This window comes from Lontra canadensis, unplaced genomic scaffold, assembly GCF_010015895.1.
Source record: "Lontra canadensis isolate GAN:19392208 unplaced genomic scaffold, GSC_riverotter_1.0 scaffold30, whole genome shotgun sequence".
Taxonomy (NCBI): domain Eukaryota; kingdom Metazoa; phylum Chordata; class Mammalia; order Carnivora; family Mustelidae; genus Lontra; species Lontra canadensis.
Window position 1 is genome coordinate 12,795,086 of NW_022631024.1, and position 143,336 is coordinate 12,938,421.

General features: G+C 44.7%; 3 protein-coding genes and 1 pseudogene across 21 annotated transcripts in view; all 4 read left to right on the forward strand.

Annotated features, from left to right (window-relative positions):
* The first annotated feature begins 20,817 nt into the window (after positions 1-20,817).
* Positions 20,818-20,917, forward strand: LOC116872892 (annotated as a pseudogene).
* A 2,908-nt stretch (positions 20,918-23,825) lies between these two features.
* Positions 23,826-58,186, forward strand: ZBTB43 (zinc finger and BTB domain containing 43). Of its 9 annotated transcripts, none has more exons than XM_032865882.1 (3): positions 23,826-23,921; positions 36,683-36,806; positions 53,530-58,186. In XM_032865882.1, exon 3 carries the CDS (start codon positions 53,553-53,555, stop codon positions 54,954-54,956), a length of 1,404 nt encoding a protein of 467 aa, XP_032721773.1. In that variant the 5' UTR covers positions 23,826-23,921; positions 36,683-36,806; positions 53,530-53,552; the 3' UTR covers positions 54,957-58,186. The 9 variants fall into 9 exon arrangements, with proteins under 9 accessions (XP_032721773.1, XP_032721775.1, XP_032721772.1 ...); XM_032865884.1 differs by lacking the exon at positions 23,826-23,921 and adding an exon at positions 31,772-31,796; XM_032865881.1 differs by lacking the exon at positions 23,826-23,921 and adding an exon at positions 32,554-32,703.
* A 19,273-nt stretch (positions 58,187-77,459) lies between these two features.
* ZBTB34 (zinc finger and BTB domain containing 34) lies at positions 77,460-98,773 on the forward strand. Of its 3 annotated transcripts, XM_032865890.1 has the most exons (3): positions 77,517-77,538; positions 80,406-80,522; positions 96,176-98,773. In XM_032865890.1, the coding sequence occupies exons 2-3, from the start codon at positions 80,491-80,493 to the stop codon at positions 97,698-97,700; spliced, it is 1,557 nt and encodes a 518-aa protein (XP_032721781.1). In that variant the 5' UTR covers positions 77,517-77,538; positions 80,406-80,490; the 3' UTR covers positions 97,701-98,773. The 3 variants fall into 3 exon arrangements, with proteins under 3 accessions (XP_032721782.1, XP_032721781.1, XP_032721780.1); XM_032865891.1 differs by lacking the exon at positions 80,406-80,522 and having other exon boundaries at positions 77,460-77,538; XM_032865889.1 differs by lacking the exons at positions 77,517-77,538; positions 80,406-80,522 and adding an exon at positions 78,209-78,833.
* A 21,942-nt stretch (positions 98,774-120,715) lies between these two features.
* Positions 120,716-143,336, forward strand: part of RALGPS1 (Ral GEF with PH domain and SH3 binding motif 1) — a 268,752-nt gene continuing 246,131 nt past the window's right edge. For 4 of the 9 annotated variants that reach the window (XM_032865892.1, XM_032865896.1, XM_032865901.1 and 1 more), the window contains exon 1: positions 120,719-121,128. The gene's annotated coding sequence lies outside the window, so the exon portion shown is untranslated. Of the gene's footprint in view, positions 121,129-143,336 lie in introns of all 9 variants that reach the window. The other 5 variants (XM_032865899.1, XM_032865900.1, XM_032865898.1 and 2 more) reach the window with 4 other exon arrangements.

The window sequence follows — 143,336 nt, forward strand, 5'->3', positions numbered from 1 at the left end:
ATGTTCTTTCTGAAAAAGTGGTTCAAGGAAGGAGCTCATAAAGACAAAGGCTTTCTTTAAAAGTGGTCTGTAAGAAATCAAATCCGGTAAGCTTTTTTTTTTTTTTTTTTTTAATGGTTTAGGTGTGTTTTAATGGTTTTCTTTCGGAACTGTTTGGCTTGTGGTTAATTCTAACTAGAGGTTGACAAAGTGGTTGTGAAATTGTGCAATCTTTTAAAACAGATTCTTGAAATATAGGATACAGACAGTAAAAAATTAATAATATTGCAAAATATTCCTTAATGACTTAATGCTTTTTTAGTGTGGATGGTAAGGGACATAAAACATTCCAAAGGACAAATCTTATTTGGAGATTATAGATAGTTAAAATTTTGGGATATTGTTATTAGAAATATAATTCCAGGGGTGCCTGGGTGGCTCAGTGGGTTAAGCCTCTGCCTTTGGCCCAAGTCATGATCTCAGGGTCCTGGGATCGAGCCCTGCATCAGGTTCTCTGCTCAGCAGGGAGGATGCTTCCCCCCTTCTCTCTCTCTGCCTGCCTCTCTGCCTACTTGTGATCTCTGTCAAATAAATAAATAAAATCTTTAAAAAGTAAATATGATTTCAAAAATGTTTATTAAATTTTTAATATTAAAAAATACTAGGAGGGGACATCTGGATGGCTCAGTCTGCTAAGCATCAGCCTTCGGCTCAGGTCATGATCTCAGGGTCCTGGGATCAAGTCCTGCATTGGGCTCCCTGCTCGACAAGGAAGCCCACTTCTCCCTCTCCCTCTGCCACTCCCCCTGCTTGTGCTTGCTCTCTTTCTCCCTTAAATAAATAAATAAAAACTTAGAGAGCCATTGAAAGTTAAATAATTATTAAAGATTTAAAATGGAAAAATATAGGGCCAGCTGGCTGGCTCAGTCAGGAGAGCATGCAACTCTTGACCAGGGTCATGAGTTCAAGCCCCATGTTGGGTGTAGAGTTTACTTAATAAAAAACAAATTAATTAATTAGATAAATATATTTTGAGAATATTCAAGTAGAATAAAGAGAGAGTAGTAATGTTCATATTTTTAAAGGCATAATTTAAGGGGAAAAGCATTAAATGAAACTGAGGGATATATATATATATATATTTAACATATAATATATTATCGGTTTCATAAGTACAGGTCTATGATTCATCAGTCTTATAAAAAGTAAATATAAATTACTTTTTAAATTTTTTATTTTTTTAATAATTTTTTATTAGTAGTATTTTAATATTAAAAATTTAATAAACTTATTTAAAATTATATTACTTTTTATAAGTCTTACTCACCCAGTGCTCATTACCTCACATGCCCTCCATAATTTCCATCACCCAGTTATCCCACCCTTTCCCCTCTCCTCTCCAGCAACCTTCAGTTTGTTTCCTAAGATTAAGTGCTTCCTACGGTTTGTCTCCCTCTCTGGTTTCATCTTGTTTTATTTTTTTCCTCTCTTCCTCTATGATCCTCTGTTTTGTTTCTTAAATTCCACCTATGAGTGAGATCATTTGATAATTTTCTTTCTCTGATTGACTTATTTTGCTTAGCATAACACCCTCTAGTTCCATCCACATAGTTGCAAATAGCAAGATTTTAAATTTTTGAGGGCTGAGTAATATTCCCTTGTATATATAGACCACATCTTCTTTATCCATTGATGGAAATCTGGGCTCTTTCCGTAGTTTGGCTACTGTGGACATTGCTGCTATAAACACTGGGGTGCAGGTGTCCCTTCAGATCACGACATCTATATCTTTGGGGTTAATACCCAGTAGTGCAATTGCTGGGTCATAGGGTAGCTCTATTTTCAGGTTTTTGTGGAACCTCCATGCTGTTTTCTGAAGTGGCTGCACCAGTGTAGGAGGGTTCCCCTTTCTCTGTGTCCTTGCCAGCATCTGTCATTTCCTGACTTGTTAATTTTAGTCATTCTGACTGGTGTGAGGTGGTGTCTCACTGTGGTTTTGATTTGTATTTCCCTGATGCCAAGTCATGTTGAACATTTTCGTATGTATCTGTTGGCCATCTGTTTGTCTTCTTTGGAGAAATGTCTGTTCATGTCTTTTGCCCATTTCTTTATTGGATTATTTGTTCTTTGGGTGTTGAGATTGATAAGTTCTTTATAGATTTTGGGTACTAGCCAAATATATGATATGTAATTTGCAAGTATCTTCTCAAACTGGGGATATTTTTTAACTGACAAAACATACAGTCAACAAGAAAATGTAATAATGGCCGCTTATTGAACACTCACATGGGTAATTCTATTTAATCTCACAACAATTCTGGGAGGTCAATGCTATTCTTTGCCCCCATTTCACCTGGGGATGAGGAAACTAAGGATAGAAATTTTTTTTTAAGATAGATAGATTTATTTGTTTATTTATTTATTTGGCAGAGATTACAAGTAGGCAGAGAGTCAGGCAGAGAGAGAGGAAGGGAAACAGGCTCCCTGCTAAGCAGAGAACCCGATGTGGTGGTGCTTGATCCCAGGACCCTGGGACCATGATCTGAGCCGAAGGCAGAGGCTTTAACCCACTGAGCCACCCAGGCGCCCCTAAGGCTAGAAATATTAAGTAAGCCATCTGTACATGCATGTTTCATAAGAAGAAGAAGTGAGATTCAAATGCAGACAACATAACACCATAGTTCCTGCCCTTAATCACTGAGTAATTGGTTAATTATAAATATGAATCAGACATATGGACAAAGATGCTGAAAATAATATATAAAACAAAAACTGAAATATGAAGAGGGTTTTACAAAACCACAAACAGATTAGGAGATTTTAAAACATCTGTCTCTGAACTTAACAGATCAAATATTTTAAAAATCATATTGACAACCTAAATAACAAAATTAACAAGATTGTTTTAATATATCTAGATGGAACTTGAACAGGGAATACCTTTTTCCCCAAATGCTCACAGAACATAAAAACAAATTGATTAAGTAATGAGTCTCAAAGTAAACCTCAATAAATTCCAAACAGTAGAAACTACAATTTCTACAAATCAATAATAAAAAGACAAATGACCAAACAGAAAAATGGGCAAAGGATAAGAAGGAGCAACTTACAAATGAGGATATATAAATGACCAAAAATATATAAAAAGATGCTCAAAACTTGCTAGCCAATACAGAACTTGAAATCAATTCAACAAGACACAATTTTTTTTTCACCCAACAGATTGGGAAAAACTTTAAAAAACTGGATATCAGTTGTTGGTAAGAGGGAAGGCTTTTGTATGGTGCTTGTGGAATGTAAACTAATAAGGCCATTTTAAAGAGCAATTGGGAAGCATCAATTAATAGTTTAAACATAGGCGACTATGTTACACACCAACTTAATCTACACTGGGCTTCTTGTGGTATTGGCCAAGGTAAAGTGAGCCACTTTGGCTGTTCTGTCTCATTACAAAGGAAAGGTCTGGACAAAAGACAAGAGGCAATTGTCTGAGGACACTGAAATTGACAAGGGCCCCAAAGCTTGCAAGACGACTCTTATGGGTTAAGTTTTCAGGGTTTTGTTCCTCTTTTCCCATTCTCCTTTCACCCTAGGGTGTCCCCAGTGCAAAACAGTGCAGCAAAAGGGGCAGCAAAAAGTCCAAGAGAAACCCACTTACCTGGACCGAGATTGTAAAAAGAGGCTTCTGTGAGTCAGAGAGTAGGGAGTATCTTTTCCTCTTTTCTCTCTCTTGACCTGTCCCAAGGGTGAACCAGTCGCAAAATTCCACTGTGGTGGCAGAGGTGGTGGAAATAGACATCAAAAACCCCAAGAGAAAACCCAATGATCCAGGGAAAGGGGCCCTTATGAGTTCAAGAGTCTAGGGGGTGATTGCCTTATGCTTCTCTCTCGATCTGCCTCTGCATTGCTCGGAGAGTAGTGCAGGTCCTACAGACTGGTGCAACAACACAGCTGGCTGAAACGCTATGAAAAACTCCAGCTCAGTAACCAGGAGACTGATCTAAACATATCAATTAAAAGACAAAGTTGTCAGATTGGATTGAATACACACATGCAAGGTACAGCTACATGTTGTCTACAAGACACCCACTTTAATTACATACATACGGGTTACACATAAGAGGATAGAAAAATTATATCACGTAAACACTGATAAAAAGACAGCGGGAGTGGGGCACCTGGGTGGCTCATTGGTTAAGTGCCCGACTTGATTTCAGCTCAGATCATGATCTTGGGTCGTGAGATCAAGCCCCGGGGTCTGGCTCTATGGAACCCACTTAAGATTCTCTTTCCCTCTCTCTCTGTCCCTCCACCACCCCCCCTCCACTCATGCTCTCTCTACCTCAAAAAAAAAAAAAAAAAAGACAGTTGGAGTAAGTTTATTAATAGCAGACCAAGTAGACTTCAGAATAAGGAATATTATGAGGATTAAGAGGGCTATTACATCATAATAAAAGACTAATTCACCAGAAGGATATAAAAATCCTAAATGTGTATGCACATAGTAACAAAGTTTCAAGATACATAATGCAAAAGCTGAAAGAACTAAAAGGAGAAATACAGAAATCCACTATTATAATTGGTGAGTTAAACACTCCTCTATCAGCAAACAACAGAAAAATCAAACAAAAATTAGCAAGGATATAGAAAATTTGAGTATCACTATCAATCGATGTAGTCTAACTGACATTGACAGAATGCTCCATACAAAAAGAGCAGGATATACATTGTTCCAAGTGCACATGGAACATCCACCAGGATAAACCTATCTTGGGTTGGGATGCCTGGGTGATTCAATCGGTTAAGTGTCTGCCTTTGGCTCAGGTCATGATCCCAGCGTTCTGGGATCAAGTCCCACATCAGGCTCCACAGGGAGCCTGCTTCTCCCTCTGCCTCTGCCTGCCACTCTGCCTGCCTGTACTCTAGCTTTCTGACAAATAAATAAATAAAGTCTTCAAAAAAAAACAACAACAACTTATCTTGGGTTATAAAATAAACCTTAACAATTTTTTAGAACAGGGATCATAAAATGTTCTTTAACCATAACATAATTAAACTAAAAATCAATAACAAATATCCTTTAAAATCCCCCAATATTTTGAAATTAAATAACACACTCCTAAATAACCTGTAGCTCAAAGAGGAAGTCTCAGGAAAATTTATAAAATAGTTTGAATTTAATGAAAATGAAAATACAATACATAAAATTTTGTTGGCGCGTGATGACTGCCAGGGGCTAGTGGGAGACGGGAAATGGGGAATTAGGGAAATGGGTATAAAGTTCCAGTTATGGAACATGAAGAAGTTCTAGAAATCTGCCATTTGACAATGTGCAAATGTACAATAGTTACCAATACTGTATACTTAAAACTTGTTAATAAGGTCAATTTTATGTTGTGTGCTTTTTGACACAATAAAAAAAATTTTGTGAGATTCAGCTAAAACATTGCCTGCAGAAAGGGAAGTTCATACTATCACAATGCTTATATTAGAAAAAAAAAAGAGAGAGAGAGAGAGAGAAAGGTGTCAGATGAGGTATATAAGCTCCCATCTTGAGAAACCAGAAAAGGACCAAATTAAACCCAAAACAAGCAGAGGAAAAGAAATAATAAAAAGCATAAATCAATGAAATTGAGAACAGAAAAATAATAATCAACAAAATCAAAGGCCGGTTTTTGAAAAGATCATTAATATCAGAGCTTATGGGTTATTGCCAAAGCTATGTTCACTCTATGACCTTAATTTCTTTTTTAAAAGATTCTATTTATTTATTTGTCTGATAGATCAAGAAAGAGAGAGAGAGCACAAGCAGGGGGAGCAGCAGGCAGAGGGAGGAAACAGACTCCCTGCTGAGCAAGGAGTCCAATGTGGGGCTCGATCCCAGGACTCTGAGATCATGACCCGAGCCAAAGGCAGACATTTAACTGACCGACCCACCCAAGTGTCCCCTTAAATGCTTGTTTTTGAAACAAATAGGAAAGATTACAAATAAATGAACCAATATTCAACTCAAAGAGTTGGAAGAAGGAAAATAAAATAAATGGAAGGAAAGAATTTGTAAATATAAAATCAGCAGCCGCCTCATTTATATCCCAGCTCTGCCATGTGTTAGTTGTGTGTCCTTAGGCAAGGCTTACTATTTTATGATTCAGTTTCTGCACCTGTAAAATGAGATAATAATAGTCCCTAACATAAGGACATTATGAAGATTGAAACAGTATAAGCTTAGAATAGTGCTCAACATACAGTAAACACTCCATCCATGTTTGCTATTATATTTCTCAACTACTGCTATTACTATGAAATTTCTGACAAGTCTGATGAAGAAAATAAAAGAAATAAAACACATCATGACTAAGATGGGATTTTAAAAGAGAAATACAGAGAAAAAATTTGATTTTCTCTTACACTATGTATCACTTTATGCTAATAAATCTGAACTTTTCTAGGTAAAAATAAATTATTTCAGAAAAATAAAAATGACTTAAATTAACTCAATCAGGAAAAGCCAGAGAAGACTAATGATGTGGCAAATAAGTTTAAGGCAATTGTCAGAGGCTCTAGGACCACAGGGTTTTACAGATGATTTAACAAACACTTTAGAAATAGCAACTGCCGAAATTCTTTCCGAAACTTCCAAAGCTCAATTGCACTAAAATATATGGAAAATTTCCCGTTCACTTTATGAGTCTTGTACAAAGACTGATACAAAAAGCAATTAAAGCACATAAAGGGAAAAGATTGTTGAAAAAAGCCTACCTAGATGCAAAAATTTTAAATAATATATTAGCAAAGAGTAACCCATCATTACCAGGTTTATTCTTGGAAAGCAAGTTTAGTTTAACTCAGGAGTATGGGTTTCAGAGGCAAATTGTTGGGTTCTGGATCTGGATTTACCACCTACCAGGAACTGGTTGGGAACCTAAGTGAGGGATGTAACCTCTCTGTGGTTGTTCTCCAGTTTTGTAAAACACAAATAATAATATCTTGTTCAGAGGGATGGGAGGATTAAATTAAAGTAATTCATTTGATGAACTTAGCCAAGTATTGGGTACATAGTAAGCACTCAACAATGGCTAAATACTAGTATTAATTTTTTTTAAGATTTTATTTATTTATTTGACAGACAGAGATCACAAGTAGGCAGAAATGCAGGCAGAGAGAGAGAGGGGGAAGCAGGCTCCCCGCTGAGCAGAGAGCCCGATGTGGGGCTTGATCCCAGGTCCCTGAGATCATGACCTGAGCCAAAGACAGAGGCTTAACCCACTGAGCCACCCAGGCGCCCTTACTAGTCTTAATTTTAAAAATAATTTTTAAGGCAACTGAGGGACTCAGTCAAGTTAAGCATCAGGTTATGATATCAGGGCCCTGGGATCAAACCCTACATTGGGGTTTGCTCAGCAGGAATCTGCTTGTCCCTCTGCCGCTTCCTCTGCTCGTGCTCGTACTCTCCTTCTCTTCAATAAATAAATAAATAAATAAATAGACAGATAAATCTTTAATACTTTTAAAACCCCTTGATGATGCAGCCAGCAATGGGCTTGAGTGCTCCAATCAGACCGGCTTCTCAACCAGGGGTCAGCTAAATGTCTTCATTTCTGAGCGGGAGGAATGGAGAAAAGGGGGGCAAGGCAAGAAACACAAGGAGGAGGGAGGCAGAGGGTCCTTCCCTGTGTTCCCAATATTCTTCCATTATTTGGTTTTACAAAGTTAGTGTCAAATAATCAGGGGATTCCTAGAATTGTTGCTCTTAACCTCGAAGCCTTCGCCAGCCGCAGAACTCAGAACTATCCCCATGGATATTTAAGTCACCGCAGGAACAAATACCAGGGGGCAGTAAGCTAAGCTAGAGCAGGAACATGTCTGATGCTCCAGCCCCAGCCTGCTGGCTGCTCCATTCCAACCTGTTCATACCGCCGTCATGTGATCCTGCTGTTGTTACCCCCACTGGATACCTTTCTTTTTTTTTTTAAGACTTTATTATGTATTTGACAGCGAGAGAGGGAACACAAGCAGAGGGAGCGGGAGAGGGAGAAGCAGGCTTCCTGCCGAGCAGGGAGCCCAATGTGGGGCTTAATTCCAGGACCCCAGGATCATGACCTGAGCCAAAGGCAGATGCTTAATGACTGAGCCACCCAGGCACCCCCGTCCCCACCCATGGGATACCTTGAAACACACTTAATGCATTGTGGTGAACTTTCACTATACCAATTTAGAAGCAGAAAATATATGACCACCTTCATAAATAACTGAAAATCATTTGATCAAATTCAACTTCCACTTCTATTTTTTAAGGAAAATTGAGTAAACCAGAAATTGAAGACAATTGTCTTACCATGATAAAAATTATTTGTTCACTTCCCCCAGAATTCCTTTCCTAGAAATCACAGCAATCACATCATACTTACTGGTGAAATCTTAGAGCAGCTGTTCCAACACTAAGCCATTAGAACACTGTTCCAGATGTTAAACAGAAGGCAGGAGGAAGAAAAGGTCGATGGTCAAGGCTGTGGAAGATATGTCACTTGGTCTTGGACATCCACCAGGCATTTTAGCATCACATATTCTGATTATAGCAGAATTAAAGAAACAAATTTATCTCTGTTTAACTCAGCATATACCAAAGTCATTTGGGCCTGGAACACTTCTTTTCTCAATAAAACTATCAGCATTGGGGCACCTGGGTGGCTCAGTGGGTAAAGCCTCTGCCTTCAGCCCAGGTCATGATCTCAGCGTCCTGGGATCAAGCCCTGCATCCAGTTCTCTGCTCAACGGGGAGATATTTTTTTTAATATTTTATTTATTTATTTGACAGAGAGAAATCACAAGTAGGCAGAGAGGCAGGCAGAGAGAGAGGAGGAAGCAGGCTCCCTGCTGAGCAGAGAGCCTGATGCGGGGCTCAATCCCAGGACCCTGGGATCATGACCTGAGCTGAAGGCAGCGGCTTAACCCACTGAGCCACCCAGGCGCCCATAAAATATTTTTTAAAAAATAAATAAATAAAACTATCAGCATCTTGCTGATGTCAGTTTTGGAAACATCACATTAGAGTCTTCTGACTCAGGGTAGCAAGATGTCAAGGGTACCTGCTGTCATAGCTGATTCTTACCTTCATTTGGAAGTTTCTAGCAAAGAGAACAAGATAACAAAAAGAAAGGAGGGGTATACATCTTGGCAAGCAGAGGCAAAATTATTATTTGTAGAAGATGTGTTCATCCACCCTGAGAAGGTAATAGAATAAGCAGGAAAACCACAGGAACTAATTAGACCATTGAATAAAGAGGATAACAGCAGGTGATAAATATACTAGGATCGATGTCTGTCCCCTACACCAGCAATAACAAGTTAGAAAACACCAGGGAAAAAAAGAATATACTTAGCAAAACATGTGCAAAGATATATGCTGAAGTAGAATGAAGGGCATTAAAAAAAAAAAACTTGAATCAATGGAGAAAAGGATCCTGGTCTTGGGTTGTATTGCAAAATTGTCAATCTTCCCTCAAGTAATCTATAAATTTGATGTGATTTCAATAAAATCTCCACAGGGCATTTTCATCTTAAATTGATTCTGTAGTTCGTCTAACAGAGTAACTGCACAGAATGATCAAGAAATTTGGGAAGTAAAAGGGTATAATGGGGGGGGGAACTTGCCTTACAAAGTTAGTTTAAATACTAATTTAAAATAATGACAGAGGGGCGCCTGGGTAGCTCAGTCATTAAGTGTCTGCCTTTGACCCAGGTTGTGATCCCAGGGTCCTGGGATCGAGCCTCACATCAGGCTCCCTGATCCGTGGGAAGTCTACTTCTCCCTCTTCTACTCCCCCTGCTTGTGTTCTCCCTCTTGCTGTCTCTCTCTTTGTCAAATAAATAAAATCTTTAGAACAAACAAAAAAATAAATAAATAAAATCTGATAGAGGGGCGCCTGGGTGGCTCAGTCGGTTGAGCATCTGCCTTTGGCTTGGGTCATGATCTCAGGGTCCTGAGATGGAGCACCAAGTTGGGCTCCCTGCTCAGTGGGGAGTCTGCTTCTCCCTCTCCCTCTGATCCTCCTTCCAGCTTGTGCTCTCTGTGTGTGTGTGTGTGTGTGTCACAAATGGATGAATAAAATCTTTAAAAAATTAAATAAAATTAAATACTGATAAAAATTTTGGCAAATGCCAACAGAGCTAAAAAAGAGAAAGAAAGAGAAAGAAAAAAGGGGTTCCTGGGTGGCTCAGTCAGTTATACATTGGACTCTTGATTTTGGCTCAGGTCATGATCTTAGGTTCATAGGATGGAGCCCCTCATTGGGCTCCCCACTCAGCACGGAGTCTGCTTGTCTCTATCCCTCTGCTCCTCCCCCTGCTCACTCTCTCACTCCCTCTCTCTTAAATAAATAAATAAATAAAATCTTAGAAAGAGAGAGAAAGAGAGAGGAGGAAGGAAGAAGGGAAGAAAAGAAAGAGAAAGAGAAAGAGGGAAGGAAAGGACGAAGGAAGGAAAGAAGGAAGGGAAAGAAAGGAAGAAAGGAAGAAAGGAAGAAAGGAAGAAAGGAAGAAAGGAAGAAAGGAAGAAAGGAAGAAAGAAAGAAAGAAAGAAAGAAAGAAAGAAAGAAAGGAAGAAAGAAAGAGACAGCAGTAAAATGCCCAGGTATCTGTGGTGGTTTTGTCAAGGCTTTAGGAGTTGCAAAGTTAGATTATCTGATGGAATCCAGGTCAAAGGTAGACAATCAGACCTCAGACTGGGCACGAAGCAGGGCTGTGCAAGGAATGTCAGCAGTGACAGGTGGCCCTCTCCGGGAGCCCCTCCACCAGCACAGTCCCACATCCATCTCCTCTCCCTCCATCTCTTCCATTTCAAATCTCAAGTTGCTGATTCAGCCCTCCCCAGACCAGTGCTCATCCCTGATCCTACTAGACATGGCTGGGGTTCAGGAGCTCACCCCTGGCTGGAGAAAGAACAGCTTTCAGACAAGTAACATGTAAGTGCCTGGATGTCCCGAAAGATTCCTCTGCTCTGATATCACTCGTGATCTTCACAGACACTCCCAACTCCAACCTGAAAAAACTGGACACGGGATCTCCCCGCACTAACCTGGTCCCTCTCCGAGGGTTCTCTAGTTCAGAAAGATGCCATCATATTCCCAGTTGGACAAGTCAGAAGCTAGGGATCCCCTGCCCCTCTGCTCTCTCCCATCCCACACATCCAACTGAACACCAAGTCCAGCTGATTTTATCTCCTAAATATATCAAGAATCTGTCCACTTCTGTCCACCTCCATCACCACCACCCAGGTTGAAAGAATTGTCATCTGTCGCCTCTTTGCAGGCACTTTGCTACCTGCCAACATTCACCACCCTGCAGCAGTGACCTTTAGCAAAGGTGACACTCGTCAGTTACTCCCTTTCCAGAATCTCCCGCAGGACCGACAAGGCTCTGCATGATCTGACCACTGCCCACACCAGCAGCCCGCCACCAGCTACTCCTTTCCTTATCCTCTGGCCTCCTGGCCCACTGGCTTCTGTCCACCCCCTGGAGGACATCACGTGCCGTCCTGCCCCAGTGTCCATGCACGCTGTTCCCTCTCCCAGGCTGCTCTGCCAGGCTACTGCATTACAAGACCCAGGAGCACAATGATCCTGTGGTAATGACACCCCCTAGAGGTGTGCCATGGACCTGCTCTTGCCACCCTGCCTTCTCCCTATACATGGTCACTGACCCTTCAGAACTCAGCTCAACACTGCCTCCTCCAGGAAGTCCCTCATGATCCAACCAGGTCAGAGGCCTGCGGCTCGCTTCTGCCATTGCTAATTCTGTGCCAGCTCACCACAGGGCTAAACACATTTTACTGTATAATAATTTTAAGGCCGCTTTATGAGCTATAACTTGTATATTTGTAAAATTTACCCCTTTCTGGTGTATCGATCTATGAGTTTCCATAAACCTCCAGTTGTGGAACCAGAACCTCTGTCAGGATGTAGAATGTTTGTAGTGCCCCAGAAAGTTCTCTCTTGCCCGCTAGGGTGAGCCCCCCACACCCAAGTTCCTAGAATCATGGATCTCATTTCTGCAACTACAGTTTCGCTTTTCACAAAATGCCAAGTAAATGGAATCTATAGTGTATGCAGCCTTTTAAGTCTGGCTTTCTTCACTTAGTCATTGTATTATAATTTAATGTGTGTCTTCCCTGCTAGTGTGTAAAGCTCTGCACAGTGAGGGACCATGTCTGACTCTGTAGCTACTGCATCCCTAAAGCCCACCATGGTGTTTCTTAACCTTTTTTTCCCCACTGTTTCTCCTCTAAGAAGAAAAATTTAATTTAATTTAAATTCTCCCCGATGAGAGAAATTAAATACTAAAGGATAAGATATTGTTGAATAGGCTAGAGTTTTGGAGGGCCACAAAACATTGTAATAGCTAAATATTTTGCATCCTCTAAGAATAGAATTTTCACCCCTGGGAGGGGGTGATGCCACCCCCACTGAGCCATTGAGCATGCATGACCTAACACATAGTAGGTGCGCATGAAATGTCTGTGAATGAATGAGAGGCCTTTTGCAGACATCGCCATGGGCTAGTGCCTCCCAGTAGAGTTATTTCACACTACTGGACTCTTGCTGTTTTGAAGCGGAACTAGGAATAACTGTCCTAGTTACTCCCCTCCTGCTCTTCAAACAAACCCCCTTCTGCTCTTGAAAATCCCACCAGTAACTGCAAAATCCCATGTTAGTGGCTTCAGAAGTGAGGCCCAGCAGCCGTGTACTCAGGACATAATCAGATTTGTCGTTTTGAAAGTCCACTCTAGCTCCAGAACAGGAGAGGGATGAGAGGAAGCAAGATGGAAGTGGGGAGAGCAGATAAGAGGCTGTTAGTGATGGCAAGAAAACAGCTAACGGCAGTGGGATGGAGACAAGAATGCATGTTCTTGAGAATAACATAGAAAGCAGAATCAACAGAACCTGATGATGAGTTAGTTGTAGAAACGGGGAAGAACGGTGGACATCCATATGTCTAGCCCGCATATCCAGGAAAATGGTGGTGCTGTCCACTGAGTTCAGACGCCTGGTTGTAGGGGGATTAGGCGACGTGAAATTTAGTTATGGACTCTTGTGGTCAAAGTGGCTTTGGGTTATTCAAGTGCAATGTCTAATTGGCTATTGGACATATAGATGAGAAGTGCAAGAGAGCTGTCTGGGCAAGAAGGAAAGATGTGGGAATGGTCAATGTAGATGGTGACCATGCCATCCAGAGTGTGTGGCATGAGAAAAGAAGATGGCACAGGGCAGACACCCGGAGAGCAGCAACACTGAAGGGTACCTCAGCTGGAGAGAGACACAATAGTGCAATTCAACATCACTCTAGCATTAACATTTAGGTGTTATCTAGTTTTTTGTCATTGTTGTTGGTTGCTTTTGTTTTTCGCTGGTATAAACAAAACTGTCATGAATATCTTTGTGCAGAAAGCTTTTTCTGCATATAGGACTATTTTCTCAGGACAGATTCTTAGAATAAGGAAAGGGAGATTAAAAGATAAGAACATTTGTGACTACTGATGGATTCTGCCACACTGTCTTGCAAAAAGGGTATCAGTATGCCCTCTTGTCGCCAAAGTATGAGACCATGCTGCCCTCCAAATGGACAGTCTTCAGTCTTGTTCTTTTAGTCTGTGCTAGTTTGATAGGGAAGGAAGGAAGGGAGGAAGGAAGAAAGGAAGGAAGGGAGGGAGGGAAGGAGGGTTGGGAGAAAGCAGGGGAGCAGGTGGATGGAATCCACAAGATTTGGTGACCAGTGAGACATGAAGAGTGGCAGCCATGAAGAAGCCAAGGGTGAGTCTTAGGTTGTCCACTTGGATGGATGCTGGGTTGGACAATTAGGAAGAGAAACTGGTTTGACCTAAAGGTCATGATTCAGTTTGGGCTTCTTTAAATTTGAGGCACGTGTGATGTCAGAGCGTCAATCGTGTTTACAGAACCGAAGCTCAGAAGAGACATGGGTTCCAGAAGGGAAGGGTGGCCATAGCATCTCCTGATCCTGCAGTGGAGGGGAACACCGCAGTGCAGAGGGCACATTTCAGGGAATCCAGGGCCCTGCTCTTCATCCTCTTGGTTCACCTCTGGTTTCAGCTGCAGCTGCGGTGGACAGTTCCACACAAGCTCCGGCTCCTATGGAGCTGACAGTCCCACTTCAAGTGCATTCCACGTGGCTTTCCCTCTTCCAGTGCCATGGCTGTGCGCTCACCTGCATTCAAGTGCCACCCACCTGGAAATATAGGGAATTAGTGCCCCTGAGGACATCCTCCCCACAGTGGAGGCAGGAGCCAAGAGATCCAAGCTCCACCCCCATTCCCCAGGGAGATAATTCCCAGAGATGTTCTGTACACTTCACAGGGGCATGGAGGAGTCAACACCAGGTACAGACTGCAGCAAGCTCAGTAATCCATCCTTACATTGCCACTGCCTCCCTTTCCCTGACCCTTCACCCCTGCCTCCTGGGTTCACATCCCAGATAAACTACCTGCACCCCGGGGCCTTGTCTCAGACTTTGCTACAGGAGGGCTGCAGGACCCCCAGCCTCCATCCCCTTCCTTACTTGCAAGGCAGATGTGTCCCTGGGCCAGGTGACTTTACCTTCCTCTGGTGGGACCAGCTTTTTGGGGAGAAGACAAACAGCTGGAAAAACAGTATGTTGGTGAGGGGAACTTGTTGGGACCCAGTTGCATCTTGATATAATTAAGAGTGACAGGTTCCTGCCTCTCCAATTATACCATGTTGGTCACAAAGGGAACCACCCCCGGCTCTTTCATCAAGGATGGTGGCAGCCCCAGGCAGGGGTCTGAGAAATACATTTCAATCATTTATTCAGCCATCCATCTATTTATTCATTCAACAACTACTTAGTAACCACCTACTGTTTGCCAGGCTATGTTCCCCCTGAAAAGCCCTGGGATCCCTTCCCCAAACTCTGGTGATTCTTCTCGTGGCCACCCATGAAGGGGGTTACGTTTATGCCACACAGGACTCCTCTCTGGCCAGATGTGAACACTGACCAAGCTGGGCAATGAGGGTCTGTCTTGGGGATATGGAACTTGGACCCTAGGACACTGGTCAGCAAGGTGATGGGGACAGAACAGCAGGAGGCGTCCCTCCAGGCTGGGGTGGCCATTTGCCATGTGCAGAATCAGACAGAGAAAGATGGTCTGCAAAGGGAGAAGCAGAGGGAAGAAGAGATGAAAGTACATGTATCTGCCCTGGTTCCAGATTTTCCATGTGCTCAGTCCAGCTGTACACCCTCTGATCCCATAAAAGATTCCTATATCCTTCTAAGGATGCCCCCTTCTCCCCTAAGTAAGTTTTTGTCAAATAAGCAGGCACCGGGGCTTCTGTTCCTCTCTCCCATACTTCTCCTATCCCTCTCCTCCACCATCATGGTTGCCAAGCACCTGGGCCTCACTGATCAGAAAGCGTCTGAGGACCAGGAGAGTGGAATGACCTGGGGGCCCGGGATACCCTATGGCCTGCCCTGCAGTGCCCTCACTCTCTGAGCCTGAGGCCCAAGCCTCACCCCACCCACCCATACCCCACACAGTCAACTCATGAGAGGAGGTGGTATCTGGCCTTAAGACCCTAAAGGTCACCCTAAAAAGAAGGTGGAGGACAAGAGGACCCTTCCTTCAGCAGGCTGATCAAGGTTTATCTGCAAAGTCCTGGAAGCCTAACCCTGAACACTCTCCACAGAGCCCAGGTCTTTACAAAACCTGGAGCGGGTATGGTCTTGCTCCCCCCACTGGGTGGGGTGAAGAATGGAAGGTGGGCTTCCAGGCTGGGACAATGCTCTCCTAGCAGGCGATCCATGGCCCTGCCTTCTTCCCTGCACTGTATTGCCCTGGTTGCTGGTGATCAGGGCCTCACTAAAGCCCAGAAGGGCCCTCCGTCATCCTTTGAATGTCCTCCCACCCCTGCCTTACCGGCGCAAACCGCTCACCTGCCCGGACCAACTGCAACAGCGCCACCTTCAGGCCATCCTGGAGAAGTGTATTTTCTGAACCCCACAGGGATCCTGGATTACAATCCTTTAGGAGGGGAGATAGGACAGCGGGGAGGGGTGGGGGTGTAGGGTTTACGTTGCAAACTGATGGTACTCGGCACTACTCTGAGCCCTATTGTAAGTAGGGCATGGCAATAGCTCAAGGAGTGGCTTTGAGGATAAAGTGAGGTAGTCACATATCACACCTAGAAGGCACCTGGCACCCAGCCAGAGCCCAGTGACCAGTTCTCAGGTTGGAGGACATGCTTATTGGCTGGGTTTTGAAAATCACCAAACGACCCAACAATTTCAGGGTCTTGTAAAAAGAACTTATAGAATTCCTTGGCCCCCTTTTCTGTCATTCTTTGTGTTTTTTTGCTTTGGATCTCAGAGGCACAGAATTCTATTGCTCATGTAGTCAGTTCAGCTCCGTCATTATTGGCCACACATGGGTCTTCTTGTGTATTTATTTGCTTTGTTTTTGTCTCTTTCATCTGCCTTCTCCAACTGCCGCCCCTCCCTTCCCCATCTCCCCACAGACATTGTCATGTTGTCAAAGTGTGGGTGTGTGTAGCATGAAAATATATATTGCAACATATACAAGTAGTATTTGCCAGACATCTTTTTTGGCATCACATTTTTACGATCTGCCGGTGTTAATACGCGTCATTCTAATTCATTCCATGGAACTGCAGCCTGACGGTCATCATTTGCATATGCCACCTGTGATTTATCTATCCCTTTATGAGTAGACATTTCAGTTGCTTCTATCCCTTGACTATTACCAGCAGATGCTTCGAGGAACATCCCTGGGCAAGTCTCTTTGTCTACCTGTATGAGGGATGCTCAGGAGTAAATGCTCAGAAGTGGAATTTTTTTTTAAGATTTTTATTTATTTATTTGACAGAGACACAGCGAGAGAGGGAACACAAGCAAGGGAAGTGTGAGAGTGAGAAGCAGGCTTCCCGCTGAGCAGGGAGCCCCATGCGGGGCTCAATCCCAGGACCCCGGGACCATGACCTGAGCCGAAGGCAGACGCCCAACGGCTGAGCCACCCAGGCGTCCCTAGAAGTGGAATTGCTGGGGGGAGGTGGCGTATATGCCCTCCACAATGACCCCACCAGTTCACACACCTGCTAGGGCAAGGGTTCCTGCATCCTCATGTGCCCATCTGATGGCTACAACATGGAGCTCACTGCTGCCTCCCTCCCCTTTCCCACCCTGCCTGTTCCTCCCAGGCGTGCTGCAGAAGAAAGGGAGGAGTCCTCCTCTCTGCCACCAACTTTGCTACCTTTTAAGGCAAGTGGCTCCCACTACCGGATGTGCCCACAGCCCTTCGCTGGCTATCTTCCATGCACTAGACACCAGCTTGGTCACAGTCAGCTGAATAAGGGATGGTGCGTGAACCCAAAGACATACCGAGGTGAGGAGCCAGGGACAAGATAGTCCCACAAACTCCACCCGTACTGAGACTGTCAAATCAACCCACAAATGACTGGCTGGCAGTGTCCCCTTCAAGCCCGCGTTTCTCCAAATTTCTGAAGTGCTTTTGCATATAAGCTTTGAGAGTCATGACCTCGGGAGTCAGAATGTCTTGGGCTCAAGTCCCAACTCAGCCACTTCACGGCACCATGGTGAGTGACAAAGGCATGGTACGTGTTAAGGTTCCAGCAGGTTCCAGTCACACGAGAAGTCTCAAAAGTGAACATCTGTTATTAATAACAATTCATAGCACAAGAAATACACTCTCCACTTTAAGAATCATACAGAGAAAGTAACTCTTAGAGAGGCTGAGCCACTTGCAGGAAAGCAGAATTCAAACTCAGGTCTGTCTGTCTGCTTGTTATCATCTTCTCAACTGCCTGAATTCACTGACTCTGGTTCTCTACCAGGACCTGGGGCTGGGTCCAGTTACTAGATGCCTTCTGGAGTCCTCCTCAGGGTGGGGAACGCCCTCCGCCCCCCAACCCCCGGCCGTCTTGGCACGGTCCCTCAGGGAGTGGGAGGCCCAGGGCAGGCCTGGGCCCAGGCTGAGCTATAGGAGGCTCCCAGGTGTGGGGGAAGGAGGCAGCCTGGCTGTTCTCCAAACACATTCGGAGCCAACCCAAGGGAAACCCCAATTCTGTCAGTGCCTGTACGCCTGGGGCACCAGCACTGGAGACATTAAATATTAAACATGTGGGCTGGCTTCCAAGCTTGGTAATTAAAACTCTTATTTCATATTTTACACAGGATGGACAGGGAGGTCATGGGGCTGCTCTAAGAGGTTTCATGGCTCCCTTGCTCACAGATGAAGTGACTCTTCTGAGGAAAACCTCCCTCTCACTTGGGACCCATGCTGTCCTATTCATAAAGTGATTTCCTGAGAGGGTAGGAGTGGAGGTGGGGAGGTCTCCAGGGTATAGGAACCATTCAGGGCTCTCAGCAAGGTCTTTCTACTTCTCCCAAATGGGTCTGCGTGCCCGGGAGCCTGCAGAGGGCTCGGCCTCAGGCCCCTCACCCCTGCTGCAAAGGCAGCCTGGAGAGGGCTCTGGAGAAGGGGAGAGAGAGGAGATCCAAGGGGGCACGGGTGGGAGGGCCAGAAGGAGGGGAGCCTTCCCTTAGCTTCTGGCGCCATCTGCTGACCCTAGGCTGAACTGCAACTCTCCCAGAGGGCGGGACGGCGGTGGGGGCAGGGGGGGGGGAAATTCGTGCTTTACACAAGGGGAGGGAAAAGAGGGATCAAGGAAAATCAGATCTGGTGCTTCAGGGAACACTTCTTAAACAAAATTTAGACTTGTGAATTGTCCATGCCATCACTCTCCGGAGTCAAGGGATAGACAGGACTCAGACTTGGACCTCTGTGGACCCAATCCAAGCATGATAATGGAATGTATGTGGTAATTGCGGCAGCCTGTCCTTTGTGTGTTCACTGTGCTGAGCACTAGCAACACGATTTACACTGGTTATCTCACTGCTGCGTGCCCACTCTACAGATGCAAACGTTCAGGCTGAGAGAGGACGTCAAAGCAAGATTACCCTCCTGCCCTCACCCCCAGAGTCATTCGTCAAGGCCCCTCCTTTCCACCTCCAAACATTTCAAAAGCCCACTCCTTCATCCCATAGTCATTGCTGCCTCAAGCACCTCTCAGCTTTCCCTGGGCCACTGCAAAAGCTTCCTTCCAGGATCTTCCCACTAGGATTTTGGTGCCTCTCCTCTTACCTTCTACAATCTACTCTTCACAAATAGCCAGTATGATCTTAGGACATGAATTGGATCACATCAGTCCCTTGTCAGACACTTTGATGGCTCAGGGTGCCTGGGTGGCTCAGTCGGTTAAGCATCTGACTCTTGATTTCGGCTCAGGTCATGATCTCAGTGTCTTTCTATCAAGCCCCACATCGGGCTCCAAGCTCAGTGCAGAGTCTGCTTGAGATTCTTGCTCTCCCTCTCACCCTGCCCCTCCTCCCACTTGTACTATCTAAATAAATAAATATAATCTTTTAAAAAAATGAAATGTCACCGGAGCCTAGAGGATCTGGAGTCAGGAACAAGAGATGTACCGGGAAATGAGTGGTTCCTCCTCCTCTCTCTACACCCCTCCTCTGTCTTAAGCCTTTAAGCCACTGGCATACAGATAAACAAATAGTTCAGTGGATTAGAATTGAGAGTCCAGACAGAAACTTACATATTTATGGTCTACTAATTTCCAACAATGGTGTGAGAACAATTCAACAGGGGAAGGTTCAGTGTCTTCAACAAATGGTGATGGGACAACTGGATATTCCACATGCAAAAGCATTAATTTGTACCCCAACCTCACACCAGATACAAAAACTAACTGAAAATTGATCTAAGACCTCAAAAGAACAAAAACTTTTGGAGAAAATGTAGGTATAAATCTTCATGGCCTTGGATTAGACAATGGTTCCTCAGCCAAGCAACCAAAAGAAGAACATAAATTAAACTTCATCAAAATTAAAGCTTCTGTGCCCCAGAGGACACCGTCAGGAAAGTGAAAATATTTGTAAATCAAGTAAATGATAAGGATATAGTATCCAGAATATTAGAATTATTACAAATCAGCAACAGAATGCAAATAAATCTATTTAAAAATGGCCAAAAGAGGGGCACCTGGATGACTCAGTGGGTTAAAGCCTCTGCCTTCAACTCAGGTCATGGTCTCAGGGTCCTGGGATCGAGCCCCACATAGGGCTCTCTGCTCAGCAGGGAGCCTGCTTCCTCTTCTCTCTCTCTGCCTGCCTCTCTGCCTACTCGTGATCTCTGTCTGTCAAATTAAAAAAAAAGAAAAGAAAAGAAAAAAACTTTAAAAAAAAAAATAATAATAAATAAATAAATAAAAATGGCCAAAGGATCCAAATAGACATTTCTCCAGAGACGTATACAAAGGCACAATATGCCCATGACAAGATATTCAAAATCATTAGTCACTAAGGAAATGTAAATCAAAACCACAGATCACACCCACTAGGCTGGCTACAATAAAAAAGACAAAACCAAGTGTTGGCAAGGATGTGGAGGGATTGGAACTCTTTTGTTTCGCTGGTGGAGACGTGAAATGGTGCAGCCGTTGCAGAAACGTTTGGCAATTCATCAAAAAATTAAACATAGAGTTACCGTATGACCAAGCAATTTTGCTTCTAGGTGCATAGTCGAGAGATCTGAAAACACATGGTGTCCGCACAGAACTTGTACGTGCCAGTGTTCACAGCAGCATTATTCATAGTAGCCAAGAGGTAGCCAAGTGTCCACTAACAGATGAATGGGTCAACAAAATGTGGTATGTCCATACAATGAGATAATATTCAGCGATTTTTTAAAAAAATACTAATAATGCTTGCTTCAACGCACATATACTAATATTGGAAAAATACAGAGAAGATTCGCATAGCCCCTGGGCATGGATGACATGCAAGTAAAAGTACCAATATATGTGAAAACTTGGATGAAGCTTGAAAGCCTGATGCTAAGTGAAAGAAACCTGACACGAAAAGCCACAAAGTGTATGAGTCCATTTATAGGAAATGTCTAGAACAGGCACATTCAAAGACACAGAAAGTAGGTTCATGGTTTCCAGAGGCTCAAGGAAGGAAAGGATGCGGAGTGATCGCTAATGATATGGGGTTTCTTTTTGGGCTGATGAAAATGTTCTGGAATGAAATAGTGGTATTAGTTGCACAACTCTATGAATGTGCTGAAAACAACCGAATTGTACACTTTAAAAGGATGAAGCTAAAAAAAAGATGAAGCTTATAGTATACAAATTATATCTCAATTTAAAAAAAAACTCCCATGACTTTTCACCATCTAATACTTGCTTATCCTTCCCTCTCTAACCTCTTGCTAGTCCTTCCATTGATCCCTTTGCTCAAAGAGGCAGAGACTCTAGGAGTGATGTTTTTTAAAGATTTTATTTCTGTATTTGAGAGAGAAAGAGAGTTTGAGTGGGGGAGAGTGGGGGAGGGAGAGAGGGAAAGGGAGAAGCACACAACCTGAGCCCAAGGCAGATGTTTGACCAACTGAGCCACCCAGGCTCCCCTAGAGGTGATTTTTTTTTTTCTAGAAAGGATTTCACTCTGGGATTTGACCTTAGACTGCAGGTGTGGTCGAGCAGGTTTTCTGAGTCTGTAGCCGATATCCCTGTGGGAGCCACAGAAGTGCCTGGGTAACCGGGCTGCTGCTTCATCAGCTTCCTCCTAAGTTCCCAGAAAGTTCTCGTGGAGCCAGGCTTGTCCCAGAGGCCCCAGGGAAGGACATTCTGAGAAATGCAGTTCCAGCTTAGCTAAACCAGCCGGCACGGAGCCCCCCAATGCTCTTCGCAGCCACTCACCCATCCTCAGCTTTCAGATCTCACCTACCAGCACGTGGTGTCTCCAGGGCCCTTCCTCAGAGTTGGGCAGGCCCGTCCTCCGACCGCCATTCCGTCATGGATAGGCATCCTTATGTAACCGTGCTCCCACGGACAGCAGTAAAATGGCTGGAGCAATGGGCACCTTCCTCTGTTCTAACAAAGGTGTTTGTAGCCTGTCTCGGGGCTGGCTGCCCTTCCTTTTTCTCAAGGGAAGGTGGTGCTTGACTGCTCAGCGGTGTTCCTTTCCGGACAGTGGCCCCCGTTGGCAGGGACCACATCAGGACAACTCAATGTGGGGTCCCTGGCATTTAAAATAGGGCCTAGCATACAGCAGACACTTAATGTTTATAAAACAAAGGAACAAATAAATACCTAAGAGATGAGACAGGAGTAGCGGAAAGAGGGATGAGCTGTGGGCTTCAGAGGTAGCTCAGCAGAATAGTTCAGAACACAGTTTCAAGAGCCAGGCTCTTACCAGCTGTGTGGTCTCCAACAAGTGACTTTACCCCTCTGGGCCTCAATTTGTTCATATTTTAAAAAGAGATAAGGAAGGGTGCCTGGGTGGGGCCATCAGGTAAGTGTCTGCCATTGGCTTAGGTCATGATCCCAGAGGTCGTGAGATCGAGTCCCACATTGGGCTCCCTGCTCAGTGGGAAGCCTGCTTTTCCCTCTCCCTCTGCTGCTCCCCCTGTTTGTGCTCTATCTCTCTCTCTCTCTCTCTCTCTCTCTCGGCCAAATAAATAAAATCTTTTTTAATTAATTAAAAAATTAAAAAGAGGTAACAATAGCACCTCCTTCAAGGGATTAGTAAAAGAATTCATCGGGCTAATTATTTGCAAAATGCTTAACGGTATACAAGTGCTTGTTGTTAGAGAGATAGATAGATCAGTAGGTACAATGAAAGAAAGACCAAGCATTCTGTTTGTCTTTCAAAGCCAGGGTGAAAGGCAATCCCTCTAGAGAACCCACCGTTGGGGCTCCCCATGTGAGCAGCTGGAAGGCAGTGTGGCACTCCTACTGTAAAAATATACAGATTTAAGAGCACCGAGACAAATGCCTGCACTGGTAACACCGTCTAGACTAGAGGGGAGGGTATTTGCATACTGTTAGTTAAGGAATTATAGCTCTTAGGGTACCAGCTTCTGCACAATAAAATGATTTTTAAAACAACATTTTAAAAAGCTGATTAAAACATAATGCTCTGTTTACTTACTGCCACAAAATGTTTCATTCACAAATTATAGCCTAGCGGATTTAATTTACTTTCTGCTGACACCCGTATTAGATGTGATGGACCGGGCAGGCTCCGCAAGGCTGCAGGATCCCGAGCGGAGGTGTGGGTCATGAGCTTGTAGGCTCCACCGCTGAGCCTTTTTTTGGAGGAGGTGGCCTAGCCCGGCCTCCTCCCCACCCCCAGGGCCCTGAGAGTCTCCCGGACCGTGGTTTCGCCATGGAAAACTTGGGGCTTGGCAGAACACCGTGTGCTGAGAACAGAGATTGAAAACTGGGGTTCCGAGGACCAATTTCAGCCAACTGATCCTTAACCTGGTTCATGTCATCATGATTTCTTAAAAAAAAAAAAAAAAAAAAAAAAAAGCCACCATTTACAAATCAGGAGATCTCCTAAAAATCTGGTTGGTTTGCTACTTTCTTTAAAAATTTTTATTTATTTGACAGACAGAGATCACAAGTAGCAGAGAGGCAGGCAGAGAGAGAGGGGGAAGCAGGCTCCCCGCTGAGCAGAGAGCCTGATGTGGGGCTCGATCCCAGGACCTTGAGATCATGATCTGAGCCGAAGGCAGAGGCTTTAACCCACCGAGCCACCCAGTCGCCCCTGTTTTGCTACTTTTGAAAAATGGGAGGAACTAGCAATACTGGACTGTTGTTGTCATGGCAACAAAAGGCAGGCCTTTGAGAGGTCACACACTTACCAGTTTATCACAATCCCTTCCATTCCCTACTGTCTCCCCCGCCTCCAAGCCCTACTGAGGGCCTCCTCTCTCTCCCACAGATCTTAGTTCCTTTGCTGGACTGAAACTGCCTTTTTACCTCTGTTTTCCTGCTGTACAGCAAACTCTCTGAGACCAGGTATTATCACTATTTCATTCACCCTAAATCCTGTAGGCTGGCTCGGGGCCCGGAATATCACAGCCTTCAAAAAACATTTACTAATTTTATTGGTTTCCTATCGCTGCCACCACAAATTACTATACATTTAACCACTTAAACAGCACAAATTTATTATTTCACAGTTTTGTAGGGCCATTTTGTAGAGAGAGGATATAGGTCAAAAGGTCTGACATGGATGTTGCCCTTCCTAGAGAAGTTCAAGGTGAGAATCCCTTTCCTTGCTCACTTGGGTTGTTGGTGGGATTCAATTACTTACAGGCTAGGGGATGGACAGTTTCCTTGCTGGCTGTCAGCCAAGGACCATTTCCAGCTTCTGGAAGCCACCCACATTCCTTGGCTAGTGTCTGCCTTCCCCCATCTTCAAAACTAGCAAAAGCAGGTTGAGCCCCCTCCTAATGCTGCAAATCTCTCCTTTTTCTTCTTCTGTCTCATCTCAGACCCAGGCAGGAGAGGCTTTTCACTTTTAAGGACTCATGGGATTAAATCAGGTCCACCCAAGGTAATTCAGGGTGATCTTCCCACCTCTGGGTCTTCAACCTTAAATCACACCAGCAAAGTCCTCTTTTTCCATGTAAGGTAACATATTCACGGGTTCTGAGGATTCGGACAAAGACATCTTTAGGGACCTGTTATTCTGCCTACTACGCTGATGAATAAAGGTATTGAAAAATCAGCTGGATGGAGAAACAAGCATGGGCAGGCCACCCACAGCTGGAGAGGTGTGCCTGGCAAGGTGTCTGTCGCCCAAGGCCAGGAAGGCAGAGAAGCTGAGTTGGTGGTCCACAGGGAGTGTGGGGACCTACAGGAGGCAGGAGAGAGCTGGAAAGGAAGACTTTTCTCCATCAAGGGAAGGATTAGAGTAGAACGCTTTGGGGCCAGTGAGGATACTGGGCAGGGAAGAGTTAAAATCCCAGGCAGAAGGGCAGGGGTGTGGTTTTCAGCTCCCTTGGACTAGAAATTGATCTCTGCGGTTATAAACCAGAATTAAGCTAGCCTCCTGGCCCTTTCAATTCAAATATGATTGGAGGGAAAAGGGACACCTCTTCTCCTGTGGGGAGCTCGGTGTGCCCCCAAGATGCCTCCAAGTAGCCAGAGCAGACCTCTTACTAGTAAGCCCTGGACCGAAATGCCTGCTTACGCTGAATTTTATTCTATTTCTGTCCCAGGACCTCATTGTCTCCAGAAGAACTTGACCCTTCCTTTGATGTGTACACACACACACACACACACACACACACACAGCCTTTTCTGAAAGACCAGGATGCCAGAGGACGGGAGCGAACATCATTGAGCATCCAAGCCCAAAACTCCTTAAACGCACATATCAAATATCCTTTATGTTTTTTTTTTAAGATTTTATTTATTTGACAGAGAGAGACACACACAGGGAGAGAGGGAACACAAGCAGAAGGAGTGGGAGAGGAAGAAGCAGACCTCCCACCAAGCAGGGACCCTGATGTGGGGCTCGACCCCAGGACCCTGAGATCATGACCTGAGGTGAAGGCAGAGGCTTAATGACTGAGCCACCCAGCCGCCCCTCAAATATCCTTTAAGTGAACTTTCATGCTTCCTGCATCAGAGACTTCTCACCGGCCACAATGCAGACTCCCCAGGGCTCTCCCCATCCTGCTGGGTTCTCTGGACTTTCATTCTTGTTCTTCACCCTCTCCTGAATGCACCCCCCACCCACGAATTCTTCTCATCCTAGGACACAGAGTAATGGCAATACATTGAGTGCTTGGCCCTAATTCTTCACCCCTCCCTCACCTTCTCACTAGGGGACTCTGCAGTTCCCCTCGCTGGAAAGGGAGTGGACTTTTCTTCTCCTTGACTGTGGGCTCAGCCACATGCCTCGCTGTGGCCCGTGGGATGTGAAAGGAGAGGATAAAAGCAAAAACGAGAAATGTGCTTTCACAGTGCAACTTGATTTCCTGAGAAGAGTTTCCCCTGGGTCACTTCTTCCCTTTGGCCGGGCGCAGAATGAAAACATGGGCAGACCTGAGCCCAACCTATCACGAGGAGCCAAGCCCAGATGGACCCACAGCTTGAAGCAGACTTGTCCACTGGAGCCCAGCTTAAATGAGCCACCCCACCACTTACCTGCTGACACAGGAGTGAGAATAAATAATCGTTGTTTTAAGCCCCTGAGTTTTGGGGAGAATTGATTTTGCAATAATAGCAGACCAATACAGTCATTGGTGCTAGAGATTGGGGGCAAGGAGGTTGCCATCACATAAACCTCAACCCAGAGGCATTGGGTTTTGGACCAGGAATAAGCAGCAGGGAAAGATTTACAGGGGCTGGGAAGTGGTGGGGAAACCATAGTAGGGGGCCAAGAAAAGGCACCAGCTTCTCTGTGTTAAGTAGACAGAAACAGCCCATAAAACGGTTGTGCGTGGGGCGCCTGGGTGGCTCGGTGGGTTAAGCCTCCGCTTTCAGCTCAGGTCATAATCTCAGGGTCCTGGGATCGAGCCCAGCATCGGGCTCTCTGCTCCGCGGGGAGCCTGCTTCCCCCTCTCTCTCTGCCTGCTTCTCTCTGCCTACTTGTGATCTCTGTCAAATAAATAAAGAAAATCTTTAAAAAAAAAAAAAAAGGTTGTGCATGACAATGCAAGTAGCGGCAAATTTGTCTAATGAACTTTTAGAGTTGGAGGAGGACTTCTAGGGGCAAAATGTTGAAAATATGACTCTCTTGCTACTAGATAAATGTGAAAAGGTACTACTACACGGAAGAGAGACACTCAGCAAACTGTGCACCCTTACGGGGAATACCACTTAGCAACAAAAAGGAGTACACTGCTAAAGGCCCAGCAGCGCTCCTGAAGGTTAATCTCAAATGCATTACCCTAAGTGAAAGAGGCCAGACCCAAAAGGCTGCATATGCTATCATATACAAGTCCATACAGGCAAAACTGTAGGGAAAGAAAACAGAATGGTGTTTGCTAGGGGTGAGGGGCCGGCTACGGAGGGGCACCAGGGAATTTCTCCAGCTGCTGGAACTGCTCCACATCTTGATACTGGTGGTAGTTCTATTACTGTATGCATTTGTCAAAACTCATAAAGTGAGGGGCACCTGCCTGGCTCAGTCTGTGGAGCGGGCACCTCTTGATCTCAGGGTGGTGAGTTTGAGCCCTATGCTGGGCATGGACCCTACTTAAAATTAAAAAAAAATTTTTTTTTCAATCATTAAGCTATATTCCAAAAAGAGTAAATTTAACCATAAAGTGTACCTTCATTTAAAAATGCAAAGGTAGGGACATCTGGGTGGCTCAGTCGGTTAAGCGGCTGCCTTCAGCTCAGGTCATGATCCCACGGACCTGGGATCAAGTCCCAAATCGGACTCCTTGCTCCACAGGGAGCCTGCTTCTCCCTATGCCTGCTCTGCTTCCTGTTCTCCCCCTGTTGTATTCTCCCCCTCTCTCTTTCTCTCTGACAAATAAATTAATATGTGAAATCTTTAAGAAATAAAACAATAAAAATGGGAAGATATATCTGCACTAGTCATGGGAACGTAGGTTCTGCTAAAATAATAAACACCCAACTTCGAAGTCTGAGAAGCTTACAGCTTTCAAGGCGTATCTCTTCATTATTCTCTGTTTTTATCTCTGGTCAGCCTGGGGCTCTGCTTCATGTTGCAATGAAGGACTCTAGGACTAATTTTGATGGGGCAGCCACCTTCTGGAGCTTTGCTGGTCTCTGTGGCAGAGAGAAAGAGGAAAGAGGAAAATCATGCCCTAGCTCTTAAAGCTCCCACCTGGAAGTGATCCAAGGCACTTGGATGGAAAAAGGAACTGATTCCTTTCTCTTGCTGGTCAAAGAAAGTTGCATGGTCCTATCTAGGTTCAAGGGCGGGCTTACCATACACCGAGGAGAAAGATGGCAAATATTTGGTAGACAGCACTAATGAATTCCACAGTCTCCACTATGATGGTGAATTTGTCAATTCCTTTTTGTACTACCGCCAGTTTTTACTCTAGACTCTCATTTGGAGCTATAACGCTGTGTGGATACAATTTAGAATGATTATGTACTTCTGGTAAGCTGAAGTCTTTTCATTATAAAGTAGCTTCATTTTATTAGTCATCTTTTGCAAAGTTAGGCTGAAAGATAGCATGACGGCATGAATCACACACTCGCTCTTAAAGTTACCCACCTGGAAATGAGACTTTTCATTTGACATGAGTCAAAGAAAGTTACATGACCACACCTGACTGCAAAATGTCAGTGCCTTATGACAATAAGAGTTAATTCTTAACTCAGGGTCTCTGTCCTTTGTAGGTCATGTGTAGCACTACCCATTCTTCATTCTGTATCTTCATTCAAGGACCCAGGCCGCCTCCGCATCTGGGATATCATCTTGTGGCAGAGGGAGGGAGCCATGGTTCATAAAGCTCAACACAGGAGTGCACACTTGACTTCCATTCATGTTTCAATGACTCAGCCTAAAGTCCATGGAGTGGGAAATGCAGGCCTCTTACAGGGATGGGCTGTAAATTATCGAAAACGATACTACAATCCATCACACTATTTTTGGCATTGACTTTGCCTTAAAGCCTATGTTGTCCAAAGTTAAAATTGCGAACAGCATGAAATCTCTTCTACCATTCTTTTAATTCAAATTTTCCATCTTTTTGTTTCAAACAGTATATACCTTGATGGTTTCCCCCCATGATTTCCCATCTCAAGTTTTAATGAAACACAGAACTAAAAACATTTATGGACCAATCTGTGAGCAGAATCCTTCCAGACATTTGTGGACCTTTTCCTCATTCGTTTACAGATGCCTCACCTACAAATGAAACTGGATATATTTTTTTTAAGATTTTATTTATTTATTTGACAGAAAGAGAGAGAGAGATCACAAGTAGGCAGAGAGGCAGGCAGAGAGAGAGAGGAAGGGAAGCAGGCTCCCCGCTGAGCAGAGATCCCAATGCAGGGCTCAATCCCAGGACTCTGGGATCATGACCTGAGCCAAAGGCAGAGGCTTTAACCCACTGAGCCACCCAGGAGCCCCTGCTGATACACTTTAATTTCTTTTCCCACTTTATTTTGTGCTTTGTATTATGTTTTTATTTCTGCCTTTCCCCCTTTTCTTCCTTTCTTGCTTGCCTTCTTTTTTAAAATATTGGTTTTCAGGGTGCCATGGTGGCTCAGTTGGTTAAGCATCTTCCTTTGGCTCAGGTCATGATTCCAGGGTCCTGGAACTAAGCCCCAAGTTGGGCTCCCTGCTCAGTGGAGAGATGGCTTCTCCTTCTGCCCCTCCTCCCAACTCATGTGCACTCTCTCTCTCAAATAAATAAAGTCTTTCTTAAAATGTTATTTTTCTTCCTCTGGTTTGGTCAGTAGCTCTATTCTTATTCTTTCCGTGGTAACCCCCCAATTCTAACGTTCATATTTAATTAAAGTCTAATGTTAATCAATATTTTTATGGACAGTACAAAGACCTTGGATTAATTGAACCAGTGGCTCCAACTCTTTGCTTTCCCTGTATGCAAACCCTCTGCCATGATCCTTCATAGCTTCCTCCTGCTATAACGCTGGACTGAGTCATGTGATTTGCTTTGGCTAATTAGGTGTCAGAAGAGTCTTGAAAATGTGCTTGTACATTTCCATTGCTCTCTTTTGTCTCCCTGCCATTGCCATGAGAACTCACCCTGACAACCTGGCTGGTGAGTGAGACACATGGAGCAGAGTAAAGGCCCCTAGCCAAGACCATTCTAGATTAGCTGAGCCCGGACACATCAGCAAGTCCAGCCAAGCTCAGCAGAGCTTCCTAATCCACGCCCAGCTGACACCAGACGTGTGAGTAATAAACAAATATAGCTATATCCCTCTGAGGTTTTGTGGCTGTTTGTTACGCAACAGATAACTCATACATGTTCAAGGATGAGCTTACTATACAGCCATTACCTTCCAGTATCCTCTTATACTTTACATACAATCACTCCATTATTTCTGTTTTGCCTTTCTGAATCCCACAAATTATAAATTGTTCTTGTTTCTTGTCCTGTTATTTGCTCATATTTACTCATGTTTGCTATTTTATTTGCTCACCAACCTTTATTGTGACTCAGATCTTCCTCCTGGGATTTTATTTCTTCTTGAAATATATCTTCTAGAAGTTCCCTCAGTTAAGTTCTGTTGGTAGAAACTCTTAGGTGTTTTTTTTTTAACTTTTTAAAAAATTTTTATTTATTTATTTTTGAGAGAGAGAATGAGCACAAGCAGAGGGTGGGGCAGAGGGAGAAGCAGGCTCCTTGCTGCGCAGGGAACCTGATGCAGGAATTGATCTCAGGATCCTAGGATCATGACCTGAGGTGAAGTCAGACATTTAACCGACTGGGACACTGAGGCACCCTGAAACTCTTCGTTTTTGTTCATCTGAATAGTACTGTGTTTTCATTCTTGAAAGACTAAGTACACAATTCTAGGTAGACAATTATTTTCTCTCATTAAATTAAGGCAATTATTTCATTAATGATATTATTTCATGCTACTATTATTATCACAGCTCCCATTAGTGCCATTGAGCAATCAGGAGCTGGTATCACATTATTCCGTTATAGATTGTCTGACTTTCCTCTCTGCTTTTAAAATCATCTTTTGGGAAGCCTGGATGGCTCAGTCAGTTGAGTGTCCAACTCTTGGTTTCTGTTCATGTCATGATCTCAGGGTCGTGAGATTAAACCCCTTGTTGGACTCCTCGCTCAGATTGTGATCTACTGGAAATTACCTCCCTCTGCCTCTCCCCCCACGATCATGTGTTCTCTCTCCCTCTCTCTCTCAAAATAAACAAATCTTTAAAAAAATTTATCTCTTGTGCTTTGGTGTTCTTCCAGAATAGATCTAGGTTTTCTATTTCCTTATCATACCTGGTAATTCAGTGCGTTTCTTAAGGATTCTTATCTTTCATCAATTCTGGAAAATTCTCAATCATTATTTGACAATTGCCTTGCTCACATTCACTTTATAATTTCCTAACATAACTGACAAGCCTATGATGAACCTCCTCACCCTTTTCCCTTTCTTTGTCTCTCTGGGATGGTGTTTGGATTATTTTCCTCAAATCTATCTTTTAGTGCACTAATTTCTCTTCAGCTATATCTAATTTGTGCTTAAACCTTCCAATGAGCTACTCGTTTAAGACAGATCTTGGGGCACCTGGGTGGCTCAGTCAGTTAAGTCAGTTAGTCAAGTCAGTTAAGTCAGTCTCGGCTCAGGTCATGATCTCAGGAAATAACCTCCAGCAGATTCCGCTCTGTGCACACAGCCTAATGCGGGGATTGATTCCCACCCCTCTCCTTCTGCTCCTACCCTATTTGTGCTGGCTCTCTCAATCTAAAATAAATAAATAAAATCTTTCTAAAGAAGAAAACAGATCTGCTTCTGCTACTTGATTTCTCTGCTTATTTCCTTATGGGTTTTGTGGTTCTTGATTGTGAGATCATATTGATTTGGAAGCCTATCTGTGGGAATTCTTTGAGATCTGGGTTGACAGTGAGTTCTTCCAGATAGGACATATGTGTGTTTCAGCCAAGTACCAGAGGTACTATCAACTCAGACCCATTTTAAATTGAAATGTTCTGCTTGCGGGCTTTTGGACCATGCAAACATTGTGGCAATGTGATGGTCAGACTTTAACCATGCATCCATTAGAGGTAAAATGCACTGCCTCTCTACCTAGAGCCAAGACAGAGACAACTTTCCTTGCTGCCTAGCTCTGCTGGGCAGATTTTTTTTTTTTCTTCTAGTTTATCCTTCCCCTAAATATATATACCCTTTTGGGGTCCCAACCTGATCTTCCAGTTTGGCTCTCATCTTGCCTGGACCTCGGTAAGTGCCCCTACAGCTAGCAGTATCATCATTGTTTACCTACCTCTAGAGATGATTTTCAAAGTATTTATCAGTATAACACACATGCTAACCTATCAGAACAATGCAGACTGTATCTCTGCATAACTTCTGAACATCAACACTATCTAACTTCCTAGGCTTGGGTTTCTGCTTTCTTCCTGGTCTCAGATGATTTTCCTGACTTTCTCACAAGCTTATCTATGTATTGAAAAGGGTGCTTTCAATATTTCTCCTAGCATTTTAACATATTTTGTTGCTGTTATATTTGAAGAGTCTACAATATTGCTAGAAATAATTATGAGTCATTCCTTCTAGCAGCAGTGATGATCTACCTCCCCTGAGATCAAAGAATCTCCACTAGTACCTGAACAAAATGGGGACCCAGCACAGCGCCTGCCACACAGAGGGAACTGTTCCTTTCGTTGTACATTGACTTGAGTATCCACTAGGTGCCAAAGGCACTATGGAGGCAAAAATGAATTTGACACGATCTCTGCTACGCAGCAAGAAAGAGATAAAGTTTGAAATGGGGTTAGGACTTCGTATCAGCTCCCTAATTCCCAGCAGCGCCCTAACAGCCCTCAAACCTAATTGACCTGCGCCAGGTTACACTGCGCCGCAGCCGGCTGCAACGGCGCGCTCTCTGGCCGCCCCGCCCCGAAAGCCAGTCCCGCATGCGCACACCGCTTTCTCTCTGACGCACCCCCGGAAGCACTGGCGTTTCGGGGGCGGAACCGGGAAGCGTTTCCGGGGGCGGGAGGCGCAGGCTGAGGCGGTCGCGGCGGCGACGGCTTGAACGGGCCTGACGCCGGTGGCGGAAAGTGTCCGGCGGCCGGGTTATGTGAGCGCGGAGCCGTTAGCAGGTACTGCGGAGTCGGGACAACAGGTAGCGAGAGGGCAGGGAGGGAAGCCGGAGAGGTTTAAGGGCTTCTCTGCAGGTCCCGGCGCGCGCGCGCCGCTGGCCCGGCAGGCCCGTTCCGCAGACCGGGACGCTTCAGCCGCGCTCTGGCGGTTGGAGTCCCGGCAGCCCGGTCCGACTCCTGTGGTTTCCAGCCAGCCCCGTACGCGGACCGCGACCCCAGGGCCCCCGACGCAGCGTCTCGTCCAAGGTCACCCCGTGGCGGCGGACCTCGGCGGGCCAGAGCGCTTAGAGATCCCGCCCCGGTACGTCCGCCGGCCTTTCGGGGGCGCCGTGTGGGTGCGGCGTGGCGGCCTCGGGCTCGAGCCAAGGCCCAGAGAAGGGCTGCACCCGGACTTTGCTGGTATCTGCCTCTGTTTACTTCTAAGTCGTGTCTCACGTCTGTTGCGGTCTCTGTCACCTGTTGTCACCTGCCCTTTCTGCCTCTCAACTCTGTCCCTGTCAACTTCGTATTTCTCTCCGGTTTATGTCTCTTGAGCGCTCTGGACCTTGTTTTTGTTTCGCTCTCTACTTTGCTTGTGTTTCTTGACCCTTTGTTTCCCTCTCAGTCTTTATTCTCATTCACGGCCTGCCTGTCAGCCCTGCGCTTTGGCCAGATATCTGTGTTTCTGCCAGTTTTGTGTCTTGTTTGTGGTCTCCTAACCGGGTTTGTCTGGGCGGGGCAGGGCAGGCTTGCCCGGACCTCTGAGCCATGCAGTGACTCATGACCCCGTGAAGCTTCCTGCACTGGTGACATTCTCAGCCACTAGACTGCAGTCTGGCCTCAACTCTGACAGGTGTCGCCCAATCTAAGTGTCCGGGTGCAGGAGCTCCTTCTGGCCGGCAAACCCGAGACCATGTCAAGGCCAAAGTAGCTTGATAAACCAGGCCTTTTCCTACCCATGGTTTTTAAGCCTGTACAGCTCCTTACTTCCCTTTGCTCCATCTACTTACCCCAGGATAGCCTCCAGGGCTCTCAGGAGCCAGCTCCTTGAGTTCCAGCTGCTTAACTAGGCCTGTCTACAGGCAAAGGAAAGGTCAGTCTAAGATTCTCTGCCCCTTGGGGCTCATGGAACAGGAGAATTTCTGGGAAGGCTGTTTGCTTAGTTAAGAGATTGTGTCACTGTGCAGTTAAATTATTAAGAAACCTCATAATTTGGGATTTCATTCTTTGCTTTACTAAAGTACTCACTGGAGAAGTAAGCCAGACACAAAAGAACAGTTATCTCATGGGTCCATTTATGTGAGGTATCTAAAATAGGAAAATTCAGAGACAGAAAGTAGAATATAGATTACCAGGGGCTGGCAGAGTAGGGGATGGAGCGTTATTGTTTAACGGATACAGAGGTTTAGTTCGGGGTGATGAAAAAGTTCTGGAAATGGATAGTGGTGATGGTTGCACAACATTGTGAATGTGCTTAATGCCACTAATTGTACACATTAAAATGGTAAATTTTATGTTAAGTATATTTTACCACAATACAGGAAAAAACGAACTGCTCATTAGAGAAGCTTGGAATTAATCAGCTCTTTGAAAATGTGATTTTTATTTCTTTCTTTTCTTTTTTTTTTTTTGAAAATGTGATTTTAAAAATTTATTTTTGGATGTTAGAACATTTAGTCGAACCTACTGTTTGTTGATGCCTGCTCTCATCACAGCTAATGTTCTTAGAAAGGAGTTTGGTTAAAAAAAAAAAAAAAAGTTGGTTAAAATCTTCCCTCAAGTTTTCTACTTGCGGCAGATTCCTGCCCCAGCTCTTCTCCCTCCATGTTCCTTGGATATAAGGCAGAAATCTGCGTACCCATGGGAAATTTGAGCGAGATTTTACTTTTTACATGAAGAAAGCTCTTAGGGTTGGAAAAATAACCCTGTTATTATGATAATGCAAAATTATGTGTCATTTCCTGTGTATGTTCTGATGGGGGAGGCCTTTGTGTTCTGTTCTCTTTTAAGCTCTCAGGTTGCGGGTGTTGTAGTTTATCAAGCCGAATTACTGCTGTATTGAATCCTAGATACCACAGATTGTTTTCTCTACCACCAAAGAAGGAGAAAACACTGCCAATTAAGCTATGACATGTGCTTTTTAATCATTTAGGCTTCTAAAAAATTATTTTTTAAAGATTTTATTTATTTGAGAGAGAGAGAGCAGAAGCAGGGTAAGGGCCAGAGGAAGAGGGAGAAGCAGGTTCCCCGCTGAGCAGGGACTCCAATTCTAGGCTCTCTCCCACCACCCTGAGATGATGACCTTGAGCTGAAGGCAGCTGCTTAACTGACTGAGCCACCCAGGCACCCTAGGCTTATAAAATTCTTATTGAGAAAACATTTTTAGACTTATTTAGATATTTTTAAATGACATCATTCTAAAGCCTAAATAAAAAAGAAAAAGAAGTGAAATAAATTGGTTAAAGTGTTTGTTACAAACTTTTAACATTCCTACCCTTAAATACTTTTCAGTTCAAGTTCAGTCCTTACTTTCCTACAGTGTCCTCCTTTGTATCTTCAGAAATACTGATGAGGCTCTCAGGAATGCTCTATCCTTGTCTCAGGCAGTGACAAACATTAAAATTTCCACTTGGCCATCACATCCTGATGGCAGAAATTTTGAAATATGCCCCTTAAAATCAGTTAAATATACTCTGTATCATTTTCATGAACTTTTCCTTTTTACCTTATTTATATGTACAGTTGCAATAGAAGGATTTTTATCTTATTTGTAACATGTTGAGAACAAAAATTTTCCTTTATTTTGTTGGTCTTCTGTAGCTAATCATTTTCCTGAAACTGAATGCTGTTTCTGCCTTCTGCCTTCCTTGAGTTGAGCTTCTTACCCCAAATGCTAATGAATATGAGAGGGCATTTAAAACCATTTCCTTAGCTATATTGTACTGTAATGGCAGGATGACTGATAAGTGGGGAGTTAGTGGTTAGAACAATACCTTCGCTTTTGAATCTCAGAGTTTACCACAATGGAATGTTTGCCCTGAATTTTAAGTAAAACATTCAGCAGTGGCTGAAAATTAAAGGAAGAATCAAGCCTCATCAAGTAGGTAGCTTATTTTTTTTTTTAATGCTAAAACAGGTTTTACTAAGTTCTTTACCTGAAGTCTTCCAAGTAGAACTTGTAGGGATGCTGATTGGCATGGTCTGAAGACTGAAACGACTTTTCCAAAGGATAGTTTAATTCTGTAAAGTTACATAGACATCGATCAGTGTTGGTTTTCTATTTTTAACCAGTGTACCATGGTGATGTAAGATGTTATTAAAACTGGGTGAGGGATTGAGGGGTGTACAGAACCTTTGGCATTTTTTGGTGACTTTTGTGTGAATCTTAAGATTTTTTCAAAATTAAATTAAAAATACAAAACGGGGGCACCTGGGTGGCTCAGTGTGTTAAGCTTCTGCCTTCAGCTCAGGTCATGATCTCAGGGTCCTGGGATTGAGCCCCACATCAGGTTCTCTGCTCAGCGGGGAGCCTGCTTCTGCCACGGCGCCCCCCGCCCACCTCTCTGCCTGCCTCTGTCTACTTGTGATCTCTGTCAAATAAATAAAATCTTTTAATTAAAAAAAAATAAATACAACACGGGGGTGCCTAGGTGGCTCAGTAGGTTAGGCATCTGCCTTGGGCCTAGCCATGGTCCTGTCCTGGGATCAAGTCCTACACTGGGCTCCTTGCTCAGCAGGCAGCCTGCTTCTCCCTCTCCCTCTGCCTGCTGCTCCCCCTGCTTGTGCTCTTTCTCTGTGTCAAATAAATAAATAAAAATCTTTTAGAAGAATAAATAAACTAAAAAATACAATACAGAAGCAAAGAAGGTACAGAATTGGAAGTTAATATAACCAAAAATACCAGTGTTGATTAGTTTTCTTTCTGCTCCTCACACACCTGTAATATTTATTAGGAAGGTACACAGACACGGTAAATGTCACCTGCATCTCTTGTACATTTTCAACATGATTTTTTTCTTTCAGAAGTCAGTGCGATTTTAACTTGAAGCAAAACTGAGAAATGGGTTTCTCTTCCTCATTCATCCTTACTGCTTTCTGATGGCCATGGCATAAAGAGCTTTTTCCCAGGAATACAGCTTTGCATTAGGTAAGCTATGAACTTACTAAAAAGACAGGTTTTTTAAATTTTTTACTAAAATAGTTTCTTTTCAGCAAAAATAATGATGTAGTTGTATTTAATTGCTCTAGACCAGAGTTTCTTATACTTCTATTCTGGGGAGGAGCTCTTGTGTATTTTAAGACCAGTCACTGCTTTACATTATTTAACTTCACAGAAACTTCTCTGCCGAGTGACTTTTTTTAACTTAGAAAAATAATAGATTTAAATTAAACTGTTTTGAATCCTGACCTACCCCTTCTGAGATATATGATGTGGGACAGGTCTTTTAACCTTCCTGAGCTTCAGTTTACTCATTTTTAAAATTAGTATGAGGATTCAGGGATATTACAAGAGCCCAGGTTTCCCTAGTCTGTTTTGTGAACTGTAAAGCATTTGGCTAATACAAAGAATTTTGGTGGGCATGGGGTCTTGGTATTTTTATACATTTGCGCCAGTCTTTAGATTTACTGAAGTCGTATTTACTGTATTTAAATGTGCTCCCTACAGTAAGCATGCAGATTACCCTCTGATCTGATTATGAAATCTCTGGAGGGCTTCAGGACTGATGGGTCTGCTTCCCTATTATATTGCTGTCTGTGTTTTCAGACTTGTAGTTGTGTTTAAATAATGTATAAAACTTGACATACTATTCTTTAGCTGTATAATTAATACAGGCTACTGTTAAACTCATCAAAGTTGGAAGATATCTTGAAGATCACCTAGAGCTCGGTGATTCTTCAATATTTCCCAGTTTTTCCCAGCTTTTAAAAAAGCCAGAGAGGGGCGCCTGGGTGGCTCAGTGGGTTAAAGCCTCTGCCTTTGGCTCAGGTCATGGTCCCAGGGTCCTGGGATCGAGCCCTATGACCCCCGCATAGGGCTCTCTGCTCAACAGGGAGCCTGCTTCCCTTCCTCTCTCTGCCTGCCTCTCTGCCTACTTGTGATCTCTGTCTGTCAAATAAATAAATAAAATCTTTAAAAAAAGAAAAAAAAAGAAAAGAAAAAAAAAAGTCAGAGAGCCTCCGTGAACTATGGAGGGAGTGAGTGGGGATAGATTGGGTTACTATTGGGTTATTGTTGTCATTGTTTTAAAACTTAACTATGTGCAAGATAAATAAAATTGCTAGTACATCATTAAGTCTGAGGATTGTAAATAATTTGCTCTGGAGTTTAGGAATGTGTGGTATATTATAGATTATTTCCATTTATTTGTGAAAATAATATTCACCTTTACCTTTCATACTGTCATCAGGCTATACTGGGCTTGAGCAAGTGTTTTGAACCCAATTTCGCCACCCACTAGTTATATGACCTTAAGCAGGTGGTGTACCTCTTTGTCTGTTTCATATTCTATACAATAGGAATAAAAAATACCTATCCAGTGGGTTATTTTGAGGACTAAGATAAAATATTTACAGTCCTTTTGTACAGATTTTGGTACAATGCACACATTTAATGATTAGTAGATGCTGTTGTTATCTCTATAATTAGATTTTCCCTAGTTACCCAGTTTGGAAACTTTGTTGTCAGTAACTAGTTTACCTTGCATTACTTTATTTTTCAGACTGCTTTATTAAGATATAATTCATGTGCAAGTAAAAGTTTTTTAGTATATTTAGTGGGTTAGTATATTCAGATAGCCATCACCACAATCTAATTTGAAGATTTTTATCCCCCACCCCGACCCAGGCCAAAAACCCCAATTGGCAGTCAGTCACTACCCTTTCCTTTCCCCATAGTTTCTGGCAGCCACTGATTCACTTTTTGTCTATAAATCTTTCTGTTCTGGACATTTCTTATAAATGGAATCATACAAGATGTGGCCTTTTGTATCTAACTTCTTTCACTTAGCATCATGTTTTCAAAGTTCAGCCACATGTTATCACATCCGTCAGCGCTTCATTCTTTTTTATTGCCAAAAGAATGGCATAATAGAAGAATACTTATATAGGGGCACCTGGGTGGCTCAGTGGGTTAAAGCCTCTGCCTTCCGCTCGGGTCATGATCCCAGGGTGCTGGGATCGAGCCCCGCATTGGGCTCTCTGCTCAGCGGGGAGCCTGCTTCCCCCTCTCTCTCTGCCTGCCTCTCTGCCTACTTGTGATCTCTGTCTGTCAAATAAGTAAGTAAAATATTTAAAAAAAGAAAACTTACATAGTAAAAAGGAATATTCATTGTATGGATAGACCACCTTCTGTTTATTCAGTCAGCAGATGAGGACCTTTGGGTTTTTTCCACTTTTTTCCATGATAGATATTGCTATTGTGGATATTTGTGTGGATATCCTATCATATGTTTTCAGTCCTCTTGGGTATAGACCTATGAGTAGAATTGTTGAGTTACATGGTAGCTCTGTGTTTAACCCACGGGGGGTTGCCAAACTGTTTTCCAAAGTGGCTGCACCACTTTATATTCACACGAGCAATATATAATGGTTCTCATCCTTCCACATCTATGTCAGTAATTGTTTTTGTCTGTTTTACTTATCATAGCCATCTGAATGGTTATCTGTCCTTGTGGTTTGAATTTGCCTTTCCCTAGTGAATAACGATACTGTGCATTTTTTGTGTGCTCGTTTGTATATCTTCTTTGGAGAAAAGTCTGTTCAAATGCTTTGCCCATTTTTCAGTTGTCTGCTATTAAATTTTAAGACTCCTTCAGATATCCTGGATACAGATCACTTAACAGTTATGTGATTTGCGTATATTTTCTCCCATGTTGGAGGTCACCTGTCCACTCCCCGGATGGGATCGTCTGTGTCTCGCGCTACCCCTTGCGTCTTCCTGCAGAGCAGTTCGGTCACTCCTGCCGGTTGTACCTCTCTGTCCTCCATGGTCACCGTTCCCTTCATTGCCTCAAACCTTGACGACATTTGCTGAAATCTTTTCTTCCAAGATTTTAGTCATGTATTTGAGAGAGAGAGAGTAAGCGAGAGCTGCGTGAGGGGCAGAGGAAGAAGCAGACTCCCCGCGGAGCAGGGAGCCCTACATGGGGCTCCATCCCTGAATTCTGGGATCGTAAATGGAGCCAAAGGCAGATGCTTAACTGACTAAGCCACCCAGGCGCCCTTGCTGAAATCTCATAATTACTCCTGTACTTCTTTGACTTACTCCTGCTTTTAAGTGCATCAGCAGATTGTCTTTGAATCTGCATATCACTGACAAGTTTTCAGTGCTGCCCCCAGTGCCCACATTTAAAGTTCAGACAACGCCTTTAGCAGGGTAGTCCTAGCAGTCCTTCCCACGTGAAGCATAGGAGTGATCTTGAATGAAGAGCTCAGAGAGAGCTTGCAAGCTGGCTTTCTGGTGGTAGTTTTAGCATGGGTGAGGACCTTGCCCTCAGTGGGATGGGAGCAAGAATTCGGTTTCTTCAGAGAGCCATACTCATAGTGCACTTGACCCACAAGAGATTAAAGAAAACAAAGCAGAATGCCATATGATTTATAACTTTTCTTTGTTAATAAGTGAGGCGGGCTCATAGTTTTTTCATATCTAATTTAGATACCAGAGTTTAGGGGCGCCTGGGTGGCTCAGTAGGTTAAAGCCTCTGCCTTTGGCTCAGGTCACGATCCCAGGGTCCTGGGATGGATCCCCACATCGGTTCTCTGCTCAGCAGGGAGCCTGCTTCCTCCTCTCTCTGCCTGCCTCTCTGCCTACTTGTGATCTCTGTCTGTCAAATAAATAAATAAAATCTTTAAAAAAAAGAAAAAGATACCAGAGTTTAAATAAAAGTAGTAGGTTTTCTCCCACTGTTATTCCCTTGCTCCTCTTTCCCCTCTGAAACAGTTTATACAGCATAGGAATTAATTTGCTTTACAAAATTTTCCCATAAATTATTCTAGGCCTGGTGTGCTTTTGGAAATCATTTGAACTATTTCAGAATTGCTACACAGTAATCTGTTCAGACTTTTTTTTCTTCTCAGGTCAGTTCTGATAATTTGTACTTTTCTGTAAAACTTTTTATCCATGAGATTTTGAAATTTAGTGTGGAATTGTCTTCTGTCTTAAAGTTTCTATAATGTTTTTATAGTCCATTTTTTATTCCTAATTTTGTGAATTTGACACTCCAGTTTTAGTTTTTTCATTGTTTTAGAATTAAGAATTTTGTTTAATTTATTGGGTGGGGGTTTTAAGATTTTTTCTTTAATATTTCTTGATTTATTACAGTGTGTAATCACGTGTAATCAGATGTGCTCTGGTGTGTGTGCCCATTTTTTTCCTCTTTTTTATTTTTTGGTAAATGTCCTAAAAAAAATAAAAAAGAAGATGTGTTATTTGTAGACTGTAGAGGTTGTATGTTTCACTTAAATTAGCATTACCGGTGATAACCTGTCTAAGTTTCTACATTCCAGTTATCCTTTGCCTACCTGGTTTAAGAATTAAAAGAGGGAAAATATATTTCTTACTACAGTTATGTTTCTGTCACTCTTGTTTCCTGGAGACTATATTACGTTTACACACAGTTTGCAAGATAACCCTCATTATGAATTATAGAATTCATCAACTAACAATAAACTTGCAAAAAAGCAATAAGAACAATAAGCTCTTGTCCCATTTGATACTTTTTACATTGACTCTTACTTTGATATTAATAATGTTGCCTGGCTTACTGCTGTTTTCATAAACCCATTCTTTTGACTTTGGACCTTTTTGATGGTGAATTCCACTGTCTTTTCTGTATCTGAACAAGTATTTCGCCGTTATTTTGAATGCTATTTTGATTGGGTATAGAATATAGGTTGACAGGTTTTTACTTTTAGTACTTTGAAGACGACTGTCTTGCATTGTCTACAGTCTCCTGACTGACATTGTTTCTGATAGGAGGTTTGCAGCCTTTATTATCCTTGGTTCTCTGTACAGAATGGGTCTTTTTCCCCTCTGGCTGCTTTAAGAGTTTCTTATTACTAGTTTGAAGTGATTTGATTATGGTATAGCTTGGGGAAATTTTCTTTATGCTTCTTGTGCTTAGAATTTGTTGAGGTTCTTAGATGTGTGGGTTTGTTGTATTCATGAAATTTGGAAAGATTTTGACTATTATTTCTTCAAGTAAATTTACCCTCCACCTCTTCTCCTTCAGGGACTCCAATTAGGTGCCTTAAAGTTGTCTCAAGGTTCACTGATACTTCGTTTCCCCTTCCCCTCTCCTTTTTTTTTTGGTCCTCCCCAACCCTCCGCCCCATTTTATTTTAGGTTGTTTCTCTTGCTGTGTTTTCAGGTTCACTGATCTTTTTTCTGCAGTGGTGTTATTCCTTAGTGTTTGCTTATCTGTGTTTTGTTTTTTAAAGAACTTTTTTATTTATTTGACAGAGATAGCAAGAGAGGGAACACAAGCAGGGGGAGAGGAGGGAGAAGCAGGGAGCCTGATGTGGGGTTCAGTCCCAGAACCCTGGAATCATCACCTGAGCCAAAGGCAGACCCTTAACGACTGAGCCACCCAAGCACCCCTGCTTATTTGTGTTTAATCTGTAGAAATTCGATTTGGGTGTGTGTGGTTTTTTGTTTTTGTTTTTTTTTTTTTAATAGCTTCCCTGTTTAAATACAGGAAAGCTATATTTTCTTAAACATATGGAATACAAAATTTTCTACCAGTTATATAAATTTGTCATTTCTGGGTCTGTTTCTGTTGATCACATTTTTTTCTTTCTTTATTATGGTTTATATTTTCCTGCTGCTTTGCATGTCTGGTGATTTTTCATTAGACGGTAGGCATGAGTTTTACTTTCTTGGGCTCTGGATATTTCTGTACTATGTAGATACTCTAAATAGTTTGATCCCTTTGAGGCTTATTTTCAAGATCTGTTTAACAGGACCAAAGCTACATTATGTCTGGGGCTAATTTGCCCCCACTACTGAAGCAAGACTTCTGAATACTCAAGATTTTTCACTCAGAAATTTTCTTTTGTTAAATGTTTTATTTGATTCCTCCTTCTACTCTATTCAATTCTTTGTCTGAAGGACACTAACTAGCCCTACATTGGATCTCTATTCCCTTTTCTCCTGTTCTGTTCTCTTTTTTCTTGCTGTTTTCATAATTTTATTCTCCTCCTGCATTCTGGTAGAAGTTCCCCTAGAGTGCCTTCCACATCACTGATTCCATTTTCTATTGTTGTGGTTCTGCACCTAATCGCCTGTTTACATTTCTGCTCTGTTATTAGTTTCTCTGCATCTGCAAGTCATCGGCTTTTTTTTTTCCATAAATACCATGTTTTCATAAGTTTGTGAAAACAATTTTTTTTTTTTAGATTTTATTTATTTATTTCACAGGCAGGGATCACAAGTAGGGAGAGAGGGGGAAGCAGGCTTCCCACCAAGCAGAGAGCCCGATGTGGGGCTCGATCCCAGGACCCTGGGATCATGACCTGAGCCGAAGGCAGAGGCTTTAACCCACCGAGCCACCCAGGCACCCCTGGAATCAACATTTTGAAAGTGCTGTCTAGGGGCGTCTGGGTGGTTCATTCGGTTAAGTGTCTGCCTTCCACTCAGGTCATGATTCCAGGATCAGCAGGAAGTCTGATTCTCCCTCTGCCTATCCCCCTGCATGTGTGTGTGCACGCGCGCGCCCATGTGCTCTCTTGCTCTTTCTGTCAAATAAATAAATAAAATCTTTTTAAAAAATAAAAATTAAAATGCTATCTAGAGGGGCACCTCAGTGGCTCAGTTGGTTAAGCGTCTGATTCTTGGTCTCAGCTCAGGTCTTGATCTCAGGGTTGTAAATTCAGGCTCCACATTGGGTTCCGTCCTGGACATGGAGCCTACTAAAAATAAAAACTAAATAAAAAATAATAATAATAATGCTATCTAAGCTGTGCTCTTTAGGGGTGCCTGTCGGGCTCAGTCAGTATGGCTAGTGACTCTTGTTCTTGGAGTCTTAAATTCAAGCCCACATTGGGCATAGAGCTTGCTTTAAAAAACAACAACAAAACTGTGCTCTTTGTTTATCCATTAATGTTTTCTTTTTTGTTATTGTAGAATATTGTTATTTACAGACCCCATGTACTTACGGAATGAAACCAATCAGGTGTGGTTTTTTGTTTGGTTGGTTGGGTTTTTTTTTAAAGATTTTATTTATTTATTTGACAGAGAGAGAGAGATCACAAGTTGGCAAAGAGGCAGGCAGAGAGAGAGAGGGAAGCAGGCTCCCTGCTAAGCAGGGAGCCTGATGCTGGCCTGGATCCCAGGACCCTGAGATCATGACCTGAGCTGAAGGCAGAGGCTTAACCCACTGAGCCACCCAGGCACCCTGACGAGTCAGGTTTTTAATTCTTTAATGGGAAACATTCTACTTGGGTCTGAAAATTTTCCATCTTTGTGGGTGGGTTGTTTGTGTTTTGTTTGTTTGTTTTACCATATACACGAATGCTGTTAGAATCATCTCTTAGCTCTTAGTTGAAAGACAGGCTGAATCATCCTGACACCAGGTTAACTTGAATGGCTGGGCCAGAGGCTAGGTCTTAGGTACTCTTAGGAGAGCTTGAGCTCTGTGCATTTTCTTCTGTGTTAGGGAAATTGTTTAAGATTTTATTTGTTTGAGAGAGCACACGCACAGAGAGAAAGTGAGGAGGAGAAGCAGACCTCCTCACTGAGCAGAGAGCCAGACTCGGGGCTGGATCCCAGGACCCCGAGATCGCAACCCAAGCTGAAGGCAAGACACTCAACATGTCTTGGCCCAGCTGGCAAATGTCTCTACCTCCTTCCTGGGGCTACTCCTGAGCCCCACGCTCTCATGTCAAGTTTTTTAAAAAATTTCTGCTGAGACACTGTGCAACCTTTGGTATTCCAGTATATCCAGCTGTGAATGTTGCTAATCTGCAGGACCTGTCCCATAGTCCACTCTGCAGTTTTAGCCATGGATGGACCTTCGAATGAACAGGCATTAGTGTTCTTCTCTCAGGATTGCTGCTACTGTACCAGGATTGTCTGACATAGTAGGTGGAGTTGCAGGAGTAATATGTCTTTTCAGTCTGGCCCCATCTCAACTCTGTCCTTAATTAAAGTTTAACCAGATAACTCTGGTCACTAGTTTCCAGGACTAAGGCCAATTTTTTCATTTTTCCTAGATTATTTTGGTTAGGATATGGTAGATGGGAAGAATTATATACTGCTTTCAAGTCTTCCATCTTAATCTGGTGATACTGAAATTTATTGTGAAAGGACATATGACTGTAGGGTATACCAGGTCCCCTCCTCTGAATTTCTCTTGAGTTTATAATTCTCTTGTGCTTTTATCAGGCTTTTCCTTGAATAACACAGTTGTACGCATTTTTCTTAATCTCCCCTACCAGATTATAAACTCTGTACAGTGAGATTCCTTGATCATTTTAGAAATTCCCCCACAGTACTTTGCATATGGTAGTTCATGGTGGTGTACTTATTTAAGTGTTTATTGCAGTGAGTTAACTTCTATCAAAGTTTTTTTTAAAATTGATACAACAGCTATACTATTAATATAGGTAACAACTGCTTGTGAGCTTATAAATAGGCTTATATAGCAGGAAAACCCAAAGGAGAGGTTCAGGCTTTGCATGTTAGTAAGATCAGGGAATGTGTAGAAATACCACACTCACCCAAAGTTAAGGGGTAGAGGTCAGATGCTTGTATTTTATTTATATTTTTCTAAAGTATTTTATTTTTAACCTCTACACCCAGCATGGGGCTCAAACTCACAACCCCAAGATCAGGAGTCACATTCACATGCTCCACCAGCTAAGCCAGCCAGGCACCCCAGAAGTCAGATACTTTTAAATTTTAAGGACCATTACCACCTTGACATAGTTGAAAATAAAGTTATGTGATTTTTTTTTTTCCTCCCAGGTTTTTTTTTTTTTTTAATGTGTGGTTAAAAAATACATACATCACTCAGTTTACCATTTTAACCATTTTCAAGTGGCGTTAATTACACTCATAATGTTATGCAAACAGCACCACTTTCTAATCCCCCAATTTTTTTCACACAGTTTTTTTCATCACACCAAACAGAAACCATTAAGTAATAACTCCCATTTCTAATTCCCCTAAGCCCATGATAACCTCTAATCAACTTTTTTGTCTCTGAATCTGCCCATTCTAGATATTTCTCATAAGTGGAATTATACAATTGTGTCTTTTTGTGTCTGGCTTCTTTAAGTTAATGTTTAGCACGATTTGGCATGTTTTCCATGTTTATATTGTAGCATGTATCAGAGCTTTATTACTTTTTATATTCTGTATTCTTTTAGGTGTCATTGATTTGTAGTAACGTTAAGTCTCTATTTCCTTATAGATCGTAAGTCTGGTTTTTTCTATTACTGAAAGAAATTAGAGTCACCACCTGTTGTAGATTGGTCTGTTTCTCTATTCAGTTGGGTTTTGTTTTTTTTTTGTTTTTTTTTTTTTGTTTTTTTAAGATTTTATTTATTGGGACACCCGGGTGGCTCAGTTGGTTAAGCAGCTGCCTTCGGCTCAGGTCATGATCCCAACGTCCTGGGATCAAGTCCCACATCGGGCTCCTTGCTCCGCAGGGAGACTGCGTCTCCCTCTGCCACTCTGTCTGCCTGTGCTCTCTCTCTCTCTTTGACAAATAAATAAATAAAATCTTTAAAAAATATATTTTATTTATTTATTTGGCAGACAGAGATCACAAGTAGGCAGAGAGGCAGGCAGAGAGAGAGGAAGGGAAGCAGGCTCCCTACTGAGCAGAGAGCCAGACTTGGGCTTGATCCCAGGACCCTGGGATCATGACCTGAGCCGAAGGCAGGGGCTTTAATCCACTGAGCCACCCAGGTGCCCCTCTCTATTCAGTTTTGTCCATTTTTTGCTTCATATATTTTGTCCCATATATATTTCTCTTGTTGGGTACATAATATGTTTATGGTTGTTATATCATCTTGATAGATTGAACCTTTTATCAGTATATAATGTCCTTTGTTCTTGTAACCTTTTTGATTTAAATTCTATTTTGTCTGATAATAATATAGCCACTCCAACTCTTTTTTGGTTACTCTTTGCATGGAATATCTTTTCTCTCATTTTACATGTCTCTTATAGACAAGATATAAATAAATCATGTTTTTTAATCCATTCTGCCAATCTCCAACTTTTAATGGGGGAGTGTAATCCATTTACATTTAAATACTGATAAGGAAGGATTTACTTCTACCATTTAGCTGTTTTCTATGTATCTTGTATGTTTTTTGTTCCACAATTCCTCCATTACTACCTTTTAAAAACTGTTAAGAACGGGCGCCTGGGTGGCTCAGTCATTAAGCGTCTCCCTTTGGCTTAGGTCATGATCCCAGGGTCCTGGGAGCAAGCCCCACATTGGGCTCCCTGCTCCATCCCTCACTGTGTCTTTCTCTGTCAAGTAAATAAATAAAATCTTAAAAAAAAATACATATATATATATAAATATATATATATAAAACATTTATTTACTCTCCTTTGGTATGCCATTTTGATTCTTTTCTTTCCTTTCCATGTATAGTCTTAGTAATTACATTGAGGTTTACAGTTAACCTCTTAGCAGCAACTTCGTTTGACTAATTCAAACTTAGTTCCTTTTTTTTTTTAAAGAGAGAGCACACAAGTCCACTCGAGTTGGGGGCGGGAAAATGTGGAGAGGGGGAGAGAGAATCTTAAGCACGCCCAGCACCCTAAGATCATGACCTGAGCCGAAATCAGAGTTGGATGCTTAACCAACTGAGCCATCCAGGCACCCCCAAACTTAGTTTCAGTAGTACACACTCTGTTACTTACATATCTATCCCTCCCCCTTCCTGTTATTGTCATGGATTACATTTTCATATGTTGTCTATCGACATAGATTTATAACTATTTTATGCATTTATCTTTTAAAGCATACAGGAAAAAAGGAGTTATAAGTCAAAAGAATAATAACAGCTTTTATGTTTACGTTGCTAATCTTTATCAGTGGTCTTTATTCCTTCATGTGCCTTAGAATTATTACCTAGTATTCTTTTATAGCAGCCTGATGGATCCCTTTTTATCATTTCTGGTAGAAGAGGTCTACTGGTAATGAGTGCCCTTAGCTTTTGTTTATCTGGGACTGTCTTAATTTCTCTTTTATTCAAGAAAGGATAGTTTTGCCAGATAGAAAATTACAAGTTGACAGTTTTTTCTTCTACCACTTTTAATGTCATACCACTGCGTTCTGGCCCTGATGGTCTTTGATGAAAAATTAGCTGTAAATCTAACTAAAGATCCTTTTTTAGGTGATGAGGCACTTCTTTCTTGCTGCTCTCAAGTCCTTTGTCTTCGACTTCCTGCTATTTAACTTCTAGTGTGTCTAATGTGGATCTCTTTGATTTTACTCTACTTGGGAGTTTTTTGAGCTTCTTGGATGTATGGGTTTGTCTTTTATAAAGGGAAGATTTCTACCAATTTTTTTTTAATACTGTTTCTACCTTTTCTTTCTTTGGAGATCCCTATGGTGTGCATGTTGGTACATTTGATGGTGTCCCACAGGTACCTCAGATTGTGCTCATTTCTCTTCATTTTTCTTTCTATCCCTCTGGCTGGATAGTTGGAATTGCTTTGTCCTTGAGTTTGCTCAAGGACATTTTTTTTTGCTGATTTTTGCTGATTTTTTTTCCTTTTGCCTATTTAAATTTGCCATTGAACTCCTCTTGTAAATTTTTATTTCAACTTCTGTTTGTTTCCTATGTCTTTCAAACAAAACACCACAAACTAGATGGCTTAAATAACGGGAATTTGTTTTTTCACAATTCCAGAGGCTAAAAGACCAAGATCATGGTGTTGGTAGATTTGGTTTCTCCTGAGGCCTTTATTCTCGGCTTGCAGATGGCCACTTTTCACTGTATCTTCACATTGTGCACGCCTCACATGTTTCTCTGTGTGTCCAAATATCATTCCTTAAAATAATACTAGTCAGAGTGGATTAGGGTCCATCCTAACAACAACTCAGCATCTCATAGCAATCACGTTCTAGGGTACTTGAGGAGTCAGGGCTTCAACATGAATTTTGAAGGGATATAATGTAGCCCACAACACAGCTATTATTCTTGGCTCCAGAATTTGTTTGGTTCGTTTTTATCATTTCTGTCTCTTTACTGATATTTTTCTCCTGATTTCCTTTAGTTTTTTTTGTCCATAGTGGGGTTTTGGGAGTTTGTCTTTTTTTTTTTTTTTTTTAAGGAATTTGAGCACATACAAGGCAGATGATTTAACAACTTAAGCTAGTAATTCCAATGTCTGAAATTCCTCAGGGATAGTTTCTACTATTCTTTTTCTTATGAATGCACCTGTTTTCCTTTTTCTTTGTATACTTCATAGTTTTTGGTTGAGAGCTGGAACGTTTTATGTATTCTAATATGGTTAACTCTTGAAATCAGATTCTTCCTATCCTATGAGATTTCTTTTGTTACTTGTTGAGGGCTGAAGTAGTTTGTTTGCATGACAGTTTTTCCAAATGATTTTGCAAAGTCTACATCCCTTATTGCATGTAGTCGCTGAAGTTTCTGTTGCTTTATTATATGGTCAGCCTGTGACCTGACAGACTTCCTTAAATACTTGGACTCAGGCCCTGAGGGTGGATGGGCAGGGGGTGTGTTTGTCTTTTCAAAAATCTTACGTTCGAGGGGCGCCTGGGTGGCTCAGTGGGTTAAAGCCTCTGCCTTTGGCTCAGGTCATGATCCCAGGGTTCTGGAATGGAGCCCCGCATGGGGCCCTCTGCTCAGCGGGGAGCCTGCTTCCCTTCCTCTCTCTCTGCCTGCCTCTCTGCCTATTTGTGACCTCTGTCAAATAAATAAATAAAAATCTTTTTTAAAAAATTAAAAAAAAAATCTTACGGTCGGAAAAAAGTTTATGATCGCTGCTGCTGAGGAAGACACTGCTGCTTGAGCGGGCGGAGACAACGCCATGTGGACCCACCGTACTGGCCAGAATGCAAAGCCCAGCTTTTGGAAGATGACATCCTTGTCCTCCCTGGTATGAGCCAGCCACTTCAGGAATGTGGGCCACTGTCCCACAGACTGGCGCGGGGATGAGGAATGGGGTTTATAGTTGCTTTGTGCATACGGCTCTCTTGGTGAGGGTCAGCGCCTCTCCCTTCGGCCAGCATTGTCTTGGTTGCTACAAGTGTCTGATCAGATTCCAGAGTTCTGAAATAATTGATTCTGATTATTCTGCCGCTTACTGGTTGTTTTGGTGGAGGGACTGATCCCTAGAGCTCCCTATTTCACCACTTCCTTTAATATCGCTTATGACCTTTATTTTTGTAGAATGGTTTTTAAAAGTCTTGTTCTCAGTCACTTAAGATTCCACAAAAGATACTTGAAATCTTGAGGAAAAGATTAGTATTCAGTAGTAGTGGTGGGAAAATAGGCTAGACATTTTGGAGGGAAAGGGGCTGGAATCCTAACCTTACTCCTTATGCCGAAACAAACTCTTCGTGTATTAAACATTTAAGTGCTTTTTTAAAAAATGGCACCGGGGAAAAAGACGAATGCTTTTTACTTTTTAAAAATAATCTTGGAGTAGGAAATGCCTTTCTGTGTCTAATACAAAACCCCGGAGCCATAAAAGCAAAGATTGGGTAATTTGTATACATTTCAAAGTTATAAATTTCATTTACAAAAAACTACAAATCAGTAAGATTAATTGCCCAATTTATTTGAGCAAACAATATGACTGATAATTTATAGGAAAAGCAAATGACCGGTAAACATGAACAAAGAATATCATTCTCATTCATAATTAAAGAAATGTTGATCAAAACAACAATGAATTATGGGTTATTCACTTAGGAGATTTGGAAACTTTTTTTCCCCTGGTTTGATAATATCTAGTGTTGTTAAGAGTGTGGAGGAGTAGATCTTGTTGTTCCTTGTTGGTAGGAGTGTGTCTTGGTACAACCTTTCTGGAAAGTGGCTTCGTAATATATATCAGAATGTCAAATCCGCAGCCCTTTGACCCAGCAGTTTCATTGGTAGAAATTATCTTATAGATGTTTCCAAAGATACGCTAAGATAGTTATGCACAGATGTATAATTATATTGTATACATTATAATAGCATTGCTCTTAATTTCAAAAGCCCAGACAATAGAAATTCTATAAGAAGAGAGTTGCTTAAATTAGGATACGTCCATATAGCAGGAGCTATATAGTCATTAAACAGAACTGAATGAGTTCTTTCTGTGCTAATATAGTACATTAGTTCATTTGGGCTACTGTAACAAAATACCATAGACTGGTTGGCTTATAAACAACAGAAATTTATTTCTCAGAATTCTGGAAGCTAAGAAGTCCAGGGTCAAAGCGCTTGCAGATTCTGTGTGTAGAGAGGACCCACTCCCTGGTTCATAGCTAATTCGTCTTTTCCATGTGTCTTCACATGGGCAAAAGGGCAAAGTAGTCTCTGTGTCTCTTTTAGTTTTTTTAACGTTTTTATTAAACTCTACAGTCAGTGTGGGGCTTAAACTCAATTCTACCCTGAGGTTGAGTCACATGCTCCTACCAACTGAGCCAGACAGGTACCCCTGTGTCTCTGTTATAAGAGCAGTAATTCCATTCATGAGGACTCTGCCCTTGGGGCCTCATCACCACCTAAAAACCCTCCTCCAAATGCAGTTGCATTGAGGGAATAGATGTCAACATGAATTTGGGGAGACACAGTCTATACCATGTCAGAAGTTCTCCCAAAATCTATTAAGTGACAAAAGCTAAATGCAGAATAAAATGTAGGTAATGCACCCATTTGGGTAAGGATATTTAAAGGATATATATGATCTGTTCTGATATATGCATATAAGAATTTCTAGAAATATATGAGTTTGTTAATGGTGATTTTCTTTGGGTGGAGGAATAGGAACAAATGGTGAAGAATTTTGTTTGTTTTTTTAAACAAGTTTCTGTAAATGCCTTTACATGTGTATATTATCCCCCCCTTTTTTTAAATAGCTAAAATCCAAATTCTGCAGTGATGTGATCTAGCAGAGAATCTGTATACCCAGATATAGTTCTCAGAATTTCCACACTTTCTAAGTCTTACGTTTACATACTACTTAACTTCTCCTTTTGAAATTACAAATAACCTGAATAGTTTATTTCCTGGTCTATTTTTGCTTTAAATTATCATGAAATGTTTTAAGAGGTATAGCCATAAATTAATATTTCTTTCTAAAAACACTATGTTACCTCTAAAAATTAATAATGAGTAACATGGTATTTTGGCATCTTCTTAGAAGAGGCAGAATGATGTTATAGGGAAAATAGCATAGGCTTTGAAGTCATAGAGACCTACAATCAATCAAATCCCAATTTCGTAAAAATTAGCTCTTATTTTAACCTTGGGAAAGTTACCTGAAATAGCTGAACTTGAGAATATCAGTCTCCACATTTGCAGAGTCATAAAGATTAAGTGAAAAAAAAAGATGTATAGCCCCTGCTATATAGTAATTACTCAAGAAACATTGGTTTCTTTTCTTGGTCTTTCTCCCTATCTCTCGAAGATGACTTTCAATCTCTGGGGGGTTTTTTGTTTGTTTTGTTTTTAATCTCATACTTAGAAAATCTGGCATTTAACAGTGTTTGGATATAGTATTGGAACCAGGTGACAGCGCCAATAAATCTCTCAGGTTTACTGGTTTATTTTAATTTACTGTGGAATTACGGTGTGTGAACAGGATCTCAAACGAAGTTTATCTTATTGATTGTTGCTGCTTGAAATTTTCTCTAATGCTTGACTACCCCACAAAATACATTTACAGTAACAGCACAGGCTATCCTTTATTCTTGGTTTTAGCTTTATCTTTGGATTGAGTTCATTCAGTAACAGGGACAATATTTACTATGCTCTTTGGTCTATAAACAACTTGGAGACCACCAAATGGAAGGAATACCTTGCCTTCCCACTTCATTCTGCTTCACATCAGAAGCTCCTAAAGGGCTCAAACTCTGATGGCCACCAGAGAAACACTGGGGCTTCGGTGAGTTTGCTCCTGTGGTGCTAAAGGATCAAAGGCAAGATTCTTCTGGCCACTTGACCTCCTTTTCCCCTCACTCCCATGCTGGCGTATAGCCTAACGGTCTTGCTGTTACTTACAGTTGCTGAGTTCATTCTTGTCTCAGAAGTTACATAGTTTTTCCTTCTCACAATTCCATCCTTACTTCCTTACCCCAACTTGGCAAATGTGGATCGAATCTGAGATCCCTTAAAAATTTTGTCCTTTGGGGCGCCTGGGTGGCTCAGTGGGTTAAGCCGCTGCCTTCGGCTTGGGTCATGATCTCGGAGTCCTGGGATCGAGCCCCGCATCGGGCTCTCTGCTCAGCAGGGAGCCTGCTTCCTCCTCTCTCTCTGCCTGCCTCTCTGCCTGCTTGTGATCTCTCTATCAAATAAATAAATAAAATCTTTAAAAAAAAAAATTTTGTCCTTTGGATAGGTGCCATGTTCGTTTGAAGTAGAAGTATTTACTCTGTTTTATTTAGGAGATTTGTATAGCTTACAGATCACATCTCTGTGGATTCCCTTCTCTCATTCACAGACATAGGCAAAATTGAGAGTTGTTACCATGAAGGTGGTGGGTGGTTCCTGTTTTTGGCATACTCACACCTGCAAGCCTTGCTCTGGGGGATAGATGCTCCTCCACTGGTGCCCACAGGCAAGGGGACTGGATGGAACTATGGAACTTGTCTTAGTTTTCTTAGTGATCAGTAAGTTCCTCTTTGGGCTAGAATTAGTACTAATTTTTCTTTCTCTTGTAGCAACAAACAAGATTTGTGATGAAATGGAGCCTGGAACAAACTCTTTTCGAGTAGAATTTCCTGATTTTTCCAGCACAATTCTGCAGAAACTGAACCAGCAGCGCCAGCAAGGACAATTATGTGATGTTTCCATTGTTGTCCAAGGCCACATTTTCCGGGCACACAAAGCTGTTCTTGCTGCCAGTTCACCCTACTTTTGTGACCAGGTACTCCTGAAAAACAGCAGGAGAATTGTTTTACCTGATGTGATGAACCCAAGAGTATTCGAGAACATTCTCTTATCTAGTTATACGGGACGTCTAGTCATGCCTGCTCCAGAAATTGTTAGTTACTTAACAGCAGCAAGCTTCCTCCAGATGTGGCATGTGGTAGACAAATGCACTGAGGTTTTAGAGGGAAATCCTACAGTACTCTGTCAGAAGCTAAATCATGGCAGTGACCACCAGTCTCCAAGTAGTAGTAGTTACAATGGCCTGGTAGAGAGCTTTGAGCTGGGCTCTGGGGGCCATGCTGATTTCCCCAAAGCCCAGGAACTAAGGGATGGAGAGAATGAAGAGGAGAGCACCAAAGACGAGCTGTCATCTCAGCTCACTGAGCAGGAATACCTTCCCAGCAACTCGTCCACAGAGCATGACCGGCTGAGCACGGAAATGGCGAGCCAGGATGGGGAGGAGGGGGCCAGCGACAGTGCCGAGTTCCACTACACCCGGCCCATGTACAGCAAGCCCAGCATAATGGCTCACAAACGCTGGATCCACGTGAAGCCCGAGCGCTTTGAACAGGCATGTGAGGGCATGGATGTGCACGCAACCTACGACGAGCACCAGGTCACGGAGTCCATCAATACCATGCAGACGGAGCACTCGGTCCAGCCTTCGGGAGTAGAGGAGGACTTTCACATTGGGGAGAAAAAAGTGGAAGCGGAGTTTGACGAACAGGCTGATGAAAGCAATTATGACGAGCAGGTGGATTTCTATGGCTCCTCCATGGAAGAGTTTTCCGGAGAGAGGTCAGATGGGAATCTCATTGGGCACAGACAGGAGGCTGCCCTAGCGTCAGGCTACAGTGAGAATATCGAAATGGTAACAGGGATTAAAGAAGAAGCTTCCCATTTAGGATTCTCAGCCACCGACAAGCTGTATCCTTGTCAGTGTGGGAAAAGTTTCACTCACAAGAGTCAGAGAGATCGACACATGAGCATGCACCTCGGTCTTCGGCCTTATGGCTGTGGTGTCTGTGGTAAGAAATTCAAAATGAAGCATCATCTCGTGGGCCACATGAAAATTCATACAGGCATCAAGCCGTATGAGTGTAATATCTGTGCAAAGAGATTTATGTGGAGGGACAGTTTCCACAGGCATGTGACTTCTTGTACCAAGTCCTACGAAGCTGCAAAGGCTGAGCAGAATACGACTGAGGCTAACTAAAAATAGGATCTGGCCCTTGAGTGGCAGGCACAAAAATAAACTATGGTAATTATGCAAATCTGGGCACAGATGATGCGTGCTACTTGCTATTATGAGAGAAGCTTAAAAAAAAATGGAAGATATTTCTGAAAGACCAGCTCTAAGTAGGCCAATTTAAAAATCTAATTCCTCAAATTTGTATGTTCCTGTCCAGGCCTGGAGTGGGTAACGGGGAGAAGTTAACCCACCTCCCAGCTGGCGAGGTAAAACTTCAGGCCCGTTGTTGTGATTGAGGCAGGTGGACTTGGTGATAGAGACACCTGCACTTGGAACTGGACTCCAGCCTACCAGTTCTGTTTCAGGTGGCAGCCGATTTTGATCACTTATTACAAGGTCATGTTGGAATTTTATTTAGCTCTCACCGTAGATAACTTAGGTAACGTGGATTTGTTTTGGTAGCCGCCTCACTGAGTGAAATGCTACTTAATGTAAAAGCTACAGATAATGTGATTCCTAGGATGCAAAAGTGATTAACAGAGCCCTCTTCTCTGGTTTTATTCTCTCTAAAGGGTATTTTAACTATGGAGATGCTAAGAGGGTGACGTTCTAAGTATGAAACAACGTACGGTACAAGCTTCAATTTCTGTTAAGATGCCACTCTCACAATGTGTTTCAGACTCTTGATAAGGCAAAGTTTTGTATTTTAGTACTAACATTTAGTTTGGACAATTGTATCTAATTGTAATTCTCTAGGGTGCCAGAGATAGGTATTTCTAATTGGTTTGCTGTCCCAAATCCTGTTTAATTATAGCATCCACACAGTGGGATCTGCTCTGCGGCTAGTAGGCGTCTAGCCTGCTTTGACTCTGACCGTGGTACCATTGGCTGCTGAGCCATTTCTCTCTCAGATTATGATGCTTCCTGAGGAGGTCAGTTAGTGACCACAGTTAGTGGGAATGAGCCAGAAGTCATGGCTGAGAGTTCCCTGTGCGTGGAAGCTTATGGAGGGCTACAGTGACACTCCCAGCTATCAGCAAGGGTTGCTGAGTAGCAGACTTTTGGGCGGCAGAGAAAAATAAGCAAGAGGAGTCTTGAAAATACACTGGTGGGGGAGGTAGTCTTAGAGGGGCACACTGAGCTAATGCTGCCATTCTTTAGGAGTGCTGGAAGGTGTTTTCAAAGGGGGAAAGAAGGAATCCTAATTTTAGAAGGTAGTCTCCAGATTCATGTTCCCAAATTCTAGGTAAAGCTGCATAAACTTACAGGTCCACATAGCTGCGCGCGCCAGAAGCCGGAAGAAAAGCTGCTGTTCTTGGACCTTTCCTGCAGCTCGGGCAGATGTTTTAGGTTAAAAAGGAAGCCTCCGTTCAGAATGCTTTCAGGCTATGTCAGACACCTGAAGGCCTCTCCAGGGTAGGACAGGGTGCTACGATTATGTCAGCTCTCCCACAAATTACTGGTCTTTTACTTCTAAGTGGAAACTTTTTTCCTTAAAATAAAAATAACTTTTCCTGGATTTGAGGTAAAATTTTGTTTTAAAATTTTGGCTTTGCTCTGATATGGTACACATTGCTGGCAATGGCCTCCCGTCCTCAAGCTCCAACCACAAAGGCATTGACTTGTTGAACGTCTGTGTCTGGAAAGGGGAAAGGAAGTACTTATCTACCAGTTAACTCTTGTAATCAACATTACAAAACAGGGATCTGTTCATTAACACTGTATCATTCTCGATATATAAAAAGCACTTTGTATTTAAAACTTTATTATAAATATATATATTGATTTTTTTAACGTAGAAACTAGATATTACCTCTTGGTTGTTTGCCACATTAATATTCTCTTTGTGTCAAAACTTCACGGTTACAGTCCTTTCTCTGCATACCTGACAGATGTGTGTAGAGGTGACTGTGCCAGCAGAGTTCAATTGCTCCTTCTCTTTTTTTTTTTTTTCCGTGTTAGAAGCCAGTGGGTTTTAGGGATGATCCTAGCCATTATGTGTGAGAAGAAATTGGTTTTTTTATTCCTACTGATTTTAGTACCAAGGCAGTGAAGCCATTTTGTTCTGCCAAAAGCTGATCACCCTCTCCCGTGGTGTTAGCAGATCATTTTCTAATGATTTGGAAGGTTTGGTGTGCTGTTTCCCATTAAAGATTGTATTCAAATGAGCATTGGGGCATTTTGGGAGAAGAGTCTGAAAGGTAAAATAAAAATATTCCAGAAAAATCATGGTTCTTCAGTTATGCTGAAATTAGCACAGCACCTTTGTTACGAGTAATGTTAAAGAACTCTCGTTCAGCCAGGAGTGGTGGGCAGCCCTTGGGTGACAATTTGGGAAGTAGTCAGTTGTGCTGGGACTTATCTCATGTGTGGTGAAGAAAGGTGTCTTTTATTGAAATCCTTAGATGTACATCAGCTAAGTATAGAATTTAAAGTGTAAGTTCCTCACATCTGCTGTTTTAAGTTGTTTATGGTAGTTGGGGTTTCCTTTAAAATTCGGGTTGCTAGTTGGGTCAGCCAGACCCTGCAAGGTGGTTGGGCATCTGAAATGCTGGCCATGTTCAGAGAGGTGGGGGAAAGAGGTTGCCTTAGTTTGGATAGTGAAAGCGAATTTTTATAAACTTTGCTTTATAGGATTAGGAGATCGTACTGGATTACTACCTTTTTTCTCCTACCCACTCTGGGTTGGATAGTCTCTCTCCGTAGCCTCAGTACAGCTTTAGAAAATCTTTATCCTTCCAAATGAGTTTGGATAGTTGTGGGTAACATTTTCCAAACAGTCTTTCAGGGATCGTGTTAATGGCCTACAACCAAGTATTTGTCCCCTACTTTGAGTCTTAACTGTGGTTCTTCTCCAATCCCAGTGGGAAAGGGCTTCAAGGCACCACCCGTGGTATTTAATATGAGTATTTATGCCATGCCTTTAATTTTAGATCTACACATTACAGCAATCCACTTGGTCAAGTAGGGATCACTGTCTAAGGAAAGACTGGTGTAGCCTTTCCTCGAGTGTGTTGAGGGTTACCCTCAGGCTCTCCCGGGCCCCAGCCTGTTGATTCTGTTTTCTAGATCTCACCTTCCTCTAATCCCTTCTGCAGGCCACGACTTTCAAAGAGTGCCCAAAAGGGTCTTCTCCATTCTCGTGGCCGTTTGCTGAGCTAAACTGACCCGGCGCTGGCTTCTGGCTGTTTGGGAGAGCTGCTTGGTCTCAGTGACCTCTTCCTGTGGAGGCACCAGGTGGGCGCATCCGCATACTGCTGACCAAGTGACATGGGGGCGGAGCAGAAGGGGCCCGGTTTGTCCTGGGGACAGGGATTTGCCGCAGCCTGCTGCGTGAGGGTGGGGGGGCTCCACAGGTGTTTGTCTTTATGAAGGTCTCATTTAGGGACTCTGGAAACCATGCAGCGTATTTGCCTCCTTCCCCAACCCCCGTCTGCCACACTAATATTGTGATTTAATTGCTTTCATGGGTCACTAACTTTGTTGAGTAAAACCAGGGTCTGTTTGTTTGGGTTTTTTCTTTGCTACTTATATATTTAAAGGTACATGTTTCTTATTTCTGATCTCTACTGATAGTGCCCAATGGGAAGATGCTGGAACACATTTTGCAAATGTGACCTTTTTTTTTTTTTTTTTTTTTAATGTTGCTTGAAGCCTGTGTCATAATGTCAGTTGCTGCTGCCTTCTTTCCTTTTATGAGGTTCCCAATGTTTCTTCCAGAAAATTACTTTATTTATGCAAGTCAGGTGACTCTTAGGCCACAAAACCATTTGATGATAAACAGATTATCATTAGGTGCATATCTTAATTGATATTTTGTGAAATGTTATGCCTGTGTTGCAAAAGTTGAATAGTTTTGTCTTTATATATTGCTGTCTTCAGTGTACAGCATGGTTTTACTTAATTGAATGTTACTGTTTAATATTTTCTTCTTATAGAAGAGACCATGCCCTTTTGTATGACATGTTTTAATAAATGTTATCCGTCAACTTTGTAAAAGTTTTGTTTTTCACTCTGGTTATATGACCGCATGTCTTTGTTTTCATCCTGGCTTTTGCCCCCTGAAAATAAAGGTTACGTTGTAGCCTTTTGATAAGTAAATGCCAAATGGATAGTCTGACCAGATGAGTAGTGAGTGAGCATTTGCCTGTCAGGAATTTATGATGATTATCCCATTTTCACCCCCCGCCAGCTCCATCCAGGGTCTAGGCGTGCTAGGTATTCTGTTGGCTCTTCAGATCCCCTCACGCTGTGCTTCGCTCTGGACGCTGGCCTCGGCAGACCTGCCCTGCCTTCTGGTCAGTGTACCCCAGAGATAATCTGGAAGGAGCCTGGTGGATTAGAGGAGAGGTTGGTGAATTCCCTCCCCTGGCTCCTTCCTGCCAGGTGTGGGTTGACTGGTGGTCAGGCTCTGCCTGAGGCCACAGCTCCTGTCAGACAGCTGGAGGGTTCGGTGACCACACCCTCTCCTTGGCCAGCCCTCGAGAGCTGCGCTGTCCTCACAGACGTTCCCTAACCCTGCCCACGCCCTTTATAAACAGCGCGTGTGTGAAACGCGGGCACCGCAGCGGAGTGTGCCTCTGTTTCACACCAGGACCCCGGCCGATTCTGTAGGTGCCCTCGCTCAGTGCAGGAGCCTGTTGTGCCTGAGAGGAGGTGCACCTGTTACGGCGGAACATGGCTGCACCGCGGAGCTGGGTTCACGGCTGTGACCCTTGGAGATGCTTCTTTTCACTGCTCTGTGATGCCCCATGCTCTAGTGGGGTCTCTCCCTCACCTCCCTGTGCCTTCCCGCACTCATCCCACCCCCCCCCCAAAAAAACCCTAAAGAAACAGCAACCGTGCTCTTTAAAAGTGCCGCAGGCACTGAGGGGGCCCACGTATTTCCTAACAACAGCTCATTACCAGAGACACTGCTTGTTTTAGACCAAACTTAACCGTCTTCCCACACAAACCTTCTGTTACCACTGTTTGTTGTGAGGTTTCTTTTCCCCTCCCCATTGCTGATTTTAAAGCCAACTGCAGATTGCCTCAGCTAGCTCAGCCATTCTCTGTGTGGGAAGAAGTCCAGAAGAACCATTTCTAGCCCTTTCTGCGGTGGGGCCTGTCGGGGCTGACCAAGGGCAGACAGCTCAGGCCCTGCAGCATGGTGACCCCCCTGACCCCCGCTGGGGCCCCGGGTTACCGGCAGCTCCAGCCCACCTGGGGAGCAGGCTTCCTTACACGGCTCCCGCAGGGGCGGAGACCTCTGGGGTGTGAAGATGAGAAGCACTGTGTTCCTTATCAGGAGAAAGCAAAAGATGGAAGTGGCTCGTTTGTATCTGGGAACAGAAGGGGGGTGGGATGTGAGGGGTATAACCCAGATGGAGCATGTAACACCTGTGCAGTTTATTTAGATTTCCTCAGAGTCAATTCAGGGACCGCTTCCCACCAAACCACCGGAGTGTTCCCTGAGACAGTCTCCATGCCCGGGCATCTTGGAGGGTACACAGCTCTAGAACTTGCCCACAGTCAATGGACCCGCTAGCAGGTCAGCCACAGGAGATGAGGTAAGCTTCAGCTTGATGTAACAGTCATATATGATTTGGTAAATGATTTTAAATATGATCTTTCTCCGTGCAGAAAGTCTCACTGTGCCCTTCCATCTCTGTCTTATGTTCTTTGTAAGAAAACTCGGTCAGCACTCTGTTCAGAGATCAGTGAATGGAGATGGGCAAGGATGGCTTTTTTTTTTCCTCCCCTTAATGAGAAACCAGAAGGGGACTGAGAGTGGGGAAGGAAGGCTCAGTCTTAACTCTGAACTGGTCTGACTGGTTTGAATTAAAACCAAGTAATGTGCTTTTATAATCTACCACTTTCTTGTGGCCTGCTACAGTTACAGAAGAGTCACAGTGTCCTTTGAGAGAGTATGTGGACACTAGAAAAACAAGGTAATTCATAAGCAGTATTGTAGGTAAATATACATTATAAAAAATAGTGGCATTATACTTAGACTCTAATGACTATGAGTTTTATTTTTTTCTTCCTCATTCCAAAATAAGAAACCAGTACTGAAGCCATTAAATGTATTTATAACTTAATAAGATACTAGTTACTCCCCAGAGTATACTGGTCTGCCTAATGTAACAGCTAACCTTTATTAATGGAAGCCAAGGAGGGCTTCTAGAACTGCTCCTGTCTTAATTTGGGGGTCAGCAGTACTGTGATAAAATCTCACTTGTTAGGGTTCTCTGAAAAGACCCTCATCTGCGCGACCCTCTACTCCATGATGGGCGGATGCCAAATCAGCAAATGTTGCTCGGATTCCTGCAGGGTCTGGCTGTGTCAGAACTGTAGGCTTTAAAATGACAGCAGTGACCTTGAACCAAACTAAAAGAATACATTTTTACTTTATTTAGTGTCTCATAATGTGGGAAGTATGGTTTATCTTCTCAAACTATGAAGATACAGAGAATCTTCTTGGAGACAGATATTTTTTGTTGCAGTTCTGTGTATTTATTGAGCACTGAACGTCCACTCAAGCCACTGAACACTACACCTGCTTTAACGGGTGTGAGAAGAATTGGGATTACAGCCTAAAAATAATAGTTCTAAGCGAAGATTCATTGCACGCTTCATATGTGCGAAGTATTTAACTTGTATGAACTCACTTATCCCTCCTAACAGTCCCGTTGAGGTAGAATTTTATTCCAGGCCACTCCATGTAGCAGGAAAGAATGACCACTTCCTATTCTGTTGGACAGGTGGGTTTTTTCTCCCTGAAGGAAACCTCTTCCTAAACCCCACTCCCGGGACAGCAGGCTGTCTGTGTCTGAGGGTGAGATTCTGAAAGTCTCAGTGAGTTGTCCCCCCTCCACCGGCAGGACACTGGGCACGGCTTCTGATGCTGGGGAGCATGCACCTGGGCTGGATTATCCTTCCAGTGCCCTTAGGTGGGGGGGTCACTCTCCCAGTACTCCTCAGGCTTTCTCACTTTGCTGTCTTTGGAGAAACAGACACTCTATGCAGAGAGTGTGCCCGGTGTGGCAGCAGCAGCTAACCCTACCTGAGTATCTTGGGCTCGGCAAGTACAGGTAGAAATTAACCCCAGGAACGGGGAGAGTCCAGTTCTTTCTGAGCTGGTAGAAAAGTTCTGTCAAGGCTCAGTCCACAGAATGTGCAGGGAAAAGGAGCATGACCCCACCCCCACTGCCCTCTGACCAGAGCAACTTTCATTTCACGTGGTCAAGCCGACCAAGTCCACGCTCCATAGAGCTCTCACTTGCCCAGAGCCCACTGCGTTCCACACTGTTCTAAGCACTTCGCATGCATCCGCTCTTCACTCTGACACCAACCCTGCAAGGTAGGTGCTGTTGCCGCCCCCGTCTATCAGGGTGCTGACCGCAGAGCCAGGATTCAAACCCAGGCTGCCCTAGAGCCCTGGGCTCCACTGAGCTTAAATGTGCTCTATCTGGTGACTGCCCGCCCAAGGGTTCGTTTCCGATCATCCAGAGGAAATCCACTCTGCTGGCTAGTGCCCCAGGTGTTAATTTTGAACAGAAATAATCTAAAGAAGGGTTCTGAAGGCTAAGGGCTTCTCTGGGCCCTCCGACCACTGCTCTGGTGTTAATCTCCAGGAGATTTTGGGTTTCGCCACCCGTAGCACCTGCTTATCTCTCGTTGCCCCACCCTGTCCTTATCAGCCTCCAGGACAGCCACTCCTTCACGACAGTCTCCACTCACAACATAGTCTCCTGCCATTTGACTGCCCCCAAACTCTCCTTCCTACGCAGCCCTATTCCCGTCGCCTCCCATGATCCACTGCTGGCATCTTCACTCAGCTTGGCACCCAAGGCCCTGGTCTAACAGTAGCCTACTTGTCCATTCTTATCTGCCGAGCCGCATTTGGGCTCTGGCTGCTCTCCCCGGGCTTCTCTTCATCCTTGCATGGATGATTTTCCCTGCCTTGAATACTCATCCTTCTTTTTTCCATCCACAATTGCCTAACCTTTGTCCTCCCGGAAAACTTGACTTTTCCAGGTTCCGCAAAACTCATCTCTGTGGTGCCTTCCCTGAGCACCCCTGCAAATTGTTCACACCACTCGGCGATTCCGTGTCCCTTTGAACTTGGTTCTGCTGCAGCGTTTGTCACTGTATTGTGGTTTCTTATGTACTATCCATCCTTTACACGCACTCGTGTCCCCTGCTAAACAATGAGCTCCTCAGAAACAGGAACTATGTCTTAATTGTCTCCGAGTGGCTGTTCCTGGCACAGTCCTGTTCCTGGCACGGTCAAGAGATACTGCTGAATTTAAAAGATAATTATCAATGCAAAGTCATTGGTCAGTCTTTATCCACCAGTTAAAGCCATGGACTTTGTGCTTCATTGGAGACCTTTCTTAGGAAGCACGGGCACCCAACAATCCTGCAGGGCCCTCTTCCAATAAATGCCACCTTAGTGTCCCCCAAATTGCCTGTTAGCTGAGAATTCTAAGATAAGTACAGATCGTCTTTTCTAACCCAAGGGAAAGATTTTATATCTGAGCAGCCACTGAACTATAATACCGGACACGGGTTTATTTCAGTAGAGTCGGGCAGAAGAGGACACTGGGACTTACCAAACAATGATTTCTGGTAGAGAACAGTCAGTGTCTGGCTCAAACCAGAATGTCAGGAACTTAAGAGTTGACAACTTGCTTTGGAAGCGGAATAAACTGAATCATCACACTCCTTGTTAAATATACCAGCCCCAGAGTGAAGAAAAGTGACTAATTTTTTGTTGTTGTTGTTAATTTCTGCTGAGAAGCTTGTTCTAGAAGAGGGCATATTTGCAGTGAAATTTTGGCACAATCTGGAACAGATGGTTACATTTCATTTGGTGCTTCATCTAATACTAAAGTTTGTGGCAATTGATTAAGGACCAAAAGTTGCTTTTGGACAATATTCAAATTCCGATTGTGCTGATGCGAGCTTTAAGGAACAGTAGAATGTTACAGTCAGGAAGCACAGAATCTGGGCTAGGCAACCGAGGGGATTATATGCAATAAAGACAGTTTGTTTCGGGTGAATTGGCTCCAAGGGAGCATGGCGTGAGACTTTTCTGGCCATCTGAAAGTAGAAAGGGCAGCAGTGAGCTTGTGACTCTCGCCAGGAGCTCTGCCAAGAAGGTGTCAAAGAGTTCTGCTGGAAGTGTTTTCAAAAGCATCTGAGGCCAAATGCCTCTAATCTTTTCAAGTAGAAGGATCGTTTCTGAATATTAGAAAATTTTGCAGAAACCCCCAACACACACAATAACAGTTGATCAAGAAAAATTCAAAATTTGAACACTGCTATGACTTCAGTAATACTTAGATGCATTTATATTTTTTCTTTCATTCTTTTTAGAGTGGGAGTGGGGAGGGGCAGGGAGCAGCAGAGGGAGAGGGAGAGAGAATCTTTTTTTAAAGATTTTATTTTAGAGCCCAAGAGAGCAGTAGAGAGGAGCAGAGGGAGAGGACAAGCAGACTCCACACAGTGTGGAGCCTGATGTGCGTGGGGTTCGATCTCAGGACCCCAAGATCATGACCTGAAATCAAGGGTCAGATACTAAACCAACTGAGCCCCCAGGTGCCCTTATATTTAATTCTTTAAAAAGCATAGTTGAGGGGCGCCTGGGTGGCTCAGTGGGTTAAAGCCTCTGCCTTCAGCTCAGGTCATGATCCCAGAGTCCTGGGATCGAGCCCCGCATCGGGCTCTCTGCTCAGAGGGAGCCTGCTTCCTCCTCTCTGCCTGCTTCTCTGACTACTTGTGATCTCTGTCAAATAAATAAATAAAATCTTTAAAAAAATAATAATAATAATAAAAAAAAATAAAAAATAAAAAGCATAGTTGAATGGCATCAGTACGAATATGTGGGAGATCTCAAAAGGACCTTTATATCCTTCCAGGGTCTATCCTTTGGTTCACTCACTCATTTATTTACCAAATATTTATGGACCACCATCTTTGGTCCTGGCCTGGGCCTTCAGAAGCGGATTTTCTTGTCTTCAGACGTTGTGAAAAGCACTCCAGGAGACAAAGAAATGGATGTAGCAGAATAGGTCCTTTGTAGTCTATGTCACATAATTGACTAAACCTTATGTATCCAGACATGTACGTAAGATTTAACCATCAACTTTAAGAGAACACTTGTCAAGGAAACCTAACTGTGGATGCTAACCGAGTCACTCTTCGCTGTGGATATGGGGTGAGCCACTGAACTTAATTTATGTATGGGCCAAAACCCAAGTTCCAACCATTTTCTATAATAGCTGTATAGCTACTCTCAATTTCACCTGCTTTCCTGGGTTTCCAGTTAACTCCTCACTGTCATCTCAAGGGCAAAAGGGAGTAAAACGTCCCCAATTGACTCCCGATTTCTGCCTCCCGGGATTTTCCCATTCCCCCTTTTTGAGCAGAATCCTTTTCTCATAATTTGCCCACCATAGGTCATCACAACTGAATTCACAAGGACAATATGGAAGCTATGGAATAAACCAGTAACAAGTCTTTTAAGAGTACACTGTCTAGTAGAGTCATACTTTAAATTAAAAAAGATACTACTAGGTGCTGGACATATAGCAATAAATAAAACATAAAAAATCCCTGTTCTAGAGTTCCCATTCTAGAGGCAGATAAGACTGGTGTCACTAACAGACTCACACCGGGACAGAATGACCAGGGGCATGCGGGAAGCCTTCCTAGTGCCAGCAGCCCCTGAGCAGAGATGGGTGGGATTCTGATCTGCTGAGCTGTGAATGGGAGTGAGGAAGAGGCCAACCGGCCCAGAGGGGAAAGTGTGAAGAAGGGCACGGAGGTGAAGAAGTGTGAAAGGTAGCTTGGGCAGCCAAGTTGTTCCTTTGGTAATGGATGTCAACTACAGCACACTGATTGTAGGCCAGGCTCTGTGCTATGTTCTCTACATGTACTATCTCCTTAGATCTTTACTATAGCCCAGAAATTCTAGACTAGGTCATCGGACTCTGGAGCCCAAGATCGTGGCAGTTATACGATGTTGGTGCCCAAGGTCATGAAGGGCTGTAGATCCCAGGCTAAGGAGTGTGAATTTGATTTCATAGGCAATGATCAGAGCTGTCAGGAACATTAACCCAATGGAATGAGACATGACCTAGAGCTGGTGTTTGTGCTGCATTCCCTATGTGGGCTGAGTGATAGATAATAGGCTTGCCATTGTGGTCTCCTGGGTGTGGAACAAGTGCCTGGAGGGAGGAGCCACCACAAGCTCAGGTAGGCCAAGTTCAGTGTCAGGGATGGAATGGGGCAAGCTGTACTTGTAGCCTAATGGGGGGCTATTGTTAACCTAGATGGGGCTATCAGAACAAGAACCATGGACGTTCCTTCTGAACTTGGTTTTCTTCCACAGGATTTTTGCCTCCGCACTGATCATGTACCCTCCAGTCATGCTTGCCAGCCAAATTCCTTTAATGTAATTGAGAAATGTCCTTAAGAATGGGCAGCACTGGGGCGCCTGGGTGGATCAGTGGGTTAAAGCCTCTGCCTTCGGCTCGGGTCATGATCCCAGGGTCCTGGGATCGAGCCCCGCATTGGGCTCTCTGCTCGGCGGGGAGCCTGCTTCCTTCTCTCTCTCTGCCTGCCTCTCTGTCTACTTGTGATCTCTGTCTGTCAAATAAATAAATAAAATCTTAAAAAAAAAAAAAAAAGAAAAAAGAATGGGCAGCACTCAGACTCCTCTCCGCAGAGGTCATGAGGGGAATCTCAATCTATCCCCACACACACTCAGTTACATCCAGTTCTTTAATGACTGGAAGGTAGCCATCACCACCACTGTCCTACTTCTCTCTCACCTAGGTTGTTGGACCAGCCTGGTCTCACTCCACCTCAGCCTACACATACCTGTCAGCCTCAGTCTTCCATCTTGTCCTCAAGCTGTTCTAAAACCCCCAACTCCCGCCAAACTAGGCCCCAACTCTCCAGACCGTAGGCTTAGACTTCCTTTCTGGTTTGTTTCCACTGTTCCTCCAACCTACCTATTCTACTCTCCAGCCAAATCCCATTTTCCTTGAACTTGCCCTCAACTTCCCTGTAACCACTAGCATTATTAATGCTCCCTTTCCTCCTGGCCAGAATACAGCCCATTTTGAAGGCCACCTCCTCTAAGAAGTTTTCACTATCCTACCCAGTTCCGTCTGTGCCCAGTTGTGTCACTCACACAGGCATCATTTGTACGCACCTTGCTAAGCTCTGCGAGGACCAGCAGGTATAAACACCTTATACCTGTGTCTATCCCATTTCTGTGTTCCTTACAGCATAGGGCCTAGCTCCCAACGAGCTTGTGCAGGTGAAGTCAGAACGGTCTCCTGTGTCTTTAGGAAGGCTTGAGTAGGACAGTAGCAAGGTAAGAGACTGGGGAGACCAAATATTCAGACAAAAAGACATCAGTTCCTGTTCTGGTGAGAGCTGAAAACGTATGACACTGTACCATCACTGATTGTATTCACTCTTGTAACCCTCAGTCACCTAGCAAATGCAGCTTTTTCTATAACCAGCCACCCTCAAGCCCAGAACCGCTGCAGAAATGACTGGGTGTTGAAGGTCGGCCTTATCACAGTCCAGTTGCTCCCCTCTTCCGAACTGAAGTGTACTGACTCACTGACAGGACCCTGCTGCATCTCCACGAGCCCCTCAGCAGCTGTCACAGCCTGGTGCCTGGAGTCAGGAGCCGAGCGCGGGTCTCAAACCAGGTCAAGTACAACAGTCACACCCACAGCCGAGCTGCTTCTGCGCCTCCTGGTCGCTCCACCCTCTGCAAATGGAGGCTGACGATAATTCAGCTGTATTTGCTTTTTGAACTTAGAAAAATGACTAGCTTGGCTCATTTTAAAAAACACAGTTTCTTCCTTGTCATTTGAGTAATCTTATCAGAGTCACAAACTGCTGCTTTCAGCAGCAAAGACACCTCCCGCCCCACCGCCTTGAGCAGGATGAAAGTCAACTTGCTCTTCCATGGAATGCCTGGGAGGCACCTTGTCCTGTGATCAGAGTGGCACAGGGGGGATTCTGCCCGGTGCATGGGCGGTCTCAGTCTTCGTGGGAGCCCCTCCCCAGACAGACCCTGTCAGCTCCAGGCGAAACTGTGACATGTTTTCTCCAGACAATAGCTGTGCCTTCTAGCAGCCCCTGACCCCTGGCCCCCATTAGGGGTCATGATACAGAATGCGTGCAGACAGTGATCAAGGAAGACTCCGGATGAGTTCCTCTCCTGCGCCAGGAAAGGAGCACCTCCTCCTGGTAGATTTCAGTGACCCTGTGGACATAAGTGAGCTGGGCTGGGCGTGCTAGTCTTTTCATGGTTCTGTGACTAGTTTAAACTTACAAAAATGTACACAAATTATTTGCACTATCATTGTGTGATTCCGTCCTGGACCTCAGGATTTCCTGCTGGCCACATGCACTTTTTTTGTGCAACTGAAGTATGAGCGAGCATAAAGGAGCACAGATGATAATGCATGGCTCAGTGAATTTTCACCAAATGAATGTACCCATGTTGCCAGTAACCCAATCAAAACACCCGGGGCTCAAAATTCCCTTCATCCCTCTTTCCGGAGTAACCTATCCTGACCTAGCAGTAGCCCCATTTTTTTTTGCCTGTTTTTGAGCTTTATATAAATGGGGTCATCTAGTACGTACGCTAGTGGTTTCTTTAGCCCGGTGGTGTGTTTCTGAGCTTTGTGCATGTGGTTGTGTGTGATTATAGTTCTCCGTACTCCATTCATTTGCTCTGAAAATTGCAGCTCAGACTCCATCAGAGTCCCAGAGTCTGCAGCAGACCGTTTCAGCATGTGTGTGTCACACATAACCTTCATCTGCTAGAAACCGCGTTCCCAGCTAGAGGAATGTGACACAGACAAGGGAGATGATGGGCATTTGGAGAGATTCCTGGGTCAGCAATATGGCTTGAACTCTGTTGGGCAAAGGAGGGGCCCTACTTGCCCTTTTACCTCCAACTCTTCCTCCTGAGTTTCTGGGTCTCCCAGTTTAGGGGGCCATGGTCAGGCTGGCTTTGGAGTGTGGCTGAGAATTCAAGAGGGCCTTTCTCCTAAGCTGGGAGAGGGACCGAAAGGTTGAGGCAGTAGCAAAACTTAATGAAGAGCTCCACGCAATTTATTGAAGTGGTTGGCTGTCCCGTGGATGGGTTTCTAGAACACATCATTGGTTGTTGTAGGGGACCAGGGACACTCCTTTCAAAGGGGAGAGGGAGCAGCATCAGCTACCCACCACTCTTAGCACCTGGGGCATGGCTGCTGCTCACTTCTCAGAGGTAAATTGCCTGTTTTTCAGCTTTCTGCAGAAAGGCAGGGTGAGCAGCTGTTCCAAGAGGAGGCTGGAATGAGGACTCTGGAGGGCCCGCGTAGCAGGGGGCGGTCTGCCTCCAGGCAGGGCGGCTGGACTGCTGCCCACTCAGGAGGGCTCTGAGAATCTGTGCTTTCTGGTTCAGAGCCATCTCACCCTAGTGAGAGCCAGCTGGAGCCCGACCTCTTTTTGTCCTAACTTGGTTCCTTGTTTTAAAACATTTATTGAGCACTTGCCTCGGGCCCAGCTGGGTGCTAGGCGCAGGAACTACGGTGAGAAACAAGACAGGGTCCCTGCACTTGAGTCACAGGAAGCCCCCGACAACAGGAATTGCTGGGGACTTCTAAGAATTGCAAGAGAGCAAGACAAGTCTCTGTCGTGAACCTGCTTATGCCCAGCAGAGGAGCCAGAAGATGCTCCGGGATCAGTGCGATAGCTTCCAGGTAGCCAGATGGAGTCGAGAAACCTCAGCAGGAAAATAAGATGCATCCTAACAAACCTCAACACGGACACATGAGCTACTGGGTTTTGGGTGTTTTTCACACACAAGGCACTTTGTACGAGCGTCACGATCGTGATCTCATTGTACTGCTGCCAACAAGCCTTTGGGGCCAGAACACTCATTCTCTCCCTTATACAGGTGAAGAGACAAGTTCAGAGAGCTTGCCCTCTTCCCCCTTGTTCAGTGAGTTTTAACCATAGGCACTGTGTCCTTAATTTATTGCTTGACCAGAAGTGGAGCCACTCCTACCTAACAAGACATCAGGCCTACAAGGCCTGCCTAAGAATCCAAAGCAGAGGAGCACGTCCCAACTTTGTCAAAACTCTGGGATTCCAAGGGGAAAAAACGAGAAGCTTAAAGGAAGAAGAGAATGGGCAGAGGTTACTCACTTATTTGAGTGTCGTGTGAGTACCGAGAACAGGTTAAAAAAAAAAAAAAAAAGGAAGTGTTGCAGTATAAATTGTCAGCTAAGCCCAGCTTCCACATTGGGAAACAGTGCAGGTGCCTTGGTTCCAGCCAGGAGAAGGATCAGGGCAGAAGTGTTGAGAATCTCTGTGGGAGAGGGAGTACCCTGGACAAATTTAACCCACTGACTAGTCCGGCCATGAACGCCAAAGTTGCTGGGTGTTCTGAAAGGCTACTTATTTTCAGAGAGGAGAAAGACTTCTTACAAACCAGGTCATCAGAAATAAAGAAAGGGGGGCGCCTGGGTGGCTCAGTGGGTTAAAGCCTCTGCCTTCGGCTCAGGTCATGGTCCCAGGGTCCTGGGATCGAGCCCCGCATCGGGCTCTCTGCTCAGGGGGGAGCCTGCTTCCTCTCTCTCTGCCTACTTCTGATCTCTGTCAAATAAATAAATAAAATCTTAAAAAAAAAAAAAAAAAAGGAAAGAAAGAAAGAAAGGGCCAGGATAGCACCAACTTCTGGAGTCTTGACTGACAAGAAAGGCATCATCCCCTTTGAACAGAGACTGTTCTTGGGGGCATGAGAGTGGGAGGGAGGGAGGGAGGGAGGGAGGGAGCAGATGAGTTGAAGAGTTTTTCTCTTTAAGTGGCCAGAGGCAAAGATTCCAAGGAGCTAAGCTACCTGATGAAAGGGGAGCCGAGAATGACAGTGTCCAGTGGGGGGAAGGGAGGGGAGATGAGGAGGAGGTGTGGGGGAGACAAAGCCAGGGTGCATCTCCGTGCTGGGTTCCCCCTTGCACTGCTGCCATTGGTTCAGTCCCTCCTATGTTACAGCTCCTACTGACTCAGCACCCACCAAGGATGAGGCTCTGAGAACCACTTTTCCTCATTTCATGGGGTTCTCATCACCATCCGGAGCAGGTACTATCACCATGAGAAAACCGAGGTTCGTAGAGTCTGATTATCCTTGCCTAGGGCTCATGGAGTTTTTTTGTTTTGGGGGGGCTTTTTGTTTTTTTGTTTTTGTTTTTTGTTTTTTACCATGGGACCAATTTTGGAAACATGGTGAAAGAAGCACTGAATGTGAAGACAAAGTCAGCCCAGTTCGGGGGATGGACAGGGATGGACAGAGCTGAGACTAGGGGACAGAGGGTGCATAGGAGCTAGTGATCCTGGAGGGGCCCAGCAGAAGAGGACTGATCAGAGCAGGGCAGGTGCACGGGGTTCTGGCAAGCCCCGAGGTCAATGTCAGCAGGGAGGAAGAAGATCAAGTTCAGGAAGGCAGGTGATGGTGCCATGGGCCCCTGCTCACCCTGCAGTGGGGAGAATCTTCTTGTTTGACATTGGGGCTGAGAACTTCAAACTAGTACCAGACTCTCTCACGGAGTGATGTATGGTCTTCTCCCCTTTTCTCTTCCCTGTTTGTTTCTTCCATCGCCCTTCTCCCCATCTAACAATTCATACATTTCGTTAGTTTATGCCCCTCTCTCCCAGGCCATTCCTGAGAGGTGGGGATTTCTTCCCCCTGTCCACTGCTACACCCCCAGCACCTAGAGCTATGTTTGGCACTCATTTGCGCTCAATAAATATGTGTTGAATGAATAAATATGTTACAGTGATATCATGCCAGGGTCTCGCAGGCATTGTATGCCTTGACTGTCCAGCTGCTCTGCTTCGGGCATGGCGATCTCACCTTCCCTGTTGGGACTCCCTCAGCCACTGATTTTTGCAGTTGGACAAGCAAGGCCAGGATTCACGGGGGCTCTAGGAGGCGGGATCAAAAACCAGATGCTCAGCACCTTGCTAACGCTCAGCAAAAGCCAAAAAAGCAAAGGTCGGGCTGGCAGTTAACGAATGTCTACATTGGCCAATCCTCATCATTCCTCATTAAAGTTGATTAAAAGAAAAAGAAAGATGGACTGTCCTCCCTCCACAATGCCTGGGACCATCCCACAGACCCACAGGGCTCTCCTTCATTCTGATTCCATTGTAAGGAGGAAAGGACTAAAGGACTAGCAGAAGGAAAAAAGAGAGCGAGAGATGAAAGACACAGCCCCTCTCCAGATCCTCATATTTGAAATCGTTAGTGAGGCCTTCAAACAATCAGATGCCATGACTTTTATTTTTAAATAGCTCGCGACTCAGGAAAGCACTGAAGTCATGTCTAAGGTCAATGGAACTATTTGCTCTAGGGAAATTTACTTAGGCAGGAAAGGTTCCGCCTCCCCAGGTATCTTTTTAAAGAGTCTTGGTCATCAAAGTCATCCCGCAAAGCCCTCTGACTTCTGAGCGACGGCGAGCAATGTCTCTAGTCTCGTGTTTGATGGACAGGATGTCGGCTTTACATGAAACACATGTGGCGGCGTGAATGCTCTTCACGTGTGCTTTGCTCCGTTCACTGAAATCCAAGGCGTGCCCAGCGGGTTTGTGCCTGGTTTATAACACCGAGAGCACAAAGTCACCTTTTAAACTGGGCTAAATCAGGTGTCTCCACTTTACTGACTTCAGTCAGACATGTGCCTGTGAGTTACAACAGGGCTGTGTCTTGAGAGACATAGCTCTCCAGAATGCCACTGATTCTGAGATACACTCTGGATTTATTGATCTGTGTTTGGGACCAGAACAAAACAACACAACCCCATTAAATATACTCATTGTAAGATGTCTTCTGATTCCAAGAATGTCTAAACGTGAATGAGAACGCATCCTTGATTAAAAGAGGAAATTCGGTAATATTAGGCACCATTTTCAGAGAAGTGAGAAAAAGCAAAAAGTCAAAAAGATTAAGCGATTCACCCAAAGCGACTCTAAAAAAGACTCCCCCATTCTTGGGGTGCTTGGCTGGCTCAGTCAGTAGAGCACATGACTCCTGAGCTCAGGTCATGAGTTCAAGCCCCACCTTTGCTCTAGAACTTACTTTAAAAAAAAGACTCCCCCATTTCTTAACCAGACTCCCAACACTACCCACCACATTATATATGAGCGTGGGTATGAAATTTGGCAGTTAACGGCTTTAGTGGTAAGTGGGAGGCAAACGCTCTGGGCCAAAGGTGGTCCTGTGTGTGTTTATTACCCGCTCTTGAGTACCCTCTCTTTGGACCGTACAGGTGTGTCCCCCGCAGGAAGCAAGGCGGAGAGGACCCATGCAGATTTCCCAAAAACTTTTTTTTTCAAATGAGAATTCCCTACAAATGTGGAAGGTCTTTCTCACCTGTCCTCCTCATGGGTCCAGGGGAGCTGCAAACGAGGGGCTGGTCAGGACTATTTACACAGATGGGGAGACTTGGTTGTAAGGTGTGTTGCAGGTCAAAGGGGAGGAGAATGGGGGGGTTCATTCTTCATTTGTTCATTCTTTGTCTCAGCAAATATTTTGTTACTGCTCATTCAGCACCAACTTCTCCGCAGGATGCAGAGGAAATGGATCAGTGAAATAGCCCCTGGCCTCAAGGAACACAGACTTAGAAACAAAAACAGATAACCAATCATTACCTATTAATGCAACAGATACTTACGGAGTACCAAGAACTGGAGAAACAGCAGGAAAGAAGTCAGACAAGGTCTCACCCTCGTGGAGTTTATAGGCTAGTGGTGGGGGACACAGATATTAAACTCATAATTGTACAGGTCATTAATTAATTACCATTGTGGTTACTACAAAGGAGAAGTACAGAGTGCCAGCTGAGGCAATTAAAGGGGCAGGGTTGGAGACTCAGCAGGAAACCGTGAGAGCAGGAAGAAAAGGACAGCGAGGAAGGACTCCAGCGGCAGCACCTCTGCCCAGTGGGTGTTAGCGGGGCTCAGGTCCACAGGAAGGCAGGCCCATCTGGTGAGACAGGAGGAGAGGAGACAGCAATCATCTCTCCAGGAAGTGAGAAAAGTCTCATGGAAATGGGCAAGGACTCTCCCAGCCAGACTTTCTCCCTTGCTTTCTTGCTGACCGAGAATAATTCTTGGGCGTGCCATGCTGAAAGCACTGTATCATTCATTCTCTTATTTACCCGTGGAGGTAGGTACCATCACCCTGCACGCAGGTGCAGAGGCCAGCGCTCAGTGGGGTGAGTGCCTTGCCCTGGATCAGATCATGGTGCTCTGTGGCTGAGTGGGAACGGAGACCCGGATCTGCCTCCCTGCTTAGCCACAGCACTCTGCTGCCCAGTCTTGGCAGTGGGAAGGGAGACTACGATTCACATCCCATGGTCCAACCACCAACGAACAGATGAAGAAGAGAGGCTTGGAGGCATGAACCAACTACCTGGCCCCTGCCACACAGGCAGGGGGAACGAGAGGGGTCTCCAAGGAGGAGGGCTCTTCCTGGCCCCGTGGAAACTGACACTACCCTGCAGAGGTGGCCAGGTGGAAGGAACCCTTACCCTCTGGGGTGTTCTAGAAGTCAGCGGGCATCTTGGAACTATTTGGAGAGACAGACGCCCCCTGCTGGCTGAGAACTACTTAGGTAGTGAGGCAGGTGGAAGAGGCGTACCCATGTCCTGGTGAGGGGAGCAAAAATGAGGAAACCCCTAACAGTTCATACAACGTTTTTGTTTAAGGGATACTCAGACTCTTGTGTGTCCTGTGAGGACTCTAACAGGTGCCAACACAGACGGATTTTGCCAAACTCTGGGGATTTTATGTTGTATTTATTGATTTTGTTTTTAAAGATTTTATTTTTAAGTAATCTCTACACCCAGCGTGGGGCTCAAACTCACAACCCAAAAATCAAGAGTTGGAAGCTCCACTGACTGAGCCAGCCAGGCACCCCCAAACTCTGGGGATTTTTTTTTTTTAAGATTTTATTTATTTATTTGACAGAGATCACAAGTAGGCAGAGAGGCAGGCAGAGAGAGAGGAGGAAACAGGCCCCCCTGCCAAGCAGAGAGCCCATGCGGGTCTCGATCCCAGAACCCTGGGATCACGACCTGAGCCGAAGGCAGAGGCTTTAACCCACTGAGCCACCCAGGCGCCCCCTGGGGATTTTTAAGTGGGCCAGAGCCACATAGCATAGCCCGACTTCTGGCAGAAAGGGTCTCCTTGTGGCAACCAGAAGAGGGAGAGGCTGGGATCAGATAACCTGGCTATCAGTGCTCAGGAATCTGAAATAGGTGAGAACTAGAGATTCAGTGGCACTGTCCTAGGAAGGGAGAGGGAGAAAAAGAGGGAATGGAATTCACTTACAAGCACTTCACACACTATCTCTGCTGACACGTGACATGGAGGGCAGCCTGGGAGGTGTTTTAGCCATGTGCGTCAGACGAGCTGAGGAATACAGATACTGGCCAAAACCAGCTGTCACTGTCACAAATGCTGACCCCCTCGAATGGCAAAACCAGTCCTTGACTGGATTGAAGGTTAAGCCCAGACTTTGATGAGATGTGCCTTTGATCATTTCATAAACACTGCTGGCAAGGCTGGATAACTGTGGAATGAATTTAAAAAATGAGGCCCATACATCACCCTCTAGCCTCTTTTTGATTTCAAATGGGCTAAAAAATCATTTTGAAAATTATACCAAGATTATGGGAAAACAATTGTGGAGAAGCGACGATTTTCTAACTAAAAGAAATTAGTAAAGATTATGACCCATAATCAGCCAAATGACAAAAATAAAAGTAAGGGACTGGAAAAATACATGAGTTCAGTGGCCCAAGTAGGTGGGGGAATAAAAATACATCTGTGACGGAAATACCCAGTGTCCAATGGACAGATGGCCAGTCACTTTGAGACACATGACAAAAAGGTGAAACACTGAGGAACATGTTAGTCTTTATAGTCCTTAAAGACATGCAAAACTGTAATACAGCCAAGAAGACCCCAACTCTTACCAACAAATTTAGTAACAATCAGTCAAAATGATGAGGCCCACAGCTGCTCTGAAGGGAAACAGGAACTCACACATGTGCGCTTATGAGTCAGCCCAGTGGTCCTGAGGAAATCTGGCCTGACAAGAAGATGCATTCCTGTGCCCTTGGGTTTACTGATCTCACTCTTGGGGACAGATCTCAAGGAAATAGCTCAAGAGGAATAGTAATTAGAGAGTGACACTGTCTGCCCAGGTGCCTGCAGTTAGAAACTGGTTACCTAAAATTCTGTGTTTGGAATATTCTGTTGCCCTAAGAAGTTCCTGTCTGGAGTCAGAGAGATAGGGAGCTCATCCCAAGTCTGCCATTTAGCTGTGTGACTTTAGATAGGTCACTTAACCTCTCTGAGCCTCAGTTCCCATCTGGATAAAATGGAGATAGTAATTGATGGCTACCCCTGGGGGGGGGGTGCGTATTAAACGGGAGTCATGTCTCTAGTGTCTGCACAGCGCCCTGCACAGACTGTTTAACAAAGGGCAGCTGTTGTTACTGGAAGATGACTATTTGATAGATCCCAGAGAAAGAGTTATTGCTTGCAAAGGATGAAGTAGCATCAGGAAGAATCAAGCTTTGTGTCTTGAAGAAGAGCTGGTATCTTGATTCGGGGTTTATTTTTATAACAAAGTCAGAAAAGGGAAAATGAACCTCTGCCACTACTAGGGAGGAATCCACCAAAATGCAAAGGGGGTAAACCTCTTCAAAAGGGGTTAAATTCGCCTAAAGCAGAGAGGAAAATTCTGGCCAAGCTCGCACTCGCAGCCGACTGTCAACATTGGGGTGTCTCCAAGTATTTGGAAATGCACATTTTTTGAGGCCTGCTCTGCGACAGGCGTTTTACAACCGCAAGTCCGGAATTTTTATCTCCCGCTTCAGAGAGGAGGTAATCTTCCCAAGGTCATACGTTAAGTGGCCCGATATGGAAGGTCCCCAGACCCGTGCTCATAACCACTGCACCTTACTGCCTTCAGCTGTCCCGCCAGGCGCGGCTCGGGTGAGGGGTAGGCGCCCGAAGGGCTGCAGGGTCTCCGGTCTCGGAAGGAGACAGCTGGGCCAGGGATGGTCGCAGGCCCCCCCCAGGGGCGGTGGGGTCGAGGGTCCTGGCCTATTCGGTCCTCTCCCGGAGACCCGGGGCGCGACCCGCTGCGGCTCCCCCCTCCCGCCACCAGGGGGCGCCGAGGAGAACGCGGGAGGGAGGCCGCGGGGCGCGAACCCGCCGCCTCTCCCTCCTGGAGTCTGGACCAAGGCCGCCGCTCGCCCACGCGTCCGCCGCGAGGCTCCTAGACGCGGCCGAGGCGGGATCTGAGCCCCGGACGCCCGGCGAGAGGCTCGTCCCGCAGCGCCACCGCCCCCGTTCGCGTCTGCCCGGAAGCGCTGGCGCCGAGGGGGCGGGGCCGGGAAGCGCTTCCGGGGGCGGGGGGCGCGGGCTGGGGCGGCAGCCGGAGCGGCGGGGACGGGCCTGGCGCCGGCGGCGGCGGAGGGGGCGCCGCGGGCGGGCGATGTGAGCGCGGCGCTCTCGGCAGGTGAGGCGCGCCGGCCGGGGGCGGCGGGCGGCGGGCGAGGAGCCGGCAGAGCGGGTGGGGCGGGGGACAGCCCTTGACCGCTGTCCGGCTCCCTCTGGGCGCGGCGGGGCGGGCGCCTCCGCGCCTGGTCAGTCCGGCGGGCCGACGGGTGGGCGGGCGGCGCAGGCTGGAGCCGAGGCCGGGCGGGGTCGAGAGGCCCGGACACCTGCTCTGGTCAGGCGCTCGCCCCGGAGGGGCCAACAGTGCTCGGCCCCGACCTCCGGGCTCCGCCGGCGGGGCCGAGGGTCGCGCTCGGCCAGCTGCCCCGGGCTCCCCAGCCTCCGCCTCGGGCGTCTCGGGCTCCCATGCTTCCGGGCCCCTCGCCCCCAGGGGCGCACCCCTTTTGTACGGGAGGGCCGGATGCTTGAGTGCTCTGGAGAGCCTGGCGGGGCCGCGGGGTCGGCCCTACTGGTGGCTGCAACAGACCCCTGCCCCACGCCGCCGCCTTTCTCCAGGTAAACAGGCGGCAGCGCGTCCTGCTTGGCCCTGGACGTCTCCATGGTCACTCTCGCCCTCAGTCGGTCCTGCCATTACGAAGGGCCGGGCTGGGGTTAGCCTCGGGGTGTAAACACTGTCCTTCTAGGCTGGGCGGCTGTGCTTTAGGGCGGCAGTGGTCTGGGAGTTGTCTTGAGGCTTTCAGCAAGCCTCTTCCACGATGGGCCTCAGTTTCCCCATCTGATCAGTGAGGGTTTTAGATTCGCTCTCTAAAGACCCTGTGGGTCTGCCAGTCTGTATGTGTCTGAAATTGGAAGGGCTCTCCCTGGTTCAAGATCTTGGGCAGTTTCACTGAAGACTTTTTACAATTGTGGACTTTTTAGCCACTTAATACACTTGGTTTCAGACAGGCTTTAAAATGATTCCCAGAAGAGTTTCTAAACCTTACCTTAATCATATTTCATCCCTTGCTTTTGTCCCTAGTAGTAGTCAGTCACATCCCACGGAGTTTTTGCCTGCAGATTTTTTTGTTGTTTATATTTGCCCATTTTCTCTTTGTTCCTTAGTCCAGGCCCTCTTTGCTTCACATCTGGATTATTGCAACAGCTTCTTAGTTGGTCTGTGACTTAAGAAGTCCCCCGCCTCCCCCCTCCTTCCTTTATGCTAATGCCAAACTTAATATAGGAAGTCAAAAAAAGAGTTGAGTGCTTGCTTGATTATTAAATGTCAAGATGCTGTTCCATGTGGTGGGTGAAAGTATTGGAAGACACACCGCCTCCAAGCAGCTTTACACTGGCTGCTGAGGCTTTACCTGTGAAAAGGTAATTGACTGATGAGATAGGGCTGTGTGCTATAGAATTAAGAAGGAGAGATGGAGGTCATTGGAGGCTGAACCGTCTGGGGAGGCTTAGCGAGGAGGCAGGATTTGAGTTGGCTGTTAAAGGATGAGTGGGATTCAGATAGGAAAAGAGGAGTCAGGCCCAGTGATCCTGCGGAGTTGGTGAATAAACCAGCCTCCTTGTAGAGAAGTGTTCATATAGGAAAGGGAATAGGAGGAAGGACTGGCTGTGGCTTGTTCCTAAAAGAACTTGAACACTAGGCCAAAGTTGAAGCTATTCTAAAGGCAGTGGTGAGCGGCAGGAGACTAAGGGTGGTTTGTCATAATTTGCAGAAGGGGAAAGGAGAGGCTTGGGGCCAAGAGATCAGCTAAGAGGCCATAGCACTGAGTAGTGTCGTCTCGTCTGCCCCACTGTGTCCAGCCGTTGCCCACCCTATCTTTTCAAGACTCTCCTTGGTTTGGCCCCTCCCCGCCTACCCGAACCTGTTCCCTGCTTCTCCTTCTCCTGTCTGTCCTCTGCAGAAGAGAGTTTATGACTGCCTCTAGGGCTTTGTTTTTCCCCCAGTTGTTCCCCCTTCTGAAGTGCTGGCCTCCTTTTTCTTCTCTGTAAATTCTCCATTTCACTTCCTTCAAGCCCCTGCTGAAGATATACTTCCTCCAAAGGGTGTTCCCTGGCTGCCCTACCCCCATGCCTTTGTGGCACTCACAATCTAAAGCTCGGGATTCAGCATTTGTTCCTTGGGTATTGAACTTGTTCTTGTCCCAGCTGGAGTGGGAGTTTTTTTGAGGGCAGTGTGTTTTAACACTTCTTGCGGAGCCCTGCTGGTGTCTAATACCGTAGCCGGACTGTTAGAGGAGATACTCAAATACTTCCTGATTCTTGTTGGTAAACAACTTAGAAAAAATTTTTTTGATTCCCCTCCTTTTCTAGAGGGGACTCTGTTATTAGTTGTCAGCTTTCTCTGTAATATGTCACTTAATGCCTAATGCTGCCATTCAAAGTGGATGTTTTCCACTTTCATTCTTAGAGTACACAGAGCGTAAAAGGAATCTTTGAAAGATTAGAAAGTTTACTTTGATTATGGGAAAGAAAAAAGTCATGTAATTCTTCTGTTGGAGACTGTGGGGGAAGAACCTCCTCTTTGGAATCAGGCCTGGGTTTGAATCCCAGCAAGGCTTCTTATTAGCTTTGTGAACTTGGGCAATTTGTATAATATCTCTGAGCCTGTCTTCTCATCTATAGTGTGGGGATAATAAAACCATCTCACAGGATTGATCTGAGTTTTAAAATGAAAAATATATATATGAAGGAGGTAGCGGACTTTGCAACTGCTCAACACATTTTCGTCCTCATTGGGTGTCAGTTTATCAAGGTAGAGAAATGAGTCGCTGATTTCTGCATGTCTCTAGATCCTTTCAGTTGAAGCACTTGTTGAAAATGTCAGTATCCTGAATCTAGAATCTAGAATGGGAAATTAATTTTCATGTTACTGTAGTTGAAATTCTGCTTCATGTTTTTCAGATCTCTTAATTGTGTCCATTTAATGTTTTATAGCTGACTGCTGAATTTAGCTTAGTGAAGGTCATCAACTGAATGCAGTTTAATATCTAATGGTTATTTTCTGGTTGATATTGATGGCATGGAAAACCTCACGGAAGAAGGCATTTCAAGGTGAGCTTTTCTAATCCTCCTGTCCTAAGAGGTGGGACTCGTGTTTCCCAGGCCCAGTGTTCCTGGAAATGCCAGCCGTCAGCAGGTGAGAGGCCACTTCTTGACAGTTTTGAGTTTGGTTCAACACTTACTCATTCCTTTACCTGAAACGTACCTTTCTCCGTGGGGATGAATTCTTGAAGCATCTACTTGCCCACTTCATAGACAGAGGTCAGGAGAGGTTTTCGGACAGATGGACATCATGCCAAGAAATGACTGCCAACTACTCAAAGTACAACACGGTGTAAACCCTTCCTTATCATTGTGTCGATGTAATGATACATCCTTGAATGAGAATTTTCTTCCCACTCAAAGTTGATCACCAAGAGTCCGGCACCAGTAAAAAAAACTGTGCATCTCACCAGCGTGCCTGAATCCAAGTCTTATCGGAGATAAGAATTCCCATTTGGGATACTGACAAATCCAGGTTCACATCCTGGCTCCGACAGTCAGTAGTGACCGTGGGAAAGGTTCTTCGTGTCTCACCTGAGTTTGTCTCCTCACCTGCAGAATGGGGATAGTTGCACGGTCTGTGTCAGAGTGTTGTCATGAAGGTCCAGTGAATAGGTAAAGAGCTTACTTAGCATATGGTACACAGTAGGGGTATAACTGTTAGTCCTTTACGTGGCAGGTGAAGTTAAAGAGGCCATCCCTTCCCCACCAGGACAGCTCAGGAGAAGCTTCTGATGTTCTGCATTGACTGAAAGACAAACCCCACTGTCAAACCAAATCGTACTCTCAGAATTAGTGTAACTGAGCAGACTTGGAGAATGTTAACGCCTTGGTAGGAAATCTTAACAGTTTGGATAAAAATGTTCTTTCAGGCTCACATGAATTAATGCAGTAAGAACTCTAGACTTGTTTTCTTTTAAATTAGTATGAGTGCTTCATGAATATCCATCACGGAATGCCATTTTATTTATTTTTTTCGTGCATTGGGTTTCAGCAGCACCAGAATGTTTTATGCAGCCCTGGTGTTATTCGGCTGCTGCTTTCTAAAGGATTAGATTGTAATTCATGACAGCTCAAGTTTAGTTTTGATCTAGACCCAGGCAGAAATACCTAGAAAAGTTATTTTTATATAGTTGTTACTGCTGTTACCATGCCTGCTGTCCCTCGTGCTTCCATCTGTGGTCTTTTTCATGACTTTTTGTATGGAATGGAAATTAGAGATCTTAGGTCTTCAATGCCTGAGAGAGGAAGCCGAGAGTGAGTTGTGGCTCTGCTGTCCGCAAGTGACTGAATCGGGCGGATGCGGACGTGGGTTTTGGAATCGTGAGCATCTTGATTGGGAATAATGGGTACCTCCTGGTGCCTCAAACAACTCCCAGATTTTGTAACCTTGCTTTCTTTTCATAGAAGTGTCACTGGGTATTTTTAAAGGAAGCGGTGCAAATTAGAGTGTTTCTGGGCTAGATGGGAATGAGCCACCTTGCTAGATTTTGCCCGCTGGAAAGGGTGGTCTTGGGTCTTCAGCAGGAGGAATTGAGAGCTGAGGGTGTAATGATGGTGGCATCTGGGGATTTTGAGCCACCAGCTTGGTTCAGGTTGAGTCAGGTGACATGTGCTGAGAGCCCCTTTCTCTCTGCCAGACGCAGTGCTGGGCTCTGGGCGCATGGTCCCTGCCCTCAGCTCACGGCCAAGGGTGTGTGCCCAGCAGCACGTTGCCAGTTGCTTGGATTTTATGCTTGCGCTTTTGTTCCACTTGTCATTACGAGGAAACACTTCAGGGCTTTCCCCAAGAACGTTGTAGAGGGGATTGCAAGGCCCATGTGGGTGGTTGCCCAGATGGCATTTCAGTGTCCCTCTCTCATCTTCAGGCTCTCTGCAGAATGGGTTAGCAGCGCGGGAAGATATCACTAGTCTACGTCCTGGTTTTCATTGTTCAGTTTCCTTACAGTTTTAAAAGAAGGCCCGGTGCAGAACTTTATTAATGAAATGTTGTGTTGAGGAGAGGGCTAAGTGTGGGTGTTCTTGTGATGATGTTTGAGTACCTCTCTTAGGAGCAAACAGCAAAACTTTCTGCTCTCAGCTAAACTTTTTACTGTTTCCTCTCTCGTCTTACCATGTCAGCTCTTAGTACAATTTTTGGTTACTCCCAAATCAGCATCTAATGTTTCTGTACAGTTACCCACCCGCCCCTCGCCCCCTTCCTGCTACCTGTCAGACAGCTCTACACCGATGCCCAGTGGGCAGTCCGGACTCCTCTTGTTGGAGGCTGAACTTGCTTGCCTCCTAGAATGGACAGCGCCCTGCAGTCTCCCAAGTCCTGTTGAGTCCTTCTTTGGACTCAAGTTCAGGTTGGCCGCTGCCAGAATTGAGTTTCGGTTTTCTAATCTCGTGTTTAAGGCCCTCCAGTCCCCATGGTCGTTTTCCTCTTTGCCCTGTCACCCCCGGAACCTGGGCCCCAGCCACTACTCCAGACACCACATATTTCACTCCTTTATTCCCTGCTCCTGCCATGTCTTCTGTTTGAGCTGTTCTTTCTGTTCCATTTGAAAACAAAGCCCTGTTCACATATTACTAACACCAGGGAGCTTTCCTTTGTTCTATTTTGATTTTTTAAAAAATCTTTTTGGTCAAAAGTAATCAGTCTTGTCATTGCTCCTCATAGTTCTTTGTTTCTGCCTCTATAATTGTCTTGATACGCTAATTATCCGCTTGCTGCTTATCTTTCTCTAGATTCTTTGGTTTACAAAATTATATATTTTTAGGTAGAATCTTACACATGTCTTAAAAAAAACTTTTGGTGAGAATAATACGGCTATGTGATAAAAGATTCAAAGTATAAAATGAAGCCTGTTTCCTTTCTCTCTCCCCAGTCCTTAGTCCTCATTCCCAAAGTCACTGACATTAATAGTTTCATGCGATTCTTTCTAGAGTGGATACAGCAGTGTGTGTTTATTCTTTTAAGAAAAGTACATGAGGGGTGCCTGGGTGGCTCAAGTTGGTTAAGAGACTTCCTTTGGCTCAGGTCATGATCCTGGAATCCTAGGATCGAGTCCCACATCAGGCTCTCTGCTCAGCGGGGAGTCTGACTCTCCCCTTCTCCTGCTTTCTCTCTCATTCTTTCTCTCTCAAATAAATAAATAAAAATCTTAAAAAACAAAAAAAGAAAGAAAGAAAGAAAAGTACTTGAAAAGAATCCCGCATATGCATACATAATTGTTCCTTATCCTGCAGGTTTGGGCTAAGTAATGGAATTCTTTGTATATTGAAACATACTGATCTGTCTATCCTTTTTAAGGGCTGTGTAGTGTCTCATTGTTGATTTTTATTGTTGTCATTTTGAGCCAGTCTCCTCTTGATGGATTTTGAAGTTTTCCTTCTCTCTCTCTCTCTCTCTTTTTTTTTTTTTTTGGCTACAGCAAATAAAAATGCTTAGTGAGCATCCTTGTTACATAGATTCTAACATACTTTTTTAAGGACTGTATATTTGTGGGATCACTTCTTAGCAGTTAGTGGTGGACCAAATGGTGAATGCCTTCTGCATTTTAATCGAGCTGACCAGGTTATCCCTCAGGATTACTCCTGCCAATTCTTTTTAAATGTGTACAAATGTGATGGGTCACAATAGGTATCTCATTTTTTCTTTCTCTAATTCACGTGTTTAGTCATGAAGAAAACTAAACATCTTTTCATGTGTTTTTGGTTATTTGCCTTTTCTTTTTCTGTGAAATGTTAATTCCTTTGTGCCTTCTTCCATAGGATTTTCTGTGTCATCCCGATCTGATTGATTTATGATATAAGTTAAGGAATTTGGAAAGTAGCCCATTGTCAAATACGCATGTATTTTTCCTCAATATGTCATTCACTTCTCGTGTTTTGCAGACGGTGTTTTTTTGTCCTTTTTGTCAGATGTATTGGTCTTTGCCTGTGTGGCTTCTGGGACAGGGATTTCTGTTATGCTTAGAAAGACTTTTATGTCATTATTATAAATAAATTCATCCATGCTTTTTTTCAGTTAATTTTTGATGATAAGTCTTAAAAAACATTGTTATAAGAACATACCGGCATTAAATGGAAAGTAATAGGATTCTCTTTCCATTCCCTGGTGCTAAGAAATTGATATACAGGCAACACCTTTGAAAACTCATGTTGCTTCCCTTAACAGTGTTTTCTTTCCTTTGAGCATCTACTGTTGTTATGTGGGAGGGAAGTCATTGCCTGTTCAACCTTTTGCTCAAACTCAGTCGGAGGAGCAGGGTGAAAGAAGAACAGAGTATCCATACCGGATACATCTGTTTGCCCACGTCATGATCAGTCCTGTCTGCTAGACTGTGGCTTCGCCATCTTTGCAAAGTAGCTTTTTTATTCTAAAGCTCCTTCAGGTAAAATGCATTTGTTCTTAGTGAACTTTGGAACCCGCATTAGGGGTAAGATTCCCGAGCTGGATTTCAGAACAGGGTCTTATCGTGACACATGGGTGTGGTGAGATGTTCTGCAGCTTTTTGGGTGGGGTCTTGCTGAGGTTGCAAGCAGCTTTACTAAGCCCCCTTACCATGTGGTCTCACGTTGGATCTTAGTTTTCTTCCCAGAGCACGAATACGTGTTTACCTTTCGGACCCCTGTCCCGACTTCGGGTCTGTGGGAGGAGCATCCCAGGCCGACCTGCACACAGGCCATCCAGTGTGGCTCTCCCCTGTGGCTTGTGCCCACAGTGCCTCGCTGTGGAAACGTCCTCCCTTCTCTGGGACGTGGGCTTCACTCCCCAGCGTGGGTCTGTTTTCCTCCTGAACCTGCTCCTTCTCCACTTGTCGTGGTCCTGACCTCCCCCTGGCCTGTGCTGGCCTTGCTGCTGTCCTCGGTGCTTGGTCAGCCCCAGATGCCCTCGCAATCCGCTCTTGCTTCTGGAACGTCAGTCTCCGCGCTGCTTGGAATTCTGTTGAACTTGGGCTGAACCTGTGTCTTGGCAGAATCTACTCTGTGATTTCCACCTTTAAATACCAAAAAGACCAGTTACTTGAGCCTCAGTCCGGTGGTTTCTAATTAATTGAGGCTGTAGCATGAAGATAGCTGTGTATTTAAAGGAGGTAAGGGTGCCTGAGTGGCTCAGTGGGTTAAGTGTCTGCCTTTGGTTCGAGCCCTGCATGGGCTCCCAGTGCCTTGGGGAGTCTGCTTCTCCCTTTCCCTCGACCTGTGCTCTCCCTGCGTTTGCACGAGCGCACGCATTCTCTCTCTGTCAAATAAATAAATGAAATCTAAAAAAAAAAAAAAATAAAGGTGGTAGGGGCGCTGGGTGGCTCAGTGGGTTAAAGCCTCTGCCTTCCGCATCGGGCTCTCTGCTCATTCATTGGGGAGCCTACTTGCCGCCCCCCCCCCCCCGCCTACTTGTGATCTCTGTCAAATAAATAAAATCTTTAAAAATAAATAAATAAATAAAGGTGGTAAAATCACCTTTGTGTGATTTGTGCTGTAGTGAATTCCTAGAGCTGAAATTATTCAGTCACAGGGGACACGCCTTTGTAATTTGGGTGGATATTCATAAACTGGCCCCCACTCACCCGTCTTCATCCCCTCCTTCCTCACAACAGCAGTAGGAGCCCTTGGCAGCGCGAGGGGGCTGTTTACCACTTGTCCCTGTCCCTTTCCCTGGCCGCCACGCTAGGGCAGGAAGGTAACTGAGGGCAGGCGTTCTTCTCATCCTGCCTTTTTCTCAGCTCTTCTGACTTCTGCTGGGCCTGCTGTTCCCCGAGGACAACTTAGACAAGGCTCAGGAGTTACCTGGGTAGGAAGTCCGCATGGGCAGACTTTGCAACAGTCCTGGGAAAGTTAGCCTCTGGGGGTCTGTTTCCTCATTTCTAAAATAGGGGTAAAAGTACCTCCCTTGGAGGGCGGGCATGAGGATTTAGGGAAACCATGCATATAAATCCTTTATGACACGCCTGGCCTGTATCAGGCAGTCAGTGCCGGTTATCGATGATGCTGATGGGCTTTCCCGAGTGACGGAGAAGGCTGAAGTGTGTGGGAGGTGGCAGTGACCCCCTTTTACCGTTGCTGAGGCTAGCGTGGGGTGGGGGTGGCTGGCCACAGGGAAGGGGGTGGGGGGGACCATTGTCAGGACTGCCCACCTCAGAGGTGGTCCTACCCAGAACCCGCTGAGACCGGGGTCAGCAGAGTGTCATCCGCTGACCTCGGCAGAGGCTGTGTGGGGGGTGAAAGCCGCTTCCAGCTTTGAAAGTATTCTCCCCTTAAACCGGCAGAGGGGCGCCTGGGTGGCTCAGTGGGTTAAGCCTCTGCCTTCAGCTCAGGTCATGATCCCAGGGTCCTGGGGTCGATCCTCCTGCCCGGCTGTCTGCTCGGCAGGGAGCCTGCTTCCTCCGCGCGCGCTCTCTCTCTCTCTCTCTCTCTCTCTGTGTGCTGCTCTGCCTACTTGTGATCTCTCCCTCTGTGTCAAAGAAATAAGTAAAATCTAAAAAAAAAAAAAAAAGAAACTGGCAGAGCAGGAAGTATGTGTGTCCATGGGTTGAATGCGCGGAGGAAGACTGAACAGGTTGGCCGACAACCTGAACTTTCCAGCAGCTCCCTGCAGCTGAGTCCTTACCACGGGTGCTTTTTAAAGACGCATTTCACGTTCTTACCCAGAGTGTAATCTTCACGAACGAACAGCAAAAGTATTGTTAAAATAAGGCAAGTATTAATGAAAGAAAAAAGTCTTAATGGTATTGGAGAAAAATGTCCAGCTCATATATGCTTGTTTTTTAAATTCGAAAATAATAGTAGAAATACCCAGGTGGAGGATGGCTTCTTGCTTAGTATAGTGTGACAGACCTGTGAGTAATCTGCCGAGCTAAAGAATACTGATCCTGTTGTATTTAGTGAGAGGAATGATCAAATTCATTATTGTCTTCTGAAGCAGCAGCAAACCTAGTGTAGATGAAAAACTAATATATAAATCACTTCTCTACATTATCAAAAATGATTTTCTTTCCCTCATCTCTCTGAGTTGGGAGGAATCTGCGTTAAGCCTGTATCAAACAGCAAGACTGGGAGTCTTACTCTCCTCATCTCTGAATTCCCTTTGGTTTGTGCATGCAGAAGACTGAAATTGAATGACTGTTTCCTGTACATGTAGAAAAATAATCTAAATTCCCAGTCAGTATGCCGTTTAGTGATTGCAATTAAATGTCATATTTGCAGCATGTAAGACAAAAGGCTAATTTCCCTAATTTGCAAAGAGCTCTGACAATTAAATAAAAAATACAAGTATAGACAAAGGATATGAACAGACAGTTCGAAGACAAATTTGGACAAATTGCCATTAAACATGAGAAAAGATGATCAGCCTCACTTATAATTAAATAAAGGCATTTCAGAGCCATGAGATGCCATTCAAACTGATGAGTCTGGCAAAAGTGAAAAGGGGTAATGTTCATTATTGGTAGTCACGGGGGGAACGGGGACCTCATGTGCTGTTGGTGAGGGTAGCTGCTGCTGCCTTTGGAAACCATGATCCTAGCGAGATCTGCTTGGAGGAAATACCGTGGCAATTTCCTTTTTTTCCTGTTTAGAGTATCAGTTGGGGCCTGGTTAAGTACATTGTGACACAGCCTTCCACGGCGTACTCTGAAATGGGAAAAGATAATGAGGGAGAGGAGTTTGTGCTGCTGTGGGAAGATTTGAAGGTGTATTAAATACATTAAAAAAAAAAACGGGGGCACTGGGTAGCTCATTGGGTTGAGCCTGTGCCTTCGGCTTAGGTCATGATCTCGGGGTCCTGGGATCAAGCCGCACATCAGGCTCTCTGCTCAGTAGGGAGCCTGTCTGCTCAGTAGGGAGCCTGCTTCCGCCTCTCTCTCTGCCTGCCTCTCTGCCTACTTGTGATTTCTCTCTGTCAAATAAATGAATAAAATCTTTAAAAAAACCAAACAGGGCATAGAACAATTTAATGCTGTAACTTTAAGAATGCCAAAAGCCCTGACCAGATCTTTGGGAAGAGGAACTGGGGAAGAGCTTTGCTGTTCATTTCTATTTTCTGTATTAGGATTTGAAGTTTGTGTGCATGTATTTTATTTTAAAGGTAGATTTTATTTTAAAGATAAAACTAATGAAACATTGATCTAAGTTAGGTGTGGGCTGACACTCTGCGTGGGGGAGGAATTAAGACCTACAAGAAACCAGTGAGGAGCCCATGTTGGGAAACCGCCGATCTGGAGGAGTCGGGGATCATATTTGAACTTGATTGTCTCTGAAAGGGTTCTGACTTGCTCTACCCCTGGACCACTAGGCCTGACACATCAGGTCGTTGGGTGTGGAACTTTCGATTCATTATGCCTTTTGCTCCTTTCAGCTCGGTTCCCAGCCGAGGGCTGGTTTCCTGCAGATGCCCTGTGCCGCAGACTTCAGAAGCCTCTTCCTCTGGAGTGTTGCTTGTCAGCAGCTCTAGGCAGAGGGCTTTGAATCTCATTGTCAAGGCCAGAAGGAGGTGTTAAAGTAAAGGAGAGGAGAGTGAAGCACTTCCTTTCTCATTTGCAGAAAACTGGAATCCCTCTCTTAGGTGTTAATCATGGTCTTTGGTTTTTCTCCCCAGTGATTTTCTTTCAAGTGTAGTTCTCTGCTTTTCTTCTGAGAAGATAAAAAGCCACACAGAGGAGGAGGAGGAAGCCTCACCCGAGAAGCTAGTCTCACTTGTGGACTATTTCAGAAATGCTTCATTGTTTGCTCTTTTCTGCTGTTTTTTGCCCAGGACTTTGCATCTTTCAAAAGCCTAAGCCCACCTTCCTTTTGGCCCTTCCTTCCCAGAGTCAGTATTTACACAACCTTGTGTCATGCCAGGCAGTATCTGTGTTTCTAGAAGGCAGTCAGGTGTAGTTAGGACCACAACCTCCCGAGTCAGACTAAGTTCATCTTTTAACTCTGGGACCTTTGGCAGTGTCTGAACTGCTTTTCCTCAGTTTCCTCATCTACAAAGTAGGAACAATCATAGTATTTCCTTAACAGAGTTGATAAAATTAATATGTATAAGGTGTTTAGCACAAGATAAGTTGCTCATTATATGTCAGCTTTTATATACATTCAGTGCATGAATTTGCCTCATTTAATCATGACCGCAATTTCATTGGGCAGTAGTCCTTTTGAGGCGTTCTCTAGGTAGGAAATCAAAGTTAACGGACTTGTCCAAGACCATGTGGCTATTTAAATATTCATTGTTATTATTTTTATCAGAAAGTGGCAGAGCTAGGATTCATAGCCAAGTCTACCTTCAAAGCCATTTCTCTTTGCCCCCTAAAAAAAAGTCTCTTATAGCTAACCTTGATACTATGGGCCAAGCAGCCACTGGGCTGAGTGCTTGCTACTGTTTTTTGTTTTTTTAAGATTTGTTTATTTATTTACTTGAGAGAGAGAGAGAGAGAGGGAGTGCCCACAGGGGGAAAGGCAGAGGGAGAGAGTCCTAAGTAGACTCCCCGTTGAGCCTGAGGTGGGGCTGCGATCTCACAACCAGAAACCAAAACTTGGATGCTTAACTGACTGTATCCCCCAGGTGCCTCTAGTGCTTCCTACTTCTGCAGACTTGTATTCCTCATAACAAGCCATGAGGTAAGGACTCCTCTATTCCCATTTTCAAGATAAGAAAACTGAGACTTGGAAAGTTTATGAAGTACCTCACACAAGTTTGACAGGTGGAAAGCAGGTATCATTTGAACCCAGATCTGACTCCAAATTTATGCCTCAGACAGTTTGATTATGATATTTTCCTATCTTTTAAAAACTGGCTAAGGGGGACACCTGGGGTGGCTCAGCTGGTTAAGCTTCTGACTTCAGCTCAGGTCATGATCTTAGGGTCCTGGGATCAAGTCTTTCGATGGGCTCCCTGCTCATCAAGGAGTCTGCTTCTCCCTCTCCTTTTCATGCTGTCTCTCTCAAATAAATAAAATCTTTTAAAAAGGTAAAATAAAAACTGGGTGAGGTATCCTAAATTTCTTTTTAAATGTTACTGAATTTTCATATGTTCAGATAGTTTAGAAATGTGTCTAAAAAGATTCATTGAAAGCTAATAGGGCTTCTAGCTACCCTGTCCCCCTGTGCATAACCATGATGTGTATATGTTGACACAGCAGTGTGTGTGTGTGTGTGTGTGTGTGTGTGTGTGTGTGTTTTCACGGTGCCTTGTACAAACACCTATACTGTTTGGCACCTCACCCTTTTCCTTTAGTGATATACCATGGTGATTTTTTCATGTCAGTATGAAAAGAGCTTCCTTGTTTGTTATTTCTGGTTGTATAGTAATCTTTTTTTTTTTTTTTTTTTAAGATTTTATTTATTTACTTGACCGAGAGAGACACAGGGAGAAGAGGGAACACAAGCAGGGGAGCAGCTGAGGGAGAGGGAGAAGTAGGCTTCCTGCCAAGCAGGGAGCCCAATGTGGGGCATGATCCCAAGAGTTGGGATCGTGACCTGAGCCAAAGGCAGACACTTAATGACTGAGACCCCCAGGTCTTATATACATACATATACATACATATACAGCCCCTGGTTGTATAGTAGTCTTAAATATGGATGTCCCATAAATTATTAACCACGCTCCTCTTGATGGGCATATAGTCTGTTCCGAATCTTTTGTTGTTTTGTCCAGTGAAGTAGTAAATTCCTAGGGCTAAAGTTCCTTGGTCATGGGGAACGTGCATTTGTAATGTCAATGGACAATCACTAAAATGCCCTCCAAAGTATTTGCTTATTTTACAATTCACCAGTAATGTCTGTCAGATTATCATCATCAGGGATTTTAAGATATTTTTTACTTGGCCTTTTTTTGTCATTCCAAGTAATAAATGTTCACTGTTAGAAGTTTGGAAAATACAGGAAAGTGTGAAAAAGAAAGTAAAAACGTTTTTAAACTTAGATTAATGTAACCATTCTGTATTTATCTCTCAGTATTATTTCTGTGTATATTTAATATCTGTTTATACATACATAATTTTAGAAATATCCTACTTTTGTTGTTACCTGATTTTTTTTTTAAGATTTTATTTATTTATTTGATAGAGAGAGAGCATGAGAGGAGAGAGGTCAGCAGGAGAAGCAGAATCCCTGCTGATCAGGGAACCCGATGTGGGACTTGATCCCGGGGCTCCAGGATCGTGACCCGAGCTAAAGGCAGTTGCTTAACCAACTGAGCCACCCAGGTGCCCATCTGATTTTTTTTTAACAGCTTTACTGAGGTGTAGCTTACATATCATAGAATTTGGTCATCTTAAATGTACAATTCAGTGATTTTTAGTAAATTTATGATGTTATACACTCTTAGAGTAACCCACCTTTAGACCATTTCTGTCACCCATAAAGATCCCTTGCACTCATTTGCAGTTGATTTGTTGCCATGTTATTGAATATTTTTTCAGCAAATATTTATTGAGTGTCTACTATGTGCCAGGCGGTAAGCTGCATGCTAGTTAATAAAACAGATGAAAATCCTTGCCTTCAGGGGCTCGGATTTTGTAGCGCTTGCTTTGTATGCTTCCTTAACGTCAGTTTAAATAATGACATAGTATTCAGTATATAGGTGTGCTATCCTTTAATAATTTCCAAGAAGGTGGACATTTTGATTGTTTTCATTGTTTTGCTATTGTAATTGGATATACCAATGGATAAGTTCTTGTGCCTACATCCGGGATAGAGAGTGCTGAGTCAAGAGAAGTGCCCATCGCAAGGCTTTGTTACACTTGCCTACCAGAAGCATACAAGATCGCCGCAGTCCTGATAGCACTGCCAGGCGGGTTTAAATCTTGCCAACTGGAGAAAGAATTGTGTCTTGTGTTAAGTTTTATTTGTTTGTTTATTGATGTTGTTAAGCACTTTATCTGTGCTTCAAGACTATTTTAATTTTTTTTTTTTTGAAGCATCTGTTCATAGTCTTTGCCCATTTTTCAATTGTTAAATTTGCTTTTATTTGTAAGAGTTTTCTACTTCTTCACCATATATGTCATATTTTTCATAATTTGTCTCTTGTCATTTGCTTTTGGTCAGAAGCCGTTTTTTAGATGTATAAAAGTTCTTCTGTGGTTAAATCTCTGTTTTTTTTCTCGGTGTCTGACTTTTTGTGCATAGTAAGACCTTCTCTAGAAGTTCTTATGGGGGGATATGTGGTGAAGAAGAGATCTAACTTTATTATTATATATTCACATTATCCAAGAAGCATCTATTTCAAAAATTCTTCCTTTTTCACTGATTGGAAATGGCCCGTAGGGCCCATCTGGACTGACTCTCACTTATTACCTTGACAGCCATGTCCTTGACAACCTTTGTCCTTCCCCTTGTTCCTTCCCCTAACTGTACCACAATTCTCTAACGCCTTTTTCCTTCCTGCTCAGGCTCTCGTCTCTTTATGTGTGTCATTCCTTCTATCTGTAGCACCTCCCCGCTCCCTTTACAAAAGATCTTCTAGCCCTTATCATAGTTTGTAACAAGAGAATTCAAGCTTACCTGGACCCCTCGTGCCTGGCGTGGAGAAGACAGTACACAGAGTAAATGAATTCTAGCGTGATCATACATTTTGACATCTATATCTTCAGCTGGGTTTTTTTGTGGTTGTTTTGTTTTCCTAAAATGCCTTAGTATTTATTCTTCTAGATCTACGCTGTCCACAATGTGGTAGCCACTGGCCACATAGGGCTATTGAACACTTAAAATGTGGTTATTCCAAATTGAGATGTGCTGTAAGTGTAAAATACACATCAGATTTCAGAGAGTTAGTATGAAAAAAAGAATGTGAAAGGTCTCACTAATAACTTTCTAACATTGATTATATGTTGGTGCTTTAACTGGGTTAAGTAATATATATACAAAATTTTAACATTTTTATTGTTAATGGAACCGCTAGGAAACACCACACGTGTTTGTGAAATTGCTAAGGAAGTACTTCATTGGGCTGTTTTATAGTCATAAATCAGTCTTGGGTGAAAGTGTCTATAGTGTGGACTCCTTTAGAAGCGTCATGTGTGTCTTCATTTATATGTTTTTGTCCTTATTAAAGTGTTTCAGTTTCTTCTTGCAGAGCCTATCTTTTGTTTATCCCCCAGGTAGTTCATAGTTTCTGTTACTGTTGACGGCTCTGACTTGTCATTATCTTACCTAACTGGTTTTTTTATGTACAATAATTTTTATGAAATGCTTCATTTGCTAGTTCCTGCTTCTAAACAGATTTGTTCCAGTGATTTCCTTGTGTTTTCTGTGTAAATAGTCCTGTCTGCCTTGAATAGTAATTTTACCTCTTCTTTTCTAATGGCTCTGTGCCTTCATTTTTCTCTTGTCTGTGGCTTTGGCTGAAACTTCCAGAGCAGCGTTAAGTAAGAGAAGTGATGGGCAGACAACCTTGTATCCTCCCAGGGACTAAGGGGAATGCCTCTACGAACGTGTTTACAAGAGTGTGTACCAGGGCACACTAATTCTTGGGCATATATATATATCTACCTTGAGAGAAGAGTTACACGCTTAACTGAGTGTGCAAACGGCTGAGTTAAATAGAATTCTTGTCTGGAGGACTTTTCAGATGGGTTAATATGTTAATATATTGTTCAGCCCCTAAGAGGTGGGGATATTCAGTGCACACATGGGCTTGTGTGCTACTAAGTACATTTTGGGAACCACGGATAGGATGTTTCCTTGCTAAGGATGGTATTGCCATCGGCTTTGCAGTAGGTACTGTTTATTACATTAAGAAAATACCCTCTTCCTTTTTTTCCCCCTTACTTTGAAAAGGCATTTAATTTTCTAAAATCCACGGCTAGCATAGTTTTGATTTGGCCATATGGTTTTTCTCCTTTGACTTACTGATGTGGCAGATTACATTTATACATTTTCCAACATGCGTCCATCCTTACATTTGGTCACAATATATTATTATTTTAATAGGTTATGTTTCCAAGTATTTCCTTGAGGACTTTACAATCTGTTTACTAGGTAAAGTTGACAGTCGTCTCTCTTTATGCTGTTTGCCATCTTCTGGTATTCAGATGTATGCCATATAAATTGAGATGCTTTAATTTTTTTTTTTTTTTTTTTGGAGATGCCTTAAATGTTTCAACATGCATCTAAAACAGTGTGAACGGCCTGAAGATCATTTATGCTTTGGCACTTCTGTTTCTTTTTATTTAATTCTGCCAATTTATGTTACTCTAAAAATATGTCTGTTCCATACAGATTTCAAATTGATTTCAATCATAAATCTAGGATAAATAAGAGCACAGTGTTCCTCCTTAACTAAAATGTTTTAATTCGGATTCTGACATAATAAAAAAATTGTGGTGTGATCTAGCCACACTAACTGGTCGGTCCTTTCCTGCAGGTGTCAGATTTAATTGCACATTGTTGTATCTTATAATTTTAAAAAAATTTCTCTGCGGTTATATGCTGTTCTGTATTCATTACTTTTTTTGCTTTCTTTGGGTTTAGTTGGTTTCTTTTCTGACCTCTTTGGTGAGTCCATTTATTTTTCTTCTTTGTTGTTTAATGACAAAAACTTTTAAGGCACTGACTTTAAAATTTGTTGTTTCAAAATCCTCAACATTTCATTTTGAAAAATTTCAAATATACAAAAAAGGTGGATTTACAGAAAACACCTGTATACACCCACCATCTACACTCTACGCTTGTTAACACATTTCTGTGTTTGCTTTATCACCTCTCTGTCCATCTCTATTTTTGGATGCATTCTCAAGTAAGTTGAAGACATACGTAAACTTAAACTTTACTCCTAAAGCTCTCTTGCTGCAGATTTGATGTGAGTTTTCTTTTTTCTGAATAGTTTTATTCCTTTTTGATTTTCTTCTTGATTCAGTGCTTATTCAGAAGGTGCTTAAATTTCATTTGGTTGGATTTTAACCACTGAAATATAATTGTTAGATCTGATTGCATTGGTTCTGGTCAGAGCGCAGCCGGGCTGTATCCACTTTTGTAGTTGTGAGCGATTCGGTGCATTGGGTTCTTGGCAGGGGCAGCCAGCCTGTCCAAGGTGTGCGTATGCTGTGAGCACTGGTGGGCATTGATATGCTTGTGATATGTCCATCGCTCTTGGTGTTTGCCCTGTCTAAAGCTCTTCACTGAAAAGGTCAGTTACCAACCCAAAAGGATAATAAGGTGTGCAGAACTGAAGGGGGGAAAAGTGAACATCAAGACCACTCAGATTCTAAACTAAAAAGTGTTTAGCTCTGTTCAGTGTATCCCATGTGCTGTCTGCCTGGAAAACACCAATTGGAAACATACAAATAAAGCAGAACAGTTTTCAGATGAGTGTGCATTTTTTTTTTTTTTTACGAAGTATTCCAAATCCTCAGAAGTAGGTAAAACAGGGAAATATTTTTCCTAAAAGGATACCAAATTCTCAATCAGCTGCAAAGGCCCTACTGTCTATAACATGTTATAATTTCGATGAAGATGAATATTAGGCATTTGGGGCACTAGGCTGATTGATCTTTAGGTTATCTGACTTTCGGTGAATTGACCAAGACGTGAGAGACTGAAAGTAAGTAAGAGGAAGAATGCCCAGGTCGACCCTCCGAGGCACAGTGGCCGCAGTGGTGGTGGTGATGGTGGTGGTGTGATTTTCGCAAGCTTGTGTTGATGCCGCTTGTGCTTAGTGAGGAGTCACTGGTGAATTATGAAACTCTCTCTTTCTGCAGATTACGCTTCATGTCAGTAGAAATGGACAGCAGCAGTTTTATTCAGTTTGATGTGCCCGAGTACAGCAGCACTGTTCTGAGCCAGCTAAACGAACTCCGCCTGCAAGGGAAACTATGTGACATCATTGTCCACATTCAGGGTCAGCCATTCCGAGCCCACAAAGCAGTCCTCGCTGCCAGCTCCCCCTATTTCCGGGACCATTCAGCATTAAGTACCATGAGTGGCTTGTCAATATCCGTGATTAAAAATCCCAATGTGTTTGAGCAGTTGCTTTCATTTTGTTACACTGGAAGAATGTCCTTGCAGCTGAAGGATGTTGTCAGCTTTCTGACGGCAGCCAGCTTTCTTCAGATGCAGTGTGTCATTGACAAGTGCACGCAGATCCTGGAGAGCATCCATTCAAAGATCAGCGTTGGAGACGTTGACTCCGTGACTGTCGGCACCGAGGAGACAACAGAGAGTCGGAATGGAGTCAAGGACAGCAGCTTCTTTGCCAATCCCGTCGAGATCTCCCCTCCGTATTGCGCTCAGGTTCGGCAGCCCACCACGAGCAGCGATCTTCGGATGGAGACGACACCCAACAAAGCTTTGCGCAGCCGCTTACAGGAGGAAGGGCACTCAGACCGAGGGAGCAGCGGGAGCGTTTCCGAGTACGAGATCCAGATAGAGGGGGACCATGAGCAAGGGGACCTGCTGGTGAGGGAGAGCCAGATCACTGAGGTGAAGGTGAAGGTGGAGAAGTCCGACCGGCCCAGCTGTTCCGACAGCTCCTCCCTGGGGGACGACGGGTACCACACGGAGATGGTGGACGGGGAGCAGGTTGTGGCCGTGAACGTGGGGTCCTACGGCTCCGTGCTCCAGCACGCCTATTCCTATTCCCAAGCCGCCTCGCAGCCGCCCAGCGTCTCCGAAGCTTTTGGAAGTTTGAGTAATTCCAGCCCGTCCAGGTCCATGCTGAGCTGTTTTCGAGGAGGGCGCGCTCGCCAAAAGCGAGCTTTGTCCGTCCACCTGCACAGCGATCTGCAGGGCTTGGTGCAGGGTTCTGATAGCGAAGCAATGATGAATAACCCCGGGTATGAGAGCAGCCCCCGGGAGAGGAGTGCAAGAGGACACTGGTACCCGTACAATGAGAGGCTGATCTGTATTTACTGCGGGAAGTCCTTCAACCAGAAAGGAAGCCTGGACAGGCACATGCGGCTCCACATGGGAATCACCCCCTTTGTGTGCAAGTTCTGCGGGAAGAAGTACACACGCAAGGACCAGCTGGAGTACCACATCCGGGGCCACACCGACGACAAACCGTTCCGCTGTGAGATCTGCGGCAAGTGCTTTCCATTCCAAGGTACCCTCAACCAGCACCTGCGGAAAAACCACCCTGGCGTCGCCGAAGTCAGGAGTCGCATTGAGTCCCCCGAGAGAACAGATGTGTACGTGGAACAGAAACTAGAAAATGACGCATCGGCCTCCGAGATGGCCCTAGATTCCCGGATGGAAATTCACACAGTGTCTGATGCTCCTGATTAAGATGGTAACGAAGTGCGCCCAAACAAAGCACATTAATCAATGCATATTTGTGATTTGCTTTGTTGTAATCTTTGGTTTTCCCAACCATCTGGAAATCTCTCAGTCTCTTGGCAGTTTTTCTAAGGTTTCTGGAAGGAACACTTCATTGTGTTTATCCTTTCCCCCGCCCTCCCTCTCCCAAGGAGCTCAAAGCATGAAGGGCAACGTATCCAGGGAAAACACAGGCTGACAGTATTCCTCTTTGGCTGAACTCTTAATCCCAAATCTGCCAGTGATTTAGCTATGCCAACTGGTTGACCCTACATTCTCTGCCAAGAGGCATGCTCTCTCGTTGTGTGCACTGGCACCGGTGCATTTCCACGGGGAGAGACCAGGATGCCGTCAGCTGTTACAAATGGGTAACCTTTTCTAATTTAAAATTACTTTTAGGGGGTAGTTAGACAATTTATATATATATATAATAAAGTGATTATTATATATATAGTATATATACATTCTCAAATTTGATTTTATTCTGGTTGAGGTGAATGTAAGAGGAATATATAATTTAATACAATGTGAACAGGGCTTTTGACCCTGTCTCGTTCCCTACCCAATGTTAGGGTTTTGCCCCTTTATTTCCCTTACAAAAGAATGTTAATAGGTTTTCATATATATTAATCATCGTGTCCAAAAGCAAGCAAAGCAAATCACAGTGTTCCTAGCTCTGCTTCATGACAAGTACATAAACCAAATGCCGTAAAATGTATTCAACTCTAGTTGGAAACCGTTTTGGAATTTTTGTTCGTTGTCCAGTAGGTAAGCTGGATGACCCGTGGTGCTGACCTTTTTACATATTGTAGTGTTATATTAGCCAACCCCAAAGGAGCAGTGGTTTTCAATGTTTTTACTGGCCTACGAATCTACCTTCATTCCGTACTGTAGAAACATACATACCAGGTAACTAAATCGAATCACTCTACCATGAGTTACTACTCGCACTAAAGGAAAGGGATTTGTAGTTCTGTCTACAAAATTTTCCAAGCAGTGTTGTGGGTTGTTTCTTCCTTCCTTTCTTTCTTTTTTTTTTTTCCTCTTTCTCTCTCTCTCTCTCTCTCTCTCTCTTTTTTCAAACAGCTAGTTCAGGTGCACAGCAACTTTTTCTACATGCAGTTCCCAGGGAAACTGCAGAACTTGGAATTTGTACTTTTTGTAAAGATATACTCTATGGGAATTGCAAGCAATATATCTATCTTAGTATCGTGTGTGCTAACGAGAGCCTCAGTGGCTCCCCCACTCTCAGTGTTTCCTGCTTAAAGAAACCAACAGTCAAAAAGCCCTCTAAGATACTCTGTGTGTCACCAAATCTGTGTGTGTCACCATTTTTTTGGTCACGTGGTGCTATTTTTATGTTCTGTATCTTTTAGGTCAGTATAGTTGTAGAAAATGTGAAATCTAATGGTAATAGTGAATTACAGGTTTTGTTTTGGTTTTTTTTTTTTCCTCTCTTGAGTTTATAGCTTGAAAAGAGACCTCAAAAGCATGTGCTGGCAAACACATTACTGTATGAAAACATACCTGAGTCCTATTTGAATACTTGTTTTCTTGATGCTTTAGGAAGTGTCTTGGGTTCTATATTTTGTTTACCCGTGTGCTTGTAGTGAACAAAACGGGCTTTACCAGATGGCTTCGGTACTGTGTTCTCCGACAGAGGAATTCCGTTGGCAGGTGGATGGGGCGTTTGGGCCGCGGGCTGCCCGTGGGGTGTCGGCGCCCCAGACTCTGCTGGAGGACCTTGGCTCTGAGACTCACAGCCAGTGTGTCTCTACAGGAGAACAGCACGAACCACCTAAAAGAAACACAGACGTGAAAAAAGACCAACCTCAGAGGCTAGGAGTTAAAAGGAATACAAAAATAGACGTTTGCTGGTTTTCTGTGCTTTTTTGGCTCTTACAATACCAAGAAGGGGTGGGGGGGTGGTGCTGGGAGGGCCACGGGGTTTTTGGGAGAGGTTTTCGTTTTGTTTGATGTTCTGTTATTTTGAGACAAGAAAATCGTTGAGGCCCTTGTGTGTGACAACCCCCGGGGGGTGGTAGCCGTGCGGTAGCATCTCTGTAGCACACGGGAGCCTTGTGTTCGCGTGTGAACTGCTGCGCTCCACATCAGTGTTACTACGGACAGATTACACTCTAATCCTGCTGCTCCCGACGAGCAGCTCTTGCTAAATCGGGTATATAGTGTATGCCTTTTCCTGTCAAACTGCCTAAGTAAGGGGTGCGTTCTCTCCCTGAAGCACTTGCTCAACTCCTGTCAAAGCCGCGTGCCTCAAGGGGAGGCTGGACCCCCAGTGTTTACCCACTTAAATATGTTCTGGGGTTTCAGGTAAATGTTTGTGATTTTTTTTTTCCCCTTACCTGAGTAAGTTTGCTTTTGATTTTTCTTTTTTAAGAATTAAATGCAAAAAATTTGTGTGGTGATACAAATTAAGTTCGTGACAAGAAATGCCCAAATCAAGGATGAGAGGTCAGGCTCAGGGAAGGAACCTCCTTTTCACTCAGGCTTGGGGCCTTCTGAGAGGTCTCCAGAGCATTCCGTGATAGATGAGACAAGTCAGGAGGGGAGAGCACTTGGGGCAGGTACCTCGAATAGCCTCGTTCTTGTCACTGTGTCCGTCTTAACCTTGTTTAAATGGAGTTCTTTGTATTTGTCAATTTGTTTAACTGGTTTGAGTTTACCAAAGAGTGACTTATCCAAAATTGTCTTTGACAAAACTATACATTGCTTTGATTGTACAGTTCAGGTTCAAACATTGTAATGGGACTGTTGAGGGGCAGAAAAATTGATTTGAGTTTCTAATAACCATGAGTCCACATTTTGCAAGTTCCACTTGCCTCCCATTCATGTTGCTAACACTTTACCCTTTCCACTGCTAGCAGTGTTAAGAATGAATTCTCAAGCCATAACCCAGTACTGTAAGGTTCCACAGGGCTTCGAGGAGGCAGCACGTAGGCCAGCGCAGAGCTGGGCAGCCTCTCTGGGCGAGCACGCCATCGTGCTTCTCAGTGTGCGTGGCGGGTGAAAGGTTAACTCCATTCAGATCGGGCAGCAGCAATGAATTGTGCCTTGTCACATGAGGATTGTGCCAGGAGGATGACCATGGCCACAGAACAGAAACATTCTCTCCCCGAAGGTCCCTTCACGTCTCCGCAGACGAAGTTCGCTGTGTAACTCCTTAGAGCAACTCTTTTTGGAAAGCAGAGTCCCTATTTCTGTACAGTTTGAGGTTAGATGTTTCATTTATAACAAGTGCAAAAGTCAACTAAGATAGAAGTGATATGTGAAGAAATCCTTTACAGCAAAACATATCCTGAATTCATATAAGGTCTGTTCATAATTGAGTCTCTTCTTGAGCTACTTTTCCAATACGTAGACAATGTGAAGACAGTGACGGCGTCCTTTCCTCCAGGTGTTTCACCTGTTACTACAAACTGTGAAAACAAAGAATTTTATACTTTTGCTAACGTTTGTGGTTTTAAACAGTTCTTTTCATTCTAATCGGTTCTCTCCCCTCTAATTTCTACTAAAGCTGTAAATACATTTAGAAATTATATTTGTAAATACAGCATATGAAGACAAGTTAATTTTTTTGGTCAGTGGAAAGCCTCCCAGTTGGCTCTGCCTTGGCAGTTTTGTTTTTTTTGTTTGTGTGTGTGTGTGTGTGTGTGTGTGCGCGCATGCCTGCCTCGTGTGTGTGTGTGTGTGTGCGTGTGTGTGTGTGTACATGCGCGCGCATGCGTGCGTGGGTGCGTGTGCGCGTGCCTGGTGTTTAACAGCAGAAAGGATACTGTCGGTTCACTGTTAAGCAGAATATACTGTAGAACTAAATTGATGATTTTCCAGCTTCCAGAGCATGAGTAGATGTCTTCTCATGATAGCATTTATAACCAAGTCTTTGTTTTTCCCTTAGCCCAGACCATAGGCCTGCATATCTTTGTGTGTGGTTTTGTTTTTACTTTTGTTTTTCCAGCCTAGACTCTAGGAAGAACTTGCAGGAACACAAAACAAGGGCTGGGGCCGGGTGGAGGGCGGGGAGGGAGGGTGGGAATCATCCACGTGAATGAGCTTTACTTTAAAGAAATCAATGTATTTTATTTTAACAACTTTTTCTATTAGTTACTGTGATTTTTGTTGTTGTCTTTGTTATTGTTAAATTCTGTAATGGTTTCCTGTGAAGCCTCCACTGAAAGGGACTCAAATATGCAACACCTAAACTATTTTCCAAGGGCACACGCCCCTTGAATGGTGCTTCTAGACTGGTCAGGGTTATTTATTAAATTTTATATATGAAAGTATTGGGGAATTATGTAAATTCTTTATATGAAACTATCTAGTTCATAAATCATAGATTTCGTATTACTCAGTGCAACTGAACTGAACGTTCATGAGAGTCATTCACATTGTTCCGAATTTGTAATGGTTGTCACACGCCACATATGTCTTCTTCAGTAAGTGCCAGAGTGTCTCCACTGTTTCTGCCCGGTGCTCGACCTCTCGGCCCGGAAGAGGACCTTGTTTTCCCCGGTTCCCCTCTGGGCCTGGCACACACAGGGCTCCCGTAGTTCTTGGTCAATCCCGGAGTGAGCCCTGCCGCAGACGCAGTAACCAGACCTCTTGCTGCCCCTCAGTGACAAGTATGCTGTGAATTCAACCTTTGGACTTGCTGCCCAAGCCTTTGGTTGCTGCCCTGACTATAGTAAGAGGTAAACGTACCTGGTTTCTTTGAGAATGACCATTTTCCTAATGTGAAAACCATCTCTCTCACCACTTTTATTAGTAGGGCTAACACTTTTTTCCGTTATAAATGGTTGAGCAATTTGAATGACTTAACACAGTGTCATTATCTTGCAATATAAACTGGTAACCTCACAAGCCCACACTTCATCACCATATGAAGTATATGAAGCTAGCTAAGCGGATGCTGTATCTACTAGTAACTTGCCATTAAGGATTATTTTATAGCATGAATTTAAGACTATTTATTCAAATGATATTTTACTCTTGTATTCATTTTGTTTTAGATTTGTGACATGAATATTTCAGTGCTGCTTAATTTTGTTCTGAATTCTCGTTTCTTGCTTGTAAATGGCTTTTTTATGGTATAAAGTCAATGGAAATTGCTGTTTGTAAATAAAAATGCTGCTAGAGCAAATGTGCGGTGGCCTCCCTCTGTGTCTGCCCCTCGGGGCTTCCGTGAGCCCCACCGGCTCTGCAGACGTCTGCCTTGTCATCATTTCTGTAACTGCTGTTCTGAGAGGTGAGGATTTCATAAGAAGCTCTTGGGCCACTGTGGTGCTGGGAAGACGAGAAAGAAGCAGGTGTATTTCTGTATACCTCCCTCTTGTGAGGTGAAGAATGATTGTCAGGGGCCCCGTGTGCACCCAGTCTCCCCTAGAAAGAATCGCCGGTGACCCCCATCCCCACTCGCCTGCAGAAGCTCCCCCTCGGCTCCCTTGAGCTTGCCCCATTCACTCCCGCTGCAGAGTGGGGAGCTGCACGCGTCGTTTCCGCTGCCTCCAACCCGCTTCTCCCCGTTAGCCAGTCGATCGACTTCAGATTTCAGCTTCCCTCAGTCAGGGAGCGGGAGCGGCGTGCCTGCTGCCCTTCGGAGCACGCGTTCCAGCCGGCGACTGTGTATTGACGAGTAAGATGGTTCAGCTCATGCTTCTTCCTCCAGCCTGTAAGCTTCGTGACAGCGGGGACCCAGGACTGTCTCCGTGGCCCGTATAGCCTTAGCACAGGACCTGGCACCGCAGCAGCAGGGATTGAACGAATGAGCAAATGCGTGTATTCTGGGAGGTTCGAGCAGGGCGGCGTGGCTGGGAAACAGGGATTCAACTTGGCTCCTACACGCTGGAGCTAACTGGCTCCTCGCTCCTTACTGTGAAACAGGGTCTGCCCTCCCAGCAGAGCTCCTCTTCAGTCCGGTGGGCAGTGAGATGCCCCCCACCCCCGTGTAAAAGCTCCATGTAGGGGACCGGCTTCAGGGTCTAGCTGGGGGCGGTGGGGATGCCTGAGCCACTCAAAGGGGGTGTTGGGGAACGTACATCAACTTCAAGTCTGGAGGTCTGGCTTCTAGCCATGCCTGTGCCTGACCGTGACCTTAAGCACGTCCCTCTTTTTAGTCCCAGCTTATCTGTAAAATGATGGAGTTGGACTCCGAAGGCTCAGATAATTTGTGAGGCAGTGGCTTCTGATAGGCTTTCTCCTTAAGGCTGGAAAGGCAGGAAAGGCAGCCGAAGGTCAAGAGTCAGGGCTGTGCCTGTCCCGCAGGGGTAGAGGAACATCCCGAGGGGGTGAGATCCTCGAAATGGAAGCGGATACACTGATGGGGACCTGGGGTGGGGAGACCTCACGGAGCTGCTTTGCTGACAAAGGCCGCCGGCACTAGTCCATTCACTCTTCATCTGCCCTGAAGGCACGATCTGTCCTCACTCTGGCTTCTTCCCATTACAATTCACACAACGGGCTAAGCCCTCCTGGCTTCAGGGATGTTTATGATGTCCTTTATAATGTCAAAGGACAGCCACCAATCCCTAATTGCTTGCTGGTTTTCATCCCTGTTCCCTGGGCCATTTCCTTGAAAGCCCCTCACGGCTGAGTGACTTTTATGTTTAACATCCTGTGATGTTTTCCTTGTTTTACACAACAGACCTGACGTGTGCACCTTTTGTCAGCAAATAGGGCTCAAAACTTTCCAGAATGCAAAGAGCAGAAAGAGGCCACCTGGAAGGACTGGAAGGAAACATGCAGAACCTCATCAGCTTGGGGTCCTGCCGTGGAGCCCTCACTGGGTGGCTGCTGTGCCCTGCTTGGCGGGTTTATACTAAAGCCTGCTGGCCTCGCTGTCCGCGGTCAAGAACGTACCATCCCTCGAAAGGGAATGGGGGGGGGGATTTGTCCCCATTAACACCGGATTATAATGCAGTCACCCACAGAGCAACCTGCCTGGGTCTGCGGGGACAGAGCTGCATCCCTTTCTTGTCTGACTCTGCGACAACAGCTAGGTCCCCTGCCCCTCATCTCTGAGAGAGGTTGCTTCTCTCGTTCCCGCTCCTGGCCTCATGGAGCTTAGATCTGATCAGTCTGGCTGAGCCTCTACCGGGATGGCGATGGCAACATTCCCATTTGGGGCGGCGAACTAGGTGTTGCCTGTGGTTGTGGCGCGCCCCCCTTCTACTCACACCCCCACCCCCGCCCCAGCTCTGTAACAAGCTCCCCTAGTGTTTTGCTGCAAAGGCAGTGAGGTCCTGGCGCTCAAAACATTTCTTCATCCCTTTTCACCCCGGCCTTGGCCCCTGATCAGCCCTTGAGCACTCTTCCCTGTGTCCCAACGGAAGATTGGCCGCTGTTGTCCTCCCCGCCACCCCCCCCCGCCGTGCCCCCCGCCGTGCCCCCCGGGCTCCCTGGGGTCCCTCCAGGAGCTGTGCCTGGCCCAAGCCTTTGAGCTAGAAGGGAACCTGCCAATTTGCTGGCACCGCCTTCAGGGGCCATGCGTGTGTCTGTGTTCTTTGAAATGTGCGAATCAGAGGGTGACTCATTTGGAATGCTGGGCTTGGAAGGGGAGGACCCTGACACTCTTGTGAGTGGGAAGGCACCTCCCAGGCTATCTGCTCCCGCCCCCCATGCCGGGATTCCTGCGGTAAGTAGTCCTCTAAGCAGTCTCCAGTGTCTACTTGCTTGTGGAAACCGGCTACTTCCCCACAGGCTCTGCATCTTCGACAGCTTTCCATGATAATGGCCTTTTCCTGAGCCTAACATCGGCCTCTCTGGAGCTGGACCCTTGGCCCTCCTTCCACGCCCCAGGACCACACATGCTTTAAATATTCGTTGAGAGCATGACTGGTCTCCTTCCAGCCCTCTCTGGGCTTCTCTAGGCTAAATGTGTCTCCAGGCTACTTTCTCTAGAATCTAGGCCACAGGGACATTCTAGCGCTTTCTGTCTGCCCACCTCCCTCCTCTTCAGGGTTTTGACAAATACTATTATGAGATATGTTTCCCACAGCATTTTGCTGGAACTAAGGTAGCAGAATCTCTTAAGTTGCAAGAACGCTTCTTGGGCCAATCAATGCCTTACTTCGGTGGGACTTACTCTAACGGCCAGTGTCTGCCAGTCATTCTATCCATTGCCTGTCTGGGTCGCGGGAGCTGGTTTCAGTTGTTTTCGTGGGTTTTGTCGTTATTTTCCCACTCCAAAGCTTCACTCTTTCCCCTTCTCCAAGTCTTCCTTTTTAAAGATTTTATCTATTTATTTGACAGAGAGCGAGCAGGAGAGCACAGGCAGGGGGACCAGCAGAGGGAGAGGGAGAAACAGGCCCCCCGCAGAGCAAGGAGGCCGATGCAGGGCTCGATCCCAGGACCCTGGGATCCTGACCTGAGCCGAAGGCAGAGGCTTCACCAACTGAGTCAGGCAGGCGCCCTCCGCTTCTCCGAGTATTAATGTAAGAATTCAAAACCACCCTTAGTTGGGGAGATCTGGGCTCTGAGCATGGGTGTTGCACCTGGATTTCCTCCGAAGACAGTCCCCTTGAGAGCTTCCTCACCCAGTGACTGCCGGGTCTCGCCCTGCTCTCAGGGCTGCTCCGGCTTTCTGACCTCACAGGCTGCTGGCCCTAACCCACTGAGCAAAGGGATTCCCGCCTGTGTCCACTGTCTTTGCAGAGGGAAAGCACTGGGGTCTTCTTCCCACTTCGTCTTTGCCCTTTCAACACAACTAGCCCCGCACCCCCATGCTGCGGCTTCGCTCACCCCCTTCTTGCCTGTGGGCCCCTGGCCAGGATGGTGGTGAAATGGGAGGACTATCAGCTGTTCCATCACTAAACTACTGGTTGCCTCCTTTCCCTCCACTGCATGGTCCCCCGTTCCCCAGGGTGGGCCTGCGGGACCTCCCGCCACCAGGCTCTGTGGAAAGGCCCCACTTGCGACAGCAGTCAGGAGGGGTGACCAGCCGCAGGGCCTGTGAGGACTGCAGACGTCCACCCTGAAGGTCAGCCCAGCACCTCTCTGCCTGTAATTTTACTTGTGGAAATGTTTCCCTTTATAAAGCGTCAGATACTCTCTGGATATAGTCACAGCTCAGATGGAAAGAGTTGGGTGGTATCCTTCTTGGGGCTTCTGCGTGGATAACAGAGGAGGCTCACGACCTCATGGACTTCCCCCCCCCCGCCCCCCCAGAGAGCCAGTGACAGGGCCTGGTAACCCTGAGCATTCTCTGAGGACAGAGGACCCAGGGACAGGGGATTCTGCACGTGGGCGTTGTCTTGGCACTAAGATGGCCAGCCTGTCAGGTTCTGAATGGCAGAACTCAGATGGCCTGACCGTGAGGATTCCAGGACACCACTCCCTCCTGCTGTCTCTGGAAAGAATTGCATTGTAATGAGACTTTGCCAGGCCTGGTGCTCTGTGGGAAAGCACTGAAATGAAACAAGTCCTCCAGTGGCTATCCATTGCATTCGTTTGGCTGGAACCAGTGGACACATCCTGCAGATGGAGACCTCAGCCTTTGGGGGTAATTGCCTGACACTAGTTTTAAGGTCCCTTAAGAATCTATATCCTGCTAGAGGGAGAAAGGAGTGGGAGAGACCCAGTCTGAGGGAGGAGGTCCAGCAGAGTGAAGAGGGGACAAGACCAGAAACAAGATTCAGGAGAATTGGGGTGCCTGAGTGGCTCAGTGGGTTAAGTCTCTGCCTTCGGCTCAGGTCATGATCTCAGGGTCCTGGGATCAAGCTCTTCATCGGGCTCTCTACTCAGCAGGGAGCCTGCTTCCACCTCTCTCTATGCCTGCCTCTCTGCCTACTTGTGATCTCTGTCTGTCAAATAAATAAATAAAATCCTAAAAAAAAAAAAAAAAGATTCAGGAGAATTAAATTGTTAATTATAGAAAAATGAAACCATGAAGAAACTGGTTTTTTTAAAGGGGAGTGAGGGTCGACTGGGTGGCTCAGTTGGTGATACGTCCAACTCTTGATATCAGCTCAGGTCTCCATCTCAGGGTGGTGAGTTCCAGCCCCACATTGGGCTCCATGCTGGGCTTGGAGCCTACTTTTAAAAAGGGGGAGGGGATGACTTATTTGTTTTTGCAATGGGGAAGATCTTTTTAAGGGTAAGACCAAAAAGGGACACCTGGGTGGCTCAATGGGTTAAGCCACTGCCTTCGGCTCGGGTCATGATCTCAGGGTCCTGAGATCAAGCCCCACGTCGGGCTCTCTGCTCAGCAGGGAGCCTGCTTCATCCCCCACCCCGGCCCCACCTGCCTCTCTGCCTACTTGTGATCTCTCTATTTGTCAAATAAATAAATAAAATCTTTTAAAAAGGGGGGGGTAAGACCAAAAAGAAGTAATCCTCGGGGCAAAAATAGATTTGACTATATACGATGTAAAACATGCTTACTAAAAAAACAACAACAAAAAAACCACTACAAGTTTAGAAGAAAACCTTTGCAATATACAGAGCAAGAGTTTTAAAATTAACTTTAAAAGGATGAAGGGTCCAATTTTAAAAAGGGAAAGGACCTAAAGAAGCAAACCACAGAAGAATGTATACTCAGGACTAATAAGTTTACAGTAGAGCTGTTTTACCTCTATAGAAAGCAATGGAAACACTAATGAGAGACCATTTTCCTACTTACTCAGAGGAAATACCTAGCATTGATGAAGGTGGGGCAAAATGAGACATTCATACCCTGAGGTTGGAAATAAAAGTCAATGTAATATCTCTGGAAGGTAGGTGGTTACCATGTTTCAAAATTTTAAATGTACATTCCTTTTTATAAAGATTTTATTTCTTTATTTGAGAGCAACACAGAAATAGTGACAAGTGAGGAGGAAAGGGAGAAGCAGTCTCCCCACTGAGCAGGGAACCCGACACCAGGCTCCATCCCAGGACCCTGGGATCATGACCTGAGCTGAAGGCAGATGCTTAACCGACAGCCACCCAGATGCCCCCTGTGCTCCTTTTGATACGACAATACTACTTTTCCTCCTTTTGATACGACAGTACTACTTTTCTTTAAGAGAGTGAGAGGGAGGGGCAGGAGGAGAGGGAGAAAGAGAATCCTAAGTAGGTTCCACGCTTAGCACCAAACCTAATGCAGGGCTCGATATCAGGACCCTGAGATCATGACCTGAGCCGAAATCAAGAGTTCCCAGCAGTACTCCTTTAAATAATTTAACATAAGAAGATAGTCTAACAAATAGTAATCCCAAAAGATGCATCTATTTATTCATTCCTGGGGTGACTGTAGTATTGATAAATTGGAAGCCACCATAATGTTTATGAATATCATCCTTACAATGCTGTAGTAGGGAATCATTGAAAATGGTGATATAAATGTGTAAATAAACCTTTATGTCTGGGGCGCCTGAGTGGCTCAGTTGTTAAGTGTCTGCCCTGGACTCAGATCAGGATCCCAGGGTCCTGGGATCAAGCCTCGTGTTGGGCTCCCCGCTGAGCAGGGACCCTGCTTCTCCCTTTCCCACTCCCCCGCTTGTGTTCCCTCTCTCACTGTGTCTCTCTGTGTCAAATAAATAAATAAAATCTTACAAAAAACAACAACAACATATTGTTGAGTGTGGAGAAACAACTTACAGGAGAACATATGTTGTATGAGATATTTAGGTTAAAGTATATGCATGTACATACAACATATGATATGTCATATAATAATTTATACCTGATGGCCTCTATGACACCTGTGGATATCTATATTTATTGAATGAAACTGTGTATTTCATGAGATGGAACATACTAAATGCTTTGTCAATGCTAGCAGTTAGGAGAGGAGGGTGGATAGGGTGACATGTGGAGACGTATTTTATTTCATATTTAGAAATTCAGATTTTAGCCTGTGTCCATGGGGAGGCAGTAGAACTCAGCACAGTGAGTACTTACAGGAGTGTCTACTATAGTAATGCCAAAGGTGAAAAGGCGTTTTCATAGAGAATATTGCAACAGAGAGTAAGGTTTATATCAGGGGAAGGTCAACCGATTGGCTCTAAGAATAAATTGCCTTGGGGACTTCACCATGGCCTGGGGCCGGCCCTCAGCCTTGTCCCACTAGAAACCTGACTTTGGAACACAGGGAAAGTGGATCTGAATCTACTATTGACTCACAGTTGCTAAGATATAAGACTAAGATATAGAATTAGAATGCTGCCACATTAAATTTCGGTGGGATACAAGTGGCATGCTAAAATGTGACATGTTCACACATTAGTTTTCAGCAGACCCACAGGGGAAGCTGCTACGACTACTGGCAGCACCGTCACTTACAGCTGTCATTTATAAAACATTCACCAGGTGACAATATGTTTAGTACTATTCATGCATTATTTCCTTGAATCCTCAGAAAAACTCTGTGAGGTAGATACTATTATTTATTACCTCCATTTAAAAAAATGTTTTGGGGGGCACCTGGGTGCTTCAGTCAGTTAAGCATCTGCCTTTGGCTCAGGTTGTGATCTCAGGGTCCTGGGATCAAGCCCCTCTGGTGGGCTTCCTGCTCAGCGGGAAGTCTGCTTTTCCCTCTCCCTCTGCCCCTCCCCCCACACTTGCTCTTTCTCTCTCTCTCTCTCTCTCTCTCTCAAATAAATAAATCTTAAAAATAAAATAAAATAAAAAATGTTTTGGTGAGGGGCACCTGGGTGGCTCAGTGGGTTAAAGCCTCTGCCTTCGGCTCAGGTCATGATCCCAGAGTCCTGGGATCAAGCCCCGCATTGGGCTCTCTGCTCAGTGGGGAGCCTGCTTCCTCCTCTCTCTCTGCCTACTTGTGATCTCTGTCTGTCAAATAAATAAATAAAATCTTTAAAAAAAAATGTTCTGGAGAACCTGGGTGACTCCGTTGGTTGAGCCTCGGACTCTTGGTTTTGGCTCAGGTGGTGATCTCATGGGTTGTGAGATAGAGCCCCATGTCTGATTTCACACTAAGCGGGCACAGGCTTGAAGATTCTCTTCTTCTGTCCCTTCCCCCATTTGCACATGCATACTCTCTCTCTCTCTGAAATAAATAAATCTTTTTTTAAAATTTGTATATTTTATTTTATTTTTAAGATTTTATTTATTTATTTGACAGAAAGAGATCACAAGTAGGTAGAGATAGAGAGAGGAGAAGGAAGCAGGCTCCCTGCTAAGCAGAGAGCCCGATGCGGGGCTCCATCCCAGGACCCTGGGATCATGACCTGAGCCGAAGGCAGAGGCTTTAAACCACTAAGGCACCCAGGCGCCCCTGAAATAAATAAATCTTTTTAAAGAAATGTTTTAATCTCTATTTCTTAATACTAGAACACTCAGTCACCAAATGACTGAGCTGCCCAGATAAACTGAATCTTATCTGATCTACAAAACCGTAAGTTTGGGCTTGGGCAGCACCAATCCATCATTAAGTAGAAATGGGATATGAGATTGAACTTGGGAATGTCCAGAAGTAAGTTCTATGAGTAAGTGACTCAAATACTCATAACACTCATTCCTACCATATTGCCTCCTCTACTTCAATCCAAACTTGGAACCTCAATCTACACTCATGCCAGCACCTGCTGGAAACAGACTGCTGAAAATTACAGCCAAGTTCAAGAGCGTCTTTGAAAAGATGGTGTAACGGGAAAACTTCCCAGTGCCCGATACTTAGCTGTCCATTTCGTGCAGGTGAGAGATGACCGGAAGTGCAGCTGTGCTATATACAGATTCATGGGCAGTGGCTAATGGTTTGGCTAATGGTCAGCGATCTGGAAAGAAAAGGACTGGAAGATGCTCACAGAGGGCTTTGGGAAGAGTCATGTAATATGCACAGAGCATGAAGATACTTGTATTGGCTCTCTATTGCTATGTAACAAACCATCCCAAAACTTAGTGCCTTGAAACAATAACCAGTTGATTTTCTCACAATTCTCTGGACCAGCTTCATCGGGCTTCTTTGCTGAACTTTTAGGTTCTGATAACCTAGAATCTTTCCATGATATTGTGACTCCTAAGAAATACGTATTTGGTCATTCAGATAACCAAAATATATCTTTCATACATATTTTTTCTTCATCCATGGTTCCAGCCCCACAGCTCCCAAAAGATTTGGAATTTCCCAAGCTGGAAGAACAAGGGGAGTATTTGGTCTCTTATCTTTAGTTCCTAAAAAAAAAAAATGCTTCAGAGCCATAGGGTGAAATGTATGTTTTGTTATTCCTAACAAGCCTCTTTCAAACACAACTGAGTTTATAGTCATTAAATGACTTTGGGAAACCCCTTTAGAGATGAGAAATTTCAGTCCCACTTTCTATTTTAAGAAGCAGAGAGGCTAGAGATTGAATCAATCACTAGTGGCCAGTGATTTAATCAATTATACTTATGTAATAAAACCTCCATAAAAAACAAACAAACAACAACAACAAAAATGGAAAAAAAACCCCACAAAAAACAAAAAAGAAGGATCAGAACACTTCCACATGGCCCTGTATTGGCCCCTAAACTTCACAAGGACAGAGATTTATTTGTTCATTTAGGATCTTGACTTAGGTGTCTCTTCATCTAACTATTTATGTGTATCCTGTTTGTTTTTAAAAGATTTTATTTATTTGAGAAAATGAGCATGAGCAGGAGGAAGAGGGAGAAGCAGACTCCCCGCTGAGCAGGGACCCCCCCCCCCCAATGCAGAGCTCGATCCCAGGATCCCAAGATCATTACCTGAGCCGAAGGCAGAGGCTTAACCTAGGGGGAGCCACCCAGATGCCCCTTGACTTGTATTCTTTATTATCCTTTGTAATAAACCAGCAATCTAGTGAGTAAACTGGTTTCCTGAGTCCTGTGAGCCACTCTCACAAATTAACTGAACTCAAGGAGGGGGTCGTGGGAACCCTTGATTTACGGCCAGTGGGTCTGAAGCACAGGTGTCACCTGGCCTGGCAGCTGAAGTAGGGAGCAGTCTTGAGCCCTTAGCCTGTGGGATCTGATGGGATCTCTGGGTAGCTGGTATCAGTATGGAGTTGAGTTGTAGGACACCCAGCCAGTGTCAGAGAATGTCTTGCTGGTGTGGGGACCCTCCCCTCCCACCCGCACACTGTCACTGGTGATCAGAACCTCTGCTTCCCTGTCTCTTCAACCCGAGGAACAGGAGCTCCTTCATTCCATCATCACATGTTTCCTCATGATATTAAGGTCTTTAAGCCATATGTGAAATGATATTCTTTGAGAAGAGACTAATTAACGAAGGATGTATGTTGTAAAATTAGGGAAACTGTTAATATTTTTCTGAAGCACTTAAATAATTGAACATACTGTGCCAGATTCTCTGTCAGCAAGTTAATACCATTCCCCTTCTGTGCTCTCCCATGTGTGAAGGGTACGCACACTTAGGGGAACTACAACCCCCAGCATTCCCTGCTAGAAGGGTTACTAGCTAGATTCTCATTCTATCAATGAGAAGTAGAGCTAACTCTAGTTATTTGCAGGAGTGATGCCCTATAGTGTCACTGTGAACACTAGGTTAGTGAATACTAAACCATCTTTCCTAGGGGGAAATATGGAGTTAGGTTCCTGCAAGTCACTGGTCACGTTTTGTCAGCCAATCCACCTTTAACCTTATTTTATGTGTATTTATGTTTACGGACACCTTACTTGATATATACAGTTGCCCCTAACAACACAGGACTTAGGGCTGTTGATCCCTGTGCAGTGGAAAATCCACACAAAACTTTTGATTCTCCAAAAACTTAACTACTAATAGCCTACTGTTGACCTTACCAACAACATAAACAGTTAATTAACACATATTTTGTAGGTTATATGTATTATAAACTGTATTTTTACAATAGAGGAAGCTAGAGAAAAGAAAATGTTATTAAGAAAATCATAAAGAGGGCGCCTGGGTGGCTCAGTGGGTTAAGCTGCTGCCTTCGGCTCAGGTCATGATCTCAGGGTCCTGGGATCGAGTCCCGCATCGGGCTCTCTGCTCAGCAGGGAGCCTGCTTCCCTCTCTCTCTCTCTCTCTCTGCCTGCCTCTCCATCTACTTGTGATCTCTGTCTGTCAAATAAATAAATAAAATCTTTAAAAAAAAAAAAGAAAATCATAAAGAAAATACATGTACAGTATGGGACGGTATCATTTTTTTTTTATTTTTTTTTAAAATATTTTATTTATTTATTTGACAGACAGAGGTCACAAGTAGTCAGAGAGGCAGGCAGAGAGAGAGAGAGAGAGGAGGAAGCAGGCTCTCTGCCGAGCAGAGAGCCTGGGACGGTATCATTTTAAAAATCCATGCATAAGTGGACTTGTGCAGTGCAAAAGCATGTTGTGCGAAGATCAACTGTATTGTTGATGTGTTGACATTGAACTCATGAACAACAGCACTCGAACTCATGCGGGAACTGTTTACCTAACACATGCACTTTCTCTTCAGGCCCAGCACAGCCTTCCTGTGCTTGGGGATGCTCTACAGCTCTCCATCACTATACCCAGAGATCAATTTTAAACAGTGAAATCACCCAAAGAAGCACAAAAATGAAAAACATGGTGCTGGATAGTCTGCCAAAAGGACACCTGTGTACCATGTGAGGGCTGCACACGAAGGTAGCATGTCACCTTGTGTCACCTCGTGTCAGCTCTACCGGGAACGGGCACATCAGGCAACTCAATGTGAGTGACCTTTACAGACAAATGTTAGCAATAGGCTAATTTGCAGAGGTGGAAACCGTTAATGGTGAGGATCACTGTATGTCTGTTTCAGCATGCCCACGTCTACCAACGACGAGGGCAATTCAGGAGTTTCCATGCCACTGAGAATGGACCATTATTTTTTCCAGGCTTCTCCGAGCCACTTTAGTAGCTGGGATCCTTGCTAGCATGGTAAAGAAAGTGTCTTAAGAACATGTTCCCGACTCAGTGAAGTATTTTTTTAATTAATTTATTTATTTGAGAGAGAGAGCTCATGTGAGAGGGAGTTGGGGGAGGGGCAGAGGGAGAAAATCTTCAGGTAGACTCCCAGCTGAGCACGGAGTCAGATGCAGGGCTCAAACTCACGACTCAACTTGTGACATCATAACATGATCCAAAACCAAGAGTCAGATGTTTACCTGACCAAGCCACCGAGGTGCCCCTTGAGTCAATGAATTCTTGCTTGCCTGGTCTTGCATTCCAGCTTCCTTGACAAAGCATCCGCAAAATCCTATCCCAGAGGTACTCCCCTGGCTTCTCTCAGCACATGCTGGCTAGCTAATTCTTGCATTTTTCAGGTATATCATTTATTTTTTACCTTATCAGGCTTGATGCATTCCCCAGCCAGGTTCTGCTGGGTTTGAGCCCTAGTTACCAGCCTGGGAGGCTGGGGAGGAGGTGGGGGCACCTGTTGCCTCTGGGGAAGGGCTTCTTCTGATAACAGCACTGTGGTGGGTCCAGTTCTTACCAAGGAAAGGTGTTCTAGCTTGGCAAGCCCAGAGAGCCCTGGGGTGCACGTCATAGAGTCAATATCCTTAGGAACATACATCCAGATGTTCCAGTCCCATGTTTTAGGATCCTAGGTTTTCTCCACTGTGGCCCTGACCTTCATCCAACAGACTCATCTTGGCTGACCAAGTCAACAACTCCAAACATTGCTGGAGCTCTAGATTCTAACAATTAGATCTTCAGCCTGCCACTCAATGTGTCTGTCCTTCCACCAACACAGGTGATGAGGACCTCCTTGGAAGCTGCCTCCAGAGTTCCCTGGCTCTCAACCTTAGCCATTAACTGTCCCTTGACAACCCTCAGTCTCTCATTATCCTTCTGTAATACAACTTGGCTGTAACCAGCCAACTTCCTCTCTTTTTGTAGGTACTGTTCTTCCCATATATTTTATTTAAAAACCTTTTAAAAGTAAACTCTCCACTCAGCGTGGGACTTGAACTCATGATCCTGAGATCAGGAGTTACAGGCTTTACTGACTAAGCCAACCAGGTGCCCCTCTTCCCATATATTTTAAAATGCTGGCATCACAACACCCTTCCCAGGATTCTCCTCCCCAGTGATAGTTCCCCAGGTCACCAATGGTGAAATCTTTAACATTTGAGCCATCATCTTGTCCCAAGGACTTCCCGTGTTTCCTTAGAAGAGCAACCTCTGTCTTCTAGGCAGTGGGTAAGTGGGCAGTGGGTAAGTGGGCAGTGGATAAATCTGCATCCTAAGTATCTATTTTTCCTGACCACTCCTGGTACTGTTTGTGTCAGTCCAGATTCACTGAGAAGTAGAGGCCGTACAGGATTCAACATGAGATGATCTTATTAGAGGAAATGGGCAGGGAGCTGAGGAAGGTTGAGAGAATCATGAGACTATGATGCAAATCTGACCCCAAGTGAAGAAGAGAGGGAAGGAAGCATGTAGAAGCATCCCATGCCATCATGCAGTCTAAAGGAGGTTCAGTGAGGCTGCTGGGGAGTCCTTGAACCAAAGATGATTACCAGAGGAGTCCCACGGCCACCTTGGGGCAGGCCGGCATTAAAACCCCTGCCATGGTCCATCATTGGGTATAGCCCATATGTACTGAGTGTAGCCCATATGTAGTGTTGCCTTAGTGCAAATGCTTTTGGGTTTCATAATGCAGCAGCTGGCCCTTGGTCAAATAAGCTCCCAATGGTGGGAGGTCTACTAGGAGCATTCTCCTGGCCACCAGGAGAAATTTTCCTCAGGAGAACCCTACAAGATAGGTACTCTAAACATTATCTTCTGATACATGAGAAACCTTTCTAAGGCCATATAGCTGGGAAGTGGCAAAGCCATCATTATTTTCTAGAACTGACTGAATTGAAAACTTTATTCTCAACCCCTATTCTTCCAGTTTTCCCTCGACTGCCCACATCGATGGCTGCTTCCTCTTTGGGGCATCTCCCCATTGCCACTGCTATCTGTACCTCAATGATGGCATTGTTTTCTACACCCTGTCCTTTGCCTCCTGGTGCCCCCAAAGACACAAGCCCTCAGGATCTGGAGGAGTGCTGCATTCCAGAATCCTTGCTGTACCTGGGCACTGATGGCTTCTGCACAGAAGCTGCCTCTTGGGCACCATCTTGGGACAGGATGGGTTGTGCCACTGTATGAGTTATGCGTTCCTACATTAACGATTTTATCACAAGTGGAACAGCTTAAAACAACTCACATTTATTCTCTCAGAGTTTCTGTAGGTCAGGAATCTGGTTCAGTTTAGCTGGGCCCTCTGCATCAGGGTCTCACAAGGCTGTAGTCAGGATGTTGACCAAGGCTGCAGTGTCATCCAAGGCTTGACAGGGGAAGGGTGTGCTTCTAAGCTCATGTGATTGTTGGCGTCATTTAGTTCCTTGCAGGCTTCTGGACTGAGGGCCCCAGTTTCTTGCTGGCTGTTGGCTGGAGGCTGCTCTCAGCTCTTTGCTGAGTGGTTTTCCCTCTAGGGCAACTGACAATATGGCAGTTTATGTCTTCAAGGGCAGCAGGAGAGTCTCCCAGCAAGATGGGTCATAATCTTACGTAACATAATCACATACATCCTAAAAAACTTGCATTATTCTACTGGTTAGAAACAAGTCAGATCCTCCCTACATGCAGGAAAGGGGATCATGAAGGCCAAGGACATCAGGAGGTGCAGGATGTGGGAGCCATTCTAGAGTCTGTATATCACAGCTTCCCTATTGACTAGCATCTCTAATGAAAACAGCTCTTTGAACCATCCTAAAGCTTAACTCTCCATGAAGTACAAGTCAAGACAGAGGCACTGGCCTAGGAGATTGCCACTTGATGACTTCTCCAGGCCTCCTTTTCTCCTGTGGTTCAAAAGTTCCTTTCCCTCATTGAGGGTGACTCGAACACATGAGATGATGAGAGCACCCCACCAGTGTATCACACGTTGATGGTAGGCAATCCAAACTCTACTGGCTGCAGCTTAGATCCTCTCATATTCTGTTACATTCTGTTTGAGCATGGGAATGACATGATTGATCAGGCTTTATGATAACTGAATTTTTAAATTTTTATTTTTTAAAGATTTATTTATTTTTAATGAGAGAGTGGGGGGGGGTGCAGAGGGAAAAGGAGAGAGAGAGAGAATCTCAAACAGACTCCCTGCTGATTGTGGAGCCTGATGTGTGGCTCCATCTCACGACCCTGATATCATGACCTGAGCTGAAATCAAGAGTTGGATGCTCAAGTGATTAAGCCATCCAGGCACCCCATCGTAACTTTTTTTTAAAACAGCTTTATTAAGATATATGGTTTCACTTACTTGTGGGACATAAGGAATAGCAAGGAGGACATTAGGAGAAGGAAAGGAAAAATGAAGGCAGGGAATCAGAGGGGGAGACAAACCATGAGAGACTGTGGACTCCGAGAAACAAACTGAGGGTTTGAGAAAGGATGGGGGTCGAGGGATGGGTTAGCCCAGTGAGGGATATTAAGGAGAGCACATACTGCATGGATCACTGGATCTTATACGTAAACAATGAATCATGGAACACTACATCAAAAATTAATGACATACTGTATGGTGACTAACATAACATAATAAAAATAATAATAAATTTAAAAAATCTTTAATCCATATACTATATAACTCATCCATGAAAAGTGTACAATGCAATGGCTCTTGGTATATTCACAGAGTTGTACAACCATCCCCACCATCAATTTTAGAACATTTTCATCATCTTAAAAAGAAGCTTCGTGTGCCTTAGCCATTACCTCCTGTTCTTCCTTCCCCCCAGCCCTAGAAACCACTAATCTACTCTCTGTCTCTATAGACTTGCCTGTTCTAGACATTTCACATAAAGTGGAATCAGATGTGATCCGACTTCTTTCATTTAGCATATTGTCATGGTTCATCCTTGTTGTAGCATGTATCATAACTTCACTTCTTTTTATATTCCCTTATATGGATATGCCCCATTTTAGTTATCCATTCATCTGTTGATGGACATTATTTTATTTCCACTTCTTGGATATTATGAATAATGCTGTTATGAATATTAATGGACAAGAGTATAGACGTATGTTTTCTTTTGGGTATATATCTGAGAGTGGAATTGCTGGGTCATACGGTAACTCCAAGTTTAACCCTTTAAGCTACGGCCAGGCTGTTTTCCAAAGTGGCCGCACCATTTTGCATTCTTAGGAGCAGGGTATGAGAGTTCCAATTTCTCCACTCCTCACTAGCTCTTATTATTGTCCATCTTATTTGTTTTAGCCACCCTAATGGGTTTGAAGTGGTATCTCATTGGAGTTTTTTTTAAAGATTTTATTTTTATTTATTTGAGAGAGAGTGAGAGAGAGCATGAGAGGGGAGAAGGTCAGAGGGAGAAGCAGACTCCCCGTGGAGCCAGGAGCTGCATGTGGGACTCAACCCGGGACTCTGGGACCACGACCCGAGCCGAAGGCAGTTGCTTAACCAACTGAGCCACCCAGGCACCCCTCATTGGAGTTTTGATTTGCATTTCCCTGATGGCAGGTGATAGTGTGGAACTTTTCCACACGCGCATTAGCCATTTGTATATCTTCTTGGGGAACTATCTCTTCAGATCCTCTTCTCATTTTGCAGTTGGGTTTACAATAACTTTTTCATGTATTGCAAAGAATATGTTCACCGAAGAAAACTTAGAATCTATGCGCAAGCATAATAAAAATAATAAATGCCATTTAGCAAGCGTATATTGCAAACACTGTCCTAAATGCCTTCTCTGCTTGCTCTATACCACAGAGGTAGAAAGAACAATAACTAATGTTTACTGAGCTGCTCTTAGGTACCAGGCGTTCTTCCACATAGCATCTCATTTAATCCTCCCAATGGCTTTTCTGATTTTCACCAGACTCAGTTTTCAACAAAGAAACTGAGTCACAGAGACATTAAGTAACTTACTTGCCTGCATACAGCTAACTGGTGGCAGAACCAGAGTTTGGACTCAGGTAAGTCTGTCTCTCCAGGTTTCTTTTTTTTTTTTAAATTTTAAAAAAATATTTTATTTTATTTATTTGACAGAGAGAGACAAAGCAAGAGAGGGAACACAATCAGGGGGGAGTGGGAGAGGGAGAAGTGGGCTTCCCGCTGAGCAGAGAGCCTGATGCAGGGGCTCAATCCCAGGACCCTGGGATCAGGACCTGAGCCAAAGTCAGCCGCTTAATGACTGAGCCACCCAGGCGCCCCCAGCTTTTACATTCAACCACAGCCCTGTGCCTTTCTGAATCGAGAGGCTTTGAGCAGAATCATTGCAATACATTGTCTTTTTGCTCTCCTGAAGTAAAATAAAGTATCTTTTTTGATGATTATCATTTTCTTTGTGCAAAATGGCAGAAATTTCCCTCAGAGATCCCTGAAGACTTAGAAATGGTTTAATTTCCACTGATTTTTCTTTCTTTTTGGTTGTTTCTCCTTTTTCCTCCATAAGCTTTGGGAAACAAGAACCAAGTCTTTCCATACTCTGATGGTAATTCCAAATGAATGTGAAAATTGCCAAAATGACCTTCTCCATGTCTGCGTGCTCAAGAATCAATCAGAGTAAGGGAGGACGGAGTGGGTCCCCACTGTGCTTCTGGACTTCCACGGTTTCACAGATTGTCTTTGCAACTCTGCGACCGGAAGCAAGTAACTTCACCTCCCTGCCTACCTCGTAGTGCCTGGAGGAGTAAGGGATGTGGGAGCAGGGGGACTAGAGGCAGACTCATTTCCCCGCTTTGCACTTGTGTGGTCTTGGGCAAGTCCCTTCACGTCGTGGGGCCTGATTTTGCCCAGCTGTAAAGTAAGTGGGTAGGACCCCAGGCTCTCTGAGGTGCCTTCTGGCTCTGACGTTCTCTGTTCTGTGCCTGCCTCTGAGTTGTAAAGAATGAACATTAAGGTGATGTCTCTCACAAAACCGTTTTTTGTTCAAAACGGTGAATCCTAGGTAGGGTTCTCAAGGGGAAATTGCAAGAGGCCTGGATGTACTGGGAATAAGATGCACTGGTATTTCTAGGAAGGAGATGGGCGTGGCGGGGCGCTGAGAGGGGTGTGCGGACCGCGGAGCATCCTTACAGGCTGAGAAGGCGTCCGCAGGCTAGAGGGGAGGCCCGGGCCAGCGAGGACCAAAGCTGCAGCGGCTGCGCACTGGCGCGCCCAGCCGGCCCATTTGCGTGTCTCCGCCTCTGCGACGAGCTGGTTGGGTGGACTGGTCCGGCGCCGCAAGCGCATTGGCTGCGCGGCCTGCCGCTCAGGCCCAGGAGAGGACGGTTCCTACTGCGGCTGGGCACCGGCTCCGCTCCCGCGTCGGCCCGCGCTCCAGCTGCGCCCGGCCCGGCCCCGGCCCGGCTCGGCCCGGCCCCGGCCTCCGAGCGAAGCCGCCGCTGCCGCCTGGGCCGCTCCCAGGGCCATGAGGAGGCGGCGGCAGCCACTGCGGCCCGCGTCAAGGTGACCGGCCGGGACTGCGGCGGCGGCGGCGAGAGCGGGCGGTGAGAGGAGCGGCCCGCGGGGCGGGGCGGGGCGGGGCCCTGAGGGCCGGGCCGCAGGGAGCTGCAGGTGCGGGGGGCGGGACCCGGAGGGACCGCTGGGCCGGGGAGGGGCCTCGGGGCGGGAGGCGGGGCCAGAGGGGCAGGGGTGGTGTCGGGCGGGTTCAGGGTCGCGGGGGGCCGGGCGGAGGGGCCTTAGGTGGGCTGGTCCGGTGAGGGGTGGGTAGGAAAGGCAGCGAGTGTGGGGGTGGAGGTGGAGACAGGACGCAGGTGTGGGGGGGCGGGGCTGGTGGAGGCAGTTGGGCGGGGCAGAGGGGGCTGCAGGTGTGGGGGCGGGGCCAGGTGGGACCACGGATTTGGCAGTGGGTGGGGGCTGCCAGGTGAGGCCGGAGCTTCTGGAGGGCCCGGGCCTGAGGAAACCACAGGTGCAAAGGGCGGGGCCAGGGAGACCTGCAGAGGCTGAGGGCGGGGCCCCAAGTGGTTGCAGGTCCGGAAGCGGTGCCCCAGGTGTGGAGCGGGCGGAGGGTGAGTGGTCCCTGGGGAAGGGAACGCAGCCCTCTCCGTTGTCTAGGGGTTTTTGGGGTGGGCGCAGGAGCTTTGGGCTCTCTGAAGATTCTGGAGGCTTCGAGGGTTGCTGCCGGACCAGAGGGGCCGGCCAGGCCTGCCTGTGCCTCTCCTGAGGCTGATTTGGGTGTCTGCCGCCCCGGTTATTAGGCTGGCGGCTTCTCTGCCACGCTGTGCATTAAGTGGGGCGCGTCGTTTTTCATGTCTCTGGGGCTTTCCCTGTTGCTGTTGCTGGGGGCATGACTCGATTGGGGTCGGCGGCTGGTATTCTTTGGATGATTAGAAATGTGGTTGAGAAATGTTGCTTGCTGGAAGAATAGTTAGTGTGAAGCTTGAAGGGTCCTGGTACCAGATGCTGCTGCAGATCTTAGTAATGGCAGTCTCCAAAAGACTGACATGGCAGCCCGGTGAGGGGGAAGAACAGAAATGAGGGCTCAGGAGCTTTTGCCTCTGTGTAACCCCCAGAGAGTCTTTCAACTCTCCAAGCTTTGTGTTTTCCTTTGCAAAACGAGCATCTGAGCATGGACCGTCGTGCTACCTGCCTTGTGAGCCTCCCAGGGGCCCTGTGAGGATAGGATGGAAAAATGCTTACCGAACAAGTGCTGGGGTAAAGTTATGAGTCTCCTTCCTCTTTGCCGATGGGGGTGTTGGATTCAGGGACTACGGTTTTAAAGGGGAGGTTGGATTTGGTGTATTTCTAATTAGCAGACCATTTTCTTATTTGAGTTTGGGATGAGGTTTGTGGCAGAATGTCCCCAAGAGACAGTCTCGGATCTGACTTGGATCAAGACCTCTGAGGGAGCTGTGGCAGGGAGCAATGGCAGGTGGAAAGTGAGGAACATTTGTTTGCTGACCTTTAGACCCCAACCCCATTGAGGACTCTGAACTGGAGCATAACGCTTAGGCTTGAGCCTTATGGAATTTCCCCTCCCCATCCAAGTAGGAACTCTGATTTTACCACATTCCAGGAAGAAGACACAAAAAAGAAGGGGATGTGAGAATTTCACTAGCTTCCTACAGGGGCAGGGAGAAGAAATCAAGCTGAGAGGGCTCTCTCCTGTCCTGAAGATGTCCTGTACCCATGTGTGTGACCTTTTGGCACAAAGTACCTCTATTCACTGGCAGTTTGACCATTCCAAACTGTCATTTCTCCTACCTGCATTGCATGGACTGAGACAAGGCAGGAGGAGGCTTCTCCTACACTGGCTTGCATTTTTCTTTACTTTAGAAGCTATGAAACTTTTAGAGGCCAACCACCATGGGGCTGACCTCTGTCCCTGCCACTCACCTGGTGTGGCGGTGACCCAGTGGCATCATGGGATGGGATCTCAGGGACGGGTCCTTACTGGGGCCTGTGTTTATATGGCAGGCACCCAGAGGGTCTAGAAGCAATATGTTGGATGTCCCTTTCTGTCCTAGCAGAAACTGTGTAAACGGTTCTCAGAGATTGCTGCCCTCTGGATAACCATCTGTGGGTTCAAAGGAAAGCCCAAACTTGGTGGCACACAGAAGTTAGAACATGCATTGAATAATGAGGGGGTCAGCTTTTTGATTGTTATTATTGGAGCGACAACATCCAGGGTTGAGAGAGAAACTTCATTAATGGAAAATATTAAAACCAAGGCTTTCTGTGATCCGGCCCCAGTTTACCTTTTTATTTTTTAATTTTTTAAAGATTTATTTATTTATTTATTTGAGAGAGAGAGAGGGAGAGAGTATGAGGGTGGGGAGGGGCAGAGGGAGAGAGAGATTCTGAAGCAGACTCCACGCTGAGCCTGAGGTGGGGCTAAAGCTCAGGACCCTGCGATCATGACCTCAGCTGAAATCGAGAGTTGGACACTCAACTGACTGAGCCACCCAGGCAGGCCCAAATCCCCCAGGATACCTTTTAAAATCGATTTTCCTATTCAGTAAGGAGGGCAAAGGCTCTGGCTTGCAAGTCAGACAGGTGTGTGTTGGAAGCCTTATGCACTGGTTTCTCAGCTTCTCAAAGCTTTTTTCCTTATTTGTGAAGCAAGGATAATCATGCCCACCTTGAGAGGTTATGAAGAATAAATGACCTAGGTTATGTGAAAGCATCTGATATCAGGCACTGAGTGTTAGGGTACATTTCTCCTCGCCCTGCGTGCTCATCTTTCAACACCACTGAACAGCATGAAGCATGTAGGGAGAGCAGGACTGGTAATTTTGAGGCCTTTACTTCTTACGTAACCTTGAACAAATCCCTTCCCCAGTCCTCCATTTTCTAGGTTGAATGAGGACGGTGTTAGACTACGAACATCAAGGGTGGTCCTTGCTCTGACATTCTTCTCATTAGCATGCTGTCCATATTTTCCTGAAAGGCAGGAGGGAAGAAATTAATGACCTGTGTAGTTCTCTTAAAAAAAAAAAATCTGTCTAGCACTTTGCCTAGTACACAGTAGGTGCTCATTAAATAGTTGTTGAAGGAACAGATAAAGGAGTTTAGGAAGAAGGTGTGGCAAATTGCCCCTGATGCTTCTGTGTATGTTGTATCTCTGTCTTCAAAATTCTATTGATTTATTTGCCAAAACATATTGCAGCATTTTATTGAAACTGGTGAACCTCAGCATAGAAGACAAAAGCTGTTTCACAGTCCTGTTTTACCACAGATTAAGTTCATCCAGTTTTCGTTCATAAGCATACATACTTTCATGGTTGCTGTTATATGTATGTGAGCATATGAGAGAGGCTTGGCAAAAAGTGGTGTCTTTAAATGGTGTTTTTAATTTAAATTTTTTTTAAGAAGTAAAAAAAAAAAAAAAAAAATCACACATGGATTCTCTTTTGAAAGGCAAGTAGTCCAGAGGGGAACAAATTGTAAAAAGGGTCTTTCTTGCCTCAAGCTGCCAGTCCTTTTCCCTAGGAGCAACTACTATTACCATTTTCTTGTTTATTATATATTCTTTCTCTTACACAAAGAATAGTGTCTGTATATACTCTTTTTCCTTAGTCTAGTCACTTGATCTGTTTTGGAAATTGTTTCAACATTGGAAAATGTTCCAGTTGGTACATACAGTTCCTTCTTAATAAATGTTTTTGATTGATGTTGTAAGCAGTTTTGTCCTTATGCCCCCCACTCCTCCCCACCATGATGTTTACTCAGTACTGGTGAGCAGTCATTGTTGAGAAGAGTAGTAAGGGACATCCCTTTTTCTTTTCTGGGAAACAAATGGCTTTGGTCCCATTGAACAATAGATTACAGGCAATCCACGTATCTGGATGCAAGGCAGATGACAGAAAGAGAAAGGAAAAGAGATTTGTTTACTAGTAATTGAAAACTGATTTTCCATTCAGCCCTTGACTCAAAGTTCAGCTGTTACTTACTGGTTGCATGACTTGGGACAATGTCTCTAATCTCTCTGAATTTTACTTTCCTTATCTGCAAAATGGATGATGTTAATAAAGTCTGCCTTTTGGGGTTTTTGTGTGGAGGAGATGAGATCATGCATACCAAGTACTCACAGCAATAGCAGCTTGTAGTAGATGCTCAGGAAGGGGTAGCTGCTGTGTTGTTAAAAACCGGACGGAAACTCTTCTATTCTTTGTCAGGAGGTATTTACTGGGCAGTTGAGGGTGAGCCGTGGACAATGCCCAAAGTCCTTGCCCTTGAGATGCCCACATACTGTGCAGGGAGACAGGCACACAAGCCACTGATCGTAGAACAGTATGGTGGGCCCGATGTTGAGGTGGTGAGCAGTATGGGGGTCGCTCAGGCTGGAAGCAATGACTTCTCCTCGGGTGATTTGGGAATGGCTTCCCAGCTCAAATATCCCCTCCTTTGTGAAACCTGCTCTGTTCTTTTTGGCACAAGTGACCGAACTCCCGCTTGTGTTCCCTTGACTTTCATTGTGTGCCTGCCTTGGTCGGAGTGTATATTGTGTCATGGCACGCATTGCTTTATGTCTGTGGATCCCTGCACAGGGAAACTCTCCTACTTTCTTTGCCGCTGAGACTTCAGGGTATGTTCTTTTTGGCCATTGTGATGGACCTCCTCTCCATCACGGCTGCCGAATATTGGCAAGCTCTTACTGATAAGCTGTCAGGTATCTGGTGAAACCCAGTCTCTGGGCTCTGTTCCTTCACTTTCCAAGTATTTGAGTGCTGACTCTGAGACAGGTGTGTTTTGTGCCATACACTAGCTATAGGCTTTGGGTATGGCTGGTGATACTTGTCCAAAAAGTCTTGGAGATGGGAGAGAAAAGAAATATTTCTCCAGAGGCTCCAGGACAAGAGGGGGAAGCAGAAAAAAGCACGACTCTAAAAAGGAACTCCTCACACTTGCTGAAGCCCACCTTGCCTTTCCTCAGAAGAATGGCTGCTCATCCTTCCCTTGGAGTGGGGTTGTGGAGGAACAGGCTCACGGGAGCTGAGTAGGTGGTCTGTGGATTTTGACCAGGGGTAGTGGGCAGTTGGTTGGGTTGAGTTCTGTGAGGGGCATCCTGGGGCATTTTTAGGGCCACTTTCTTAAAAGGAGAGGGGGTTTTACTTCCTTTATGTGGGCAATCACTCACCAGCCTTGCTGAGTTCCTGCTTTGCGCTAAACCCTTTGCTGGATGCTGGGCATATGGAGATGAAGGAGTTCTGTGCCTGCCTTTGAGGAGCTCATGGTTGGTGGAAGAACCACATGCAAACAGAAGGTGACCAGAAGGCGACTGACTATGACAGAAGACCTTGAATGAAATGGCCAAGCAGATTCATGCTCTGGAGCCAGGCAGACCTGGGCTCAGATTCTGGTTCTTCCATACACAAGGCCTTGGGCAAGTGTCTCCCTCTCTGTGAATCTTGGTGTACTGGTTTACTGAAGATTCAGTGAAATGATGCAGTGGAATGTCTAGCATGGGGCCTGACAGAGAGTTGACGCTTACGGACTGCTCATGGTTCTTAGCCACGGTTCTTAGGGAGCATGAGAAGCACCTCTTTGTTTTCTCTGGGTTCTAGTGTGATGGTAATGGTGCTAGTGGGGTGGTGAAGGTGATGGTCACGGTACCCGAGAAACCAGCTCTGAAGTCACAAAATGCTCAAGGAGTCCTAGGGACACCCCTCATAGGCCCTGTTGGCCGCAAGCTATGGGTTTGTCCACACGTGTTTCCTCCTCCTTTTCCACATGAGCTCTTCCCGAAGGTAGTTTCCTACCCTGCACCATTGTGAGCACCTTGTATTCTTTGGATCACCTGCACTGATCAATTCCATGACTTTTCCCCAAGAAGAGGCACAAGCCAGGCTTATTTCATGTGTACTTATGGAGGAGAGCAGAGGCCATGAAGACCCAGAATGGCAAATCATCCCACAGTATTTCTATAGAGTTTTAGTTCTTTATATTCTTTACAGGAGATTTATCTCCTGACATCAGAGTGATAGGGCAGAGCTTAAAGACTCTGGAGTCAGGCCAGTGCGGGTCTGGGTCCTGACTCTACCACTCACCTCTCATGCCTTTGGGCAAGTGACCACTCCTCTGTTTCCTTATTGATACAGGAAGTGTGATGGCACTTACCTCCATGATTCCTGAAAGGCTTCAAGGAGTTGATGCAGAATGGGTCTTAGCATAGGGTTCATACATGAAAACCCAGTAAATGTGAGCTGGAATAATGTTCTCTTCAGCCATTGTTAGAGGGCCTGTAGGATGTTTTGGGGGGCTATTAATTGTCTATGAAAGTTATGTGAGTTATTGCACAAGGAGTATATTAAAACTCAGATGTCCTTGGTGGCAGTGGCTAGTAGGAACCCCAGGTGGCAGGCAGAACTCAGCCTTTTTTTTTTTTTTTATTAACATAAAAGGTATTATTAGCCCCAGGGGTACAAGTCTGTGAATCGCCAGGTTTACACACTTCACAGCACTCACCATAGCACACACCTTCCCCAGTGTCCATAACCCCTGCCCCCTGGCAACCCTCAGTTTATTTTGTGAGATTAAGAGTTTCTTAGGTTTTTCTCCCTCCCGATCCCATCTGGTTTCATTTATTTTTTTCGTACCCCCAAACCTCCCATGTTGCCTCTCAACTTCCTCATATCAGGGAGATCATATGGTCATTGTCTTTCCCTGATTGACTTATTTCGCTGAGCACAATACCCTCTAGTTCCATCCACGTCATTGCAAATGGCAAGATTTCATTTCTTTTGATGGCTGCATAGTATTCCATTGTATATGTGTGTGTGTGTGTGTGTGTGTGTGTGTGTGTATGTGTGTGTGTGTGTATATATATATCACATCTTCTTTATCCATTCCTCTGTTGATGGACATCTAGGTTCTTTCCATAGTTTGGCTATTGTGAACATTGTTGCTATAAACATTTGGGTGCACGTGCCCCTTCAGATCACTACATTTTTATCTTTAGGGTAAATACCCAGTAGTGCGATTGCTGGGTCGTAGGGTAGCTCTATTTGAGGAACCTCCATGCTGTTTTCCAGAGTGGTTGCACCAGCTTGCATTCCCACCCACAGTGTAGGAGGGTTCCCCTTTCTCCGCATCCTCTCCACCATCTGTAATTTCTTGACTTGTTAATTTTAGCCATTCTGACTGGTGTGAGGTAGTATCTCATTGTGGTTTTGACTTGTGTTTGCATGATGCCGACTGATGTGGAGCACTTTTTCACGTGTCTGTTGGCCATCTGTTTATCTTCTTTGCAGAAATGTCTGTTCATATCCTCTACCCATTTCTTGATTGGATTATTTAGAACTCAGCCTTTGTTGGGACTACAGCTGCAATCCTTGACTCCCACCAAAGCAACTGGCTATTGGTGAGTGAGAGGATGGAGTAACCCTGAGGGTGGGCCCTGACTCCGGCTGGTCCGGGAAATGAAGGCTGCTTTCCCAAGTTCTTTCTGTTCCTTGTTCTGTGATTCCATGTAAATAGAGGGTCTTTAATGTGAACTAATACAACATTATACTTTTCCTCTTTAGGATTTAAATATTTCTATTATAAGATTTTATTTGAAGGTTAAGACAATTACTTGAGTAATCAGAAGAAATTTGTATGTTTGGCCTCAGTCAGAGTTTTGTTTGAAAATCATCTTATTAGAGATGAAAGGAAGATTAATGAATGTAATTAAATTCGTGTTTATTGAATGCAATGATTCTCACTCACTTTTGTATAAGCTTGATAACTAGGTCAAGAGAAATCTGTGCTTTTGATACATTTCTGAGTAATGAAATATTTATGGAAAACAAGTTAATAAATTCAGGAGAATATGCTATCTCTTTTTGTGGCACTAAAGTTTGTTATGTGGAATTAGTGACTTTCACTATTTTGAGATATTTTTTATTTTGTGTCCCTTCTGTGGCTGTGTTTTGTCTTTCCCCTAGGCACCGTATCTCCAGCACTTTCAGTCCACTAGCATTTGTAGATTATTCTCCTGCAGGCTCCCACGGCACCCTGCTGTAGCATATAATAACACTGTGTGACAAATGATGACTTCCTGGTGACCCTACCCCTCCCCCCCTCAATTTTGTAGAGGAAGAGCCTGCATTTGTTCTTGCCATATCCCAGGCCTATGCTCTGAGCATGTCATTCCTTCTGCTTAAAACCCTTCAGTGGTTCTGATTTCTCTTAGAAAAAAGACCAGATCATCCACATGGCCTATAGGGTCTAAGAGGATATGCTCAGTGGTGTGCTGCTCCGTGATGTGTATCTCCTGTGGTGCAGTGTAATGCAGTCTGGTCAGATCGTGGGCTGGGGCTGCTTTGCTCACCGTCGGGGCCTTAGTGCCTGGAATAGCACCTGGAATGTAGTGGGTCCCCCATAAATGTCTGTTGAATGAACAGAGGAAGTAAATGGTGAGTGTCCAGTAACTGATTTGAGTCTAGAAAAGGGAAGGTTGTTGGATCTGAGGTCCTTTCATTATAAAATATCTTAACACTTAACAAAGTCTCTTGACACCTGTTTTTTTCTGCTTTATATTGATTCTTGCAGGGCCGTCTCTGAAGTGCAGAGAAGATGGAAGCTCAGGGAGAGTAAACAGATGCCCACCACGTAGCGGTGGGAGAAACAGAGGCCCCCCAGGGTCTGCTTCAGGGTGTGGTTTCTGACAGTGGACAGCCATAGGGGAGATAAGGAAATAAGGATAGGGATTCCTTGGAGGAGGTACTTGTCATAGTTTGTCTTGGTTTTAGTTATTTTAATTTCCTGATAACGGAACTTATGGAGTTCAGTTTGAAGTGATGGGTTTAAGGTGTGGTTTCCATTGTAGAGAGGAGGAAACCCTGATCTCTTAGTGCTGAAGTACTTAATTACTTAAAGTAATTACTGACCATGTGCTGATTGGTTGACAACTAAGATTAGAATTTGTTCCTGTTCGGAAGCTTTTGATAAGATTGGAAGTTACTTGATGACTGATCTATAGCATTCTTTCGTTCTTTCAAAAGATGCAGTTTGCTGGCTTGCAGCAGTTAGCTTATTTCTCGAAATCTGCTGTCCCGGCTACAGGGCTCTTTCGCAAGCACGGCTGTGGCCTTTGCACTTGTCAGATGTAGTGTCTTGTCTGTCCTGAAAGTTAGAGGGTGTTGAGGCCACTCTTCCCACCTTGCAGCTGAGGGTGGGGACTTTGCCAGGGCTTCATACTCAGGTGTCCTGATTCCCCACCCAGAAAACTTGTGGACTTTAGCCCATCCATGTGCACCTTGCACTTTCTTAACAACTGCCTGCGGGTCATATAACTTTGCACATAGACCATGTGCATCGAGAAGCATTTATCTCTGATGAAAACCTCTGCGTCAAAGTCCTTTGTTGAATCAACAGTGTGAGTGTGTGGGAAGAGGGACTGAGGCGTGACTTAGTGTACAGCTCTGGGATCCAGTGGTGCTGGCTGGCTGAGAAAAGGCAGTGCCTTTCTGGTCTGTTGGCAATATGTGTCTTGATCTTAGGGAGCTTCTTCATGATCTTAGGGGGCTTCTTAAGGGCCTAGAGATACTTGGAACCTAGTTTTATTGGTATAGCCAGTATTCTTGTGGAACAGAGAGAACAACGTGGTATTATAGAAAAATCACCAGGTATGAAGTCAGAATGCCAAGTGTGTCAGTTTGCTGTGACACCTGCTTTCCAAGTAAACAGGAATATCCCTGGTGTGTATGCATCCTTTCTTCAGTAGGAAAACCATAGTTTTATCCTCTTCTTCTTTCTTCTTTTTTTTTTTTTTTTAAAGATTCTATTTATTTGACAGAGAGAGATCACAAGCAGGCAGAGAGGCAGGCAGAGAGAGAGGAGGAAGCAGGCTCCCTGCTGAGCAGAGAGCCCGATGCGGGGCTCGATCCCAGGACTCTGAGATCATGACCTGAGCCGAAGGCAGCGGCTTAACCCACTGAGCCACCCAGGCGCCCCTTCTTTCTTTTTTTATTAAGTAATTTCTGTGCTCAGTGTGGGGCTCCAACTTGCAACCCCAAGATTAAGGGTTGCATGCTCCACAGACAGAGGCAGCCCCATGGAAAGCCACAGTTTTAAAATCTGAGATTGCTTTTCATGGGTAGAGTCAGCGTAAAGAGAGCTGGATGATATGGAAGTGTTGTATGAAAGGAAGTCATATTCCCTGTTACTGCCTGTCTTCCAGTTCGTCTCTCTGTCCATCCATCCGTCCATCCATCCATCATCCATCCAGTTCTGTTCAGGGTCTGCTGAGTCTGTGTGAGGCCACAGTACAGGAAAAAGATGGGTCTGGTCTTGCTATCTTTTAGCTCATAATCTAGTAGCAAAGTTAAAGAAGTATAAAAATAACTACAAAAACAAAAACAAGTATAGAAAACATTAATTACAGCATTGACAATGGCTACGGAAAAGGATTACAGGGTATGTAGAGGCTGTAAACAGGGCAGTATTTCCCGGGAGGCCCAGAGTGGCTTCCCAGAGGAAAGACTGGTTAGACTTGACCAGGTGAAGAGGTGGCAGCTGCATGATCACGGTCCCCACTAGGGCAAGGGCATGGTGGTGAATTCAAGATGTACAGAAAGCCAGTGTGGTTGGAGCACTGAGTGTGAGGGAGACGCCGTAGTATTCACAGCCCGGTGGGTTGGTGGTCGAGATGCTGTTTTCTTGACCTGTGCAGGTGTTCCCTGACATCCTATACTTGCTGACTCTCTCCGAACGCCCATCTATCGCCCAAAGCGTCTGCTACCGAAGCAGTACCTGCCGTGGTTTCCAAGATAGCAGGTGGCTTTATTTTTATTGCTTTAAAGATTGGTTGCTTCCTTTGCTTCTTGATCTCATTAGTGGTTTTCACTCATGAAGTAAACATCTACTGAGCATGTAACTGGGCTTGACACTGCCGGCTTTGCCCTCAGGGGTCCACAGACTTGACAGAGAGGTGTAAGTAAATGATGGTGGTGCTGTGTCTGGGGTGGAAAGTAGTGGAAATGGAAGCTGGTGGGGTGAAATCCGACTCCTGGGATCTTAAAGAGAGATTTTCAGTTTCTCAGGTGAAGAGGGACATGAGCAGAGGAAACAGATTGTGAAGAGTAAGAGAAGCAGGGGAGAGCAGGCTGCATCTCGGGAATGATGAGCCCACGGTGTGGTGTTGCTGGAGTGTGAGGCTTTTGAAGACAGAGAGGAGGAGGTTGAGGGAGACGAGGTCAGAGAGGTGGTTTTGGGTTAGTACTCAGAGGGACTCAAAGGTAATGCTTGGGAGTTCAGATGTTATCCTGTGGCCAGCGGAGATTCATTCTGGAATTACAGGAGGAGGGAAACACTGCTAGTTATGATCCTGGTGTAGAGAATGGTTGGTGTGGGAGGAGACTGGTGTGTGGGAGATGAAGTGAGGGGATGTCATCCCTGAACCTGGCTGTGGGGATGGAGAGGAGGAGGCAGGTTCGAGTGAAACTGAGGCAGAGGCCTCCCTCGCAGATTTAGCAGATGGGAGGGCATGGTCAGGGTTTGTCACTTTAGTGATGTGAGGGGCTGGGCCAGTCACAGAGATAAGGAATGGGAAAGGGGTAATGAGTAGAGGACAAATAGTGAATTCAGGTTTGGCAATAGCCCAACTGAATTTGGGGTGCTTGGGGGATAGCATTTGGCAGTTGGCCTACTAATCTTGGGCTCAAAGAGAGGTCTGGGCCAGAGCAGTGGTTCTCAGTCTTTGGAGCATCAGAATCCTCCGTGGTGTTTGCGGGAGAGAGATTGGTCATCTGTATGTTACAGTTTTCACAGGTGGTTCTGATGCCCTACTGGTCTAGAGAGAGAGACTTGGGGTCCTCCTTGTATAGCTGGCCCTGGAAGTGGTAGGAGAGAGATGGATTACCCAGGAAGCTTCTACATAGTGAGCAGAGGATCTTGAGTGCTGGGGAGCACCAGCATAAGGGGTAGAGAGCACAGTGGAAGAGCCAGAGAAGGAGCAAGAGAAGGGTCAGTGAGGAAGGAGTAACCCAGGAAGATGATGGTATGGAAATTGGTGGTTGGGCCATCCCCTCCAGCTCTCTCTGCAGGGCCTCTGCCCCTGCCTCCTGAAGCTGGGTGCTCCAGGGCCTCCCACTGACACTCTTAATTTCACTAATGCTGAAGCCAGTCTCACACAAGAGAGGTTATTTTGGTTATTTTGCTTCTGTGTGCAAAAGACTAGGGGAGGCTCTTAGCTGCAGCCAGTGTCTCAACCCTTCAGCTTCTCTTAGAACCTTCTCAAGCAGTCTCCTCATGCCTTATTCTGGTGGTCTTTTGGTCTGAAATCTCTGGCTCCTGAAGCAGGAAAGTTGGGGCCCCATCTGGGTCTGGGTCAGGATGGGTCAGCAACCTTGGTGGGGAGGGTGTGTGTCTAGATCCTAGGAAAGGGAGATATCAGAACTATGGAAGTCCTGGGAAGATGATACCATGTAGACTGGACTAAGAGAAACCACTGGACTAAGATGATACCATGTAGACTGGACTAGAGAAACCATGTAGACTGGACTAAGGTGGTGTGGGAGCCCTGTGACTGGGACATGCATCCTTGGCCCCCTGTGTATCCTGAGCTTGGGTAGCAGCTCAGGGCCTGTTGTACAATCTCCAGAAATTACAGATGGGTCTCAGAGTTAGAGCACGTGAGGTTTACCCAGACTGCTAATGAAGGAGGATCCTGAATTAGGAAAAGTGGAAGTCCATCCCGCTGGTAGGCCTGAGTGCCTGACTGAGATCAGCTTACAGAACCCAGTGAAGAGCCTTTAATCTGAAACAGTCAACAAGAATCTGGTATCTGATCCTATATGTCTTTATTACCCTGAACCCAAAGACCTGGAAGCGTAGGATGGGGCAGAGACCTGGTTGGCACTGGCCCTGGTGCTGAAAACCACCGCTGAGTGGTGGTGAGAAAGGATCAGGGAAAATTCAAGAGGAGTAGCTGTCCTTAATATCAGGGTCCACCACCCTAGTATGAAGCCATTTGCCCCTCAGGAAAGGAAAAAGAAAAAGGATTAATGTTCATTGAGCTGAAAACCTTCAGTGCTTAGCAAAGAGAAGGGAGCAGATGAGTGGTGGGAGTATGTGTACCAGCAGAGCATAAAACGCCATTCAGCTCTTATGGGAGGAACATAGAGAAATGGTTCAGAATTTGGGGCCGACTGAGCTGGGTTCCGATTCTGCTTTTGCTCAAGGACGCACTATCATAGCCAGTGAAGATGCTCTTATGGATGGTGTGTTCCTAGGAATGTGACCTAAGCTCCTGGGGCCTCACTCACTAGGGTTAGTTTTCTCATTTTAAGTGGGTGGTATAACATTGCCCACCTTAGGGCAATGTAAGTAAGGACTCAGTGGTATATTAGCATGGGGAAGGTGCTTAACAAAGTATCTGTCACAGAATAATGGCTCAATAAACAACAGTAATAATGGTGACGACGATGATGACGGCGACGACGATGATATGGTCCTGGTGTGAGTACCACTGCGGATACCTGCACTGGATGGAACCCTGCCGGTGTAGCACGTGTATGACCTAAAGAAGAACTTCAGTAAAAATCAGTTCAGCTGTGTGAACATCACCATATGGGAGGGAAGACTGGATCCGCTGGCGAAGATTCAAACACTGAGAGGATAAGTGTGACCATGGGGAATCCCAGAAACATTACGTGATAGGAAATGAAACAGCACTAGGCTAGGAACTTCAATCAAAGGAGTTTTGTTGGCTGTAAAGCAGAGAGGCAAGAGGCTCCTGGGTCAACAGCTGGAGGTGATAAGGACAAAACAGTGCATTAGCCTTCGTCTTTAGTGATGGTGTGGATTTGTATCACCTCTTCTCTCTCCCTGAGTATTTTGCTGGGCATTGGGGGAGGTGGCATTAGAGATTATTTTTACCTGATGTTTGTTGTTAATGCCAAAGTCTCATTTTTTTCTTTCCGAAGTCTCATTTTTATGACTAGGCTTGTTACTGAGTAGCCTCTTATTAAATGCTTTTTGAATGGATAGGATGAAAATCAGTTGGTTGATAAGCCATCATTTAATTTCTGGCTCTTTCCAGGGAAGTCTAAACATAGTAATAGTGACAATACCATGTCTCCAAATGTTGGCAATTCCAGTGAGATAATCTATAAAACTTGATAAAATAGTGATATTCATCTGGAAAAATAAATTTGTAGAAACACTGACAAATTTTTAGGGCAATGAAATGGCCTTCATTCTCCCAGATTCCTGTTCATTTCAACAAATGTTTGAGTTTGTCTGTGTATGAAAACAGTGCTGGACCCTTTGTTGGGGGAATATAAAAATGGGTATCGGTTGGGTATCTTTTATGGTACATAATCTCATAACCCTTATCTCTCTCCTTATGAGGGAGCCATCTCTGTAGTTCGGGGTACAAGTGACAGAAAACTAAAATAACAAAGACATAAATAAGATAGAAATTTCTGTCGTATGAGAAGTCAAGAGGTAATGAGGTTGGGGAGTTATAGAGCCTACGTGGTCAGAGACTCAGGTTCTTTCTGTCTTGTTTCATGACGAGGTTATCTTGGGAATGGCTTCCAAGTCTGAGGTCACTTCAAGACCTGAAATGGCTGCTGGATCTTTAGGTTTTGCATCTGCATTCCAGCTTTTAGGGGCCACTTTCCAGAATTTGTGCATGATACCTCTTGCATCCCATTGGCCTGATGTTTATCATATGGCTACACCGAGCAATAAAGGAGGTTGGGAAATGCAATCTCTATTCAAGGAAATCATATGTCCATCTAAAAACCAGAATTTCTGTTACTAAAGGAGAAGAAGATGGCTTTTGGGGGCCAGCGTCATCATTACTGGCCCTATTTAACAGATGTGGAGTCTCAGAGTAGTGGAGATTAACCGGGTATATATGGCCTATAAATTGTTGAACCTTCACAACTTACAATAAAACAATAATTTATTCTTTCTTTTTTTGAAGATTTTATCTATTTATTTGACAGACAGAGATCACAAGAAGGCAGAGAGGCAGGCAGAGAGAGAGAGGAGGAAGCAGGCTCCCCGCTGAGCAGAGAGCCCAATGTGGGGCTTGATCCTAGGACCCTGGGATCATGACCTGAGCCGAAGGCAGAGGCTTTAACCCACTGAGCCACCCAGGCACCCCAATAATTTATTAATTCTATATGGTGCTTGGGTAAGAGCAGGAAACTAGACTGGAAAAGAAGTGTTTTTTGTTTTTTTTTTTCCCCCCTAACTTGTCCAGGAGCTTAATTCATGAGCCATCAGAAGTTACACAATAGCGAGGGAGGGAACGATTATTACATTGTTGGGCCATTTGGCTTTCAAAGCTGGAAAGAATTGCATGACCTCATGTTGCAGTGGAAACTCCAGCTGAGTGTTAGTGAAAGGAGAAACCTGGAGTTAAAGACGGGAAGATGTATGCTGAGCTCTGTTGTGGGATCTAGGAGAGGTGGGCTGCACGACTCCGGTTGGGAGGAGTTAGGCAGAACTTCCCCTGTCTACTTTCTATCTTTGTGTAATGCCTGAGTCACAGACAAAGGACTTCATTACTAGCATCAGTGTGTATGTCCATTTCCCTTACCCCCACATCCCATGGAGGTGATGCCATGGGTTGGGATGGATGCTGTGCTCTGTTACAGCTGGGAAACACTGATCTGGGGGACCTGTGGCTTTATAGCAGGCAGTTAGTAGGCCTGCTTTTCATCCCTGAGGGAGACAGTGTCTCATCCCCCCAGGCACAACCTTGAAAAATGGACTGGTTAAAGGTGGTCAGGACCTTGCATTCTTGGTATGCCCAGCAGGGCATGTGGGAGTGCCAGAGACCCTGGAGGAGAGCCCCTAACAGGTGGTTGCTGGGATTAAATGGGATAATGTGTGCAGAGCATGTGCCAATAAAAACACATGCTTGACCAGGGGCACCTGGGTGGCTCAGTGGGTTGAGCCTCTGCCTTCGGCTCGGGTCATGATCTCAGGGTCCTGGGATCAAGCCCGGTGTCGGGCTCTCTGCTCGGCGGAGAGCCTGTTTCCACCCCTCTCTCTGCCTGCCTCTCTGCCTACTTGTGATCTCTCTCTGTGTCAAATAAATAAATTAAATTAATAAATAAAATAAAAATTAAAACTCTTAATAAAATTTATATAAATAAAATTTATAAAATTTAATAATAAAAATTAAAAACTCTTGGGGTGCCTGGGTAGCTCAGTGGGTTAAAGCCTCTGCCTTCGGCTCAGGTCATGAACTCGGGGTCCTGGGATCAAGCCCCACATCAGGCTCCCTGCTCAGCAGGGAGCCTCTTTCCCCTCCCTCTCTGCCTGCCTCTTTGCCTGTCTCTCTGCCTACTTGTGATCTCTGTCTGTCAAATAAACAAATAAAATTAAAAAAAAATTAAAAACTCTTGACCAGTACTAACCCTTATAATGTCTGTAGGCTCTGAAAAGACAGGCCTAGCGATGATATGATTATCACAGTGCTTTCTACCTGGTCTCCAGTGTTTAGACAAGACAGAAAGTTCTAGAATGGATGGGATGCTGGGCAGACTGACAGGGAAAGACTAGCTCTTGGTTGCTTGTGTATAGCTTCTTGTCTGCTTTTCTTTTCTTCTTTTTTTTTTTTTTAATTTCTTTTCTTGTATACATTTTATACCCAGTACTTCCCTAGGGCATGTACTCTGCTAGCTTTTAGTAAATTATTTATAATTCTCTTTTTTCTTATGTATAATCAAATGAAGTCTATTTCTTGAGCTTAACATTTGTGGTTTGCTTAACTTTAAAAAAAATATAGCAAGTTTTCTTAAGAAATAGGTTATTACTTGCTTATACATGTATTTAATAAAATCCTGGATAATTGACTCCAAATTAAAATGAAAGTTTAAATCTGTATGACTTAAAAGAGTACTATAAAAAAATGTAGAGCCTGGTGATGTTTAAAGGTGAGCTCAGCTTTCCAGTGTTATAGAAGAGGAAACTGAGGCAAGAGATAGGAAGGCAGTCGCTGAAGTGTGGTCCCAGGTGCTGAGTGACAGATGCTGTGCTGGGCCTTCACCCACAGCCCTGAGAAGCCTTGAGTGCATTGGGGTGAAGACAGAGGGGACCAAAGAGAATCTGTCTACAATTTTTGGGTAGATACCGGGCCAGACCTCACCTGTCCTCAACTGAAAATGAACAAATATGAAAAGGAACACTAGAGAGGAGGCACTGAATAGATCTCAGGATCAACGGAAATGAGCAAAGGCATGCGGGAAATAGAGGAAGAGCAAGCTTTGGGTAAACATTTGGGTTTCTCAGCTTCAAACATCATCTTTGTCCTCTCCAAGAAGTTCTGGATGCTGTGAAAGGTGAGACGATGATGAGTCAGCAGACGGAGACGAGGAAGGGGCTTGTGGACTCAGAGCACATAAGGAGATAAAGCACATGGTGCCAGCATCTGGAACTATGGCACTGCCGAAAGTCAGGGCATCAGGAGGAGGACACTGGTGCTCTCAGAAGGGATGAGAAAGTAGCATAGGAGGCCCCAGATATGGGTGATGGACCTGATTGGAGACGGGAACACATGGCATAGAAGGAAGCCGCCACGAGCTCTCTGAACGGAAGAAAGACCCAAATCTGTAGATTATAATGGCTCATTATGAATTAGGCACAATTAGCAAAAATTAGCTACCACTTTAAGTAGCCAGGTGAAATAATTTTTTTACTTCAAGAATAAGGAGAGGATACCACTAGCATCTAGGCAGGAGGATGAGGAAATCAAAGAAAAAAAAGTTAGCTAGGCTCAGACTTACCTACAGCCTAGGGAGCTGGAGGGCAGTGAGGCAAGTGTCCATTGAGTTCTGAGGGAAAATGCTGTGACCAAAGAATTTTATTCTCTGTCCCGTTTTAGTTCCTATTGGATGGTAACAGAAATTCTTTTCAGTTGTGCAAGGACATACCTTATGTATAGCTTTTGCTACACCCATGCACCATTCTGGGGGAAAATATTGGAAAGCATGCTTGTGTCACTGAGAGATGAATTAATATAAAAGACTGTCCATGGGCAAGTCAAAGAAGGAGAGGACCGGCAGTGAGAGTGGAACCACTGAAGTATAAAATGATTTTTTTTTTTAAGATTTTATTTATTTATTTGACAGATAGAGATCACAAGTAGGCAGAGAGGCAGGCAGAGAGAGAGAGGAGGAAGCAGGCTCCCTGCCAAGCAGAGAGCCCGATATGGGGCTCGATCCCAGGACCCTGGGATCATGACCCGAGCCGAAGGCAGAGGCTTTAACCCACTGAGCCACCCAGGCGCCCCTAAAATGATTTCAAAGTAGTAGTTGTGATGATGAGTGTGAAATATAATACACATGAAATCATGGTGAGAAGATATAACATGAAGCCATAATTAACGGATAAAGCAGGAATTCCTGCTTAAACCAGAGATCATGCACATGGGCGCACTGTGCCCTACACAGAACTATACGGACATGGTGGGTAAAAGGTTTGGAGGCAAGCCCCCTGCCCTCCAGTCCGCCTGGGCGCGTGTTTTCTAGCTCATAAAGTGCTGTGCAGGTGTACAGTATGCCTGGGGCCACTTTGGTGGTGACTCTTCTGGGCCTCATCTTTTTGAACTGCCCTGAGAGGTTTGCTTGGCACCTTAATTTTTTTTTTTTTAATATTTTATTTATTTATTTGAGAGAGAGAGAAAGAGGGCGAGAAAGAGGGGAGTGGCAAAGGGAGAAGGAGAAACAGACTCCCCACTGACCAAGGAGCCCAATGCGGGGCTCAATCCCAGAACCCCAGGAGCATGACCTGAACCAAAGGCAGCCGCTTCACTGACCGAGCCACCCAGGCGCCCCCTGCACCATCATTCTGTAGGAGGGCGTATTGCTGATGGAAATGTAAAATGGTGTAGATTCTTTGGAAGACAATTTGGCAGTTTCTTAAAAAATTAAACATCAAGTTACCTGGTGACCAGATAATTCCGTTGCTAGGTATGTACCCACGAGAATTGAAAACAGACGCTCACGCGAAAACTTGTACAGGCATGTTCACAGCAGTAGCAGTGTTATTCGTACTACCCCAAAGTGGAAACAGCCCAAATATCCACGAGCTGATGAATGGGCAAACAGCCGGGCACACCCGCAGGATGCAGTATTATTTAGCTACAAAACAACAAAGTACTGATTCATGCTACAACGTGGATGAACCTGGACACATTCTAGAGAAACCAGACATGAAGGGCCCATACTGCAGGATTCTGTTTTTATGAAATGTCTAGAAGAAGCAAATCCGTGGAGACAGTAGGTTAGTGGCTGCCAGGGAGATGATGGAATAGGAGTGAGTGCTAATGGGTACAGGGTTTCTTTTGGGGCTGATGAAAATATTCTGGAATTAGGTAGAGAGGATGACCATACATACAACTTAGTGAATATGCTAAAACCTGCTGAGTTCTACAGTTTAAAAGGGCCCATTTTATGATATGTAATTATGTCTCAATTAAAAAAAATAGTTCTTTTCTGGGGCGCTTGGGTGGCTCAGTTGGTTGATTGGCTGCCTTTGGCTCCGATCATGATCCTGAAGTGCTGGGATCGAGTCCTGCATCGGGCTCCCTGCTTGGCGGGGAGCTTCTCCCTCTGACCTTTCCCCTCTCATGCTTGCTATCTCTCATTCTCTTTCTCTCAAATAAATAAATTAAATCCTTAAGAAAAATAGTTCTTTTCCTTATTTTTTTATTTTTAATTTTATTGTTTTCCCCATTTGTAGTATTTAAATTCAGTTAATTAACATACAATGTATTATTGGTTTCAGAAGTAGAGGTCAGTGATTCATCTGTCTTAGATAATACCCAGTGCTCATTACATCACATGTCTTCCTTATTATCTGTCACCCGGTTACCCCACCCCCCAACTCCTTCCCCTCCAGCAGCCCTGTTTGTTTCCTATGATTAAGAGTTTCTTATGATTTGTCTCCCTCTCTGCTTTCATTTTATTTTTTCCTTTCTTCCCCTATGATCCTCTGTTTTGTTTTCTAAATTCCACTTATGAGTGAGATCATATGATAATTGTCTTTCTCTGGTTGACTTATTTCGCTTAGCATGATACCCTCTAGTTCCATCCACATCGTTGCAAATGGCAAGATTTCATTTTTTGATGGCTGAGTAATATTCCAATATGTATGTATGTGTGTGTGTGTATATATATATATGTAGGTATATCTATATCTATATCTATATCTCCAACATCTTCTTTATCTACTCATCTGTTGATGGACATCTGGGTTCTTCCCATAGTTTGGCTATGGTGGACATTGCTGCTGTAAACATTGGGTTGCACGTGCCCCTTCAGATCACTACATTTGTATCTTTGGGGTAAATACCCAGTAGTGCAATTGCTGGGTCGTACGGTAGCTCTATTTTCAACTTTCTGAGGAACCTCCATGCTGTTTCCAAAGTGGCTGCACCAGCTTGCATTCCCACTGACAGTGTAGGAGGGTTCCCCTTTCTCCACATCCTCAGCAACATCTTTTGTTTCCTGTAGTGTTAATTTCAGCCATTCTGACCGGTGTGAGGTGGTATCTCATTGTAATTTTGATTTGTATTTCCACAGTGCTGAGTGATGTTGAACATTTTCTGTGTGTGTCTGTACCTTCTTTGGAGAAGTGTCTTTTCATATCTCCTGCCCATTTATTGATTGGATTATTTGTTCTTTGGGTGTTGAATTTGGTAAGTTCTTTATAGATTTTGGATACTAGCCCTTTATCTAATGTGTCATTGGCAAATACTTCTTCCATTCTATTGGCTATCTTTAGGTTTTGTCAACTCTTTCCTTTACTGTGCAAAAGTAAAGTTTTATCTTGATGAAGTCACAATAGTTCATTTTTGCCTTTGTTTCCCTTACTTTTGGAGACATGTCTAGCAAGATGTTGCTATGGGCGAGATCACAGACCACAGACGTTGCTGCCTGTGTTCTCTAGGATCTTGATGGATTCCTGTCTCAGATTTAGGCTTTCATCCATTTTGAGTCTATTTTTTTGTGAATGGTGTAAGGAAATGGTCCAATTTCATTCTTCTGCATGTGGTTGTCCAGTTTTCCCAACACCATTTATTGAAGAGACTGTCCTTTTTCCATTGGATAGTCATTCTTTCCTGCTTTGTTGAAGATTAGTTGACCAGAGTTGAGGGTCCATTTCTGGGTTCCCTATTCTGCTCCATTGATCGGTGCATCTGTTTTTATACCAGTACCATACTGTCTTGATGATTACAGCTTCGTAATAGAACCTGAAGTCTGGAATTGTGATGCCACCAGCTTTGCTTTGCTTTTTCAACATCCCTTTGGCTATTCAGGTTTTTTTTCTGGTTCCATACAAATTTTAGGATTATTTGTTTCAACTCTGTGAAAAAAGCTAATGGTATTTTGGTAGTAATTGTTTTGACTGTGAAGATTGCTCTAGGTAGCATAGACATTTTAACAATATTTGTTTTTTCAGTCCATGAGCATGGAACGTTTTTCCATTTCTTTCTTTCCTTTTTTTAAAGATTTTCTTTATTTGAGAGAGAGAATGAGCAGGAGGAGGGACAGAGGGTGAAGGAGAAGCAGACTTCCCACTGAGCAGGGAGCCTGATGTAGGGCTCAATCCCAGGACCCCGGGATCATGACCTGAGCCCAAGGCAGCTGCTTAACCAGTTGACCCACCCAGGCTCCCCGGTTTTCCATTTCTTTGTGTCTCTCTCAATTTCTTTCATTAGTGTTCTTTACTTTTCTGAGTATAGATCCTTTCCCTCTTTGGTTAGGTTTATTCCTAGGTTATCTTATGGTTTTGGATGCAGTTGTAAATGGGGTCGACTCCTTAATTTCTCTTTCTTCTATCTCATTTTTAGTTTATAGAAATGCAACTGATTTCTGTGCAGTAATTTTATATCCTGCCATGTTTCTGAATTACTGTATGAGTCTAGCAATTTTGGGGTGGAGTCTTGTGGATTTTCCACATACCAGATGCCTTTTATTCCTTTTTGTTGTCTAGTTACTGGGGCTAGGAGTTCTAGTACTCTGTTGAGCTGCAGTAGTGATAGTGGACATCTCTGCCATGTTCTGACCTTTGGGGAAAAGCTCAGTTTTCCCCCATTGAGAATGATATTCACTGTGGGCTTTTAATATATGGCTTTTATGATAATGAGGTATGTTCCCTCTGTCACTACACTTTGAAGAGTTTTAATCAAGAAAGGATGCTGTACTTTGTTGAATACCTTTTCTGCATCTCTTGAGAGGATCATATGGTTCTTGTCCTTTCTTTATTTCTTTATTGATTGATTCATGGATGTTGAACCACC

Bases quoted from the DNA above. Each gene is read 5' to 3' on its own strand.
- ZBTB43 (XM_032865882.1), top strand. From the start codon at position 53,553: ATGGAGCCTGGAACAAACTCTTTTCGAGTAGAATTTCCTGATTTTTCC.
- ZBTB34 (XM_032865889.1), top strand. From the start codon at position 78,736: ATGTCAAGATGCTGTTCCATGTGGTGGGTGAAAGTATTGGAAGACACA. The intron at 78,834-96,175 runs GTAATTGACTGA...CTCTTTCTGCAG, and splicing joins GAGGCTTTACCTGTGAAAAG to ATTACGCTTCATGTCAGTAG.